This window comes from Carassius carassius, chromosome 11 (assembly GCF_963082965.1).
Source record: "Carassius carassius chromosome 11, fCarCar2.1, whole genome shotgun sequence".
NCBI classification, from domain to species: domain Eukaryota; kingdom Metazoa; phylum Chordata; class Actinopteri; order Cypriniformes; family Cyprinidae; genus Carassius; species Carassius carassius.
In genome coordinates this window covers 18,278,306-18,403,970 of record NC_081765.1, presented here as the reverse complement: position 1 = coordinate 18,403,970, position 125,665 = coordinate 18,278,306, and the positions used below count along the sequence as shown (strand labels likewise).

The 125,665-nt window shown below is 39.8% G+C and overlaps 2 protein-coding genes and 1 long non-coding RNA gene across 8 annotated transcripts; 1 reads left to right on the top strand and 2 right to left on the bottom strand.

Annotated features, from left to right (window-relative positions):
• Positions 1-4,974: 4,974 nt before the first annotated feature.
• On the bottom strand, positions 4,975-42,408 carry LOC132152943 (glycosyltransferase-like domain-containing protein 1). Of its 2 annotated transcripts, none has more exons than XM_059561961.1 (11): positions 42,336-42,408; positions 32,455-32,683; positions 27,491-27,658; positions 25,921-26,094; positions 16,469-16,564; positions 16,168-16,350; positions 10,323-10,432; positions 9,405-9,549; positions 6,381-6,451; positions 5,993-6,084; positions 4,975-5,294 (listed from the first exon to the last, which is right to left on the bottom strand). In XM_059561961.1, exons 2-11 carry the CDS (start codon positions 32,631-32,633, stop codon positions 5,193-5,195), a joined length of 1,320 nt encoding a protein of 439 aa, XP_059417944.1. In that variant the 5' UTR covers positions 32,634-32,683; positions 42,336-42,408; the 3' UTR covers positions 4,975-5,192. The 2 variants fall into 2 exon arrangements, with proteins under 2 accessions (XP_059417944.1, XP_059417945.1); XM_059561962.1 differs by having other exon boundaries at positions 32,455-32,654.
• A 1,797-nt stretch (positions 42,409-44,205) lies between these two features.
• Positions 44,206-108,363, bottom strand: LOC132152941 (zinc finger E-box-binding homeobox 2-like). 5 transcript variants are annotated; one of them, XM_059561957.1, is made up of 11 exons: positions 108,226-108,363; positions 106,853-106,983; positions 73,298-73,330; positions 67,142-67,360; positions 64,010-64,078; positions 62,830-63,018; positions 62,284-62,498; positions 50,529-50,637; positions 48,440-50,217; positions 47,810-47,969; positions 44,206-46,303 (listed from the first exon to the last, which is right to left on the bottom strand). In XM_059561957.1, exons 2-11 carry the CDS (start codon positions 106,974-106,976, stop codon positions 45,699-45,701), a joined length of 3,501 nt encoding a protein of 1,166 aa, XP_059417940.1. In that variant the 5' UTR covers positions 106,977-106,983; positions 108,226-108,363; the 3' UTR covers positions 44,206-45,698. The 5 variants fall into 5 exon arrangements, with proteins under 5 accessions (XP_059417940.1, XP_059417942.1, XP_059417939.1 ...); XM_059561959.1 differs by lacking the exon at positions 108,226-108,363 and having other exon boundaries at positions 47,888-47,969; positions 106,853-107,200; XM_059561956.1 differs by lacking the exon at positions 108,226-108,363 and having other exon boundaries at positions 106,853-107,199.
• Positions 108,364-108,578: 215 nt separating this feature from the next.
• LOC132152942 (uncharacterized) lies at positions 108,579-113,315 on the top strand. The gene is made up of 2 exons (XR_009436600.1): positions 108,579-108,720; positions 113,099-113,315. It is a non-coding gene; the product is annotated as an uncharacterized LOC132152942 (long non-coding RNA).
• The last annotated feature ends 12,350 nt before the right edge of the window (positions 113,316-125,665 follow it).

Sequence of the window (125,665 nt, the reverse complement as noted above, 5' to 3'; positions counted from 1 at the left end):
CTGTCTGAGGTTGTTTTATATATATATATATAAAACAATAATAAAAAATAAAGATTGTTTTTATAGGACTAAAATCAAAATGTCTCATCCTAATTGGACAAATGTCATGATAGAGTTACACCTCAGTGATTTATTCCACACCGTGTGGGTCTTGGTCAAAAGTAGGCACTGAACATCAGATGCCAGTGCAGAGCTGAGAGGCCAAGAAAGTTCATTCTTGCATTAAATGCTTCAAAAACAAGAAATCAAAATGTGTGGGTGGATGGACTGAAGTAGAAAGTAACACAGGGGAGAATATTGGCAGATATTTGCTGTGTACATGAAGTGAATGCCCAGATTTATTCTGTGTTAGAGCCCATGGTCACATGACACTGGGCTTTGTGCTACACAGCTCACACTTTGAGAGCCGTCTTACTGCAGGTGGTGCCTTGCTCATTAATATGTGCAAAATTAACATCCCCCACCAAATTGGCTTGCGAAAAGGTGTGGTGCAATTTGAGTGTTCAGAATGTGGTGTGAAGTGACAATAAAAAAATAAATAAATAAAATAAAATCATATAAAAGGGAAAAGTATTTATTTTAGTATTGCTGTTCAGATTGTTTGCTGCACAGATTTTGACCTTGCCAATATAATAAAATAATGTATACACTACCTTTCGGGGTAGTTATTTATTTTTATTTTTTCAAACATCTCTTTATTTGATTTATTTGATAAAAATACAGTATAAACTTAGCGATATTGAAAAATTTCATTGCATTTACATACAAAAATCGAACTGCATTATTCCAATTAATGGCAAAATAAATGTTTAGAAATGTAAACAGACACACTACAACAAAATATAGAAATAACGGAAATTAAAAAATTGTTGGTAAAAATAAAAAAGCCTAAGACTTTTGTACAGTAGTGTTATATATATATATATATATATATATATATATATATATATATATGTGTGTGTGTGATGTGTGTGTGTGTGTGTGTGTGTGTGTGCCATCATTATGTTTGGGAACAAATAGCAACAAATTATTGGGTCTGCTAACCATTGTGACCAGTGTGAAGAGCTGCAATGACGCCATGCGGTCGGAGGGCGAGGAGCGCACAAAGCCGTATGAAACTGCGGCCTTCATGTTTTCTCTACGTAAGCCAAGACGTTCCACTTCTAATGATTTCATGTAATAACTGAAGACCACTGCGCTTTTCCGAAACCCGACAAACTCCCACACACCCCCCACCCCACACTTTGTTTTCCCATCCCTCTTGGCATAGCTTCATGGAAATGAGCGTCTTTGTAAGTCTGCAAAAAAGAAGAAAAAAAAAAGAAAAAGAAATGCAAGAAAGGGCCCAAAAGTAAATGAAAGCATAACAATACACTGTCCCTGTGAGATGCCTGCCATTCTAACCACCAGCCAGGCACTATTAAAAAAAGAGCCTGGGCTCCTACAGAACATGGCAGCATATTGATAGCATATGACTGAGTCACATGAGGACAAGTATGTATCTCTCTCTCTTTCTTTCTCTTATACATTCCTCTGGTCTTCCTTTAAGATCAGGGATCAGGGCAATGTTATACAAACTCACAGTGAAAAGATGAGAAGTATTCTACCTATTAGTTCGGTCAGGGCCTCCTTCTCATCCTGTGTTCAGAAATAAACAAATGATATAATCACACAACCGTACTGACCAAAACAGTAGTACACACTTCCCCCTTAATAATGGTGTAATTGGACAGCATGCCACAACATGAGCCTGTATGAAAAAATAAATAAAAATGAAAAGACTAAAATAAATAAACTGGCATCAAGCAGCATTGGCAAAGAGAAGATCATTTTTATTACATTTTATTAGGTACAGTCCATTACTAACAAATCATTTACAAACGCTATTAAAGTATTTCCCTTAATTTAGAAAGTAAATTATTTAAAAATAAGAATATATTATTATCATTAAAGGAATACATATTCTGACAATAAGAATTAAAAACAAATATTCAAAAAAAGTCTTTAGTAACACTTTATACACTAATAAAGTACTTACAAATCATAAACAAACTATTAGTTTATGGTTAATTCATAGTTTATTAACTGGTTAATACATTAATAGACTATACAAATAGTAAGTTCTTCACTCATTGTCACTGTAATTACCACAATTATTACTTTTTAATTAGCTCATAGTAAAGGAATTGTTGATTGGTAATATGTGCTTTCCCTTAAAATGCTTACAGATACATTAATTCATAGATTGTGGAAAATTGAACGCCATTACTTTTAGAAAATTATTTCAATTGAAAAGAACCCAAACTCACTATGATCCACCATTTAGATCTAAAGATATTTGTATCATAAAGTAATCAGAAGTTACAGTATTTGGATTTGAAGCACAAAACATGCTTCGATCCTGACATCCGGAAATAGCACATCATTATTTACAGCAGATTCTCATGATTGAAATGATTCCAAAATAAAAATAAAAATCCATTGCATCTTTTGTGTATAAGAACTACTAACTCCTGTTCCACCACATCCCAAAGCTGCTCTATTGGATTGAGATCTGGTGACTGTGGAGGCCATTTGAGTCAAGTGAACTCATTGTCATGTTCAAGAAACCCTTCTGAGATGATTTGAGCTTTGTGACATGGTACATTATCCTGCTAGAAGTAGCCATGTATGTATAGGTACCATTATAAATTCCAACCATTTTGATCAACTCTTTATGACTGCTGAGTTGTCCCTCTAAACTGGAGTGAATCACCGGCAGGAGCTATCTAACGAAGAAAATAAAAAAATGTATTTTTCAGAACTACTGCCATGATCAACACAAAATACTGTAGCCCTGGGCGTCATCTGAAAGATTTGAGATTTTGTGCACTGATCTTTACAAATCCAAATACTGTAACTTCTGATTACTTTATGATACAAAATTTACTTCACATACAGCTCCTGTTAGGGAACACCAAAAATAATTTTTCACTTACTGTACCTTATTTCTTTCCTGAGATATTGAATGTTAAATGAGAAAGATGTGAAAAAGTTCCCTTGAGCACACTAATTTTCATTTGCAAATGATTTGTAAGCGCTTTATTAATGTATACTTATTATAAAGTGTTCATTCTTTTAAAATGCTAAAAATGACATTTAATGCATATGTACTTCAATCTAGTGAAATAGCCCAAGAATAAAGAGTCAGATATTACAGGTGCGAGTAGGTAGGGGTATAACAAAAAATGTAAAATTTAAAAGCTATGTTCCTGACTTAGAAGTTTGAAATTCCCATTATTAAACAATTCTTAGAAAAAAACAAATACAATAAATACATTATTGATACTTAAAAAAAATAATAATAATAAAATAAATAAAAATAATAATAATCCCTCTTAATTTGGTGACAGTCATGCTCAAACTGTACTGTGACCACTAAATTTTGAGGGTTCTCAAAGTGCCATTTCCACTTCCTAAATCCTTTTGTTGGTTTCAGAGGAGGCTATGATGATTCTGTGTTGTTTTATTTGCAGTGAGTTGCTGCTCTAAATTCTGTTCTGGTTACAGCAATGCATTTAGAAATAACACCGAGTATTCAAGTATTTAATAATTGATAACATTATCTGATAACGCTGTAACAAAGGTCTGAATATCATATTTAACCCCAAAGCTGATCTTAAACAGACAAGTATTTATATCTGAAAGCTATATCAGATCAAATTCACTTGAGTGATTCCCCTGTCAAATATTAAAATATCTACAAATTTAGTTATCTAATGTGAATGGATGCTTTCCCAGCTCTGTGCTACTCCAGTGGGACACCAAACATAAAAAAATGGGACCGCACAAGTCTTAATATCATTTGACATTGAAATTGGACCGCATTAAATTAGCTTCATAGTTCTAGAACACCATCAGTGAGAAAACAGCAACAGGCCAATGAAATGGTTTAATGTGCACTGAGTTTTATAGAGGTTGCTATAAACTTTTTATATGTGGAGTTACATTTTGTGCCGAAACGGCAGGTTATAGGCTTTATGGCGTCATTAGGTCTTGACCTCGGGTCGGCCAGGAGTAGATGGCAAATTCATCTGATATTTCCAGATGAGGTAGAAACAGGTCAGTTGCATCCATCTGCTTCTTATAAATAACATAAGGATGGACAAAAATAGGCAAATCATAAGTGATAATGCTTTGATAACTCGCAATATATAGCATACGGCACACAAAAGTGTCCCCCTCACTGACCCCCTAAAATATGAAATTCATTACAGATGGAGGTAGGATATTAGGACTATTTTTCTATGAGCTGTTAAGGAAGCACTGCTACTTAATGAGTAATGAGACTAATCTTGGATGCATGTGAGAATCCTCCGTCCAGCGCACCTTTATAATAAATGCATCTGAAATAATAATGGCAGACTACAGCTTTATCGAGAAAATGCCTGATAAAAAAAGGAGGTATCCTTCAATAAATCTTGCAATAAAAGTAAGGCCACTTTTAATAACATGTATGTTGGCAGGCCTAAAGTGGGCCTTGTGATTGTGGCATTGCTGTGATGTGAAAGCAGACACTTACATCTTTTTGGAAAATCTGACAGGCCATTGTTAGTTTGGCCAGATTTTGTATTTTTGCAAAAACATAAAAATAGCTATTTACCATGCCCCCTTAATTATGTAGTGGGTTCCCGGTTGAAACGTACAGCCAGATCTAGGATGCAAGGAAAATAAAAGGACCATATTTAGATTCAACCACAGTCCTGGGGAAGCCTTGCATCAACTTTTACTGAGCCTCAGTGGACTTTGTCATGACCTGGCAACCTCAGGTGGAGCGAGAGCCCACAACGTTTCAAGCCGCAACTTGGCTGCCACTCTGTCGGAGTGGGAACCGAAGACTCCAGAATTCCAGGCTGGAGTCCTCCGGCACAAAGGATAAAAATGGATATGAACCGAAATATGAGGAGGGCCCTCCTAGGCACAACACGAAAGCGGTTTCAGGTTTTTTGATTGTTTATTTTTACTTTGTTCTTTTTTCCATTTACCACAAATATAAAATTGCTTCTTTTTTTCCCCCGCCAGACAAGAACATTAAAATCACATATGCATGTTTTTCTTAAATTAGTTTTTTTTTTTTTTTTTTTTTTCGGGTCATAAACTCTCTTTCACAATGAGGCTGGATTTTAAATCATAATGTATTTCTTGGGGTCATGTCATGACATGTGCTCCTCTGTTAACTTCCTGTCACTTTCAGCTCCCAGGAGAGATCTGAAACTGTCCCGAAGAGTGTCCCAGGAGAAAGCCCTGAGGTTCACCTAGGGAAAAGAGAGACAGAGATAAAGGGGAAAGAGATGGAAAGGATAGAGAACAGTGAAAATGTTATGGCAGAATTGGAATTTGATTGTTTTAGGATTAGTTAAGCAGTCTCTCTCACATGGGTATGCTTGAGGATGCAGATCTTAATCATTTAAAAATGTCTGTCTAATTTTACCTTGGACATCAAGTATCACCCAAACAAGTAAAAAGAAACAACAGCTATAAATCAAACATTAAAATGTATTGTAACATGAAATTGTTATTAAATTAAATTAGAATTAGAATAAGAAATGTATTTTGTATATTTATCAAGTCAATAATTCACATTGTGGTTGGCAAAAAGTGTATAAATGTCATGTTTGTTTTTTTAATCGTCTACAGTATGTGGCAGATTTGCATCAAAATACAGTGGATGCATGACATTTGACCTCAACAACAATTGATTGAATTTGAAAACTAAGACCATTTAGCTAACTGTGCATGATTACAGAGCAGTATTTTTTTTTTTCATTTAGCATTGCTTTTTCCCTTTAGAACAGACTTGCGACCCACCAGTTGTATATAGCATCCTTGATAAATGTTTATTAATTTACAGTCACAGAATTTTATGACTAAAAAGCACTAGAATTTATGACTAGGATTATCTGTAGAAGTCTTTGCGCTTGACTTGATTCCCAGCTAAATTTACCATGTTTACCTGAGTAACATGTTGTCTGACTAATTGCGGACGCTTGCAGAAGTCTTGTAGTCTTTTACACAGCTGTTCAGGTGTTGAATACAGATATGTTGCTACAAGAGGAAAATACATATTTGATAAGTCAGAAACCTCAAAGAGCAGATGAGATCGCAGGCACTTTCAGCATTAAAAATTCAGCTGACACCATGCTGCGTGATGCTGTACATTATTGAACTGTGGTTATATTTACTTATTTATATAAAAATGCCAGAATGGTTTATGGCAAATTCTTCAATTGTGCTTTAAGATGAATAAGTCATAAAATACATAAATTGAACATAGCAGCTTAGCCTGTGACAATAATCTTATTTTGCATATGAAATTGATAATTATGAAATAATTTTTTTACCAGGGAATATTTCAGGATATACCAAAGCCCTCGGACAGAGGGGGTAACAGCCACAATGGACAGCTTCTAACCTGAAAGAGAAGATTTATGTCATATAAGATTCAGTTTAATCGTGCATCAGGACTGTATTGACCAAATGTATGGAAATAAAATGGCTGCATTTCCCCAATTAACGATTTCTGAAATGGCACCATAGAAGTTCAGCGCAATGGAGCTGACAACAAACAAAAACAGTTGCCAGTACTGAAGAAGGGAAGGTTATTTTTCCAACATACCACCCACCAGATGAAGCGGCACCTTGGACTAAACCTTGATCAATATGAACCATAATACATAGCAGATCAAATCCTTTCAAATCATTCTACTAATTCAAATACCTAATAAACTCTCATAATGCTACCTCATAACTATGGCATAGTTTACTCATGCTTTTAGTTCATCAAATAGTTCAATCTAGGGCAAACTTTGCTCCCAACTGATTCAAATCATTTGAACCCCTATTGCTGGCAGTGGAAATGACCGGCTGTTTAAATATTTTGTAGAATGAGTATTAATATTTAATTAGTCTATCCATCTCTCCCTTCACCATCAGATCCTCATCTCATTTCCCATGCTAAAACCATGCATATTTTAATATCCGATTAGCCCTCTGCCATTCATTGCAGAAATTTCTAAATTCTGATTGAGCAATGGGACAAATTTCCTCGAACAATCCTGTGGATTTGTGTAACGTCTCAGAATCGCAAAGCTGTGTTTCAAAGTGGTTTGTATTCTTACATATTTAATGGTCGCTCATAGAATGCTACCATTAAACCTTCAGATCTGTGACATAGGAAAACAAAGAACACAATTAATTTTCTTTCTTTTTTTTAGCGCAGGAATCATGGATCAGGGAGTTTTGGTTTAAGGTGGGCAACATGTCTGACTTGCTGAATCCTAACCTATTAAGGGGCAGTTCACATGCTTTCTTGCATTTGTCTGCAGCTTTGTTTAAATGTTTTTTATATGAACATGCGATAAATGGCTTTATTTTAATTAATGTATTCTGATTATTCTAGTCATCACCAGCCAGCAGATACATGCGTAAACAGTCCAATGCATTTTCTATTCGCACCAAAGCAATAAAACATGCACTTTTATTCACATCTCTTTAATCTAAAAAATATATAAACCAGATGAAAGAAAAACAAAAACTAAAAAAAACATATCGCCTTGTTATAATTTCTCTACAAAGGAAAAAGCTAAATAAAAGCATAAAAGTCACCTTCCTTGAGCAAACACTAGACAGTGAAGGTTTAAAGTAGTATTATCTACTCTGCAACATCAACATCCCCTTCCCTGATCAAATTCACTGTGAGCACAGTAAACCAAAGTCGCTCGGCTGGAGTCTATGACAGCCCCGTCGTATGAAACTGATTAAGGTCAGTTCCATGTCAATGCAGTTAATGTGTGAGCGTGCAAATGCTTATCAGGTTTTTCATCTCAAATATAATTAGGCGATCATTCTGCTTGGGTGCCTTACTGTTTTTTCTGGAGGGCACGGATGGGCGTCTGCTGACAATTAATCAGATTAAGCTAATTTCCACAATAACGAGGACAGAACACGGTGGAGAAAAGTCCCCTTGCATGGTGCGGAGCTGGCCAATGAGAAGCAAGGACAGATCGGCGAAAGCATCTGAACAGGTGATTCAAGTTTTGGGGTCTTATGGCCTCTTTCTCATGTCATCAGTCCTTTGTAGCAAAACTGATTTTTCTTTAACTTCGGGCACTTTTATGTCCTAGGGGTTGATTTTTTTTATTAAAACCATACCCTTGTCCCAGACTTATATTAAAATCTATCATAAAATTACTTTTAAAAATAATAAGTTAGTTTACTTGTTTACAAAATATACAACAGAACCAGTGACAAGCATGCATGACATGAAGCATCAGAAGTGGTAAAAACTAAGGTAACGTTTACGAATAAAATCTAATAAAATATTTAATTGTACATAATTTCAAATCAAGCTGTAACTAGTTAGTGCATAATGTTTCTTAATCTAAAGTTTTAACCAAATTTTCATTATGTACATAAAAGAGACAATTCTCTCGTTAAGGAAACATCCTTGCATTAATTACTCTTATTCAGCTCAATTCAAACGAGATGTTTTTTGGAAGTTAAACATTATTAAGAAAAGCCGACAGCAGGTGTTTGAACCCACACATCGCCTGAGGACATAAAACACACACAGCTGAGCAGTCTCCTTATTCCTTCTCTCCACTGGACTTTGATCTAATGAAATCGAGAACAACCTTAGCCGTATGTATTAAGAGTCCCAGAGGAAACACGAGTCTAAACCATTACCTTGCAAAGCAAAGGATGTTTCCATCCAATCGATATCACGGCCCAGAAAATGTATCAGTGCTGTCATCTAATTAGAATGTATAAATTTAGTGTACAGAACAAGGATGACTGAATTCCCCAGTGTAGAATGAGCCCTTGCTAGTGCACTTTGGATCAGTGCTACCTTGCATTATCAAACAAACTCTTCAAAAGTCAAGCACAGGTGACTGAAGATATTGATCCGGGCGATGCTGAACACATCAAGGGCGGTGCTTTCAAAAACACATGTGGTACCCTCTTGACTGTGAAACACCCCCAGAAAGAGAGGACAGGCCTCTGGGATCCAACGCAACCTTTCAATTAAGACACAAACTTTTCTGGGCATGTTTGGGCTTTGGAGAATTGCATGCTCAAGGTAATCTTCACATTTTGTTAAAATGTGATTTGTTGGAATAGCTTTAAATTTAGCATTTTTCCACATAACTAAACAAAGTTACAAAGAAGTTCTTATGAATTCTGTGGTAATCTACTAATATGAATGACTAAATTCACCAAAACTGACGAGTTGTTTTTTCTTTTTACACTGAAAATTTCATGAAAATAGCACACAACACTTATGCCAATAAACATAAATAAACCATTGTGGTGACTTTCTGTTTGGAGGGAACATATTTCTGTGACAGACAGCAGATGAAACTCACATTGCTACTCCGAAAAACTCATGCTTGGCTGTGGAAACGACGACATCTGCTTGGCACAGCGCTTTGAGGTAATCTTCCTTACTGGGCATGAAACCCCAGTGCTGGATGTGGTCAACCAACTGTTCTTTGGCTTCTAAAAAGATGTCTATAGTGGGAAGGAACGGAGAAAGGGACACAAGCCTCAATATCGATGTGTAGTAATTAGCGGAGAGAGGGATGTTTAAACTTTTGGTCATATTTTGCGAGGAGATAAAAGAAGTAAGGTCATCATAAATTCAGACATAAAACGGAGAAGGGCACAAATAATCAATAATGTGATTCTATTAGCAAAATCAAAATAGATTAAAACCGTTTCAGTGTGATTGCCTTCCGAGCAATCGTAAACATAATTTCATAACATGAGCGACCTTTACGATCTGTTTATTTCTTTTGGTCCTGCAGCTGTTTATGCCATGATAAAAGTTCGCATCTCAATATAAGAGATTGTGTTTCCTGTAAGTCTCGCTTTGGCATCGCTAGAGTGTGTGGGCACATAAATGAAATGTACACAACGCCATAAATACTCAAGACTGTCCGAAAGATATTAAACCATAATTGTCCACTAATGGGGAGTGTATTTTGCCAATGAAAATGTTGCCTGTGTGCAATAAACAGACCATCTTTGAACCTAAAGCAATGTACTTAACAAATTTGTTTCAAAGTTAAACATGTAATTACATTTGTGCATGACATCAGAGGTGTCAAACAACTAAATCATTCTGTGAAAAGAACAGAAAGGTAAGTAAATAAAAATAAAAATAAGCAAGCAGAAAAAATATATATATAGCCAGCCAGAACATTGTCTAAAAAAACATGTATAAAAGTAATATCACATTATAATTATGTCCCCGTCTCTAATCCGTACAGCACATGATGTACCTGGAACATCAGTGAAGGTCTCTCCCAGGACAGAAACTTCAAAGCTCAGCTGTCGTTCTTTGAGTTTCAGTAAGGTCTGGAAGAACAGCTGTGGGTCTTTGTCATGTTCCCTTTAGCCAGAAAGAGACACAGCAGAAACAGAACAGACTATTTCACATTTGGAAGCAATAACAGTTCCAGATTAATTAATAACAGAAAAAATATTACCAAAAGAGAGTTCAAAAATAAAGTGTAGAAAATAAAAATAAAAATCACTACCAATCATATTAGCATTAACGTTTAATCATACAGCTGACAGTTTTATCTAAAGTGCTTAACAGATGATGCACATCACGAGCCATTTATTTTTTATATTTCATAAAAATCACAGGGCTTTTATGGACATAATACACTATTTTAATATGAGGTTGAATGTATAGAGAGTTTTGTTTAATAAGTGAATTTTAACTGTGACAATAGTGGAACAAATATCTTTATTAATTTTTTTAACTTCATCCCTTTTTTTTTTTTTTTGCAACAAAAAATATCCTCACAGATTTTGTAGCCAAAAGCCCATTTCAGTATTTATTCTTCCATTTTTTTTTATTTTTTATTTTTTTTATAACCTTCAACTTTTGTATGTTTTTCTACCCATATGTCTGGATGTTATTGTGGAAATAATACAAAACAAACTGAGAAAAGGTAAAAACCTGTGATGTGATGAAATTTCAGTGTTTGACATTCGATTTTGACTTCTCAGAAGCATGCATACAAATGGAAACGCTAATCCAATTCTTTATATTTGCGGTAGGTGGTGAGAGTTCTGAAAGTTCCTCTTCGAATCACAGCTCTTATACCTTAATTACACATCTGAAGCTGAGGCTACATGTTCTGTCACTGTGATGCAGTCAGGCCACTGATTGCTGGTGTGCTTTCATTGAAGTTCTGAGCTCAGCCAAGAGATCTGGCGAGCAGCTTCACAGCGATCCCTGGTAATGCTTCATTACCTCAAGAATACTTCTCTCTGAAGTCTGAAGTGTGTCTTAGATTTAAAGCATTATAGGTTTTAGTAAGATTAAATTAGGAGAACTTCAAAGAACGTTTTATTAATTGATATTTTAACTTTTGTTTGTTCTTTGAGAAGCCGAGTGAGTTGTCTAGCCCAGTCATTTGTATTAAATAAAATAAAATAAATAATTTGTATTGTTTATCAGTGATAAAATAATTTGTATCGTTGAGTTTCATGATTATTATAGTTTTTTTTAAAGTGTGTCTAAAATGTTACAGCAGAAATAACACACTTTCCAAAAATCAACTGCTTTTAATTCAGTCATCAACTGACCCCAATCTTTCTATAAAAAAAAGAAATAGGTGCACAAACCACGAGATACAGTTCCAATTATATTCTGCAGTCAAAAAGGATAACACAGCTAACCTTCATGCTAACATCACATCTGATGTAGAAACTTCCCTCTGAATATAACCACCCTTAATGCACAGACTTGAAATCCTTCTCTTTGGCCCAAAGTGTGCGCATGAAGTCCTTTCAAAAATCTGAAAATCGACTGGTGATCCATGCAGCTCATCCTCTTGATAGAGCGGAGGTATGTTACCGAACAACGGCCTTATAGAGCTCATACATGTTGCACAAAAGAGGCTTTGACAAATCTCTGAGCTCGTCAGCAGTGCCATTCTGTATACTGTCTGAGGAAGAGCTCTCTTCACAAAAATGACGATGTTGAAGGTCAAAAACAATTACCGGGGCAGAAGCGCTTTGACAAAAGACACCTCCCACTTGGGTGGAATCTCCTTAGATGAGGTATTAGTGAGGGCTTATTTCCTCTCATTTCCGGTTCTTTTATGTTGCCTTTCCCCCCATGGCTTGATGCTGATTCCCTCATTAATTTTGCAGCCTCTTTGATTCGCTACATTGTGGATGTGACTAAGACTGGTTGACCTGCGGGGAGGTGACATGGTGACTGCAGGGATGCCCAGTACCCGGCCTGTCAGTCTAGTAACTAAAACAGCCTTCATGTGGCCGTGATGCCTTATTTCCTACTGACAGCATAGCGGAGGGTTAATTAATATGTCAGTTATGTTATGCAGGGATTGCTGGGGATCAACGTGCCTCTCACACTCAAATGAAGAGAGGAGACCCGCATAAACACACATAAACATGAGTTCACTAACATGCACTCACGGCCGATGCTGGTCTGTGATGCCTGGGCATTAATGCAGATTAGTAAGCATACAATACAAACATATTAGTGATTAATTATTAGATTATTTCTAGGAGCTACACTTAATGGATATTTTAAATGCAGATGTTAATGATAGATGGCAAACGTATGGATGACCCAAATAAAGTTTGAGGAGATTATACCACAAGCATGGAACACACACCGCCAAAAAAAATAAATAAATAAATAAATAAATAACTATACAGATAATAACTTTCTATAGCAGTATACATAATAAAGTAAATACATGTATTTAAATGTATTTATTCTAAAATGTTTGTTAAATATACAATTACTTGAAAATTTAATTGGATTAATATTTATTGTATACGCACTACCATTCAACATTTTAATGGCCTGTTTTTATCAAAAACACAGTCAAAACAGTAATGTTGTAAAATATTTAAAAATGACTGTTTTCTGTTTTAATATATTCTAAAATGTAAATTATTCCTGCAATGGCAGAAAACTGAATAGCTATATTACTGATTTGATGGTCAAGCTTTGATTTGTTATTATTATTTTTATTTTTTTCAGGATTCAGGAAACACCATTTATTTGAAATATAAGTATTTTGTAACATTAGATATGTATGTTTCAGGACTGTTTTATAATAAAAAAAACAACTAAAAAAACAGTCACTTTAAATGTTTGAATTGTGTCATTAATGCATCCTTTCTTAACAAAAATAATGTATTTCTGCAAAAAGAAGAAAATCAAATAAAATTGTACTTACTATAAACTTTTGAGCAGAAGTGTAAATGTCCAAAGTTTTTCTTTTTTTTACTGCACAAATATGTGTTACTTTCCAATACTAAAATGTTTTTTGTCTTACCCTTTGACCTCAGAGTGCAATGAAACAGAAACCAAATAAAACAAATATGAAAAAAGGGGTGTTCTGCAGGGACCCGGCGAATGCTCATTAGCAGTCATCTGGTACTACTTAAAAGAATATGATTCTCTCATTTAGACAGCTATGATTAAATATTCCCCTTTAAGTCGCACCCATGAGGTGCATGTTTTAAAATTCAAACTCTATTTACTGCAAAAGCATGACGGTAAAGGATTCAAATCAGAAGGAAGTGAAAGGGCTAATTAATAGGGCTCTTGAAAGCCCAGGATTCGGTTATCTGGGGATTGATTAGGGTCAGCTGAAAATAGCGGAGGCAAAGCCTCCGGTAAAACAAGACAAAACAAACCATGACCGTGTCGATCGTTCTTGCTGTTCCTCCACAGGGAGGGGTGCGTGGTGGGGTCCTAATAAGGGAGTAACCATAAATGAATGGATGTGAAAGTGTATGGGCTGACTTCTTAGTTTCCATTTTAACTGTCAGTAAATGATTTGTTTTCCCCTTCTCTACTCTAACACAACCCAGATTTATTTTTTTTAATTTTGTGCAAACATCAATTGTCAAATATTTTCTGGAATTCTGCTTTCGCTCGCAAAGTTGGGTTTAAATCCTTTGTGCCGTTTTCAAAATTCCAGCATATAATGTCCTTCCAAACGCCGTCCATCTCTAACAGGGGTCTCAGCGGCACAGCTTTGGTGATGAACAGGGCGCAGGAGGAGTTGTGGAACCAGTCATGATCCTTGCCAGCACAGTGTGGTGATGCATCAGTGCCTGCGTCTTTTTTACTTGGTCATTAGTGCCCGCTGCACAGTCTGGGAGGAACGAGAAATGCACAATTATGTCTGGATTTCAAGACAAGCCACAGAAAAAAAAAAAAAACATTGCGTAACCGCCTGCAGAGAATGATCGCCTGAAAGACAAAGGTCCAGCAGAGGGAAAGCCCATGCCAGGCCATGTGACTGTCTGATGTTGTACTATAGTCACTGTCTTCACTGCTCTTTTTCTTCTTTTTTTCTTTTTTTGAGAAAGAACATGTGCCTGTTGAGAACCGTGAAAAACAAGGTTGCCCTCTTAGGTAAATGTGCTTTTTGAAAGCAAATTTAAGCCCTCATCACATGTACCTGCAAACAGCTGCCCTCTCTGACCATACGCCCCGTTCAGCGCCTGCAATAAAAAGGTCCTGTAATCCAACAGATGAAGACCAATCCAGGCCACATGGAGATTAACAATCTGCAACCAACTCAAAAAGAGAGGCTAAGGGGAAAAAATGAAAAAGGATGAAATGGGACACACTGCCAGAGATAATCCAAACCCCTTCTTATTTTTCCAGCAGCTCTCGCCCTGTGTAAATCCCAATTTAACTCGGACCAAAGCCAACGTTTACGAGGCACGGATGTTAACAGCGCTAATCCATCTGTGTTTTGCTCAGTTTTGAAGAGATTACACAATGGCCGCTTTTGTTACTGATACAAGAGTAGGTGAATGACAGATACATAACACAAACAAACATCACAAAATCCCTGTGTCAGCATCAAACTTCGACACCGGTGGTCTTTTTCGGTTGTTAATCTTATTTATGGGTGTTTTTTGGTAAGGAAGCATGCCGTCGCTGCCAAGAGATGAGTAAAGATTCATGGGAGAAATATGTGGCTTGAGAAACAGTTGCTTTTTTTCTCTGCCCATGGCAGATGAGGTAGAGATACAATGCTGTTTGGTTTCCACTCAGGCCAAGAGGAGGTCTAAAATATGGGGAGTGGAAGATATTTAAACTTCAACAAAAACCACAGAGCAGTCCTGTGGGGAATGAAATATTTTCTCATCCCTCCCCCATCAGTCCCTGTGAACAAAACAGTTGTCAGTTGTCGCCATCGGCATCACTGACAATATTCTAACAGTGGCTTTCGCCAAGACTGAAATTGAGAAACAATGAGATGATGCTGAGAAATATTTCACAAGCAACGAGGGGGTCGATGGACACATTACACACTTAGAACTGCTCCGAACCAGTGATCTATCTATGCATGTTGAACCAAAACAAGCATGTTATCCATTTTCCATGCCTCTGTCGTACAGTCAAACAATTCCCTGGACAGTCCAAAGCAAATAACTTACAGAATGGTAGTTGTATACAGGCTGATGCTTGAGGCACTTTCATGTCGCACATGTTTGAAGTCTGAGAAACAAGGTTCTCACACTACATTTCTGTGTGAGTGCATTTATTTTTATTTTTTATAATTTGTGTATTCTGCAGTTTTTACAATTGTATGAAATAGAGTGTCACTTCAACTCCAGGTACTTTCATGCTAAATATCACTTAAAACATAAACTTTTTATGATGTCTTATTTATTGCTACTTTTCAAATGTTTTTTTATTGCTATACCCTTGTCTCAGATTTATATATAAAAAAAAAAAGTCTCTGATTTTATCAGTTATCCATTTTACGGCAAAAAAGTTTTGTCATTCAACCACAGAATGTAATCAAACAAAAATGATGTGGAAATCTTTTTTTCTTTTTTTTTTTTTTTACAAATTATATATATTTTGCAAGTCCACAAGATCAAAAGTGCTCCAAGTTGAAGAAACATCTTTATAATGAATTTAAATTCATTTTAATTATACATGAAGAATCAGTCAGTTATTAAAAAATAAAAGATAATGAAAAGAAAGAGTGAAATATTGAAAGTATTTTGTTAAATCAGATTTTCCATAAATAAATGCATGTTAAATGAACTCTTGATGAATAGATGTTTCTGATGTTATCGTGAAGGTCTTACCAGCGATGTGGCCAGACTATGTGGAGTGGCCGAAGATTCCCTCTCTCATCGCCAGACAGACGAGACACTGGCTGATTCTGCGACGTCTTCTGGCATGGTGGGTCACTTGCAGGCTCCAGGGACTGCTGCGGCCCTGCCACAATCTTCTCAGGTGGCTCAGAGTCTATTGTGAGCTCTGGACAACTGCAGGGGTTTATAAGGTCATAAGTTAGGCCCCCATCAATTACTCACGATCACTCTAGAAATAACCAGTCTCGGTTATTTTAATGCATAAACAGTCTTCAGTGCTACAGTATGTTACCTTGGAGCTGATGTTTGATCGTGGCTTTGAGTAGACAGAGGGTGGATATCATCACACCGCACTGAATGCCTGAGACGTTTGTGTGCAGGGAGGAATCTGAGGACGAAAGGGAAAAAGCCCAATAAAACAACATAAGAGAAACTATGAAAAAACAAAACAAAAAAAAAACACGATGACGGTAAACACATTCCTAAATTTTTCTCTAACCTTTGTTGATTTCTATAATAAAAAAACAACATAAGGAGCAAATAATTCATAGGCAACACCAGTTGGGATATAACATGTTTGAGCAATATAATCAAAAAAGGTATCTAAAACCACATTTTAAAAAAGGGGCCTCATATGGCATTTCTCTCTCCTCGGTCTTAAAATATGTCGAGCACACAACCGGACTGATGGATTCTGCAACCACGACGATTATTACAAGTTAAAGAAGTTAAAACAAGTCACATTTTCACATAATTCACTGCCAAAAGCAATCCATAAAATGCAGAAAGCACTTTCTCGGTTCTCTGCGACTGCACAGCCCATGCGCTGCCTCCACGGCACCGCGAGTCCTAATTGTAGGTTGTGTAATGGACGCAAGCCAATTAGCTGCTTGAGAGCAAGATTCCCCCATGCTTACTGACGTGCTATTATTTTTTGCAGTGGAGCAGAAGCGAAGGAACTGCTAAAATTTTAACCTACCTACCTTGTACTCTTTTAAGCGAGCATTAAAAAACGACAGATATATGGCACTATCTTTAGTATGGTACGAATTAATTAAAAAAATATAAAAGCAGTTCAAGATAACCGACCAAAAATTAACAAGCAGATCATTAACACCAAACACAAGGTTGCTGATGCAAGCTTCCATTAAAGAAATGTAAAATTTTTTGAAATTGAAAATTTTTTAAACAAATAATTTTACATTCCCACTCTGTTACAAGGTATATTTGAAGAAATATAATATCATAAAATAAAAAAACAGCAGTTTATTAAACTGACTTGAATAAATTGGATGTCATAAGTGCCACTTATACTTGTATTTCGGGGAGCCAAAGTCTTTGTGGTGTAGGGAAGCAATACAACATGACGAACTACTAACCAATTTAGCACGACTTCCCACAGTATATTTATAATATAGGTGGATCCTTCCAAGTGCTGGAGAACTCATCAACTTCAAAACAAAGGGGCTTGTAAAGGCAGTCGAGTGTAAAGAGGGTTTTTTTCTCAGAGTTACGTACAGATGGCCGCCTTGATTCACCACAATGTTGGGTGTATTTCTACCTCCCACTTTTTCCGAAAGTTTTTTATCTTCTCAACTGTGTTAAGAGTGTTTCTGAGTACAGTTCACAAGTGTGCATCTGTTTGTGCATTTTGATTGCACTTTCATCTAGATGAAAACAAGTTCGGGAAGCGTTAGTCAAATACAGATAGGTAAATTGCGGTTTGAATGGAAGAACCTTCAAAGAAAGCTGTTAAAGCCACAAAATAAACGTCCACAGAGTATTTGCTGTTCACTCTTTTGAAGTTGTCATTTCAGACGCAATGCTCTAATCCCTTACCCATTTCAGTAAATATGCATTCAGCAGCAATCAATGGCCATCCAAATATGAAACACCCAAATATGCCATTACTATTCTCTAAACGTCCCTGAGAAAGACAGAGTATCAATGAGAGCAGTCACTCGGCAGTTCACCTCCATTAGATTAGCCATTGATAAAAGTGCCAGGGAAGAGTTTCGCAATGGATGAATTAACTAACAGATGTGGACAGTAGAGCCAGGCTACATAAAGCTGCACTAAAGAGATGACAAGAAGGTGGTTGCGGCAAGGTATGAGCGATGGAGTTGCCTCGCAAGCTGGGAGGAAAATTTCATTTCGAGGGCCATTTTGAAAATTACACGAGGAGCTTTTGACTAGGCAATAAAAACACAGCCGTATCCTCCAACAGGAGAGAGAAAGAGAATGCCACCAATTAGCTTATTTATGAACCAGGCGCAATTTCAGTGATGACTTTTACCTTGCATTTGATTAAATGTGAAAGGATGGTTGGGGAAAAGAGGGAGGAAAGAAAATCAAAGTCAAAAATCATTTCATCTAATTTCCTTTATTGGCAATAATCACAAGCGGTCTCTTTTTTTCCCAGGCTAATGAAAAATTCCATTGATCTTGAGGTTGGCCGTTGCAATGGCTCAGAAGTGGAGAGAGCTACATGTGAGACATGCAAACTTTCTCCAGCAGTTCTGGCAGTACTTCCGGGAGGCTCAGGACAGCTTAAAGGAACTGGGTTCATTACAACTTAAGCGAAACAGTCAACATTTGTTCAATGTTGAATAAAACAAACAACAACAACAACAAAAAATTTAGCTGGGATATCAATGAGGTACTTACAATCGAAGTAAACAATGCAAAGCAAAATGTAAAATTAGCTTTTTATAAAAAAAAAAACAAATAAAAAAAAAGCACATCTATTATTTGAATTATAGAATGGTCAAATTTTAATTTTTATTTGTTGATTATCACAAATATTTAACCCACGAAGTGCACTATATTTTGGAGGGAGCTGGAGGGAACACAGATGATTTTTTACTAACCATTTATATTGTATGTGTCCCATATTAACATGTATACTACAGTTAATGCATTTTAATAATGTAATTTACCCAAAATTTGGTAAAAACTTTGATAATGTTACCTATATATATATATATATATATATATATAAAATCATGTTTCCACAAAAATATTAAGCAGCAAAACATTGATAATAGTATGAAATGTTTCCTGAGCAACAAATCATCATATTGGAATGATTTCTGAAGGATCAACAAAACAGACTGGAGTAATGGCTCCTGAAAATTCAGACTCACATCACAATAACAAAGTACATGTTATACTATATTCAAAGAAAAAATAAAATGCATTGCTTATCAAATAAATCCATAGGAGGCACAGATAAAAGAAAACAAAGATCTTAGCCAGCCCAAACTTTTGAATGATATTGTACAATATTTAAATACAGTGGCTATAAACTGTGTATGCTAACAACCCCATTTATTATGCTATAACCATTCTTTTCTTTTTTTCTTAAAGTTGAAATAATTTTCTGTGGAAACAGACATTATGGCAGAAATGCTTAACTTGTATTGAACCTGAAACATCCCTAATAACATTCTCTGCCCACTGAACAAAAGCGACTGATCACGCAAAAGGTTTAATGTAGCCAAGTGTGTCGTTTGTGACATGTGAAACCACCGTCGCCAGCATTAGTCTCATCACTGTGGGTGCCCTGTAGGGTGGCTTGACAGAGGTCCGGTATGATGGGCATAGGAGACTGGAAGAGAGCCTCTGAGATGTGGACAGAGAAGGTCATTACTACACATTAACATCTATGTTCATTATTACCAACTGACCTCATAGTCAAACGCCAAACTTCCAGCCCTAACTGTGACACACATCCTGGACTTCAGTCTACTCTACATGACATTGAGAATGAAAATATCAAACCTCAGATAGTGATGGAATGAGGATTCCAAATTTTAATGACAAAGACTTACATGCAGTACAGCTAAAGTAGGTCACAGGACGTAACCAAACAGACGGCTAGTAGAGGTTTCCAGCGACACTACAGCTTTGCCCTATTTCCATTTAACACAGATGCTGGATATGATTGTATCGGGTTGTGGAATGCATTTAGCGATGACAGACTTTCCGTATTATGTAATGTGCATATGGCTTACCAAATCTGACATAGAATGGGCAGATTTTGACACAACTGCACAAGCAATGACAGCTGTCATGTGAAACAGAAACATAACAGCCTGATCACTGTGATACAAGCACATAGCTGTTCATCACATCTAACAAACTTTCTTGTAGCAGGATGTTAGATTTTAACAATGGCAATGTAAGGACTGTTTTACTCTAAACAGAGATAAACGTTTCTTTAACGGAAGATAGAAGACAGAAATTAGTTTAGAAATTGATAATAGAAAGCTATAAAAAATTATGTAAAGGAGCTGTTTCTACAGAGCGAAAGGCAAAAATCTCCAGTTCTGTTTCAATTACATCAATTTACATGTGCCATGATGTCAGGTTTCTACAACTGTCTATAATTTGCTTACATGTTCTCTTATTTTGTTGTCAACACTCTTGATGAAGCTGAACAGGTGTTAGCATGAACGAAAACAACTCAGGTCTTTGTTTTTTCAGATAATGCTCAAATTTGAGGCATTTTTGTAATTGTAAGTAATGTATTTATCTTGACAAAACCCTCAGGTTGCTCTTGCACACTAAAGGACTACATCAGGGAAAACATCCCTATCTATAATGTATTTTCATATTCGTTCATTTTTACACATGGAGAGACAGAGAGACATTGATTTTAAAATTAAAAATGAAAATTCTGTAATCATTTTGCCAACCCTGTATGACTTAAGACGTTCTTCTGTGAAACAGACAAGAAGAAATGTCCCAGTATTTTTCCCCACATTTATCGAAAGGCACTCTGGTACCATGTTGTTCACACAACCAACATTTTTCAAAATCTCTTATTTTATGTTTCACAGAAAGGAGTAAGTCATACTTTTGAATGACATGAGAGTGAGAAATTTCTGACATCATTTTTAGTTTTGGGCTTGGGCTTAGTTTTTATCTCTTTAAAGACACAATTTGAAGATGTATTCACCACAGTAATCAGCCATTAGCGTTAATGCTGCTTATTCAAAATAAAGTAGTAGTACCGAATTTCTTCTTATAGGGTGTTTCCAAATCAGCATGTATGAGACAGTAAAGATCTGCACCCTTTAGCATCTTGAGTATTCACTGCAAGTGCTTTTGAAGTGAGCAGGGTGCATTTATGCTCACATTTGGAGGCTATAAAATGTATACCTAGTTAAATACCGGCAATCAAAGAAGGCACATATTTCATTGTGCTTTATAAATACCTGCATGTCCTGATTACATCATGGCAAAACCTATGGCCTTAAGCCAGCTGCTTGGGACAAATCTCTGAACCCAGGGGCTTTATCCTTGATTCATTCCTATTTATCACGGTTCGCTCCTAGCACTTGAAAGCGCCATATGGACTCAATTGTGGTTCGTTCCTGGCACATGTGATCTGGAGATCAGACGCATGCCATACGTTTGGGCTTTACTTTTGGATTATTTTCACAGGGCACGTTCTGAGGAGTCCTCGTGCCACAAGGATGGAGATCCCTTTTGAAAATGTCCTCCGAGCACGAGGTGGTGGAATCCGATGTCAAAGAACAAATGAGAAAAGGTGCCCGCCAGATGTTTCACCGACAAGATTAAACGCTCAGCGGTTTGATTAAGAAAGCCCATCTCCTCTTTAACCCATCCTGCCTACATTAAGGCTTTAACAGCAATCAAAAAAGAGAGTGCTACAGGATGAGTAGCAAGGCGGATGAGTATTTGGAGATCGGGTGCCAAGTGATGAGTTTCTGACCGCTGGTGGCCACCAACTAGGAATACGGCGATAATCAAGGCCCCTGCGGGAACCTGAGCAAGTATGACAAGCAGAATTAGCAGAAGCTCAACATCAGCAGATACATCACGGCTATGACACAAAACCAGCTTTTATTACTTATACTTGTTTATAAAACAAGCTGGCATTGGGCCAACAGCGAATTTTCCAATACACTGGAATGGTTTCCTCAGCCGTCCAGAAATAAAATCCACAACTCAATGTTCTACACACATTTCTACAAAAACACACACACACGGTTCAATTAAATAATGTAACCCAAACAACTATGAAGCCGTGGCACTGGTTTAAGCAACAAGGTAACTGGCATCTTTGATGCGACTTTATTATTTCGATATGGGACCAAGGCGCATCATTTTACTGCGCTGTTCCCTTTGAACCGTTCGGAGACAATCTCTACAGCAGGATTTCCTGCCATCTGCTTCAGTAACAGAATCACTCCACAAGTCAGTCATTGGCAGCAGGCCGCTGTACAGAGAGTCACATCCATGCCTTTGAACTGCTTTTTAAAAAGCAGCCAAATACCCTCTTTTCCCCACCAACTTTGAAAAGTAACTTCAGTTATCTGTGCTGAGTTAAATGGGCTAATGAAAACCTGGTCCTCCTGACAACAAGAGTCTACGAGAGATTCCGGTGATGGATTTTCCCCTCGATGAGCTTGATAGCACTGTGGTCCCCATCTTAGGAAAAACTGTCATTGTTTTAGATCACAGCATTGGGATCAATACAGTGCTGGCCATCAATCTTTGTGCTCCGATCGGGTGCGTGGGACTTTCTGCAAACATCTGATGCCAGTTAAGTGCTATGGAAACCAAATTCACTCTTCTGCCAGAGCAAAGAATAATGGAAATCAGTGAAGCATTACATATGAGTCCTTGCAGGAGTGTCTTTGTGATGTGGCGGCTCCGTAGGACTGAAGCTTTTGAAAGGACACCTGATTGTCATGTGACTTTATGCAAACATACCCAGCTAGCCTGTTGTGTTTTAATACAAAGACTAGCCTTTGATAGGGGCCACCAAAGTTGTGGATTTCCGTGATTGATGATGTGGTATGGTCTCGCTCAGCTGGGCTCCTGCTCACTAAGGTCAATCATGATTGAATTACAGCTATACGCAAAAAGCCAATTAATAAGTGAGGTTTCATTAAGTTGATCCAAAGGACACTGTGAGGTAATAGAAGCCTGTTAAAGAGAGATTTCTTTGGATTATGTTACATTCAAGGAGAGATTACAAAAGATGTTTTCATTCTGAGGTTACTTTTACCTTGTTTATTTTTCTCCATCATTCTCCTCTAAATGGGGATGGTGACTGCGGGCTAACCTTGTACGTTATTTACTTTAAAGGGAGTTTCCTTTTGCTAACCTTTATGGGCTATCCTCTAGGGACTATACATACTATATAAGTATTCTTGACCTCTTGCAGTCTGTCTTTTGTTTTCCACAGCATCTATTGTGAATATGGTATGGCAGTGCAGTGCAGTGCATTTTCATATATACATTATACAAATTTGTCATGTTTGTTTTGGCAGAAAGAGAACATAAGAGTGAATGAAATAAGAAATATGCATCACATAGGAGCCCACCTGCGAGATATTTCAAATCAAATACTCTGCTTCTTCTCTTGTTTGTCTCTGGGAATATTTTTAAATTCTTAAAAGGCTTGGACAAAGTTGGTTGCTGAGAAAAGAACCCAGGGCATGTTGACGGATGGCTGGCCATGCATATAATCGTTTCCTTACACTCTGTGAGTTTGCTTTGGAAGGGGCGAATTACTATCTGAAAATGAGCTAAGAAACACTGTAGGCGAGAGCCCTGCGTCATCAGTGTCAGCTTACTTACAGCATCTCTTACCCATGATATAGACACACACACTCACACTAGTGTGGACCAACATTACTAATGTCATCTTAACCCACATTTTACACACAAGGCAAATTTGTCATCCAACAAGGCGTAGGTGCATGTCCATCACCTCATAGAAATGAAACACACAACAAACATACACAGACACACGAACACTAAAATACAGAGGAAGGAGTCAATAAGACTGTCCAATGATCGTGCTGTTCAAGATATATTTAGCACCTGGTTAGTGAATAGAACAGGTTAGTTAGGCTTAGGGCATTAAAATCTTTACATCAGTGCAGTACTTTTTCATTTACTGTACATTTCTAAAACACAACTGCGAGTATTTTCCATAAAAATGGAGAGCTACGTTATCAATATAGGTGCATTTCGAAAAGACGCAGCAAAGTGCACACAGCTGTTTTAGTGATGAAGAACACTGAAACGTGACCTCAGTGGTGTAGGCTGGTCTGGCTCTTCTAAATCACAAAAAAACAAACTTGAAAACACAAAGCGGCTGGATATTTCTTTTAAGTGTGCATTGGAAATCTTGATTTTGTCAACCAAAAATCTACTGACTAATGCGAAAAAGTCATGCATCAGAGGGATAATGCAAAACATGCCGCACTCAGACCTTGGAGATAAACATTTTAGATTGAAAGAGCACAGATAAGACCAAAAAAAAATGGACTGCAAGCATATTAAAAAGAAATATATACTGCTAATATGTGACATGACATTTTTATGCTAAGCTTACACATTTCATACAAACATAAAATTCAAATTCCAATGTTTATATTAGATTTTATAATGTGCGTTATATAAACACAATTTTATTTATCATTTTAATATCTAATTATATTTTACATATTTTATGAATATATTTATTGTATATATATGTTTGTATCATGAAAGCTACTATAATTTATCATTTATTCATATTATAATTTTGCAACCAATCTACAACTATTCACATTTTTCTAAATCAATAGCTACGTGCACATCAAAATGACAAAGACTGCTTTACAGCTAAAGCGGGGTTATGAAATGCTATGCACTACAGGTCTCTCTAATCTTTAAACCAGCACACATAAGCCATCCCAAGAATGCCTTGAATCAAAACGAATTAACAATATTGTTCCACTCGTTTCGGGTTTTGCTTGCTGTTCATTAGGATTCTAATAAGAAGCAGACCCCTCCGTGGAGTTGCTTCTAGCCGACTTATTCTTGACATTGCTTTGGAACGGAGCTATGAAAAAAGCACCACCCATGCTTGCTGATCCAAGACGACAGTTCGAGAGGCAAATTGTGAAACCTATCTAAACTGCGCAAGTCAAAACGAAGTACACAGCACAGTGAGACTTTAAAGCTGTAGGGGGAAAGAGTAGTAGTGTGCTCAGAGACCCAAAAATCAATCCAGGGACCGACAACTGAGACTGCAAGGACATCAAGCTGGTCTCAGTGTACTGCATTTTAAATATTTACTTTTAGATGGTTTTGTCTTCTAAACAAGCACTTTTTAAAAAAGAGATTTTATTTTAAATATTATTTATTTCATGATAACTAACTAAAATGCAATGCATAATTAATGGTCACAGTGTGAAAAGTTAGTACACTGTAGCTACAGTTGCTTACCAAATGAGCAAAAATGATTTTTGGAAACATTGTGGATTTTAATAACCTGGTTAATAAAACTATTTGGATTTCCTTTTTTATTTGCAAAATCACATGCCTTGAGTAAAAATCCTCACTAATTTTCATACTGCATCATCGGTTTCTCACCCACACAAAAATCAAACACAAATACCTACATCATCTACAGTCAAACAGACTATAACACAGAGAGATCGCTTCCTGTCCCAGTGGGCATGTTGTGTATGTTCATGCATCTATGCCCGAGCACGTATCTGTAGCTGGAGCGTGTCAAGTGATCCACACAGGACATTAAAGCTGTCTATTCTAATCACTTTCTTACACAACTTTGCCTTCTCGCCATTAACCACGCTTGCATACATGATCAGCTTTTGGGGGCAGATTAAGACTGAACTCGCTAGCACTTTTTTTAATTAGTGGAGGAGTGATCCCTAGAAAACTGTGGTGAGGGATATAAGAACAGACCTTGTGACATCGGGAAAGTGAATTGGGAAGTGGAGGACGCGACACTTGGGGCGGATGAGCTGGTCCAGATCTTTGGGCCGATGGTCAGGCATGGTCTTCATGAATGTGGAGATGGAGGAGAGGAAGGACTCCATGTTGAATGAAGAGTTGAACGCCACCACATCTGCAACCAGGCTGGGAAAACATTGTTATTTAAGATGACGAAGGAAGAAAAATACTGACAAACAAAGCCACAAAATGTCAAACCGTGGCAATAATGCTTCTTAATTAATTCTAGAAAATGAGTGTTATTAAAATCAGCATATGTTTTGAAAAGCTAACTTCAATTGTAAATAAAAAACATACACTTAGCAGACGTCTACAGTAACTAGTCACTTTAAATATCTTAATACATGTTTATTAGAATCCAAAGAAACAAACACACCATGTTTTTAAATGGCACACTGATTAACCCCAATTGCCAGAATCAATCACTGCATTGCACTCAATTAGAGAGTGAATTAGAGGAGCCGAGCGCTTTTTTTGTGTCACTGTTCTGCAACGTTAATAAAGTTGAGCAAGCAAAGGGCCTTTGAATTATTGACATCATACTCTGACAGACAACAATCACAATGTATTCCAATTAGAGCTCTTAAAACCATTTCTTTCAAGCATAAAGATTGATTATGACATTAGGTTTTAAAACAGCGCGTTCTTAAGAATTAGAGTGCCATTATACGATCCCATAATTAACCAATCACATCATGCCAAGTAACGTGCATGATAAACAATTCTGTCTCAGACAAACTGTCTCTCTTGTGAACTAAAATCCAGTCTGGTACAGAAATGGTACTTGTTATACACAGACTGTATTGACATATTAACATACGTACGTTAAGACAACCTTATTTTTGAAAATCAAAACCTGGGAAATTTCTAGTTTAATTTAAATTTCTTATGTTAATTTTTTTTTTTTTTGATCATGTTTAAAGTAGAAATTATATGGGGTATGACATATAATACACTGCCATAATACTGCCATAGTAGTTGTGGCCTAATGGTTAGAGAGTCAGACTTGTAGCACTAAGGTTCCGAGTTCAAGTCTCAAGTCCAGCAGGAATTGTCAGTAGGGGGAATGAATAACCAGCGCTCTCTTCCACCCTCAATACCATGACTGAGGTGAGACCCTTGAGCAAGGTGCCGAACCTCCAACTGCTCCCCGGGTGCTGCAGCAATATGGCTGCCCACTGCTCCGGGTGTGTGTTCACGGTGTGTGTGTGTTCACTTGTATGGGTTAAATGCAGAGTATTGGTCACCATTCTTGGCCACACATCACTTTATTCTCCCTTTCACTTACAATTTAGTCAACTATGCACACTTACGAACCGTAAAACTACTTAAGAGTAATTAATGGCACTTTGTTCTACTTAAACTAAGTTCTGAAATCAATTTGCATATACTTTTTTTTTTTTTTTTTTACGCCGAAAACAAAGATAAAACTGAAATCCAGCACATTAGATACATCTGGTACCCTAACATTTGTTTTTCTTCCAAGGGTACTTTTGTAAAGTTTGTCAGATTCTGCTGTTACCATGAGAGGATCTGGTTGTAGCCATATTGGAAGTCTCTTTCTTGGCTCTTGCGAACTGGATAGACCAGCTGGTTCTCGTGAAAGTAGAGGACCTTCTTAAGACGGCCGAGATCAGGCCGCAGGGCTACAAGTTCAGCAAGACTGAGAACGGAGCTGGTGAACAAAACCCTGTGAGACAGAGGAAAAAAAAAAAAAACGTTTGAAAGAACAAAACATTTTTTTTTGTAACATGTGAAAAAAAAAAAAAAAAAAAAATTATATATATATATATATATATATATATATATATATATATATATATATATATATATATATATATATATATACAGTACAGACCAAAAGTTTGGACACACCTTCTCATTTAAAGAGTTTTCTTTATTTTCATAACTATGAAAATTGTAGAGTCACACTGAAGGCATCAAGGGCTATTTGACCAAGAAGGAGAGTTATGGGGTGCTGAGCCAGATGAACTGGCCTCCACAGTCACCAGACCCAATCGAGATGGTTTAGGGGTGAGCTGGACCGCAGACAGAAGGCAAAAGGGCCAACAAGTGCTAAGCATCTCTCGGGGAACTACTTCAAGACTGTTGGAAGACCATTTCAGGTGACTACCTCTTGAAGCTCATCAAGAGAATGCCAAGAGTGTGCAAAGCAGTAATCAAAGTAAAAGGTGGCTACTTTGAAGAACCTAGAATACGACATATTTTCAGTTGTTTCACACTTTTTTGTTATGTATATAATTCCATATATAATTCCACATGTGTTAATTAACATCAACAGTCAGTTTGTGTAGCTTCCATGTTGTTCAAAAGTAATTTAAAATAAACCAATGAAACTGGCTCCTTAAGATGCAAAATGTCCTGAATCTTAAGGAGCCAGTTTCATTGGTTGATTTTAAATTACTTTTAAACAACATGGAAGCTACACAAACTGGCTGTAGATGTTATGACTGACTCAGTTATGACGGACGATCCTTGCTGTTGTTTGTCGCTTGCGATAATATGTGAAATTCTGATTTCTTATGACTTTATAATTTTTATTACTTGTACAAATTGTTATATGTTGATGTTATATGTTTTTATGCCTGTAACCTTGTTAATTGTGCTGCTGCCTGTCTTGGCCAGGACGCTCTTGGAAAAGAGATTTTTAATCTCAATGAGTTTTATTCTGGTTAAATAAAGGTAATAATAATTCATAGTTTTGATGCCTTCAGTGTGAATCTACAATTTTCATAGTCATGAAAATAAAGAAAACTCTTTGAATGAGAAGGTGTGTCCAAACTTTTGGTCTGTACTGTATATATATATATATATATATATATATATATATATATATATATATATATATATATATTGTTTGGAATTAAATTATTAATCATGTACGGTATTGAAAAACAAATCTTCCTGCGTTGATAAATATTTGATGGTAAACTGCTGACCATGTGTGATTTTGCTATGCAGAAAGATTTAATTCGTTTGATAGACAAAACTTAAAAGAAAACGCCACCGTTTTTCCATATTTCGCTATGTTCTTCCCTCAACTTAGACAAGTTGATACGTACCTCTCCCGTCTCAGTGCGTGCACTCATTCGCTGTAAGAGCAGAAGAGTACTTTGCAGCACTTTGACCTTGGCGCGACCTTCAGGAGTAATGATATTACCGCACCACGGTCAAAGTCCTGCAAAGTGCTCTTCCGCCATACATTATAGTTATCATTTTTTATCTGCTTAGAAAATGGCCACATTTTGTTTTTGCCACCATAATTATTCATGTAACCATCTTTAAAGAGGGAAAACCTGGAAGTGTTTGGTAGCTTCTAAATTCATCCCTGTTTGGATCCAAAGGAATGAATGGTGCTAAGCTAAATGCTAACATAGTGGAGCCATGCGCTACAGCGATTAAGTGCACGCACTAAGATGGGAGGGGTACGTATCAACTTGTCTAATTTGAGGGAAGGACATAGTAAAACATTATAACAATAAAAATTGACTTTTTTTTTTAATGCAAAATGCATAATAACTGCAACTATAGCTGAGGATGCCAGCGATAGAGGGCTCAAATGACTTTAGAGTAAAAAATGAAATCCTAGATCTGCAAATGAATAAAATACATCATCTGAAACACAAGAGGACACAGAAATATCTGCACATTCCATACTGAGCGAAACATTATTGAGGTTAATGAACTTTTATACACAAGTAGGGGACCACTGAAGATTTTACCCTTGTATGTGCTAAGAGCCATGGGACAAGGGCTTTGAAGTTCAGTTCTGGTCTCCCTAAATGAACCCCGCCCCCTCTTCTAAGCCCCCACCGCCTGTCAGTCTAACCCTGCAGCCCGCTCGCCAGTCTCTTTGATGTGGGGAGCCTGCGGCCTTGCGACCGTGACTCTGTCACTGTCAGAACTGTCCCTTTTATGCTAATCTACAACCAGCTCCCCCTAACCAATTCTTAATCTTAACTATACGAAAAACCAATCACACTGCTTTAAAATCAGCATGAAGGGGCAGCTTCTACCATCCCCTGCCCCTGTAACTGTGTGGCAGGATTACGTCTCTGTTCCTCAACTCCATCAGGAGGAGTGCTGAACGGCACCCTGCCAAATCCTTGCTCGCACACAACTCTAAAATCAAACCAGATGATAGAAGTTACTATTTTTAGTCTTGCTTTCCTGCTTGAAACTGTCAAATGGAGTGCGTCAATACTAATGAAACAGGAAGGCTTACTTTGGCTCCCTTTGAACTGGAGGTGAGGACAGCCACTCGAGTCTGATGGATCTTTTTAGGTCAGTGAGTTAATGAGCAATTTCAGGGCCCAAGGCAAAAACTAAATCTGACTCATCAATTTCAATGGAAAGTACTAGTCCCATCTCAATTTAATACACTCAATAGATATAATCTTCATCCAAGGTGTGTAAATAGGAGCCATTGTTGGCTTCTTTTAAAAGGTTAATTAACCGTAACTGTCGCCTACTGACTTTTCCAGTGCAAACCATTAACCGTAATCAAACCAGACATTTTGGCTCTGCGAGAACCTGTAGATAAGAGACACAGTGGGTGGGCATGCTGATCTGTGCTGAGTCAGGTTTGTCACTCTATCATCAAAAGTGCTGATCTGCAAAAGCAAGCATTGCTCTTCGGCGAATTATTGCTTTAGTACCTTTTCATTATTACTGTATGCCCTAAATGAAGTAGTAGATTAATATTTTGACCATCAATATTCACTGAAATGGACCACATTCAAATATTTTCATAATATTTGCCTGTCTCATAAGGGAAAGTTACAAATGGTTTGACAGTTGATACAGGTTTTGAAGGTGCCTTCAGCTCATTGACACGTGAAAGGTTATGACTGTGCATATTTGACACCTGACTTCAGGAATGAAATGCATGTTTTGACTTTTGCTTAACTTCGAGTGTAGTGAGATGAGATTGCAGCTGAAGGAATGCTCAGGGTTTTCCCCACCCACCTGCGGTTTCTCCATCCCTTAAAAGGAAGCAAGAAAGTCCCCAATCGGATCCTAGTCTCTAAACGTGTTTGTGTCCTTGTTTATGCATTTTTAGAAACTCTGTCTGAACCAACCCTTCACAGAGTTCCACGAAGTGCTATAATGAAACAAGGGTATCATCTCTCCGTGGAGTGCACTATGTGTGCAGGCACACGTATTCTAAATTTAAAATATAATTGTGAAATGAAAATATTCTGATTCTGGTGATAATAAGGTTAGCATTATCTAATGCATTAGTGTAGGTATCATGACCTAACAATGAGCAATACTATTACAGCATTTATTAATCAAAATTGATGTTCACTTCCACATAAACTAATACATTTTTCACATTTCAAGTTGCATAAATGAACATAAGCTACATTTTAAACAAAAATGAATTTATAAACAATAGTATATTTATAAGTTAACATTAATTTAGAATAATAAATGCTGGTTAAAAAAAAATCTGTTCTTCATTGTAAGTTTATGATATTTGATGAGAACTAATAAGAATAAAATGAAACTTATTATAAAGTTTTACTCGGGTTTCCATGCTGAAGATGATACAGGCAGTCATGATTACTTTTATCTAGCTCAGTGTTGGTGTTCATCTTGTATCACCTATTTAATCAGGAGGTTATATAGTGACTGATCAAACTGTGTACCCACATATACCAGTAACACCTCGACAAACTTTGATTTTGACTTTTAAGAATATCAAAGTACTAGGTGTAAAAATGTCAAACCACACTGTGCAGTTGTTATTATACAAAACTTCTGTCATGCGTTTTGATGACATTTAAAAAAGATGAGAATAGCTAGATAAATTTCAGTAGAAAGTAGGAAACTGCTCTAAATCTACGGTCAAATTTACACCAGCAGCACAAGTAGAAAATTATCACTAATTAGTAAAAATTATAGGTCAAAATATATAACAAGCATTATAAAAATAAAATAAAAAATAATAATAATATTGCAAAATAGCATATAAAATCACCACAAACATTCCTATCCTGATTACATTTCTCCAAGAACCCTCGAGAAAGAGAAAAAAAAGAAATTTGCTCCATAATGCAAGAAATTTAGAAATGTGTTACATTTTGACATGATTTTAAATTCTAACAAGTCTTTGGCATAAGTGTGCATGTACAAGTCTTGCTTCTGCAAGGTTGGTTATACAATAGAGCTGTATGGTGAAATATCCTCAGCCATGCTTTGTAGTAATGAGGAAACCACAGATATGTGGCTTTTAAGTATGGGACTAAGGGGATGACAAATGTTTGACGTATGAGGTACAATACAACAGCGTACGTCAGTTAGTGCACTGATTACACTTAACCTGGCCTCATTTAAGGTCATGCAAATGTATTGTCTTCAAATCTTTGAACTGGTAAATGGCCAATGAAATGAATACATGTTTATGTCTAAAACTGTCCAAAATTTTTTTATATTTAAATATCTATCTCCAATACTGACCTGTACGAGGAACTTGCTGGAACTGCCTGCATGAAGTACAGAGCAGAAGTTCTGGCCCTCCAGTGCCATTTCTTTGCAGGCAGAGTGAAGCTTACACAGTCTTCAATACTTTCTTTGAGAAGATCAACCAGCTGTTTGTGGGAACCCCCACAGAACGCCTCCAGCAAAAGCACACTCATGGATACAGGGCCCAACCAAACCTGAAATTTAGTGTGAAAGCACGCTATTACTGTTGAGTTCAAAAAAAAAAGAAGAAAAAAAAGATAAGGCAAACAATTAAACCATCACATTTCAATGACCCACTTTAAAGAAAAGAAGACCGTAATTATTAATAACCTATGATTAATAACCACATACTGGAGAGGGTTTTAATAATAATCGCACTGGCAAAATTTGCCCACGTATAGTACTTTCCAAATCACCTAGAATTTCATTATATATGTGTCATAGTTAAGTCATAGCTAGAGTGCATAATGAGTTAGGCAGCAAAAAACAAAACAAAAAAATACTTCAGCTGATCGTTTGGAAATCTACCTCTCAATTCAATTGTTGTTTTGTTAACGAAAGGTCCCAGGGTGAAATTTAATAAAAGCAACGTTACTAAATTACTCGCTTCTTCAATAAGATGACAGAGATTCAGCTTTTTCCAAAAAAGTGAAGGTTTTACAGTATCAAGCTACTTTGTCACACAATAAGCATGAAGCTAGCATGTAGTGACAAAATATGTACTGAATCAAGCACAAATATAAACTGCATAAACAACTAATGTTATAGTCAAAAGCTCTTCCTCAAGTAGTACTGGGAAGTCTGATTAATTTTACTGAATTGGCTCATTTGGACAAAAAAAAAAAAAAAAAAAAAAGATTCAATGAGCCAAGTTCCTAAGTCTTCTCTCCAATGGCATAATATTTAGTTAAATGCTGCTGTCACAAGTTCCCGCCTGTTGTATAAATCAGCGTGTTTTTTTATGCGAGTGAGTCATTCATTCAGAAACCCCTTGCTGTTTATGTGGAAGATAAATTCAGCATATTTGTTTAATATCTATAGAAAGTACCTTTATGTAGTTATAGCTTACAGATCAAATTAAAAAGCAGCTTGCTGAACACTGAATAAATGTAATGCTCTCAGATGGCACTCAAGACACTTCAAATTTACAATAATTTGTTTGTACGTATTTAAGTGGTAACTTAAGTGGTGGCCGTTGACCATGCTTTTTTTGTTCCAAGTCTAAACACCCATGTGAAAAAACACTGCTGAGCAAAGAACGTCATAGCAAACAGAACTGTGAATAACAAATCAAAACTTCACAACAGGGAACTGGAAAAGTAACAGCTTAATTAGGTGCAAGCGTCTAACCTGAAAGACTGGGGTTTTCCAATCGCTCGGATGTACTGAGTGGGATTTTCTCGCACAGTGATTTACCTCTACCCTTTTACCTCAGAGCCTCCATTTTAAACAGGTAAGGCGTGAAAAGCAATCGACCTCAAGATGGAGAGGAAAGTGAGGGGTTAATGTTGCCTCGTTCAGCCCCCCACACAGTTCATGCGAAAGGGAAACCCCGCAGTGCCAGACCTTACAGCTAAAAGAAGCACCATCATGACTGTCGATGGATGCTGAGTCAATGCTCAACTGCATTCAAAATGCTCATCTGTGTTGACTTGACTGTATAAGCATTTAACCCTTTGAATCAATGGGAGGCGGAGTTTGGGAGGGGCCAGGGGGGCACTACCCCCCAGACCAGAGCCAACTGAATTCACCAAAGCTATTAATAAAATAAATATTTTCTTATTTTATTTGTATTATCTTATTATTTTAATAAGTTAAGTTTTTTGTTAAATAAAGCTCAATACTCTCGCGCCCATGAATCTCAAAGTATCGCGTGAGTGGAGTGGACTCAGACTCGGCTTTAGTCTGCAGAGATATGCTAAATAAACAACATGGACATTCTTTTTATATATATATAAACCCACAACAAAAAGAGTGGAGGGGTCTAACTCTGAAACTTGCAGTATTTATTCTACTGCCGCTAATACTGACACAGCAAAAGAGTCGAGTTTGTCGATTATGTACAACCCGAATTCCGGAAAAGTTGGGACGTTTTTTAAATTTTAATAAAATGAAAACTAAAAGACTTTCAAATCACATGAGCCAATATTTTATTCACAATAGAACATAGATAACATAGCAAATGTTTAAACTGAGAAAGTTTACAATTTTATGCACAAAATGAGCTCATTTCAATTTTGATTTCTGCTACAGGTCTCAAAATAGTTGGGACGGGGCATGTTTACCATGGTCTAGCATCTCCTTTTCTTTTCAAAACAGTTTGAAGACGTCTGGGCATTGAGGCTATGAGTTGCTGGAGTTTTGCTGTTGGAATTTGGTCCCATTCTTGCCTTATATAGATTTCCAGCTGCTGAAGAGTTCGTGGTCGTCTTTGACGTATTTTTCGTTTAATGATGCGCCAAATGTTCTCTATAGGTGAAAGATCTGGACTGCAGGCAGGCCAGGTTAGCACCGGGACTCTTCTACGACGAAGCCATGCTGTTGTTATAGCTGCAGTATGTGGTTTTGCATTGTCCTGCTGAAATAAACAAGGCCTTCCCTGAAATAGACGTTGTTTGGAGGGAAGCATATGTTGCTCTAAAACCTTTATATACCTTTCAGCATTCACAGAGCCTTCCAAAACATGCAAGCTGCCCATACCGTATGCACTTATGCACCCCCATACCATCAGAGATGCTGGCTTTTGAACTGAACGCTGATAACATGCTGGAAGGTCTCCCTCCTCTTTAGCCCGGAGGACACGGCGTCCGTGATTTCTAACAAGAATGTCAAATTTGGACTCGTCTGACCATAAAACACTATTCCACTTTGAAATAGTCCATTTTAAATGAGCCTTGGCCCACAGGACACGACGGCGCTTCTGGACCATGTTCACATATGGCTTCCTTTTTGCATGATAGAGCTTTAGTTGGCATCTGCTGATGGCACGGCGGATTGTGTTTACCGACAGTGGTTTCTGAAAGTATTCCTGGGCCCATTTAGTAATGTCATTGACACAATCATGCCGATGAGTGATGCAGTGTCGTCTGAGAGCCCGAAGACCACGGGCATCCAATAAAGGTCTCCGGCCTTGTCCCTTACGCACAGAGATTTCTCCAGTTTCTCTGAATCTTTTGATGATGTTATGCACTGTAGATGATGAGATTTGCAAAGCCTTTGCAATTTGACGTTGAGGAACATTGTTTTTAAAGTTTTCCACAATTTTTTTACGCAGTCTTTCACAGATTGGAGAGCCTCTGCCCATCTTTACTTCTGAGAGACTCTGCTTCTCTAAGACAAAGCTTTTATAGCTAATCATGTTACAGACCTGATATCAATTAACTTAATTAATCACTAGATGTTCTCCCAGCTGAATCTTTTCAAAACTGCTTGCTTTTTTAGCCATTTGTTGCCCCCGTGCCAACTTTTTTGAGACCTGTAGCAGGCATTAAATTTTAAATGAACTAATTAAGTGGATAGAAGTGTAAAATTTCTCAGTTTAAACATTTGCTACGTTATCTATGTTCTATTGTGAATAAAATATTGGCTCATGTGATTTGAAATTCCTTTAGTTTTCATTTTATTAAAATTTAAAAAAACGTCCCAACTTTTCCGGAATTCGGGTTGTATGATTAGGTGAGATTATTCCACTTTGTATAGCCTACCAGTCAGTGATCATTTTAAATGCATTTTAAATGAAGAAGAAATCATATAGGCTATACATAATTTAAATATCGAAAATACGGTATTTGGGGTATGTAAAAAAAAAAAAAATCAGAGCTTGTTGCCTTCCGTTAGGTGCAGATATTGCATTATGTTAATAATGTTATGTTTATCTAAAGTCATTTTTGGGTATTATTATGGTTGAATGGATTATTGAAGGTCAGCAGCAAAGACATTGGTTAATAAAATTAGATTAAATGCATTAAGGATATTTGTGTCATTTAAAGCTGCAGTCTGTAAATTTTGCCTCTTTGTCGCCATCTATGTTTGAAAACCTGGAATTGCAGTTCCTTGCGGAATTATATTCCATGCTCGAGTTGTGATCCAGCGCTGATAAATCTGTTTTCAGGTGAATGTGTAGCTGTCAGTCAGCGCACCGGTGTGGATATTCACTGTACTTAGTAATAACATTCTAGCCTATGTCTTAGAATATATGACCCAAATAAGAATTTTCACCATATATTTTCATCTGAATAAGTAACAAATCTGCCACGCTTTGTTCAGACCAACCGAGGAAAACAGCATTGCAATAAATCATGCTACCAATGGTGAATTAATCTAATGATCGATTAGCTCAAATCACATCACACCCTGCAAATTATTATTATTGTTATACTTTATTCTCAAATTATTAACGTTAACAACATCAGCGTTGCGTAACTATGAGTATAGTGTGTATATTTCAATTTCAATATAGTCTAAATAGATTTCTAAATAGTCTCATCTTTCGAATTTCATATTTAAAAAAAAATATTTTAACCCAAAAAGCAAACTATGCTCCCATCGAAATGGTTGTCTTTATAATACATATCTTGTGTAAACCCAGGTTATCTGTAATCAGAAGTACATTTAAAACTGGACTATAATTAAATGTATTTCACCTGTGTTTCATATAATCTTTCTCGATTACAATCCACCATCGAAATTATTTTTTGACATTTAATTATTCCAGCTGCTGTGGATAGGCCATAATTTAACGATCCGCCACCAGCAGGATCCTCACATCCTCACAACTTCTTTATGTTTACCGGCGTGACGTAATGAGGCAGTGCCAAGTTCGAATTTCCTGCGAAAACTACCCGAAACACTCTAATTAGAAAACATTATTATAAATTAACAGTTGTGAATCGGGCTAAAGTAAGGCGATAGTTTCGAACACTGGATGGTTATGTGCTTGCTCAAATACTGATTTATTATTCATTTTGAGGAATACTGAACGTGATTTATTGCAAGTGTGATGAGTAAATGCATGTTCACACTTAGTCTAGAACTACAGTAACCTTGTGTCCACACAGCGCACACAACGCCTCTGCACTTACTCTTGATTTCTCTCAACACGAGGACAGTAGAGCTCTCAGTCAATACATGGCAAAACAAAGTAACTGGCATTACTTATTTGAAAAATGTACTCAAATATTTCCTTGTAAATTAAAAAGTAATGTGTTACTTTAGTTACTTGAAAAAAAGGTTTTCAGATTACTATGAAATTGAACTATTTATACTGCATATTACTATATTAATACATTCAAAATAAGTCTGATGAAATTAATTTACACTTCATTAAACCTATAATTCATAGTCAGAAGAAAAATTATATATATATATATAATATATCAGGTTTATTCATATTCAATTTGGTGCAGTTACTGATATTTCTATAACCAGAAAGGTATGTAGAAGATTGTATACAACAGGTCAGCAAAGGTTTGATCATGTTGATTATTTGTTAATAAGAGCTCTTAGCAATCTGCAGATCAAATATGACAGAGTAGGCTTTATAGGGTTAACATACATGCATTAACCCAGAGAATTTACCATAGTTATTCCTTCCTCTTTTTTCACAGAAAAACATACTTTTCACCTTAAGAGACAGGCCGTTATCTAATCTGCATTATTCCAGATGAAATAAAGGATTTCCTTTGGCTCTTGAAATACTGGGGAAGAAGCAGCTTTAGAGAGACACTGCCTCAGAGTATGAAAAAAAACTGAGATGCATCTGATATATCCGCAGGGGCAGTGCATGAGGACATCATATCAAGCTGCAGTACCAATCCTGACGATTAAACCCATCAGTAAAAGTGACTCTAACAATGGCACCAATAAGTGCCAGTACAGAGGGGAAGATAGCATGGCACTGCACAGTGACAAGCACCCAGAAACATGGCGCATTGGAGCGTGTGAGCCAACTCTCAACACCTAATTTTAACAGCCTCTAGCCATCCATGGATGTCTTGAGTGTGTATGTGTGTGTGAATGTGTGTGTGTCATCACCCGCGATGGACTATGACAGGGCAGGAGAAGGCCTTAAAGTGATGTGGTCTTTCTGGAGGGCTAATTCAGCCAGAATGAAACATCCAATTATGTACTCATGACCGTGCAGCATCTGAATCTGTATCCAAAGTACAACACTAACAAAATAAGCTGGACTATTATAATGATGCACGCATACGGATCAGTGACGTGAAGCTCATCTTTTCCATTATCTACTAATTTATTTAAAAAAAAAATCATACAATGACTTGAATAAACCTATTCTATGACAAGCATGTTTTTAATTTCTAATTAAATTAATCAGTGATTCACCCGTCATGAAAATAGAATAGCCATAACTCTCATATTATTTTATATTTGTATTATATTATATTTAGTTATACTATACTATTATATTTACTAAATACTTTTGTGTAAAAAAATATTATGTGGTGTGACTCATATGATATTTATATTTACCTGAAAATTTTCATTTAAAAAATAATATCAATAACTATTATTAGATACCCACCCACCCATATTGGTAACACTTTATTTTAATGACCTATTCTCACTATTAACTAGCTGCTTATTAGAATGCATGTTACTAGCATATTTGCTGTTTATTAGTACTAAAGCACATATTAATGTCTTATTCTGCATGATAATATTTTACATCCCTTAATCCTATCCAAAACCTACACTTAACGACTACATTACTAACTATTAATAAGCAGCAGATTAGGAGTATATTAAGGGCAATTCTTAATTAATAGTGAATGTTTTCAAGAGTAAATTTCTAAGAATCTGTGTCGAAGGATGTTTCCTCTTCTTTATCGCAGACACTCTTATTTCTTATTGACCCATGTACCACTGAGGTGCTCATTTTGAAAGTCAAAGGAGTCAAGTCAAGACAGATGAGAGTTTGTAGGCATGTTTTGTAATAAAGTGCAAAACAGGAGCTGCAGTAGACACCGTATCAACACAATGTATTTCCATAGCAGCTTGTCGCTCAAATTTAAAAAGAGAAACCTACGCACAGAGAGAAAAAAAAAATATTAGCGCCATCACATAATGTCTGGGTCACAAATGAGTAGGCAAACAGTGGAGCTCTTTCAAAGTTCACTGTGCTCATAAATTCCGACGCTGGGCCGTCTCAGTAGCTAGCATTTGCCGAAGTGCAGTTGACTTTTGTTTTATGTGCTATTCTATCATGTTTAAGCACTCCAAGGCAAAAAAAAAAAGCATCAGATGATTTCGTATTTCATAAACAAATATTGTACCTTGGAAATACCATGGCTATGATGATACTATGATGATACACTGCCTAAGATGTGAAAAGTTTTACTTTGCATGTCCTAATGGTTTACCTCAAACAGAATGAGGTAAAATACAAGAAAAAAAGAGTCTTACTCTCAGACCTAACTTCTGTTTCATTTTAATTTACTGAATATGAGTAAAACATTTTCATCAGCTTAAGCAGCATGAAAAAACTGTCAAAAAGGGAGCTTTTCTGCAATGATATTGTTTAACAGACTGGTCTAATGAATGTTTCCAGCACACATTCTTCAACCTCCAGACAAGTCTCTGCTGAACTGAGTGGCATCCCAATCAACTAAAACACTATTAAGCTTTGTTAAATGATAGTCATTTGTCCCTGAAACCTTTTAATTCGAAGTGCTCAGACTGACACTGACACTTTCAGAAGGTTCACAACACGCACCGAGGGCACAAAGTACTATTCATAAACGCCTTTGATCTCACGTTAGAAAAGGAGAGGAAGTTCATATTTTCGAATTACGAATTAAATTTTTAGATCATCCAAGTGTCTGTTCTGTATTTTAATAGAGTTAGCCGTGTCCTCATTCACTTCGTCAGAAGCTTTGTGTTAACTGTAATCATTAAAGGAAAGGAAGCTGCTCAGTAATTACATGCTAGTGCTTACATGCTAATCACTGCACACTCAGCTCTGACGGAGATGAAGAGAGCCAAGCGCCAGGCACGGTGATCATGTGCCACGAATTGAAGAGTTTAACCGGATTCTTTATCATTTATGGGTGACAATTAGGTGACAGACTATAGCATTCTGAATTAGACAAGGCTTCATATAATAAGAGTTTAAAAACTAAACGCTTGATTCCTGAACAGGTCATTTAAAAGAGCATTTCCTCCAGATTTCCTCCAGAAGGGCTAATTTCAAGTATCTAGTACAGGAAAATTGTGCCTATAAATGTGAAAGATTTAATAAGATGGCAGAATATGGCCTCTATTACAGACATGGGAGTCATGAAGTTGATCAAATAGAGTCCAAAAGAGCCTTGTTTTTAACTATCAAGACATAAAAAAAAAAAAAATCAACAGGAGGAAATTATTTTCTAGTTAAATAAATTCAAATTTTAATGACAGAGCTACCTCAAACAGGCAAAAAAATCTATAACTGGATTTGTGGATGACATTATTTCAAAAGGGTATTAGCTATATACACTGCATTTGGAAAATATCCCAATGCTGAATTTCTCTTTCTGTCATTATCGAGAATTAGAATTTCGAACAGTAAAATCAAATCCTCATATATACGATTTACTGGAATGAGTTAGCATCTTACCAAAAGTCCCCACATTTCAAATGAGCTTTCCATGTCTATGTATTTCCATTTGTGGGTAAGAGATGCTTCCTGCTTAAAATGTAAATGCAACGCACGGGTTCTCCTTCATTTATGGGGTCATACTGTAACACGCATTATTCCAAACCAAACAAAAATAACTTCAATATCTCTTCCTCAGTCCCTGAATGAAGCAAAACAGACCTATCAAGTAAGTAAACAGATCAAAATAATAGCAGTAAAATAATGGCACAAATTGCTGCCTAGTTTTTTTCTAAAATAATGGCACATGGCAATAGGCTAGTTTAAAAGTACCCTTTCTCTCTTCAATACAACAGTAGGGATCAAACAAAATGCATAAACTAGTGACAACAATCTCAAGACCAGCACTGTGACATTTCAAGGTTGCATTCTTCATTTCCTCTCTCTTACTCATTTCTAGAAAAACACAGCTGGTCCAGCTGAAACCATGTGAATTAAGATCTGAAGCAACTACTCTGTATCATATTGCAGCATTTACAACAATGGCTGTGATATTCAGTACCATATTGATGGATCTAAATAAAAAAAGGCACTACTGGAATATTTGAATGTATTAGATTTTGTGTTCACAAATTTTTCTTATCTGCATGTACTGCATTTGTCCACTATTGTTAACATTTCTTTGACCCCTGACTAATAATATAATAATTCTGGAAATCTTTTTTAATGTTTTCATTATTTCAGCTAAAAATCTTGATTTTATTCAGCAAACATACAAAAAGTACAACGAAGCTAAAGTCACACTTTAAAATGTATGAATTTCAGTGCAGTAATAAAAAGTCAAACAATGTTATCATACGAAGAAATAAATAAAGAAAGACATGTTTCTGCATCATTTTTGCAATTATATTGATATGATACCATTTACATTTTTTTTTTTGTCGATATGAAAACCGTTCTTCCAAAGTGTCGTAGTAGACTACCCACAGGTGCAATTCATCACAATAACTGAACTGTTAAATGTTACTTAGTTTCATATTTATTTTATTATTTTACGTTAACAGTTACATTGATTCGCATCACAGTCACAACGAGAACCAATTAACTTCAACTTTTGTTTTGCAGAAAAGAAACACTTAGACACATTTCGATGACTGCACAGGCACATATACTCATATCTGCCTTCAGTTGATCGATAGACAAGCACTCAGTAGCTAGATTTTAAGCCAGTTAAGCATGCGGGAACCAACATACATTCGCGTGTTTAATTCAACCTTACCTCTTCCTGAAAGACACAGCGCGTGTTTACGTCATGACGTCACGGTGCGTGAGTACGCTCTCCTCTACCGCTGTACCGCGAAGTCGTTTGCTGGCGTCATATTGTGCTTCTTATTCTACAGTGTGAACTGTGCAGAGTGCAAGACGACAAAATTGTTAAATTCGCTATGGATGAATACTTGTAAAAAGTAGTTTTGATTTATAATATAAACATATTTTGTTAATAGTAACACATTTTGTAAAAAATAAATGCATTTTATGCTGGAATACCTTGTCAAACTGCCAGAAAGCCAGATTTTGGAACATGTTAGCTGGTTTGTGGTCCCAGGTAGTCTACTAAATCTAACCAGCTTGATCAAGGTCTAAAAGGTCGATCTCTGACCCACCAGCTAGTCCAGCTGATCAGCTTGGGCAAGCTATAAAGACCATAAATGACCAGCTTGGTCAAGTTAGAATCCATAAAACCTCTCATATGTAAGTAGAATATTTTCATGTGCCTATACTTAGAGCAGTTATATGTGAAAGCTTAACCATGATGTCAGACAACTGAATTCCTAATTATTATCTTCAGTCATTCTTTTTATTATTATTATTATTATTCATTATTTTAGTCTTATTTATTTGACAATGTCTGATTGATTGATTGATTAGTGTTAATACTACAGTAAGTGACCACATTCATTAATTATAAATGTTGGTAAATAGGTAAATATTGGTTATATATATATATATATAGTAGATTAGATTTATATACAGTAGGTTTAATGTTAATAGAAATAATATATTTTCACTGTACCTGCATATAACATATGTCTCATTAATTATTGTCAGAAGTCAACTTCAGTTAGTTTAATATATCTGTAATAATTGCCATACTGGGTCTTTTGGATGTGTGTTTAATATGTATTTTGTGTGCAGAGGTCAGTGTAGGTAAAGTACAGTGTGGTCAGCAGCATTCACGACGGTCCCCTCAGATAATCACCTGAATGGAAACTACAGCTACAGTCTCAGACCAGATCAATTACACTTCTATTAACTGAATTTAATCTGCATATTATAGTTACCATACTGTATCATGGAAAGTGTACCAAACATTATTATTCAGTGTCAAAACATATGCACATTTAAGTGGTTTTCCCACGTATGCATTTATTTTCCAAACTTTATCAATCAAAATTTGGACAGTAGAGAAAATGTAGTGTATTGCAAAAGAATGTGGCTTATGTATAAGTACTATGCAGTTTAGTTTAATGGGGCTTTTTATACAGTAACCTTAGCTTCTAAAATTGACTGTACATCCCTGCAGGAGAAAAGTGTCTTGAATAGTTCCTTGAAAATTAAACTTGAGATGAGTATGTGAGTTGAGAAAATTAGCAAGGTCATGGTTAATGAAATTCCAACGGCGAGACTTCACAGCCAGTTTGGCAGCCTGCAGCTGATGTTAATTTAGCAGAACCCAACATCATTCAACTTCAAAGAGACTAATAGAAGGCTATCATACTGTGAGAGACTTTGATAAGGTGGATTATATTGCTATGTGTAATCCACATCAAAAGGTAAAGGTTCCAGTAATTAATTAAATGATAGCAAAGAAAATGATTACTATTTTTCTCCAGTTTATGGAGGTGATTTATAATATGGATGTCATACTTATTACTACTTATCACACACACACACACACACACACACACACACACACACACACACATTATATCAAAGATAATAAATTGCCAACTATTTGATTTTTTTTTCTTGTTTATATGGGAATGAATATTTTGCATTTAAAATAAATTAAAAGTGTCAATATCTTTCAGATTGTGAGGAAATTTAAGTGACTTGATAAGTGAGATGTTACACAGGCTTTCAAAATTAAATTGGGCTACATTTATTCGAGCAAGGTCATTTTCAAGAGAAATTACAAATTAAAAATTAAATTATACTTCAACAGACATTTAAAAAAATCCCAACAACCACAGCCCCCCTTTATTTATTTAGCTAAAAAAAAAAAGGAAAAACAAATAAGATGAATAAAGTGGAATTTTTCCTTTCAGTCAAAAATACAGTGTTTTCACAATATTGTATCAAAAGTTCCCAAATTGTAGATTCTCCTTCATCAGGTAAGTGTAGTATGAAGAGCAATTCACAGCAATCGCTCCAGATACAATAAATGCTCTCTTTAATTAAAATTTGCTCCACTTGTAAGGATCCTTATTTACTAAAATATATCTATATCAATTAACTATAATACTGTACACTACAGTATGAAATAAATATAATTAGGAAATATAAAATGAGTCACATAAATAAAATGGTAGTTTAAAATAAAAATGAATTTTGTATTGAACAAAACAAAACAAATCAAGATAATACTGACAGATGATCTTAAAAAAAAATACAGAAAATTGCACAAACAATATGTAAACTAAACAACTGCAGTCTAGATATACTAATACTGACGTAGGTATTTCAAGCGACAAGGTGAAATATTTAATTTAATACTAAAGCAGGTGCAAAGAGAACTCTAGTTGACTTCGCTTTATACTGTACAAGGATGGCACTTGCAGAAAACAGGTGAAAGGGTTTGCATATAAGGCTTTTCTCGAACGAAAAAAACACAGGGGTTGTGACGTTGCCTCATACAATGAGCCTTCGTCATTACAGCTAGCCAAACTCTTTCCATCCACCCCTGGCCAACTTTAAGACTTTGTACATTTAAGAATCATATAGATATTACTTCATTAAAGTAACTTCATAAAAAAAAAAGCCATGGTGAGACGCCAAACCTTGAATGGCTGGTCAGGAAAAGAAAGGTAAAACCAAGGGTATCACAGTAAGTGATAATGAAATATAACACTGACACACTACTGCATCTTCAAGTGCAGTATAAGTACATATAGGCAATACTTTTTTACCTAAGAGTTTTTTTGTCCATTTTATTTTTTGTGGTTTTTATTTTTCCTTTTTTCTAACACTTTTTTTTTTCAGAGTGCAATTTCCAGGCTTGTGCTACGACCACAATGAAACACAGGAGTTATATGGAAATCAGCACCGCACAGCTTTCTGGCCGAAAACTCTGTACATCTTAATAACCTTTCTTTTATTTCTATTCTGACAATCGTATTTTTTGCATAATAGGTTTTCCTGTATGTTCCAGACTAGTTTCTGATGCCTGATTTTGGAGTTACACTCTTTATATCGATGAGTGCAAGACTCAAGCACATGCTCAGATAACCAAGACGTGGCAGTGTGGTACAAATGAGAATCTGGCTCAGAGTCCCTCCAAAAGGGCGGAAGAAGGGTGCAATGCAAGCTTGAGGGGAAGAGAAAACAAAGAATACAGGAAGCTTATTCCGCAATGCAGTAGTTAGTCAGAATCCTCATTCTCGCCGTCAGGATTTCTTTTGTTTGCCAATTTCCCCTCTTCTGAGCTCTCATCCTCTGTCCCTCCCATTACTTCACTCTCTTTCTCATCTTTTGCTGTTTCATCAGGGCTCAGAGTGTCAAATCTCTGTCCCTCTGTCTCCATTTCCTCCTCTTCAACCAACCTTGTCTCTTGCCTGTCAGTCACTTCCGGATATGCCTCCTCTGCCTCCCTGGTCCCACCCTCAGTTCCATCTCTCAAAATGGTCTTTTCTCGTGTGATGTCCTCGGCCTGGTCCTCTGGATCTGAAAAGCCTAGGGGCCCAAGGCCTTGAAGGTAAGCCCGACGCATGAGAAGCTCTGTGGGCTCCAGGGGTCCGCCATTGTGGTGGCTATCTTGTTTGGCAGCCTCACGCTCCTCTGCCTCCCGTTTGCAGTAGGAATATCTGTGGTTCATGTGCTGCGAGTAAGAGCCAGAGTGGGAGAAGCGCTTGCCACATTTGTCGCACTGGTAAGGTTTCTCGCCTGAATGTAGACGTGAGTGCTCGATGAGGTGGTGCTTGTGTTTGAAGGCCTTCTTGCAAATCTGGCACTGGTGAGGCCGCTTTCCTGCAGAGACACAAAGAGAGAGGAGCCAACAGGTTAGCACAACATCCATAACATCTTAAAGCTAATTTGAAAATTCTGTATGTGGAGGATGCACAAATTTCAAATATATTTCAATACATTGTTTGCATTACTTTCAAATGTAAGGTAAAACATATTTAGTACAATTTACTAAGACACATCTTTAAAGTTACCACACATATCCCTCCTTACTTGTACCGCATGATTAAATTATATTAAAAACATCTTATTTTTCTTCTTGTTAGGGATTAGCTTGGGTTACAAAAAAAAAAAAAAAAACCTGAAAACCCCTTCAAATCGAGCAGCGACAAACCCCACCAGTTTATTTTGTTACCAAAACAGTGCAGGGAGGTGAGGGGGAAGCCACAGTCCTGAGGTGCTATTCTGAGGCTGTCTGTGACTGTTCTGAACGAAGCCAAGAAGATCAGGTGATTATTGCTCCATGCCGCACAAGGTGAAAGTGAAGCAGTCAGCATCTATGACAGAGTTTATGACATCAGGTCTAGGGATTCGAAAACGCTTAGATAACACATCTGCCTTGTGATACCTTGTGTAACGCATACAACAAACACCTCACCTCCCGCACACCTTCCTCTTTTGCCAACTTGGATCACATTGTCTACTCTCAGAAAATAGAAAATGAATTCTACTCTAATCAGAGAAGTAGGAGGGACTTGCCATTTGGTATTCAGTCATTCCACCAGTGACATACTTGCCATAAAAACCCACACACTCGCCATCAGCACCAAGCACATGAACAGATGGACTATATTCTTGGCCATGAATAGCCCTGGCATGTCTGCAACACCTTCCATTGCAGCCATACTTGAGATGGTCCCCTTCCCTACCTCCCCTCATCAAGTTCAAAAATAGACGAGACGGCAGATTCCTCTCTCTGCATTCCGACCAAAGAATGTAAGTGAGGATGATGCAAACGTGTGAAAGAGAGGAGTCCCCCAGGAGGGTAGGTCACATTGTGGCATAGAAATGCCACATACACATCAGGCTTTCACTCACCTGGCATACTGTGCCATGTTGGCTTACCAACAAAACTGTACCGACAATGTGTCTCAATATAGACTGGTGGTTCAAATGCTCAATTTGAAAGCTGCATGCAATTTATTTCTTTATTTATTTTTGTATTTTTTTGTGGTTAATTGTACAAAACATATATGAGAAATTGTTGTGTGTGCCTTTGCCATTTAAAGTGGTAAATAATTGTATAAATTTTAGCTGGATGTTAAATATCATTGGTGTCACCTGCTAATGTTTTTATATTTCCCCTTTGAGCCTGTCAAAAAGAAGGAAATGTTACACCTTTGTCATGGGTTTAAAATGTACAACAAAAATATGGCAATGGACAAATAAATAAATAAATAAAGCAGGAAAGAAATGAAAGAAACAAGAAAAAAACACAATGTGGTAAAAGGGGATTACTTGGAGGGGGATGGACGAGAAAAAAAAAAGAGTTGTCTAAATGTGATATACCTGTGTGCTCATATTTGTGTCTTAGGAGGGAACTGGTCTTCTGGAATGTTTTGTCGCACAAGTCACACGCGTACATACCACTTTCAGTCTTCTTAATCTTCTTCCGGGCAAGCAGCGACTCGCTGTCTGTCAGGTCCCCTGCACTGTCCAGTAGCTCCCCCTGCAAAAGAAACAGATTTTAGACAGTTTTGACACAATCCTAACCTGCAACAAATCCTAATCCTAACCTTCCACCTCAGAAGAGACAGGCCCTGCCCCATGTTTAATCCCAAGTCTGGACTGAGCTCATCTCTGTAACTTGTATAAGGCCTTTATCACCAGAAGATGTCTCAAAAAAGGGGCATATGGCTTGACTTAAATTGGTTCTCTCAGCTTAGTAAACAAAGTAGTATGAATTCATTTAGGTAACAGCATAAGGAAATTCTGTAGACAACATTTTAGGAAGCAATAACCTTTGATCATTTAAAGACATTTGTATTAAGTAATCTATTTATTTTAGTTGTTTAAATAAATTACATATTGGCAAAAAATAAATAAACACAATAACGTTCATTTTTAATGTGCGTCATCAAATTTTTTTTTTAAGATAAAAGACAGAGAAAAAAAGATTACAATAGAAATTTAATTTACCTGGAAGCCTGGTTTCCGCTGGTACTTCCGACGTTGCTGCATCTCAGCAAAAGTGGCTGCCCCTGCTGCGTAAGTATAAGCCATAGGTGGAAGGAAACTCATGGGATCCAACCGTGGGTAAGGCCTGAGTCCCGGAATGCTGGCTTGAGCCGTAGACATGAAAGTAGGAGGAGGGAATGCTCCATGTGGAGGAAGTGAGGTGTACATGTGCCCACCACCAAAAGGGTTTATGCTAAAGATGGGGCTTGAGCTTTTCTCCAGCTGATTTTCACTGGCCAAACTGTTGGGCCCATTGAACTCCTTCTTGATGTGGGCCAAATTTAAAGGCTCTGTTCCTGGTTCACGTGCAGAGGAGTTGATAGTGTGATTAACAGAAAAACCATTCGGTTTTGGCCTCCGTTCTGTCTTGGAAACATGTTTTGGCAAAGACAAGTCCAGTGGTTCCCCATGGGCATCCTCAGAAGCAAGGCTGTTAGGGGTGTACGAACTGCTATGTGAGTGTTTGGATGATGATGATGATGATGAGAGATTCAAAGGTGAGGGTGTCTCACCTCTCAAGTGGTCAACAGATTCAAGTGGCTTTTCATTGGTCTGTGTGATGCCTGTACACCGGTGCGATTTGGACAACTTATGCCCTGAATCTCCATTGGTTATGGCTTGTATCTCTGCTGTTGAGTCACCATATTGGCTCAGAGAAACAGGTGACCGGGCAAATGCTGACTCCCTGCTCAAGCCATAGGCTTTCATTACTGACATGTAGGGGTTGACTGGGCTGGTGGCATTCCTCTCGAGGGATGAGGGGAAAACACCAGCTTCCTGCTCTGAGCCGAAAAGCCCCCTGTGGCCAGTTGGTACAGTATCATTAGGTTTGAGGACAGCCTTGATCTCCTCATTCATCTTGCAGAGATAGCGCTCATGTTGATGTAATGGAATAGGGCCAGAAAATGTCTCCTTGCAATACTGGCAAGAGAATGGTGCATACTGCGCATCCCTCTCCTGTGCTTTATCTTCAGATAGAAGATCCATGGCATGGCTGGGTCTTTCTTTTTTTATATCAACAGGCCATCTCTTAGAATCTTCTGTTAAACTCTGGAGACATGCTTTGGCTTCATTGACTTTTTCCAGTGTGTAGTCAATGATGGTCTTGGTGGGACTGTTGTGACCAATGCCAAGGATGCCTTGCTGGGAGGCCAGAATCCGATTCTGCTCCTCCATCTGGGAGCCTAATTCCTTCATATATGCTCTGAGCTTAGAGATCTCTTCAGGGTTGCCATCCATTTTCTGCCGGCAAACTGTGTTGTCCACAATCTGGAGAACCTTCTGAACCTCGCTCATGTTGTTGATGAACGCTGGATAGCTCAAAGGATGAGAATCCAGCCCAATGCCTAGATGCTGCTGGGAGTTCTGAGATGAACAGTGCATCCCTGGAGGACTACCTCCATGACCACTGCCATTGAGAAAGGCTCCTGACCCACCAATCATAAGACGGTATTCATTGAAGTCCATGGGCTCTGACTTGATGTCTGGGTGAGCAGATGGTTCTTGGAGGCTCATGGACCTGCCGTTCTCCAGTTTGTGACGGAGCTGAGCTAAGGCAGGACTGCCAGGGGAGGATGCAGCAGAGTTTGGGGATGAGCCAGGCTTGCTGTTGATTCCATGGCGTACCCGTCCATTGATAGAGATAAGGCCAATGCACTTCTTGCTACTTATGTGGGAGCTGTAGGAGCCAGAGTGGGAGAAGCGCTTCTTGCAGTTGGAGCACTCATATGGCTTTTCACCTTAAAAAAAAATTCAAAAACAAAAATCTAATAATTTTCCTTTACATATTTTACACATAAAATTATAATTACATTAAACTTCTATATATTCTTCTATATATTATATATATTCTATATAAAAAAATAATTCTTGCATAATTTTATAATTATGGTTTAAAATATTCATCATCTATCCGGACTATACAAAACCACACTGAATTACCATTAGGCAAATTGAAAACATATGAAATAAGATTACATGCATTATTGGCATTCTTTTCACAGTGCTTATGAAAGGAGGCTCTTAAAATAATATTCAATGAAACTCTTACCACTGTGAATGCGGAGATGCTCCTTCAAATGATGCTTATATTTGAAGGCTTTACCACACTCTGTGCATTTGAATTTGCGGTTACCAGCCCCTTCGTTTAGCAGTTGAGGCTGCAAGGGAGAGAAAGATTATAGAAATTGATACAGATGTAAAACTGTCTGGATAATAAATAATGTTTATTTATACTGATTAATCAAACACAGAAAACAGAACTGTACTTAGGAAAGTTTCCAAAGTTACTGAAGCAACAGATATTCCGAAAGGGTGGGGTGGGGTATCTGGCAGGGATAAAATTTCACACTATAAATTTTTATGGTGCCTCTTATCTCCTCAGTGCCTTATTCGTTAAACTACTATATGCACAGTTGTTGTCTAGGTTTAGTTAAAAGAGTGTAGGCTGCATCAGTATTCACCATTCAAAGTTAAACGTAGGTGCTTTTCCTCCATTTGAAATTCAAATGTGGGCCCCAGATGCACAACAAAAACAACAGCATTCACCCTGCACCCCACACACAGACACAAAAGGGTCTGTGAAAAATGTGTGGGTGTCCACAAGTGCACGTTAAATAGTCACTATGTACAGTACTTTGAAGTTCTTTCTTCAGAAGTTCAGTCATACTCGTGCACATAGGCCAGTTTAAGATGTGTATTAGATTTTTCATTTTCTGTATGAGTGTATCCAAATATATACAATGAGGTGAGCATATGATGAAATATAAAACTAAGCCTAGCAAGGTGAACCCAGGAATTAATGTTCAAAGCCTTCAGGAAAATACTTCTTTAGAGCAAATAAGATTACGATACTCTAGATCACTGGGAAAAAAAGCCATCTGCCCGTGTTTGATTCACTATGAAGAGATGCACATGTGTGTATGCGTGTGTGCATATGCATGAGTGTGAATCAGCCAGTAAGATGAGCGTGCAAGGCAAGTATTCCCAATTCTTTTCCAACGTGCCTAAGTCTGCTTAAGGTTCAAAGTTAAAAGCCTAAATGCAGGATATCCTGTTTTATTTCGATCAAACAACTGAGAACCCTTTTACCACATCAAAAACAGACATTTTCCTTCAGTAATAAAGCCATATAGAGTTTCCTCTTTAAAATAATTCCATATCACTGAATTTTTCACAGCATGCTAATGTTGAGACCAGCCTAATAGGCAGAATTAACATCAGCTTTCCGTGCATCTTTTGAGTTGACTCCTTTCCAACAGCTGATGTGAGAAGTCGGCAGGCCTATAGGACTCAATGTGCTAGAACAGCCCACACATGGCCGGCTGTGGATGGACACTTAGGGGAGTATGACAGTGCACAGCTGTGGCTCCGGTGTGAAGGATTCAAGTATTAAGTTGCTTCCGGAGGAGCTTGTTCAATGCTGTAGCTATTAACAGGCTGAAACATGTTCTCCACAGACAGTGGAGTACAGCTCAGACTGAGAGATGATGCAGCATCTTTCCCAATGAACCCAGATTTACAATAGATATGTCACACCCAGGGGCTGGCTATGCTTTAACTAAGCCACACCCCTTCTCAACTTCCACCTCGAGGAGGTCCCCAAACCCGACCCAATGGCCAAACAACACGAGAACAAGTAAGTGATAAAACAATCTTTATTTAAATATTTAAAAATAGCTTAGGGAATAGGGAAAGGGCAATTAAAACTAAACTCTGACTCGGCCCTCCAGATGGGCTATGGCCGGGAAGAGGTCAGGGAGCAAGGGGGCCACGGGGATCCGGGGCGTGGGGCTCGGGCCCCGGCCTGAGTCTTAGGTATCCGTAGCGCCCTCCTTCTTCCTCCTCTTCGCTGAATACAGCTCACGGTAAGTACTGGTTCACACAGTTCGTTCTCGAGGTGCCCACTCTCTTTCTCTTCCTCCACAGGCAACGGCTCTTCGCTGATTACAGCTCACAGTAAGTACTGATTCACCCAGTTCGTTCCTTGGGTGCTCACGCTCTTTCTCTTTCTCCACAGGCAACGGCTGGGACACACAGGCACAGTTAGTTCAGCTTGGTTTTGCTCTCACCTCTTCGCTGATTACAGCTCACAGTAAGTACTGGTTCACACAGTTCGTCCCTTGGGTGCTCACTCGCTTTCTCTTTCTCCACAGGCAGCGGCTGGGACACACAGGCACAGTTAGTTCAGCTTGGTTTTGCTCTCACCTCCTCGCTGATTACAGCTCACAGTAAGTACTGGTTCACACAGTTCGTTCCTTGGGTGCTCACTCGCTTCCTCTTTCTCCACAGGCAGCGGCGTAAGTACAGGTTTCCTCAGTCTCTCCTCGTGTTACCCACTCTCTCTCCTTTTCTCTCCACAGGTATCAACTTGGGCACAATAGCACAGTTAGTTTGCTTCGAATGGCTCTCACCTCTGGGCTGGACACAGCGTACTGTAAGTACAGGGTTCGCTCTATTCCTCCTCGTGTTATTCACTCTCTCTCCCCTTTTCTCTCCACAGGTATCAACTTGGGCACAATAGCACAGTTAGTTTGCTTTGAATGGCTCTCACCTCTGGGCTGGACACAGCGTACTGTAAGTACAGGGTTCGCTCTATTCCTCCTCGTGTTATTCACTCTCTCTCTCCTTTTCTCTCCACAGGTATCAACTTGGGCACAATAGCACAGTTAGTTTGCTTTGAATGGCTCTCACCTCTGGGCTGGACACAGCGTACTGTAAGTACAGGGTTCGCTCTATTCCTCCTCGTGTTATTCACTCTCTCTCTCCTTTTCTCTCCACAGGTATCAACTTGGGCACAATAGCACAGTTAGTTTGCTTTGAATGGCTCTCACCTCTGGGCTGGACACAGCGTACTGTGAGTACAGGGTTCGCTCTATTCCTCCTCGTGTTATTCACTCTCTCTCTCCTCTTCTCTCCACAGGTATCAACTTGGGCACAATAGCACAGTTAGTTTGCTTTGAATGGCTCTCACCTCTGGGCTGGACACAGCGTACTGTAAGTACAGGGTTCGCTCTATTCCTCCTCGTGTTATTCACCTCTCTCTCCTTTTCTCTCCACAGATATCAACTTGGGCACAATAGCACCGTTAGTTTGCTTTGAATGGCTCTCACCTCTGGGCTGAACACAGCGTACAGTAAGTACAGGTTTCCTCTGTTTCTCCTTGTGTTACTCACTCTCTTTCCTTTCCTCTCCACAGGTATCAACTTGGACACAAAACACAGTTACTCTGCTTTGGATGGCTTTCACCTCTGGGCTGGACACAGCGTACCGTGCTATCTCCGGAGATCTGAAGCACGCTCACAACATACACTGTACTGAACTAGGCTAGGGCCAGCAATCTCCTTGTCCTCCCACGCCGAAGTGCGTGAAGGCGGGGGTTTATCTGACAGGACACACGGCAATACACAGCAGCCCACAGCAATATACAACACCACGTCAAAATTATAGGTTTTCACAGCACGAAGACTCACCCACCACACTCAGTGTACGGAAAGGACACCCGTCTTCCTTCACTTCGCTTGGTTCGGATCTGGCGATGGAATATGCGGCCTAGCTAGTGATGTCGTCGTTGCGACTACTTCAATAAGTATTCCTTCGGCTCTCCCACCACACTATATTAGGGGTAGGGCCACCCTCCTCCTCCTGGAGAGATCTACACAACGCCAGGTCAATATACAGGGCACTTTCGACTGGCTCTTAGTACTCACATCAATGCCACTTCCAATCCCCTTTTTCACGTCGTCTCAGTTCGCCGTATAATCTGTTCACTTCTCAACCTTTAAGGTTCGCGATGTCTTCACAATCATACAATTCCAGCCTGAGGGAGAGAGAGAGTTAGACAGCTACCAGCAGCGTACCAAGACGGGCACAACCCAGTGCTTCACACACACCAAAGAGAGCTCCCCAGACTGTGAAATAACTTGGCCTTAAGTACTGCCTTGTCCAGCGTATCCTCCAATCGCCAACCGCTGTCCCTAACTAGGCACAGGTGCATCGAATTCCCTGATTTTCCTTCTTACGGCGCTACCGGAAGTTCCGGTGTTCTGTTTTTCCGGTCCGGGCGGAAACACTTCCGGGCGGAACCAAACTTCCCGAATTTTGGTTCCGCCCCTAAAGATCGTCACCTTGTGACATCCTCCCCCGCCAATCCGTTCTAGTCCCTAGAACGTCCTCGGGCTGTCCACTCCCCATAGCGGGCAGGGGGTCGGCCTCGGTTCTCTCGCTGGGATCGTCTCACTGGTGAATCGGGCTCAGCTTGTTCAGGGGCTGCTTCTGGTTCTCTCGGGGCGATCGGGGGTGGTGCCACCACGGGTCTCCCTGGTACCACAGCCCAACCTTCAATCCAGGGGGCCGCTGGTACAGGTTCCGTGGGGACTTCTTCCACGGCTTCAGGGTAGTTAGGGCATGGGCGAATCATGTTCCGGTGCACCACACGGTCGGGGCCTGACTTCCCTTCTGGCCGGATGGTATAGACCGGCTGCCCCGGCCTCTGCTGCCGGCAGACTACATAAGGGGTGGCCTCCCAACGGTCACTCAGTTTCCCCTTCCCCTGCCGCCGATTATCTCTCACCAACACCCTCTCTCCTGGCAGTAGAGGGGCTTCTCTAGCAGTCCGATCATACAACCGCTTACTTTTCTCTCCTGCCGTCTGTATCCTTTTCGACACCTGCTCGTAGGCGAAATGCAAGCGCTGGTGATGGCGCCCCACCCACTCCGTTACACTTGCTTCCTCTTGGTCGGCTATCACTCCTAGGACCAGGTCAGTAGGCATTCGTATGTGTCTGCCAAACATCAGGTAAGTGGGAGCGTAACCCGTAGTACTATGTATACTGTTGTTATAGGCCTGTAGGAGGTTTGGCAAGGCACTCACCCAATCGTCCTGCCGTTGTTGGTCCAAGGTCCCCAGCAGCCCCAATAGGGTCTGATTGAATCTCTCACAGCCGCCGTTCCCCTGAGGATGATACGAAGTGGTGTGAGTTTTCGTGCAACCGTACAACTGGCATAGTTCTCTAATTACCCTGGACTCAAAGTTGGCTCCTTGATCGGAGTGCAGAAACTCCGGGCATCCGAACGTCTGGAAGACGGCCCGCCATAAAACTGTAGCGGTGGTGGTTGCAGTCTGGTCGAGGGTGGGGATAGCCCAAGCGTACTTTGTGAACAAATCCGTTATTACCAAGATGTTCTGGTAGCGATCTCGTGGTCGGCCCAGTGTCAAGAAGTCCATAGCCATGATATGAAGGGGGGCCTTCGCATGGATGGGTACCATTGGCGCTCGGACCTCCCGTCTGGACTTAAACAATATGCATCTCGGGCAAGCTTGAATTAGGGCGTGCACCGATGCCTCTAGCCCGGGCCAAAAGAAGAATCTCCTAAGCAGGGACACGGTCCTCTCCTGTCCCTGATGCCCCAACTGGTTGTGGTACGCCGAAACTAAAGCCGTTACCTCATCTGCGGGTACCACGATCTGGCGTACTTCTTCGCCCAACTTCGGGTCACTGACCCTTCTGCACAAAACGCCATCTCTCAGCTCCAGCCTGTCCCATTGCCCCAGCAGCCTCCTCCCAGTATCCGTCTGGGCTAACCTCTCCGCTGGCGTCAGCCGTCGGCCCTGTTCCAGCCATTCTCTTACCAGCCGCACATCTTGATCCCTGGCCTGTCTCTCCCTCCACCGACGGGGATCCCATCCCCAGTTCTCAGGCACGGCCTCTTGTCTGCTGCCTGGTGCCTCTACTGCTCCTACCATATAGCCCTCCTCCGGGCTGGCCCCTCCGGGGCTTTCCGCTTCGGGCAGCCTTGAGAGGGCGTCCGCGTTCGTGTGTTCACGCCCTGGTCGGTACTGTAGTTGATAGTCAAAGTTGGCCAGTTGGGCCACCCACCGCTGCTCCACGGCTCCCAGCTTCGCCGTCTGCAAGTGTACTAAGGGGTTATTGTCTGTAATGATCGTCACCTTGGCACCCCAGAGGTAGTCTTTAAATTTCTCACTTAGGGCCCACTTCAACGCCAGCAGCTCCAATTTGAAAGAACTATAGTTCGCATCGTTCCTCTCGGCTGGGTGGAGGCTCCGGCTGGCGTACGCGATGACCCTCTCAACTCCGTCCTGCCGTTGAGCCAACACCGCTCCCAGCCCGAGATTGCTGGCATCTGTATACAAAAGGAATGGTTTTGTGAAATCTGCGTATGCCAAGATAGGGGCCTGTAGCAGCTCCTGCTTCAATGTCTGGAACGCCGACTCACAATTTGCATCCCAGTCTACGTTGGGCGACCCCCGGCCCCGGTTACGACCTGTGCCAACCAGCAACTGATTAAGGGGTTTAGCAATTTTTGAAAAGTCCTTTATGAAACGCCTATAGTATCCCACAAATCCTAAAAAGGATCGCACTTGCCTCACTGTCCTCGGGGCCTTCCAGTCCTTCACGGCCGATACCTTTCCAGGATCTACGGACACTCCAGCCGCACTGACCACGTGGCCCAGAAAGTTGACTTCTCTCCGTAGTAAGTGACACTTATTGGGCTGTAGTTTCAATCCGTACTTCTCCATGGCCCGAAAGACTTCCTCGAGGTGCCTCAGGTGTGAATCAAAATCTGGGGAGTAGACAATCACATCATCCAGGTAAACTAATACTGACTCCATTAACTGACCTCCCAAGCACCGCTGCATCAGCCGCTGGAAAGTGGCCGGAGCGTTACAGAGCCCGAAAGGCATCCGGTCCCATTCAAATAGTCCAAACGGGGTTGTAAAGGCAGTCTTCTCCCGGTCTGCTTCGGCCACCTGCACCTGCCAGTAGCCACTGGCCAAATCTAGGGTAGAGTACCATGCCGACTGCGTGAGGCTGGCAAGCGAATCTTCGATCCGTGGCAAGGGGAAAGCGTCTTTCTTAGTCACGAGGTTCAGCTTACGGTAGTCCACGCAGAATCTCCAAGCCCCCGTCTTCTTTTGCACCAGCACTATGGGGGCCGCCCACGGGCTGCTGCTTTCCCTAACAACTCCTTGCTTCAGCATGCCTTGCAGGAGTGTACGTACCTCGGTATACAAAGTGGGCGGAATTGGGCGATACCTCTCCCGGCTGGGCCCTGCATCCCCGGTAGGTATATGATGTTGTACCACCTGGGTGCATCCGTAGTCTTCATCGTGGGTGGCGAACACATGCTGCCATCTCCGAAGGAGGGCCTGTAACTTCTGTGTCTGTGCCTGCTCTAAATCCTCCCCTTGTAACGACTCACCCGCCAGGTGGCTCGGCACACTCCTCTCCATACCACCCCATGGGGTGTCTACTTGTGTCAGGGCCACCTCGATGACAGTGGGGCACACCTGACGAAAACTAATATCCCTCTCTTCCCTTACTTGGTGGGATGTAACCGTTGTCAGACGGGCTAATCGTTGGTGCCGATGTAGTTGCACCGCGTATGGATGTACATTCTGTATCCTCACGGGGACTCTCCCCCGCCGGACCGTCGATAGTCCTCGTGCCACTTCCACTTGTGGACAATCCACATGGGGCTCCACCAGCACCCACTCTTCTGGGCCCGCTCTTCGGGGCGGTACTCGCGCCCACACAACAGCCTCACTTTTTGCGGGGACAGACAAAGCAAAACGACACATCACTCTTCCTACCTCTTCCTGTTCCCTGCGGACTTGGCTCATTTGCACCCTTCGACAGTCAGCTACCACACACTCCCACTTGGGCCTCTCTGCAGGTGGTATCTTCGATACGGGCCTAGCCCGAAATAACTCTTCCCAGCAATCAGCGAGGACATTCATGCCCAACAGGGCTCGATGTGCACCCAGACAATGGTCTTGCACGATAATCACACCTTTCTGGGGGACCATCACTCCGTGAACCTCTAGGTCCGTCAATCGGTAGCCAATATATGGGATATCGAGGCCGTTTGCGCCCTTCAGAGTAAGCCAGGGGGCCTCCGCCCCTGGTGCCCCTTGTTTCCCAAACACTTCTTCGGATAAACTCTCAGCAAACAACGTCACTTGGGAGCCTGTGTCTACCAGGCATTGAATCTCCTTGCCGCACACTCTCACCTTCGCCACGGGGCTACGCCCAATCATCTGGCTCCTAGAGCCATATCCTCTTCCAGGGTCTTCTCGAGGGGTCCCGGCCACACGACCCACAGTGGCCGGCCGACCTAAAAACCCCCTTCTGACGCCCTGCGGGGCCCACACTGGCGGCTATAGTGACCTGGTTTGCCACAGCGGTTGCAGATGGGTCGCCCTTGCTCGTCCCATTCGAAACGGGGCCGGTTAAAGTGGTTCGGGCGCCTGAACGGCTCTCGGCCTCCCTCTGAGTACACTCGGTCTCGGGGCGCCGGCCGTGGTTCCTCCCGCGCCCGTCCTTGGCGCAATTCTCCTACGAGGGCTCTAGACAGTTCAGACATCTGATCGCGGACATCTTTCAAAAGTTCAGCCTTCAGTGCTTGCTTCCAGTCAGGGCCTCCGGGTTGTGCTGGTGCTACTTCACTGACAACCGCACACACTGGGGAACCACTCACCTCAGTCTCATCACCTTCCAGGGCCAGTGCCTCTTTCTTCAGATCTTCAAACGTAAGACCCGGGTCCCTTCGAAACTGGATACGTAGGCTCTGTCTCACCGGACCCTCCTTCAACCCCAGAAGAAACTGGTCCCGCAATAGAGTCTCTCCATCTCCCAACCCGTGGTCCCGACGGGTCTGTAGTCGGGCGAATTGCTCTCGCAACCTCAGGGCGAAAGCTCTAATCGGTTGGCGGGGGCCCTGCTTACAATTGAAGAACTGGGAGCGAAGGGCAGCTACGGGGGTGTGGTCACCATACTGTTCAGTGAGGAACTGGAACACGGTTTGGGCGTTGGCTCTAACGGCTTCGGGGGCGGCATGCACCTCTCGCCGCGCTTCTCCATCCAGGGAGTTTAACACAAATTGAAGCCGCTGGGCTGCACTAAGGCCCTGTAGGTCGGCCAAGTACTCTAGTTGAGCCTTCCATTCAGACAATCGTACCTCGGATTCTGTCCCCCCATATTTTTGAATCCAGGGGCTCCCCATAAAAACGGGCATGGCACGGGGTTGGGCTGAAAGCCCCGCGTTGTCGGTCATTGGACGACCTTGGTTACTCAACTCGAGGTGGAAATCCTGCCGACTACGCCAAATCTGTCACACCCAGGGGCTGGCTATGCTTTAACTAAGCCACACCCCTTCTCAACTTCCACCTCGAGGAGGTCCCCAAACCCGACCCAATGGCCAAACAACACGAGAACAAGTAAGTGATAAAACAATCTTTATTTAAATATTTAAAAATAGCTTAGGGAATAGGGAAAGGGCAATTAAAACTAAACTCTGACTCGGCCCTCCAGATGGGCTATGGCCGGGAAGAGGTCAGGGAGCAAGGGGGCCACGGGGATCCGGGGCGTGGGGCTCGGGCCCCGGCCTGAGTCTTAGGTATCCGTAGCGCCCTCCTTCTTCCTCCTCTTCGCTGAATACAGCTCACGGTAAGTACTGGTTCACACAGTTCGTTCTCGAGGTGCCCACTCTCTTTCTCTTCCTCCACAGGCAACGGCTCTTCGCTGATTACAGCTCACAGTAAGTACTGATTCACCCAGTTCGTTCCTTGGGTGCTCACGCTCTTTCTCTTTCTCCACAGGCAACGGCTGGGACACACAGGCACAGTTAGTTCAGCTTGGTTTTGCTCTCACCTCTTCGCTGATTACAGCTCACAGTAAGTACTGGTTCACACAGTTCGTCCCTTGGGTGCTCACTCGCTTTCTCTTTCTCCACAGGCAGCGGCTGGGACACACAGGCACAGTTAGTTCAGCTTGGTTTTGCTCTCACCTCCTCGCTGATTACAGCTCACAGTAAGTACTGGTTCACACAGTTCGTTCCTTGGGTGCTCACTCGCTTCCTCTTTCTCCACAGGCAGCGGCGTAAGTACAGGTTTCCTCAGTCTCTCCTCGTGTTACCCACTCTCTCTCCTTTTCTCTCCACAGGTATCAACTTGGGCACAATAGCACAGTTAGTTTGCTTCGAATGGCTCTCACCTCTGGGCTGGACACAGCGTACTGTAAGTACAGGGTTCGCTCTATTCCTCCTCGTGTTATTCACTCTCTCTCCCCTTTTCTCTCCACAGGTATCAACTTGGGCACAATAGCACAGTTAGTTTGCTTTGAATGGCTCTCACCTCTGGGCTGGACACAGCGTACTGTAAGTACAGGGTTCGCTCTATTCCTCCTCGTGTTATTCACTCTCTCTCTCCTTTTCTCTCCACAGGTATCAACTTGGGCACAATAGCACAGTTAGTTTGCTTTGAATGGCTCTCACCTCTGGGCTGGACACAGCGTACTGTAAGTACAGGGTTCGCTCTATTCCTCCTCGTGTTATTCACTCTCTCTCTCCTTTTCTCTCCACAGGTATCAACTTGGGCACAATAGCACAGTTAGTTTGCTTTGAATGGCTCTCACCTCTGGGCTGGACACAGCGTACTGTGAGTACAGGGTTCGCTCTATTCCTCCTCGTGTTATTCACTCTCTCTCTCCTCTTCTCTCCACAGGTATCAACTTGGGCACAATAGCACAGTTAGTTTGCTTTGAATGGCTCTCACCTCTGGGCTGGACACAGCGTACTGTAAGTACAGGGTTCGCTCTATTCCTCCTCGTGTTATTCACCTCTCTCTCCTTTTCTCTCCACAGATATCAACTTGGGCACAATAGCACCGTTAGTTTGCTTTGAATGGCTCTCACCTCTGGGCTGAACACAGCGTACAGTAAGTACAGGTTTCCTCTGTTTCTCCTTGTGTTACTCACTCTCTTTCCTTTCCTCTCCACAGGTATCAACTTGGACACAAAACACAGTTACTCTGCTTTGGATGGCTTTCACCTCTGGGCTGGACACAGCGTACCGTGCTATCTCCGGAGATCTGAAGCACGCTCACAACATACACTGTACTGAACTAGGCTAGGGCCAGCAATCTCCTTGTCCTCCCACGCCGAAGTGCGTGAAGGCGGGGGTTTATCTGACAGGACACACGGCAATACACAGCAGCCCACAGCAATATACAACACCACGTCAAAATTATAGGTTTTCACAGCACGAAGACTCACCCACCACACTCAGTGTACGGAAAGGACACCCGTCTTCCTTCACTTCGCTTGGTTCGGATCTGGCGATGGAATATGCGGCCTAGCTAGTGATGTCGTCGTTGCGACTACTTCAATAAGTATTCCTTCGGCTCTCCCACCACACTATATTAGGGGTAGGGCCACCCTCCTCCTCCTGGAGAGATCTACACAACGCCAGGTCAATATACAGGGCACTTTCGACTGGCTCTTAGTACTCACATCAATGCCACTTCCAATCCCCTTTTTCACGTCGTCTCAGTTCGCCGTATAATCTGTTCACTTCTCAACCTTTAAGGTTCGCGATGTCTTCACAATCATACAATTCCAGCCTGAGGGAGAGAGAGAGTTAGACAGCTACCAGCAGCGTACCAAGACGGGCACAACCCAGTGCTTCACACACACCAAAGAGAGCTCCCCAGACTGTGAAATAACTTGGCCTTAAGTACTGCCTTGTCCAGCGTATCCTCCAATCGCCAACCGCTGTCCCTAACTAGGCACAGGTGCATCGAATTCCCTGATTTTCCTTCTTACGGCGCTACCGGAAGTTCCGGTGTTCTGTTTTTCCGGTCCGGGCGGAAACACTTCCGGGCGGAACCAAACTTCCCGAATTTTGGTTCCGCCCCTAAAGATCGTCACCTTGTGACAGATACACTAAAAGCATGTGGAAGTAATGAGTGTGGGTACTGTATGTAATTGAGGTGGGCCTTGTCTCACCTGATCTCTGGCAGGCTTATGTGTGGCCATATGGCGCTCTAGCTGTGTGCGGTAGGCGAAGGTGTCACTGCATAGAGGACAGGGGAAGCTCTCATCGTTTTTCTCATGTCGGTACTTGATGTGTTCCTTTAGGGAGGTCAGCCGCTTGTAGCCCCGGTCACAGTAGGGGCAGGTCAACAGTTGGGCAAAGGCATCTGGCGTCCTCAGTGCCAGATCTGGGCAAAATTGAAAGGAGTGAACAGAGTGAAGGAGGGGGGATTGAAAAAAACAAAAACCTTGCCATATGAGGCTATGGGATAACGATAGGTAAAGCGCAACATTTAGTTATGTGAAACAGCAAAATATGCTACTCATTTATATTCAAATAACATTAACAAAAATATTTTATAAATTAAATATATGCATTTTGTCCAAAAGTTAATAAATGAAATAAAATAAGTTTAATTAAATGTATATTATTTGAAAAAATAAAAATAATGGAATTTCTAATTGTATTTGGTGAGTCTTAATGTTAGACCCTATTTGTATGTGTAGTTCAATGCCTACCATTTTCATTTTCATCTTGTCCATTGGCCTCTGGCGTGCCCAGTCGCGTACCCTCCTCTGGGTCTTCTGGGTAAATAATAACAGTATCCTGCAGGTATTCCGCAATGCTCGCTGCATGTCCCTCGCTGTTATCCAGTTTCCTCTTGGCAAAGAAGCTTTCCAGCTCTGAAGAGGCATCAATACCCTTAACTGCACAGAGGAAGTGGGGAGAAAAAGCACAAATGAATCCAGTGGTTGATGCTCAGTGTCACTGGAAAGGACCAAGCTGAACATTAGGACACTGGCCACTCTAGTGTGATGTAGTGGAGACTAAACCATTAGAAGGCCTTTCAAGGTGGAAGTATTTATTTAAGTTACAACATAATGGCCACTTCAAAGACTAATAGGAGCCAGCTTGATCATCAAGAACTCTTTAAGCATCCTCTTGCATGTTTGAAAATGCTTTAAACATTTCCAGCATTATGGGTAATTGGGTTATATGGCAATTAGGCGTGTCAGGGTAACTGATCTCACTTTGTATTGCTCATTGTATACATAAAATTGGACCCAGTAATCTAATTATAGATCATGTGTTATGTGTAATTGCACAGAACAAGATTTTAAACATTATTTTCTTAAACAATGGGTTTTTGGATGAAATACTTAATGATACTGACAGGATAAATAGACAACTGCGCCTTACAAAAAGTATATATTTATATATGTAAAAAAATAATAATAATAAAATGAGGTAATGTGGATAGATAACTAATAGGATGACAAAAGTTATTTGAAATCATACTTTTTCTTTAAATGACTGGAAATTGGGTAAGCAAATGAAAATGTTATTGTTTCCTTGTAATCAGTTTGAAAGAACATGGACTGAACAAATTTGATTTTGTGCTTAAACTCAATTTAGCTGCAAAATGTGATTTGCCATGCATTTGTGCTCAACTTAAAAATGTTTACTTTCCATCTCCCATAGACTCACATGAGGAAGCATTATTTAACATGCTCACATGTGTGCCAAGCATTTACTTCTAGTTTTAAGAGATGTTAAACTCCTAAACATTTCATAATGAATATGTTCAAGATTTGGTGTCTTGATTAGCCCTTGAAATCGTTGACCCAACTCTTTAAATTGAGTTATTTATTGTGTATCTATGCACAAATATTTCAATATATTGTGAAGTTATCTCACCTGTACCATTTCCAATTCCATGTAGAGAGATGTCAGGGCTCATGGGGTTGTATTCAGCTTTTCGCTCCTCTGTAATAAGAGAAAACACCCTGTTTCATGATCATCATAACTCGAACAAAAACAATTCACCTGCAAATGGTCTGTCATTATCATGCCACTTTTAGTTAACATGTTTAATGTACGTTAAAGTGTAATTAAAAGAGATAAATGTGATAGCACATTCAAATGAAAAAGCACAACGATAGAGATCTTCCTACATATCAGGAAGAGTTATAACTTAAACATGTTGACAGCAGCTCAGAGAATGATCCGCTTCTCTTAAGAAATCATGTCAAGGTATTTTTGAAGGAGAGGAGGGTGGTCTGAGAGGAGTTTGCTCATATACTGCAGCTATTGTTTGTTCCTCCTCCTCCCTCTCATGTGACCTCCTATCAGCAGTCACAAGTATCATAAGCTTCCCTCACAAAAGGAGGATATACAGCACCATTTACACCAGAAAAGCAGGGGGAAAACAAGGGTACTCAAACCTCCTGACACATGCTTCCACTGCATTAGTACTGTTTCATTTCAAAACTGCCTTCCACTTCCTTCCTCATTATCTAAGTATGACAACTGAGAGAGCTTCTGAAAGTTGACGAATTCTCTCACTTTTCACCACATTTAAGAGATGTCTTTCAAAGCCGAGTTTGAAATCATTGTGAGAGCAATGCTTCTTGAAGGGATGTTTTGAGCATCAAAAGCTTTACTAGTCTTGGACGTGTTTCAATGAACAAAGTTTTAATGAAACAAGGGGGCTTGCCTTCGCAAAACTCCTTCCTGATGAAATTGTCTCCTTCTGCACTGTGTAGATAATAGTGCGAGGCCTGGGGCCAGTGAAAATACCCTCCTGAATTCTCTGCATTGTGCTTTTCTTCGAGGTACATTGGCTTAAAACTTGGTTGGGTGGTTTAGCGATTAGTTGTATTAGCATGGGGATATTTTAATGTCATACGAAGGACCTAACGTCATGTGTGGTGTGCCAAAAACCTTGTTGAAGGGAAGCCAAAATGGTATTAGAGATTAATTTAGAGTAAATCAATGTACTGTGTATGAATGACAGAAATATAGTTTCCTCGAATGGCAAAATGGCAACTACATTAGAGTCTCAGTTCTGCTTGTGGTAGCTGCAGGCCCCATGAGGTAACATTGTGATTTTAACCACTGCAACACAGAAGTTCCATATCTTTTTAGGTGAACAATTAAACTAGTTTGTTTTTTTAGTAGTCCATTTGACTTGGACTTATTTCAAAGGAGCTTGTAAATATGCTTGCAAATACTGGAGCTACAGTACAAGTGCTGATGCTGCTATACAGTGTCGAAAAAAAAAAAAAAACTAAACAAAAAACAAGTACTTTAACATCCTTTTGAGACCCAGAAAATAGTTTGGAGCATATAAACAAATGGGAAAAGTAGTCTAAGAATAGCAACATTTATTTTCAACATGTTCTTTTGTATCTGGTAATAAAAACAGTGTTATCCAGAAGACTCAGATGATTTAAACTTAAAGAAAAGTTAAGATGTAAAATTACACTTTATGTAAGATATATTTAATACATTGATATATACAGTACTACTGAAAATATAGGGTGAGTAGGTTGTGCGTGTGTGTGTGAAAGAAACATTTATTCAGAAAAGACATAAAATTGACTTAAAAGTGCCAGTATAGACATCTACAATGTTATGAAATATGTATATTTTAAATAAATGCTTTTCTTTTGACTGTTCTACTAATTAAAGAATCCTGAGAAATAAAAACAAAATGTTTCACAATTTCCAGCAAATTATTAAGCTCTTGATAATAAGAAGAAATGTTTCCTGAGCATCAAACAGCATATTAGAAGGATTTCTAAAGGATCATGTGACACTGAAGACTGGAGTAATGGCTGATGAAAATTCAGCTTTGTCCTCACATGAATAAATTACATGTTAAAATATAATAAAATATAAAATGGTTATTTTAAATTGTAAAAATATATCATAATATTATTGTTTTACTGCATTTTGATCAAATAAATGATTTTCACTCAAATTGCAATTCTTAGAATTTGTAACAGAAATTATATAATATATATATATCAGAAAAATGCAAATTAGACCCCACTGTCTTAGCAAAACATATACAGGGGACTTGAGGTGCATCTTTTGTAGCAACCACAGCTCACTGATAAAAAGAGGAAGAACCACAGAAGATGATTCATGCAGCCTCTTTTATCAACATATAACACAATTTTTTTTTCTCCAGTAAGCAGACTCATACCTTCATATTTAGTCACAAAAATAAAATAATGCTATGCTGCCAGAGGCATGGCATTAACAAAAACTAAAGTTCATTAAGCTAGCATATCATGGTGTGAACATCAACTAAACAAAACACTGTTCAAGCGAATGACACATCCCTGAAGACCCTGTTTAGTTCTCTGACTGTGACACTCTCTGAAGTTAAGTGATGCATATGGCTTAGTCATTAGCCGAGACTGATTGCTGAGGGTCAGGTTTTTCTTTTTCTCTCTCTCTCTCTCTCTTTTTTTTTTTTTTTAAACCGGGCGACTCGCATGAGTTCTCCCTTCACTCTGTAACTGTCAGCCAGGCCCAGGGAATTGTGGGCCTATTATGTATGTAAATGGCCATCATAATGCTAAAAATTTCATTTAAGGCCTTTAATGAGTCTTCAGCAGGGCACGCTCATGCTAAATGATAGCTATGCAACCCTAATTAAGAGAATTTGTCTTTAAAGCCTCACTAGCTTGGGTCTTTTCTGTGATCTTGATCGCTTTTGGTTTTGGGTGGTTGAGTCAAAATGAAGCCAGAAGAAAGGGGTGTGGAGACAATGATGAGGCACTGAAGATTAGGTGTAGCCTACTTTGTGACAAAAGTAAGAAATCAAAGTAGAAATGTGAGCTAATAGTGTAAAAGTTGCCATTACATCAAAAGTGCCAAACAGCTGCAAGGTGTTGGCCTAAGAAATAAAGCTGCTCTGTCCTGGTAATATAAAAATGGCAAGGTTGATTTAAAAAAAAAAAAAAAAAGAACCTCGGCTATGTTTCATATGTTAATACCTCATTTTGGCCTGATATTCTCAGCGCTCACTCTTACCTGAACCATTCAGGTCTCCATGGTGCCAGACATGTACTCCTGCCCCATCCTGGCTTTCATTTTCTTCATCCCCGCGGCAGGAGAACAGGGCATGGGCTACCCGGGGTGAGGCCTCCAGACTCGGTACACCTGCTGGACTGCCTTCACCCTCAGAACCCAGGAGTCTGTCCTCCTCATCGGACCCTGAACCGGCATCCACCACATTTTCATAACTCAACACTGAGGATAGAACAGAGTCCGGGTGTTATTATTTGAATTTAAGCTCATCTCAGGCTATATAGCTACAACTTGCTACCCTACTTCTTTACAAATGCAGTAAACACAGGGTAATAATGTCAGGGCAGGCCAGTGAAAAAAATAAAAATAAAAAATAAAAATCAAGCAGATTGAAGAATTTGTGTAAATTGCGTGCAGCCTATGAAAAACAGGTGTTGTTAACCTTTTCTGAAGCAGTGATAATATACTGTAAATAACACACACACACACACACACACACACACACATTTATATATATATATATATATATATATATATATATATATATATATATAAACATACATATAAACAGGAGCAAATAACAATCTCTAGATGTCAAAATAATGGAAATCTCCCTAGACAAGATTGTTGCTCGATATACAACAACAGATAGTATGATAAAGCAAACCAAAAACCCACAAAACTCTGTTATTGAGAGGTGCTGAGGGTCTAATAAACTATGAAGCTTACATCATGGGAACAGCAGTTTAACGTTCAGGTTCATTTGAAGTTCTTTCCTCGCCTAATACAGCACACATCTCCCCAGGCTCTCCGAGCACCTTATCTCAGAGGCAAGCTGCCAAAGCAGTGAGAACTAGTGGGAAGTTTCTCTAATGGTAAGATTAAAAACCTAATTGCTGATTTCGGGACAATTTTCTCCCTCTCCTGAGCGCAGAGTTTTGAAAAACAACAAACTTTCCCTTCCATCTGTGCTCTATTTCCCAGTTCGTTGGCGTCAAATGGACTCGACTGGGCTGTGGAACACTCGATTCCCACTCCGTACCTTAACTACCCCTAATCTCTCCCTAGGAGCCCATTCACTTAAAAAATAAAAAATAAAAATAATAAAACAAATACCAATGACGTCTTTTTTCACAGGTTCCCATGCCAGAAAGGCTGCTTTTTCTTGGCGGCTCTTGCCAGAGGACGTGAAGATTAGCCGCACGTATCTGATCATAATATGATCTTTGTCTGATCCATGGGGCTGCATTTGCTCCCCCGGACAACTGCGCAACAGGTGCAAATTAAAAGGGGAACCATCTCGGGTACAAGGGATGGTCGAAATGCACTGACCCGGGCTGAATACCAAAGAGCAGGGTGAGGTGGTATGGCAGGGGTGAAGGGCGTGGGACAAAAAGCTTTCTAACTAAGAGGTGTGACCAGCGGGATTATTTAGGAGCGGCTTCAGGCCGAGGGTGAAGACCCCCTCCCCTCCTTGAATGAAAAGGAGAAGGCGAGCGAGAGAAAGCAAAAGAGAGACATAAAGGGAAGTGGTTGTAAGTAAGACATGAGAGGCTTTTTGTGTGGTCCGAGTATACCTTGGACGTAAAGCAACTTTATCTTGCCTTATTCTCTCCTCTGTTCCCTCCTCCTCCCACAACTCTTCTTTTTCGCTCTCCAACAACAGCCATTTATTCCATCTTAACGCCAGTAATAAGTGCACTTCACTATGCCTTGCGCAGGTACATAAGGCAGCCCTGAATTTTGGTACTGGAGCTAAAAAGCTGCGGCCAGTCATTCAGAGTTTGAATGGTGGGAGTTTTCTGAAGAAACAGAAAGAAGTGGGAGGACTAGGAAAAGAATCATGAGGATGAATACGTAGGTCAGGGCTGAATATTAATAATAGTGAACTGCTGAGTGGTTAGACTTTAAGCCCACACAAAACACTAAACTATTTACATGACATTTTCCAGTTTTTGTGTTTTGTGCTTTTCGATAGCATATGCTAGCAATCCACACTCCGAATGGCATAGATTGAATACCTGAGTAGAGGATTTTTTTTTTTTTTTTTTTTTTACAAAAAGTCAGTATGGTTTGTTCTGAAAGTTTTTATATTAAATATATAAATGTTATATTTAATTTACTGAAATTTTACTGTAATTGCAGAGATGCTCTCACAACACTAATAGAAATAGAAAACACTGAGGTTTGAAAACCATTTTGGAAAAAGGAACAGGCATGTTTTGAATTCCGTCAAGCAGATACTTTGCCTTTGTGTGTGGGTGTGTGTGTAAGTGATAGAAAAGAAAGTGACGGGCACTTAAAGCAATCCATCAAGCAATCTGCCTCTAAGGTCACATGGGCTGACAGATGTGACCAAGATATTCTATGCATTTGTGCACTTTTTTTTTTTACGTGGTAGTAAAAAGAATATATAATAATAATTGATTAACTAATTAACTAATGAGATTTTATGATTATAAGATCTTTGTTTTCCTCCATCTAACTTGTCACATTTTTTGCATTTTCAAATCATACAATTCAATCTTCATCAGTAATTAAATTCAGATTGATTAAAAAGTGGAATGAACTCCTGCTGGTTGAAACTTTTACATTTTCAATTTTGAAGGTTTTTACAGTAAAACTACAAAGTAAGATTAAAACATACAGATACTTTTCTATATATACGCGTAACTTTATTTTACATCTGCCAATCAAATGTGCTTCCCCCATGTAGATCTGCCCCCATTGCAACTCTATTGGCTGCCATTTTAGTGTGTCATTCCGGCAGCTGGTCTGCTATATAATTCCTGCAGTCAACGGTCCATTGTGCTCGCCCTAGAGACAAAGAAGCCACCTCTCTTCTCTCTCTTGCACTGACTTCTCCTTTCTCCCCTCCCTCCCTCTCTCTCTCTGCGCTGTTTCGTATTCTCCACCAACCCCACCTATCATTCTGGTAGCTGTCCTTTGAGAATAGGGCATAATGCATTTCAACATGGTACCAGAAGTCATCATTACCAAGAACTGAGCAACAATCTAGATAGGTAGAATAATTGAAATGCAGAATACATTAGCAAGCAAAAATTTAGCATAATTACAGAAATGATACCTTGTGTCAGTCCAGTTTGGACAAACTAAACCTGTCTCCGCTAACTGGGTGAGGTTCACACATTCCATAGCCTGAAGTTGTGCTCGCACACACACATACACATGTACACATACAGCAGTTTAGCTGTTTGGACAGGTATTTGTGTGCTCTGTCACAAGCTCTTATAATCCTCTCATCTCATCTGCGGAGTGTGTTCCCAGCACTCGGGGAAAAACTGCAGACACACCTGCAAACCCAAAGCCAAACTGTCCACTGGAGCCATTTCACTGGTATGTGGTGAAAGATGATTCAAGCTTTTGATAATTTCAGACAGAAAAGGTTTCTGTTGTGCCAAACGCACAACAATCACATCCATCTGGACTGAACGACACCTCCGCTGGCTCACACACCTTTTCAACATTCCCTGACCACAAGTAATCCGCTTGCTATCCATCTTTTCCCTTTCTTTTCATCTCCTTTCCGTTTATTCCTAGTGGCCGAAACAGAACGGTAAGCGCATATTTAACATCCATATCGAGAATCAGACAGTCTGCTGCAGGTCTTTCCCAGGTGCCTCTCTGCCACGGTAATGAAACCCGGCAGAACAGACGGTGGAAAATAACTGCTCTATTCTCTCTCTCTCTCTCTCCTGTGCGGTGTGCATCACCTGAGCGAGCAGTGTGTGTGTGGGGGGTGGGGGGGGGCACTAGGTAAGGCTCTAAACAGTTGAAAGGAGGTCGCTGCCTAGTGGCTATAGCCTGGAAATGATCCATGTAAATCAAGTCAGTCATCTTCCATTCAGGTGAAAAATGCAATAGGGAGGGCAAACTTTTACTCGTTTCATGCCTCAGAAAAGTGCACAGAGGTAATGTATATGCTGAACCAACTGTCTGATGTACCATAAATGGGTAATAACTGTATTATGAGAGACATTTTTATTTTATTTTATTTTATTTTTAACGCAAAGGAATCTGATAGGAAAGTATATGATTCTCACCTGTTGGACATCATAATATAACATATAATGTATATCATTTTAGGTATAAAGAATAAAATAGCAGTCTATGAAGAACAGAATTAATATGACAAGTTCTGTATTCTGTCTTGTGTCCTATTGCCTGAAGGAAGGAAGGAATGAAAGAAGGAAGGAAGAAGATTGGGCAGGACAATCTTTATGTAAAAAATAAATAAAATAAAATGAATAATAATAATAATAAAGTAAAATATTAGAACAATATTTTTGAAAAAAGTAAGTTTTGGCAGGACAAGCACATTCAAAATAAAATAAAATAAAATAACACAAAATGTGCAGGATGGGTCATCAGTATTTTTGGTCAGTTTTCTAAGAAGGAAAAAAAAAAAGATCATTTCAGCTATAATCTGCTATAAATATAACTTATCAAACAGCATATGCCAGCATATAAAATAAAAGGTTATTCTGATGACGATAGGGTCTTTAAAATAAGTTCTGTACATAACCACACACTTTTCAACAATGAATCTGTGACTCCCACACAAGGCTGTTTATGTCAGCGAAGGCCTTGAACCTGACAGAAAGTGTCTGGATTGGGTCTATTTTTTTCTTGTGGGGTTACAATGTAGATAACGGCCGGTGAAATTTCTCTTGTTTACAGTGTGTGTGATGTGAGAGGAGGCTCTCTGTGTTTGTTTTAAGGCAAGGCAGCCGGAGAGGTCACACTGGTGCTGGGGGAACAAATGGCCCAGGAAGAGAGGGGCCGCTTTTGTGCCGCTGTGATCCTCAGTGAAAACTCAGCAATGCGTGAACCATTACTGCAAACCTGGAGAGGGTGTGTGTGTCTGTGTGTGTACTGTAGTTTGTTTTCCTTGTATTTAAGTATTTCAGTACTTGCCAATATTTGTGAGTGTGAAAAGGCAGAGTGAGAGAGATGGTGTGTGTGTGTGTGTGCACTTATCTAGCATGCACCCATCTGTAAATGGGTGGCGGTGCTCCACAGACCCTGCCGTGAAGCGGCAACAGTAGCCTGGCCCTAATTGAATTAAACTCCCATTTGTCTACTATAGGACCCAATGCAACAGGCAAGAAGGAGAGAATGGGAGGAAAGGAAGCAAGAGAAAAAGAGAGAGAGAGCTCTCTGAGGCTTGCTCATGCCGCCAGACGGCCCACCTTTCCCCCTTCCTCCCCCACGCAGACCCACCATCTGTGCCCACCCCATGCACATGTTACCCCTCTCTCTCTTGACAACTGTTCTGGGCCTCTACCAGCCTCAGAGTGCCTGTGTGTCTCTGTGTGTCTCTGTGTGTGTGTCTCTGTCTCTGTCTCTGTCTCTGTGTGTGTGTGTGTGTGTGTGTGTGTGTGTGTGTGTGTGTGTGTGTGTGTGTGTGTGTGTGTGTGTGTGTGTGTGTGTGAGTTCGTAAAGCTGGAGACACACAATAGCTCACTGGGCTACCCTGAGGAGGAGAAAAGACAGGAGGAGAGGAGAACACAATATGCTGTGCAGAGGAAGATAAAGAAGTCAACCTCTATCTCAGGCAAACTATCAGTCAGGTTGCACTCTGGGAGGAAAGAACAACCACAAAAAGCCCAAACCGCCTTGGGGCGAGAGAGCTGAAAAGAGATGAAGCAAATTACACACACTAACAAAACCTGCAATTTTAGGTTTTCTTTACTTTGAGCACGACGTCTTTGTATCATCAAACTCTACCATAAAATCGGCAGGTGAGGGCTTAGAAGCATGGGCAGATGAATTTGTTGGCTGAGTTCGGAGTCTATAAATTTTTTTGGAAGTTAATATGGGTCAATTAATATGCAAATCTCTCGGCAGATGCTCAGTGGCTCTCAGCATGCAATTGGCCCGTCGGTCACTAGCTGTTCAAACAGTTTCACGAGCAAAACAACACCAGGTTCAAACTCACAGAAAAAAACAATGAGACACCTTACACGGTTTTTTTGGTTACATAAGCAATGTTTTTGTCCTTTTTAGAGAGGTAAAATTCATTCTGTTTCTTTACTAAGAATGCAAAGCACTCAACCAACATTTACCATACTTGTTTTTTATTATTTAAAGTGACAGATCACACAAAAATGCTAAATTATCTCATCATTTACTCACCCTCACACTGTTCCAAACTTGTGTGACTTTCTTCTGTGGAACACAAAATAATATATTTTGAAGAATATTGGGAACCACTGATTGCCATTATATAGAAAAAACATCTCACAATATATTATTTTATGTTCCACAAAGAAATATGTGAGCATACATAATGACAGAATTGTTATTTTTGAGTGAACCATCACTTTAAAGCACACATTTATGTTGTAAACATGACTTGATCTCCCCACAGGCCATCAATATAAGTCCTATTGAGCTGTCTGAAACAGCTTCCAACTTGGATTCCAGTCTTTTGGTTACTTTTATTTAAGGCTGATTTAATGGAACACAACGATCTTTCCATGATACCTGTTTATTATCAGACAAAAGGCGAAACTAAAATAAAACATCTTGGGTTCTGATAAGACTCCTCAGTGGCATTGCCAGAAGTGCTTGTTGGGTTTCTGAAAGCTAACAGGTCCAGATGGAGCAAAAAATAAGACCTCAAAGGGGGGCTTTAAATGAAGGCTCCAGACCAGCAGACAGGTTGCTAATGAAATATGCATGTAAGGAGTGGCCCTATCTATCTATCCATCCATCCTGCCCACAACCTTCCCACACTTCCTTACTCTGCCCTCTGCCATTTTATGGTACGCTTCATTTGTGAAAAAAAAAGAAGAAAACAAGCCTCTTTCATTGGCACCACAAAGACGTACTATCTCTACCTTATCATAAGAAACCCTTTGAGAATTTAGCGATACATGGCTTGATTTCCAGCCTACTTCTCAAAACTTCTTCTTTTTTGGACGTTCTTGAGTGTGTCTTGGCAAATGTTCCCAGCATATGACCGCTAATTGTACTTTCACAAGTGCTGACTACATGGGAAACCATTCACTTTTAACAATTCCCTAAAAACCCTCACGCTCTCTTGGATGGTAAGTTCTTCATTTATGGATAGAGAGTTATACGTTCGATTCAGAGAGGTTAACTCAAGCCTAAAGGTGAGGTCACGTTTACAGATGTTCAGCATATTATAATGGTTAGAATTCTAGTTATTTACCTATATAAATTTCACAACCAGTTCAAGCTGTTCACACTTGTTTGGTTGACTTCTGTCTGAGCTGTGCTTCATACATCACCATACTATAGAAAATTGTTTTGCACCTTAAAATTTCACTGAAATTTCTCTAATTTAAAAGTGCATTAACAACTGAGACCACAATCTTGCTCTCAGACCATGCATTACTGCACAATTTCACCCACCTCTAGCTGAATGCGATTTCCCTCCCCATACCTCTCTGTATACATGGGCGCTCATATGTGCTGCTACGGGGGCAAAGATGGCTTTGTCAAACACACATGCATGCTGGCTGGAAGCTGTGCTCTCCTGTGTTCAGCAGGACCAGGATCAGCTGGGGTGGTATTAAACATGCACAAGGTTGCCTGTGAACAACTGTCAGCACATCTGCTGCGTTGTTCTTCAGCCTCTCTCTCTCCATCACTCCCACAGCCCCATCAATAACACTCTACTGCAAACAGCTCCTGGCTAGCACCGCAAGCGTGTGTGTACATGCGCCTTGTGTGCTCTGTGTGCCAAAACATGAGTGAATAACACAGATTATGCCCTCATCCTGTTGTGTGTACTAGTGCATGTCTGTTTATGGCAGACTAACCTGTTTTATGTGTGTGTGAGACTCTGCACTCAATATCATAATGAAATAAAGAGCCTGCTTTAAGCACATGCAAATTCAAACACACTTAATCAGGGCAAAATTAATTTTGCTGTTGCTGATTAGAGACATTAATTAATCTGTGTGAGGTATGGGCCTAATCTGAAGTTGAATTACACCTTCTGTAAGATTAATTAGGACACGATAATAACATACGGTGCTGCCAGTGCAGATTACAGTAAGTCTTATTCCTTTGACTTGAAAAAGAGCCGGGGTGAAACCTGAATCGTCGTACGACTTGCTGCTTAAGTACTTTGTTGGCGATTGAGGGTGCCCGTATTCTCAACTAGTTAATAGTTAACAGGGATTTCCAAGGTATTCAATCCTAAAAAGGTTTTTGAATTTGGGTTTAGGCTAATATGTATTATCTCAGAGCTTGTTTCCCATTTAAAGATACTTTTGAAATGGATTCAAACAGATCGTTTAACCCCACAGAAACGCTACAGAGAAGTCCATTTGTGGCAAATGCATGCCTGTGTGCACCTGAAAGCATATGTTTATGAGTGTGTGTGACTGAGGTGTTCGGAGAGCTCATATGCACAGATCTGTGGTGTGGACTGTGGAGGCCACAGCAAAACCTCATCAGTTGCCAGCTGGCAGTGTAGGTGGGAGCCTTTTAAAGAGGTCAGTGTGTGTGAGTGAATAGGGACAGTCCACATCCAATGAGAAATAGAGCCTCTTGGTCCAGGACCTTCAATCAGAGCAGTTCTTTCTGATGTTAATGAGGGAGTAAAACACATCTGTTCATCACCCCCTCCTGCACACACATCCTTATATACATACACACTTGTGTGAGGACTTTGGTCACCTGAATAGCTTCCCCTGCAGGTAGTTCACAAGGGAAGGATTCGGCCCTTTATGTGGTCAATCTTTGACCCCCATAAAATCTTTTCCATGTCCTTTCCCCATAACTACCATCAAAGGTCAGTGACCCATGGGATGCACTAGGGACCCAAATTTGGCCCTTCTGTTTTGTCTGAATAAACAGCTGAATGAATGTACTACAATATCCACAAAGCTGACAATAGCAGTGATCAGTGACTTGTATTGCCTTGAGCATTTATAAAATTGCACCAATTTTATTTCTATACATAAGAAACACTAAAACGCTGTATTGATATACAGTAGCTAAAAAAATAAATAAACAGACTTGAAATTAAATTAAAAAATAAATATCAAAAAAGTAAATTATACTTGCATACAAATGTATATAATATACTAAAATGTATTTATACGTAACTGAAATAATTGAATAGATTATTCAAATAATTTAATAATTAATTAATAATTGTAAAAAGTCTTTAAATAATTGTATTGGAAAAATATCTAAATGTTCTCATATATAAATAAATTAATATGACAAAAATAAGTAAATAAATAAGTTATTTTGGATTCAACGTTTATATTTAAATATGTTTATAGTAAAAAAAGAAGCAACATTATGTGGATACCTTGGAAAACACGCATGGCATCAAGATGCCCTGATCTGGTTTTCTGGGAGGAGGTGCTGGATTAGGAGCACATCAAAGAGTATGAAAGTGAGCTACTTTGATGATGTTTACAGTAACACACCTGGGGTAAAGCAAGGTGCTAATTAGCTCAAGTGGAAAATTAGAATGCCGATTACAGGAATCAAAAGGTACTGCAGAGCTTAAAGCTACAGCCTGCCTCTGTAACCACTCCTTTGGGTAAGCTCAAACACATACACACACACACACACACACACACAAGCATACGTACAAATAGTCCAGGGGGAAGCCATAAACATCTCCTTGGTTCAGGCGATTATAAGACAGGCTAGAGAACCAGTAAATACTGAGGGGGCCATTGTTTCCTTCACTTCCTCTTTTCAGCAAGGAGGATTCTTCTTTCCCCTTGATGACACCTCCAGGGAGCACACGCGGATCATATTATCGTCTAAAAGGGAAGTCTTATTCATTCCGTCGACTGTGTTAAGGCTCTCAGAAGCCACATCATTCGTAATGCTGTGGACCGCAGGGCTTTCACAGAACAGGAAAGACCCACGTTAACTCCTGAGCAGCCAGGGTTTGTTGCTTTGTTAGGGAATCATCTATGATTTAACACAGGGAGTAACAAAGCGTTGGGCTAATAAAGCTTGCCAAGACCATTTACAAACTGGCGGAATTATTAGTGTTAGAGTTACTGTACCCTGAATAGTCACTTTAAAGGTGTATGCAGCTTGATTTGTGGCCAAATCCATCTTGATAATGGCCATCAAGAGGAACCATCAAAAACAGAGTGTGCTGTAAAATATTAATCAAATTATTGCAGTTATATTCACTGTAATAATCTAGAAATGTTAGGTTCTCATTTTACCAGATTATCACTCATTTTAAGCCATATGGATATCACCATTAAACTCTGTTGTTGTTGTTGTTGTTAATTTTTATTATTATTGCATCTGGTAGTTTGTGTTGAAACCTACACACCACACAACTGCCCTAAAAAAAGATATTTTAAGAGTTTATTATTTCACACCACGATGTTAATTGTTATTTTTCATTCACAACTCTGTACTATATAATTCTCCCTATTATGTTCATAAACTTTCAATGCTGGCTCTGCTATTGTTGATTTTATCTGTTGGGTAATAAAGCTGTGCCTTTAAAAATGCAATACAGCTCAAACCTTTCAGTTAAAAAATGTCTAAATAAATATATCAATAAATAACACAATTTTTGTATGGTCACCCTAAAAGAAAGCTGATTTCTGACCTTCTCCCAGAGCTCCATGGAAACCAGAGCTAGACAGTGGCCAAAAATACATGTTTTCTTAAAATACAAAAGCCTGTGAAACTGTCTGTTTTGGGGAGTTTTGACTTCAACAGGTGCCAAGAAAAACCTCCACGGTCTCAAAACCTGTTATTTAAACAAGGGTGAAGGACCGTAGGTCACATTCTCTCATGAATGGCTTCTCGTTTTCTGAGCTCTTATAAGACAGTTAACTATTTGGGCTCCATTGAAACAATATTTCGATGAATTACGAATGAAAAGGAGAAAAAAAAATTACTCAGTTCCCCTTTTTTCTTAACACCTCTCAAGTACGAACTGTTAAATAGAGCATGTTTGCACGTTAAACCACAACTTTTTTTGGTACACCGAATGTCACGGTGACTTGGCAGCAAAAAAAAAAAAAAAAACTTGCTGCTTTGTTTGTCACATATTTGCTAACACAAACTCTTTTCTGCCACTGTGCTGCTCTTATCAGTCATGAGAGGATAAGGTGTGACCTGGTAAGGGTGGCAAGTTCCACTTTCAGAGGTGTGATCACTGAGGCCCAGCAATTGAGCCAGAGGTGCTTATAAAAGGAACTTAATCAGCCTTTAGCACCTTGAGATGGGAGCTGAGCAGACGTTAACCGAAATGGCAGCTGAACCTCTTTTATACATGCAATGGATGTCGGTTTTTGTAGACATGTCTAGGAGTTTTTCCAGCTATAGGTAGAATACATATGACTGGCAGTAATTTTCATAAAAAAAATGCTCAAAGAAATAAATATTAATAATAAAGTAATTATTTTATCTTGTTTGTTTATGTTCTACATAATTACCTCTTGTGATCCAGTGAACTAAGCCCTTAAACAATCTTAGCAGCATTATTCAGGTTTTTTGGCATAAACAACCTGGTGAGGCTCTGAGTCACTGTAAGCTTCATTTGAACTCAGATAGAGTATCACAAAGCATGTGATATACAGGGCCCTCATGCAAGCTAGCGTGCCCTCACATACACACACACGCGGCTACACACATATTTTCCTTGTGTCCTCTGCATGTTTACTAAATATTTAGTGTTACCATGGATCGCACTGAGAAAGAAATTAACATCTGACCGAGAGGCCGTGTCATTTGATTGAGCTCAACTTCCTTTCAAATGAAGAAGAGAATCTATAGCCGATTCATGTCCAAGTTGTAAAGGGATTCTCCACCCTAAAATGATCACTTTGCCCCATGTTGTTCCAAACCTGTAAAAGCTCAGTTCTTCTTCGGAACACAATTTAAGATATTTTGGATTAAAACCTGGAGGCTTGAGACTGTCCCATAGACTGCCGAGTAAATAACAGTGTCAAGGTCCATAAAAGGTATGAAAAGTCATTGTCAGAATACTCCATCTGTCATTAGATGTGCAATCTGGGTTATATGAAGCGACGGGAACTTTGTGGTGTGGAGGACACAGAAAAGCAAGCACAAAACTTTTCATACCTTTTCTGGACCTTGACGCTGTTATTTATATGGCAGTCTATGGGACATTCTCCAACCTCAAAACTCTTAAATTGTGTTCCGGAGATGAACGGAGCTTTTAGGGGTTTGAAACGACATGGGGGTAAGTGATTAATGACAATTTTTTTTTATTTTGGGGTGGAGTAACCCTTTAAGGCCGATTTATACTTCTGCGTCTGACCTACGCCGTAGCCTCTATGCCATCATTTTTTATTTATACTTCTGTGTTGTTGTCCATGTCGACGTGCAGAACACATGCAAACTGCTAATCTGCAGTGTCCACAGGCATGTTGCTTGTGTAAGCCGCAGTATGACGGCAATAGCAGAAGAAGAAGCTGCTTGTCGGAGAAGCATCAGCCGTGACTGCGGCAAATGAATATCAAAGAACAAATAATTTATTTAAAACTACAAAAAAGAGACTATAACAGAAAAGAAGAAGATGGCATTCTTTCAATCTACATGAGGACTTGTAACATAACATGGCAGAACAACTGTTTGTCGCAGACAACAAATAAATAAGACACTTGTTTTTTACTTTGTTTTATTTTAAATAGGAAGCTGTAACATTAAAATATATAAAAGTGCAAAAAACACACATAAAACTCAATATAGCTGTGGCGTAGTTTCGATGCAGAAGTATAAATCAGCCTTTACTTTCATATCCTTCTCTGAACCAATTACATTTTTGTAAACTTACACAATATTAATTAAAACAAACCATATTATGAGCTGTACACATTGCTAACAAACATGTGTTTTGGTGCTAGTACATGTACATTACTGTTCAATTTTTTTGTCAGTTTTTGTAGTCAACATATATATTCTTTAAAAAAATCATACAAATAATAAAAATAATAAAAAAAAAAATTAAAAATAAAAATATATATATATATATATATATTCTTATAAAAATAATCACAAAATGCACAAATTTTATCTGGGTTGTAGAAGAAAGAAAGAAAGAAAGAAAGAAAGAAAGAAAGAAAGAAAGAAAGAAAGAATGAATGAATCTATCCAACAAATAAATTTAGCCATCACTGATTAATAAGCACTGCAGCACACATCATGTGATTTGGCAAGTTTATTTGGCAAATAAAAAGAAAATCAGTCAATTTCTTAGATGTCTTTCAAAACCACTAAATGATATACATGTTATACTTGTTTTTTTTTGTTTTGTTTTTTTTTGTTTTTGTAGAGCAGTCCTTTTCACTTTTATTTTATGAAAGAAAAAAAAAAAAAAAGCAAGCTTGGACATCCATTATTTCCTCATGTTTAACAGAAGAAAGTCAAGTCATGTTTGAGCAAACTATGACAGAATATTTTTATTTTGGGTGAACAATCCTACAAACATATTCTGGTAAAGTTGGTAAAGGTGAACAAAACAGAGAAGAAGAGAGGGGAAAAAACACTTCACCTCATCCTACCGGTAATGTTGCTGCAACAGAGTGTCGTTTGTCAAAAGAGAGGGAAAAAAAAGGTCTGTGGTTGTCTCTGATAAGACCCTAACACAAAGATATGAACTGCTCCGTGTGTGAACACTTAAGTATGTGTGTGTGTTTGTGAAAGGTATTATCCCTTTTCCTCCTAACTGTAACTAATTTTACTACTTTTACACATTTTATATCACATTAATTTGCAAGAAAACCCACTTTGGCTTGATTTGGCATGTCTAGACTCTTCAAACCTGAAAAGTTGCCTCAGATGATGAGCTCCAGGGTAACAGCAAACAGTATACCCATGTAAATGTTTGAAATGATGAAGCCATTCCGGCTTCAGTAGCCCGCTAGCCTCTCAAGGGGACGCAAGGCCTACTTCCAAAAAGCCTGAATTATTTATTGACCTAGGTGGGAGTGCTCTCTGGAAATGTTCAAACCCTTTTTGACAAAAGAAAGCAACATGTTTAATTCCTAATGTTTCAGATCAAATAAAAAATACACCCTTTTCAGTTTCTCCATACATCATTTAATAATGACTATATAGGCAAACAGTGCATAGTATCATTTTACGCTGTTGCTACGTCAGAGTTGCTGATTTACAATTTTACCAAAGAAAAAAAAAGATAATAATAATAATTAGGTGCCCTCAAAGTACACATTTACACGGGCACACACAAACAAAGCACTACAACTATATCTTTGCCAGGTGGCAAATAGTACCTCCAGGCTCCCTGGCCCACACATCTTAATGTGCAGTATGTCAGATGTGCTGGGCTGAGCTTTCACCTCTGAAAGGCTGACTGCAGGGAGCCCTTTGTTTCACATCTAACACAATTCAGACCTTACTATGTATTGTAATCTCTGCAACAGGCTCGCATTGGTCCAGGGCATAGAATCATTGTGGGGGTTTTTCATTCCCTTGTGAAATAATAACTGGTTTGTATGTGATGTAATTTATGCAAGCTGGCACAGAAGCATGCCCTGCTAGTGGAGTTCATTTCTGGATCTACATTTCTGAATGCAGACTTCACAACCCAGCATGTTTAAAAAGTTAGGAAATATAAATGGATAGGCATTTCTATGATAATATTGTTTGGTATGTTCTTTCCTCTTTTTCCAATTTTTGACTAGTGTAACTGGAAGGGAGTCTGACATGGAGCTTTGTGTGTGTGCGATAGTGCAGTGATATAAATAAGAAAAAAACTGCCATGGATATTCCAGTAAAGGCTGGGACACACCAAGCCAACTTCAAAGAACTAGCAGCAAAGAACCGCACAAACTACAGCTGATGGCAGTTTCACTGTCTATACTACAATACTGCAACTGGAGATTTTGAAAATCTTCACCCTGGCAGCCGTTTTCCAAATTGTTTGGTTTAAGTGACCTGGTGCTGCGTTTGCATGTGGATGAATGGCCAAACCGCGTAGAAAAAGCTTCGGTTTTAAAAATAAGCGCGTTCGTGTGGACAGGGCCTAAATATGTGGGGCATCTTGGGTTCTCACACCGAATAGAATTTATACAGTTATTCAATGATGAATAACAATTTTAAGCCTCTCTTTGTGTGTCCTTCCACCTATTTGTTAATTTCCTGTGACAAACTTTTGCAGTAGTGAAACTACATAACTCAGCAGATCCCTGTTGATTGGCCACCACTTCTAAATAACCCAGATCTCTGTCCACCAATAACACGCAGTCATCCGCCAGGCAAATCTGACCTCTTGCCATGGTTTTTGACCACCACTGCATGCTGAGCTACACACTTGCATTTTAAATCGGTCAGTCACTAAAAGGCCACTTACAGTACATTGCAACTGTAAAAGCCAGCTGATGGTGGTGATAAACCACAACTAAAGATTTTGCCTGCACCACCAAAATGTGTTAAATGTCTCAGTGTCAAATGTCAAATGTGTACAATATGTTATTATACAAATGATATAGGTATATTAAACAAGATTATATTTCTAACATTATTAAAACACTCCCAGCAGGTTTTGGGAAGAGCGAGCACATTATTAGTCAAAATGTCTTTGCCTCACTTTAAGTAATAGTAAAACATAAATTTAATTATCAAAAAAAAAAAAAACTGGTATTACATAATACATAAATAATATATTATTAATTAATGTATAGCCTGAATGCACTGCAAGTCACTTTGGATAAAAGTGTCTGCTAAATGCATAAATGTAAATGTAATTAAAACAAATACAAATAGATTAGACTGTTAGTCACTAACACCTATAAGTGAATGTCTTAGCAACTGGTCGCAACAGAAACTCTTAATTAGAACTGTCTCATGTGTGCTTAAGATAAGATGAACTACGAATGAAAGTAAATGACAAATGAAGATAAAAAAAATTGGTTTAAACCAGCAAAACATAAATTCTGATACTGGTCTCCTTACATCTGTCTTTGAGCTTACAGAAATGGGAAACTAAATACAATACTTTACAAAAAGATGACTATTTTCACACTTAATTAACACTTCTTTTTTTTTTACTTTGCAAATATCTTCCTGTTGTCCTCAGCAACCTGAACCCAACCCATGCATGTCTGACTACTGTGTACCAGAAAGATAATGTGAAAGGTCCTGTAAGGGGAATTAATTCAAGTGCTGAATAAACGGCTACTCAGTGGAACTGCATTATACCTCGTCTAGCTCTACACAGATGATTCGTCATGTTGATAAGTGGACAAAGGCCTAGATTACCCTAACAAGCCCTGCTTTGTGATCCTGTCCCCTGGTTAAAGAGGGCACAGGGAGTAACCAAGCAAAAGGTACCACCGTCTGTCAATTTGAATCAATTTACACATCAGGGAACGGCAATACGTGTGTCCCCCAGTGATACCTCCACAGTGACAGATGTACGTCTCCTACATGTGACCTGAGAAAACGACCCCTAAAAGCCACCTGCCCCCTGGGCACTGTGCGGGTAATTTGTCCCACTGTTGCTGTTCGACATCGTCGATGGCATGGTTGTCTGAGATAAGAGAAACTGACAGCCATGGGCTCCCCAGGGCAAAACTTTCCACCCAAGTGAATCGGTAGGATGAAGGTTAAAAAAAAAAATCTAATGAATGATTTCTGAGTAGTCATTTGTTCTTCATTACTCCCCACTCAAAACACACACACACACACACACACACACAAAATAATCTTTCTCTTGTTCCACACCCTCATGCAATTAACAAGACTATTAAAGTTTTTTTGCTTCATTGACAAGTCATATTTTGCAAGCAGCATGATAACAGTAAACTTTTCACCTCAGAATTCTGTACCATCCCTGAATTCCAATACAGCCTTAAGGGGTCATATGATGTGAATATTTTTTTTTTAAATCCAAAGAGATATTCTTTACAAAAGTTAAGACTCGTCCACATCCCCCTAAAACGGCTTGTTCTAACACACCCCCACATATCTACATCAGTATGTGGGAAGATTTGCATAATGCTGCACAAGGCCTCTGGCCTTCGCTCACTCAAGGCCCTACTGTGTGATGATGTTTCGTTGAGAAAGCGAAACTACTTTGTTTGGCCTTCCAAAAGAGGACACGATTAGAAATCATATTTATATCACATTTATAATGTGTTTTATGTTTATGTATCGTCGCTCCGGCCAGACAGGGCATCACAATATGTTGAGGGGTGTAACATTTCTGTCACATGCTTGAGGTATTCAGCCAATCACAACGCACTGGATAACTGGCCAATCACAGCACTCCTCGCTTTTCAGACCAATGAGCCTTTTAAAAATCGATGCGTTTCAGAAGGCAGGCATAGAGGAGAAATATAATGCACAGTATTTGGAAAATAATATTTTTTTAACCTTAAACCGCATAAACACATTTCATTACACCAAATATACCAATAAATGTTATTTTTAGAAGCATCATATGACCACTTTAAAAAGCCAATTGGACAATACTAACTAGCTATTCTATCCCATGTCAATGAGAACACAGATTAAAAGAGAACAGTTGGCTGCACAGTTAAACATATATAAAAATTTACAGTGGGTCATAATGCTAATGAAAACACTGAATAGTCTGCTAAAATACTCTTTTGAGATGTCCCACACAATTGTTTCGCTCAGTCATATAATAATGATCCATCTCAGTGGAAATAACTTTCACTCCCACTTAACAACAACCCAAATTTCCTCCATGTGGGCCAGTGGCCAACTTTGACGATTAGTTCTCAGGCTAGCATGTAGCAGCTGGACTAAGCTAGTGAAAAAATATGCATGCCTCCGTCATGGGTGCGGAATGTGACAGCTCATGCTCATAGCATTTTCCCCATCCTCCTCCTTTTGATTCAACAAATCGCCATCAACTTTTCCTGTCATCGAAATGCATTGTGGAGTGCAGCGGGTCCCAGTGGGAAAAGAGTCATTCTTGCTAGCTTTTCACACTCGTACTTTATTTCCTTATTGTGTTTGGACTCTGGCCTACAACATCCAGGTGGAGATGATTTCAAGGGCGAGTGCCAAAAATGTGCTCTAGCAGCCAGGGATGGACAGGGATAACTAAGCAAGCCTACCTCTTGGCACTGAGCTGCCATTTTGTGTCCAGCTTTGTATAAACATGTCTTTCTTTGGAACATGTGGAACAAAACGAATAGCTTCAGTATGACAAGCAGACACTGAACCAACAAACACATTATGCTAAATTTCTAAAAATTAAGCGGATGTGCGAGAAAGCAACTCTGATTGTATCAAGCAGAAGTCATAGATTCAGCCATTTTTAGCAATAATTTAGCTTACCACAGTTGTTTTCTTTGCCACTTCCTGTTTTATCATATGACTGTGCTGAAATAAGGAAGCTGATTTTAATGTGATAATCTAAAAGGACTCATTTGGAAAGAAAAACCCAAGATGTTATGGGAATCTCTCTCTCTCTCTCTCTCTCTCTCTCTCTCTCTCTCTCTCTCTCTCTCTCTCTCTCTCTCTGTGTGTATTTTTGTTTTGAACAATTCAAGAAAACTATATGATGCCTATATAAAACTATATGAATAAGAACTCACCTCAATACTCTTAACACACAGTTAAATTTTAATAATAATAATAATAATAATAATACAATAAAAAAGAATTCTCTGAAAAAGTATATAAAAACTGCTCATACCACAAACTAACATGCCTCCTCACTGTGATTATTTACCAATTTTAAATCAGTAATCCAATTTGCACAAATCTCAAAAAGACACATTGTTCTTGAGAACTCACTATCTACCTGGTTATTAGCAAGAGCTTCATTTGCTTGATGAAACCGCAGCCAAAAGAAGGCCATCCCCAGGAAAGGAGGGCTGGTCTGGGCTTCCTTTAACACAGCAGGGTCTGGTAATAAATGCTCGGCCTTTTGTTCCCTGCACAGTTGGCAGGAGGTTAGCCAACAATACAGCAGCAATAATAATGCCCTCTCCCAAGGGATGCTAGAGGCTAACACTGATTCTGTTACATTGAGTCGCAGCAGAAAGAAAGGCTGGGTCATGAACTACTTTTTGAATCACCTCAGCACCAAGCCATTGTTTTGCCCTCACACTAAAAACACCCTTTGAATCCAAAGAGCCTTCTGTAATTTAGCTGGTCACATAATTGTGAACGCACACTACAGCACAAGGTGTCTTTGATGCGTATTGTTTTCCAGACATACTATTTTTAGGTGAATGTGAGTGACAGCTATCTTGGGAGACTGGAAGATCAAAAGGGCTACAGCTGTCTGAAACCCAGCTTGTCCTGCAACCTTAAAGATTACCCGCCAACAATACCTTAATTGCTGATACAATCTACCCATAGTCGACAGCTCCCTGCTGTAGAGAGAGGCCTGTAGGGCTGTAATCCCAGCAGACCCTCAAATGCCCTGAAAATTAGGCCAGAACTTTAGTCTAGACTTGTGAACCTCGTGGTGTCAGGTTGCCAGACCACCTGAGTTAGCATGTGGCCCCTTTTTCTCCACACCAGCATGTAATGTGTGCTACTCTGCGGGGATGTAGAGGAGGAAGGGGTCTCCGGCAAGCGTGCTCAGGTGTTTTAACAGCTGTCAACCCCCTTTAAGCTGCAGGGGTGGTTAAAAGCACTAAGAAGTGACTGCTTGATCAACTCCAGATGTTGGAATAAGAAGTGGGGGGATGACACCTACAGAAGGTAAAACTGAAATGTCAATCCGCCATGTCTCATTTCTGAGTCATGCTGGCATCTCTCTGCCTTTAGCCCAGCAGGTCACTCCCAGAGATACTTATTACTCAGGGAGTGTAAATCTGGAAAAAGGGGGAGGAGCTTGAAGATTGAAGCGCATTTCCAAATAAATCCTTCCATTAACCACAGATTATGCTGCAAGATCCCCCCTACCTCATACACCTTTCAAAGTGATGCAGCTCACCAAATTTCTTTCCGGTGAAGTTGGCAGGGGATAAACATTTTGAAAATGGAAACCTGAGTGCAACTATCCAAAGCCACAGAGTGGGACCTGCGCCACTGCCGCTCTGCTCTTTAAATCCCAATGCATTGAGACACTAGCATACCCATTCAAGGTGCACTCTAAAGTGCGTGAAGGACCCTTCTGTCTTTCTCTTCCAATCAGTCCTCGGTCAATTTGACTATAGGCTCCAATTAGCAATTGCTCGGTTCTATTATGGGAAAACAATTTGCCACTTATAACGGAACTTCTCGAAATGCTCGAGCTGTTTTGCTTAGAATAGTTTTAAGAGCACTAGTCGCTTTTAAGAGTCTTGATAGTGCAGCAGAAAAAGGGATTGTGTGAGGACATTATCATATCTGAAATAGAAGAGTAGCTAAAAGGCAGAATGACTTACAGCTTTTATCTGCAAACGCTCTCTGTACCTCACACACCCATCCTCACGCATACGCTCTCTGCGCATTTCCACATTTTACTCCCCCGAAACACTGGTCTTGTTTTTCTTCAGCCACAATCCTTCATGAGGTCTGTTACACACTCAACACATGTATGTTGGAAGCACTTTTACACCACTTCTTCTGTATGTTCACACTGTAAGTTCAGTTGTATCAGCTCCCAAGCATCACTTTTCAAAATAGCCTTCACTGTCAGCTTCTGTGGTAAAGGTGTAGAACAGTCTTGCCCGCTAAGAACCAAACCATGTAATAGGTGAAGATTCAAAATGACACTAATATTATTTTCTCATCCCTGTTTAAACTTTTGTCACTAAGCATGTTTGTATGTGTAGTTTGTTACAGTATACATGCAATTAAATATTTGATAAATCTACCTCCTTTGTGATGGGTTTGACTTTCAAGTCTTCCTTCAGAGCATGTGCACAATGTCAAGGCCAAATATAGTCTGATAAATATGTATACGTGCTGGATGGAATGATGAAATTACAATGAACAACAATACAACAATAAAATGATTCAACTTCACAAAAATCACATAATGATTGTAGTCTGACAAAAAAAAAAAAAAAGGTTGTAGGCCTACTGAGGAAAACCTAAGTATTTTTTAATAATATATGATATGATATGATATATGATATATTAATAACTATGAATTATAAATATAGAACAGAAATAAGTAAAAATTTTATATAAAAATAAATGTAGTTCCTCTTCAGGAACTCGAGCTGTGTCGAGCGCTTTGGGGAAACGCCTTTGAGAAGATCAACTCTGAATATCGTGTGCAATCTGTCCAATGGAAGAGCGTGACGTCACAGGCCGGGTGACGTAGCGACTAGGAAGCTATAAAGGCACGTGCCACGCAGCTGGCTTCAGCTTCGCTTCTTTCAGCAAGCGCTCTGTGTGTGCATGTCAAAAAGTCTGTCTTGTGAGTCTTATTTATTGTTGTCTGACCCAATAAAGCAACATAATGCCTAAGAGCAAAGCTAAGACCAGACATATGAAGCATTGTGAACGATTGCCGATGCGGGCGCTTCAATCCCGGAGGGCTCTCTTCGAGGAGGGAGCCTTCGCCAGCGTTCCCCGCGGTGCTGGCCCCGCTTCTGCCAAGGCAGAGTGGCTGCTGCACTCGTGGGGTTCGCAGGTGGATCTGGCGGAGGGTATGAAGACGGGCCAGTCATTATCTCCTTCCTCATCTGCCAGATCCGGCGCCCAAACCCTGGGTTCGGAAGCATGCTCGTCGGTTTCTTCCCCCCAGGGTGAAGGGTTGACACTCCACCTCTCTTCGTCTGATAAGGTGGATGTGGAGACTATTAGTAGGGATTCACCACCCCTATCGCCCCAGTATGAGGAGCTGTTGGAGGTGGTTACTCATGCAGTTGATAAATTAAAAATATAGTGGCCTGCAGAGAAAAAAATCAGAACCGCAGAAAAGTAAATTAGATGAGCGGTTTCTGCGGCCGAGGCAGCCACCTCCATCCCGGAGCCTTCCCTTTTTTCCCGATCTCCACGAAGAAATAGCGAGATCGTGGAACCTCCCTTATTCGACCCGTCTCTTCAGCCCCGACTCTAAATATTACGGCAATGTCGCGGGGCTCGATGAGCGAGGGTACAGAGTGATGCCCCGGGTTGAGCAGACGCTTACGAGCTATCTGTCACCCGGTTCGGCATCGTCTCTGAAGGCTTCGGCCTTGCCCACAAAACCGTTAAAAACGACATTATGTTAATGGTAAAGGGCTATGTGGCAGCAGGTCAGGCGGGGGCGTGCCTTCACACCATGGCCGTCCTCCAGGCATATCAAGCTGACCTGCTGAGAGATTTAGACGAGGGAGAGGGGATCAAGTCTGAAGATATTGCAGAGCTTAGACGGACCATTGATCTCTCCCTCCGCACCACCAAAGAGACCGCTCGCGCGATTGGGCGGTCTATGGCAGCCTTGGTGGCCGCGGAGAGGCATTTATGGCTAACCCTGTCACAGATAAGAGAGCGTGACAGGGTCTGCCTCCTGGACGCCCCGCTTCAAGCCTCGGGTCTGTTCGGCGACAGGAGGAACGCAAACAGGCGGCGGTGTTCCAGAGTTTCCTCTCTCGTTGCTCTCGTGGGTTATCTGGGTGGGAGATACCCACGCCACAGGCAAGCTCCTCATACCGCGAGGCTCAAAAGCAGAGCTCTGAGTCGGGGACTTCCAACGTGAAATCAGATCTTCGTGCAATTATCGAAGCTAGGAAGTCCTCGACAAAGAGGTCCTGACGCCAGAGGCGCAGTGACCCTGAGGGTAGCCCCTACTGGAGTAGAGCGGTGTCCACCTCATTATACGGTGGCCCGTCTCACCCCAGTGCCCTCTGGAGGACAGTCTGCCAACCCTGCCAGTGTTTCAGGGCGCAGCAGTCTCCCGCAAGTGTCACTCCCAGTTATGTCCGCCCACGAGCGTAGCGGAGCTGGGAAGCTTGGCACCCCTTCGGGGGCCTCTTACACCAGAGATCAGTCTCGAGAGACTGATTCCCTTAGTACATTATTTAGCAGCATGGAAACTACTGCCAAATGTATCTCAATGGGTCCTGCACACAGTAGAAAGAGGCTATTGTATTCAGTTCGGCTGTCCACCGCCGATGTTCAATGGGGTTACACCGACAGTCATCGGCCCCCAGCAGGCTCTGGTGATGGAACAAGAAGTGAATACCCTATTAAGGAATGCGGCCATCGAGGTGGTCCCTCCTCTAGACAGGGAGTCCGGGTTTTACAGCCAGTATTTCATAGTTCCAAAGAAGGATGGGGGGTTGCGTCCGATCTTAGACTTACGTTAATTAAACCTCTCAGTAATGTCACTGAAGTTCAAAATGCACACTGTCAAATAGGTTGTAGCTCAAATCAGATCCTAGGACTGGTTTGTCACAATAGATCTCAAAGAAGCATACTTCCACATATCCATCCTTCCACAACACATGAAGTTTCTGAGGTTCGCTTTCGGGGGCAAAGCCTACCAATATCGAGTACTTCCCTTCGGCCTTGCACTCTCACCCCGCACATTAACGAAATGTGTTTGAGACTGAACGCCAAGAAGAGTGTACTTTCTCCAGTTCAGAGAACCACCTATCTAGGCGTAGTGTGGGATTCGACCACGATGCAGGCACGTATGTCTCCTGCTCGGATCGAGTCAATCCTTTCCTCAGTCAAGAGAGTCAGAGAAGGTCAGTCACTCACTCTCAAGCAGTTTCAGAGACTGTTAGGGCTCATGGCAGCTGTGTCCAACGTGATACCTTTTGGCCTCCTGCACATGAGACCCCTGCAGTGGTGGCTCAAGACCAAGGGGTTTTTCCCCGAAGGGAAATCCATTACGAACTATCAAGGTCACGCAGCGATGCCTTCGTGCCTTAGACATATGGAAGAAACCTTGGTTCTTGAATCAGGGCCTGGTGTTGGGAGCTCTTGGTCGCTAGCGACAGACGCGTCTCTCACCGGTTGGGGTGCGGTCATGAGTGGCCACCCTGCCCGCGGTCTGTGGAGCGGTCGCCATCTGACATGGCACATCAATTGTCTAGAAATGCTAGCAGTGTATCGAGCATTGAAATATTTCCTCCCAGACCTGAAAGGCCGTCATGTGTTGGTGCGCACCAACAACACATCGGTGGTCTCTTATATCAATCACCAGGGAGGTCTGCGTTAACGCCCCTTATACAAGCTGGTATACCAGATCCTCCTGTGGTCCCAGGACAAACTCCTCTCATTAAGAGCAGTATATATTCCTGGGAGATTGAATGTGGGAGCAGATATGCTGTCGAGACAGGGGCCGAGGCCCGGGGAATGGATACTTCACCCCGAGGTGGTGGAGCAGATAGGGGAGATATTTGGCAAAGCTCAGGTGGACCTCTTCGCGACTCAAGAGACATCGCAATGTCCCCTCTGGTTCTCTCTAGTTCACCCAGCTCCACTGGGACTAGATGCCTTGACACAGACATGGCCGAGGCTTCATCTGTACGCCTTTCCCCCCATCGCTCTGCTCCTGGGAGTTCTGGCGAGAGTATGCCAGGACGGGGTCCGTCTGTTGCTAGTAGCCTCGTACTGGCCGGGCCGAGTATGGTTCGCAGATCTGGTCTCTCTCCTCGAATGGGAGATTCCGATCAGGACAGATCTACTCTCTCAGGCGCAGGGCAAAATAATCCACCCTTGCCCGGAGCTGATGAAGTTGTGGGTGTGGCCCCTAAGGGGGCACAGTTCATAGCTTCCGGTCTCTCAACTGAGGTTGTTGAGACCCTCCTCCAATGTACGCCCTAAGGTGGAAACTCTTCACCTCATGGGGCAGAGACCGCCAGCTTGACCCTGTGAACTGCCCAGTTGGTACAGTTCTTGAGTTTCTACAAGCTAGGCTCTCTGCGGGGTTAACTCACTCCACCTTACAGGTGTACGTGGCGGCCATAGCTGCTTACCACGTCCCTTTCGATGGTCAGTCAGTGGGTAGGCACCCCCTAGTTACACATTTCCTCCGCGGTGCACTGAGGCTGAGACCTCCAGTACGGTCCCGTATTCCCCCGTGGGACTTGGTTGTGATGTTAGAGGCTCTATGTAAAGCTCAATTTGAGCCAATTCAAGATATATCAGATAGACATCTGACCCTTAAGACTGCCCTGTCACTGGCGATTACGTCTCTAAAGAGAGTTGGAGACCTTCAGGCCCTCTCGATGGCCCATAACTACTTAGACTTTGCCCCTGGTATGGCCAAAGCAGTCTTATACCCTCGAGCGGGTTATGTTCCCAAAGTTCCCTCTGTTACACCACAGCCTATAGTACTGCAGGCCTTCTGCCCTCCTCCCTTTCGGGAGCCAGACCAGGAGAAGCTAAATTGTATGTGTCCAGTATGAGCACTGGACGCATACGTCCACAGAGCTGCCCTGTGGAAAAAATCTGACCAATTGCTTGTTTGCTACGGTCCTCCTAAAAAGGGTTCCCCTGCCTCTAAGCAGACCCTTAGTCGTTGGATAGTCAAGGCTATCAACGTCTCCTATGAGTCCTCTGGTCTTCCCCTTCCTTTGGGAGCCAAGGCTCACTCTACGCGGAGTATGGCTGCCTCTAAGGCCTTTCTAGCAAGTGTGTCCCTCTTGGACATCTGCAATGCTGCGGGATGGTCCAAGCCCTCTACATTTGCCAGATTTTACAATCTCGATATGCGAGCCGCTGCTGGCTCTTCTGTCCTCTTGCCTTAGCTGTGCTCTTCGGATACACACTAGGCAGGGGATTGGTAGTCTGGCAGCGCTGGCACATCGTTCCCCAAAGCGCTCGACGCAGCTCGAGTTCCTGAAGAGGAACGTCTCTAGTTTACGAATGTAACCCTAGTTCCTCGAAGGAACGAGACGCTGCGTCGCAGAGCCATACTCCCGGCACCACTGCCGGCACTTGCTTCCCTACTCGAAGCTGAAGCCAGCTGCGTGGCACATGCCTTTATAGCTTCCTGGTCGCTACGTCACTCTGCCTGTGACGTCACCCCGCCTATGACGTCACGCTCTTCCATTGGACAGATTGCACACGATATTCAGAGTTGATCTTGCCAAAGGCGTTTCCCCAAAGCGCTCAACGCAGCGTCTCGTTCCTTCGAGGAACTAGGGTTAAATTCGTAACCTAGAGACGGTTTTATAGTTTTGTTGTTTTTAAGTTTATTTTTTTAATTCTAAAATTGTGCTGTCTGTCCTTAGGTGAAATAAAATAATTTAATAACATAAGATATTATGTCTTATTATGTGTTTTACTTTGTATTACCCAAGGACAGACAAAAAATATATATTTGAAAAAGAGTTAAAAATGGTAAAACAAGACTACATCACTAAATCAAACAAAATGTTTTAATTATTTTTCCATAACCAATTTGAGTTATGGGTTATATTTTGCAAATCATTCCCAGCTTCCTTGGGGACACCTTTTCAGTGGTTCCGAAGATCTCTCCGATCTTGGTGAGGGAATGCATTCCTCAGCCAGGCAAAAAAAAAAAAAAAAAAAGCACAGAAAAGTATCCTAGATTTTTAGTGGGAAGAACATCAGCCCACCCACGTGATGCAGGCTAGGCTGTGCTACACATTAAAGAACAGATTTTGCAGTTGGGAAACAGGATTTATTCATTTCCCCAGGTGGAAAGAAATATTGTTGCCTTGCCCGTGAAACCATGCATCTTTTATTAATATGGTTTAATATTAATCATTCCATTAGCTGCTATGAAAAGCAACTTTAGGTTTTGTAGTGTCACGTCCCTTATATACAACAGGACAGGTACTTCCACTTGTGAAATCGCCTCTTAAAGACTTAAAGTTGTTTCCTACACTCATAACCAAAAGCTAATGGCACAAGACTTGCTTGTAGTGCTTGCAGTGTGTCCAGTAAACACTCAAAATATGTTTGTTTAGAGTGTTGTTTAATTAGATATGTTTGAGGAAGCTTCTATCGGACTCAAACTGTGGACAGTGATCAAAATTTCTTTTCGAATCAAGAAAGTTATGGTTTCCTGATGTCAGTTATCACAATGCCAATCTAGAAGTATGGTGAACTTGTAGCTAGTTAAGATCTAATAATAGACAACACAGCTCCACACAAGCACAGTTTTTCATCACATATGAACAGCTGGATGTGAAATATAGACTTCACACAGCAATGAAGAACAGTGAGGCTGCTTATCAAGTACGAGTCAAATAATTAGCTAAACCGTAATGCAATTGTGACTGTTACTGTGCAGCAGAGGAAGTATAATAAAGGGGAAGTCTAAAGCTTTCTTAAAGGCGTCTTTAACCAGAAGACAACGACAAACAGGCTTTTAGCTTTTGTGAAAAGTGTGCATATATGAAGATGTTCTTACCTGTGTCGATGAACAGATGAGATAAACACCAGCACCAAGGGAGAAAGAGAAAAAAGAAAGAGAGAATTAGTGCATACAGATTTAAAATAACGACCAGGCACATCATTGTAATTAGCATATTAATTATAATATTTACATTCACCATTTATATATACCGGTATATATATATATATATATATAAAAATATTTTTTGACTCTTGCTCTATGGAGCATTCAAAAAATAATTGCTTTCAAAAATAACTGGTTTGAATAGTAACTGTAGACATAACCATATCTTAATAAATGACTTTCTGGTCTAGTGCTCGTATACACAGCTAACATGTTAATTACCGTCTGGTATGGGTGAATCAATTTGCATTTAACCTAGATTTCCAGTTTGACAGGGATTACACCATGTGATCGGCGTGGTCAATATGAACTAATACAGACTACATCTACAAACTGACTTCAGCCTGTATTATATTCTTAGGATTCAAAGTTTTTTTCCTACTTTGCAATGTGTCCTGCATCTTATCACTTAAAGGATCACAAAATAACAAACAAAACAGTAAAGAAAATACACAATGTTTGAAGTGAAAACTTCACTGAAGTTTAAAGCTCGTAGAATAAAAAAGATAAAAATTAAACAAGAAAATTTTTTTTTTATTAATAACATACATCATATGGAGTATATAATTAGAACACTGTTAATCCGTGGGTAAAGCTGTTCATAACAAACCAGCCATAACCCACAACACTATGGTCTTACTAATTCCCATGTCTTAGACATGCTAACAAAAGACCCCTTAGACAAGAGGTATGACCCCCACCCTGTCCTAGTGGGTCACCTATTTACGCTTCCCTGTCTTCTTTCCCACGCCAACCTCATACTCATTAGGGCCCTGCGTAAGGGAGAGTGTCTGCTGGGGCATTAGTTTCAGGTGAACTGGTTGACATGGTGACCCAGAAGGATTCCTCAGTGCATCTTGAACGCCCACTCTTTCCACCTCCCTCCCTGTCCTGTCTCCTGTCTCAACCCACATTGTTTATTTGTTTATTTGCTTTCACCCTGTGTACTTGGTTGGCAGACCGAAAGAGTTTCAACAGTGACTGCCATAAACAAACGACTCATCATGTACAGTAACACACTATTATGACAACCTTAGCAAAAAAAAAAAAAAAAAAGTCTACTTTTGCATGATCGTAGGAAGCCAAGCAAATGCAAACGGTGTCATCTTAAAGGTCACTGGTATCTCATTTAATTCGCTCCAGTTCATTTCAGATGAGAATGAGTGTGTATCAATACAGCCCAGTTCAAATCAATGCAACAGGAAGTTTCCTGCGCATTGTACTGGCTCATGCCAGAGGGCCTAATTTAGGACATGGCTGAATCTCCACCCTTGCTCGAGTGTTTTGGAGAAGACGTCAACAGACCTTCTCATTCTTCACAGAGAGGTGCAGTTATCACATAACCTGTGGAAAAGTGTGGGCGCCATCTCGGGTCTTTAATTAAAAGGGAGAGACTGTAAGCAAACATCCTTTTAAATGTTTACAGATGGCCATGTGTCAACAGCTCGCTGCTGATTGCCGTCAGTCGAGTAGCAATAGACAGCTGGAGCACACTGTTTCGACCGTACTTATCTTATGGGGTATGACTGTTAAATGCCACTTCCTATATTGAGAAACATTATGAGTGAGTAACTATTTGATGCATAAACCTGCAACTTTTGACAAAAAAAGCTGCTTTCCAGCAAATATTTGTAATCAAGCATTTACAAAAACATCAGACTATTCTGTGTTAGTCAACTCAGAATCACAATAAGAAAGCAAGTCCAAAGACATTCGCCCCTGCAGTCATGGGAAATAAGTGTGGGGCTGGCTTGGAAACTGTTTATGTGATGCAAATGTGCTGTTGACAGTATGCTTAACTGAAAGAAAAGAAAATTAAGGTAAAAAGCAGCAACAAGTGAACAAGGGTAAATAGTTTATGTGGACAAATTTACAGGTAACATTCACTGTCAGTTGGGAGGTTCCTGGAACGTTTTTGGTCAAAGCTTTTTGTTGGCACTGCTAATGTAAACTACTCTTCCTTTAATCAGATGAAATGGGAAATTATTGGCCGGACCCAAACAAATCAGCTGCATTTACATGACATGGGATTAAAACACAAAAATCCAACCATCGGGACTCAGTGCACAGCGGCCACCGCAAAAATGCAGGGATGTACTGTGGTGTATTTTTAGGGAGAACATGGAAAATAAAAATGGTAGTGCTCTCTGTGGCTTCTCAGAGCTCTTCGCCTCCAGGGACAATAACCACCCATTCTAAGGAAAACAACATGTACAATGTTTGAAGCAGTGACTCGTCCAACCTTAAATGAGCTGGCTTTACAATAACAAATATCTCAGCAAAAAGCAATTCAGTTCCACCTATTTTATTTCTATTCTAATGCATTATTCTGTCAAGTGAAGATATGTTTGAATTCATGGCAAACTGTCTATCAATGTTCTGTTTTAGTCATCTCTCAAAGTCAGCAGACTGTGATAGATATAAGCCAGTGGACACATACTAGGGCAAAGAGAGAAAACTCACATGGAAAAATACATTTACATCCCATCCTTATATCACTTATATCATTACACTGGCCTTTGACCCTTTTGCATCTGCTGTCTCTAGGGTAGACATACACAAACAGAAAAGGCAGTTTATCAGAACCGACAGCATAGGTTTCTGTTTGACTGTATCATGTCTGAAGAAATAAAATTAACAAATCTCACATTGAGCTCCTGTGCGGTTATTTCAACAGCTCCCTTGGCAAATGAGTCAATCACTGGTCTGAGTAATCTTGTTACCTGTGAAATGCATGCATGTCACTTCTATTGACACAGAACTGCTGAAAAGGAGGCTTAGCTCAGGCAAAACAAACTAGGTGATCGAAAGAGCCATAACTGTCATGCTGACTATGATTTTGTTTTGAAGGACCTCACGATATGATGAACCTTTCACATTTCAGAAATGAAACAGCCTAAAGAATGACTAAGCGACATGGTAGGTCTTTTGGATCTGACTCTGCAGAAAGCACTGTGCAATATGCTTAGGCTGTTGGGAATTAAAGCGTTAATTCTTTTTCTCACCCTGGCAGTATACACCTAGTTTTGCGGGGAACAATCCGTCTCACGGGAGCTCACAACATTCTGAAGCACCTTGTCAGATGCCGCCTGACCTAGTCGCTGCACAGCACCCCAGGGGAGAGAAATAAAAAAGAACGAAACAATGACTGAGGGGTTGTGTGCAGCCAAGAGTAGAAATGAGGGGAGGAGGGGAGGTGACAGCGAAAGGGAAAGAGAATGGGAACGCTCCGATGCTAAGCCCACCATTTCCTCCCCCTCTGCATATACACACACACAGCCAGGCCATTGTAAACCCAGGGGGTTTGCAGATAAATGGCCGCATGTTAACCACATTTGACGTGCTGCACAAAAGGGGACACCGCGGGTCCCATGACGCAACCTGCAACAACTGAAACCCAACTGAAACCTTGCTTCCTCACCTCACCTCCTCCTCCTGCTTCGCCTATCCTAACAGAGATAGAAAAAAAACATGAGGTGCACTGATAGGGTGAAGCTGGAACGTCAAGTGCAGGGAGAGGCCAAACAATTTGTCGCTATAGGCTGCAAAGACTCCTCAGCATTACGCCTGACTGGGCTTTTTGACCCAGTGCCATGTCAGAGCAGTAACAGTCCCTGAAACTGAAAACAAACACACAAAAAAACTAACAACAAAGTTATTTGAAATACTTTCCTTTCTCTGTGTTTCCCAAAAAAATCTATAGTGATAATTATACATAACAAGTTAATACACTTTGTTAACCTTAACAAATCTAAAGGGATGTTTCAAAGCTAGCGGAATGTAGTTTAGCCTAACAAGATCACTGGACTTTTGTTAACTAAACACTCCATAGGTATGATTAATTTACTGTCATCTTAGAGATTGATGGGACATTCGAGCCCCATATGTATCTGAATGAAGTGCATTTGTGATGACAGGCTTGCAGACAGGACGTTACCGAGCGGAAAACTTTACTTTGAGCATTTGCCATGGACCTCTCTTCCTTTGGAGCCCATTCAGGTACAAAATGTGACCTCTGAACACCAGAGCATGGGAGCCAGCCTTCACTTTCACTCCTGCACCCACTCTCACAAGTACAGAGCCAAAAAAAATTTGTGTGTGTGTGTTTCAGTTTGCAGTGCCAGCAATAACCTTTTCAGCCTCATCACGTCTTTGATGCCTGACGGACTACACAAAAGCACCTGCTCCATCCCCGGAGAGCTTCTTTGGTTCCCCCCGCACCAACCCCTGCTGACCTCACCGGCATTCCATGCCTTTGGGGGGCCCTTCCCATGGCTACCTCTTCCTCAGCTGCCCTGGGACCCTCCAGCAGCCGCCCCCTCCACCCCCTAATCCCACAGTAAACACGGCAGGGCCGGTCGATTTGGAGGATGCACGGGACTTCTCACAGAGCTTCAAGGAAAGGTGCGCCATGGATAAGGCCTCGTTGCGTGGGAATGAGGGAGGAGAGGGTACAGCACCTCATTGAGATGCAAAAGGGTCACTGGCAAAGTGAAAACCTCATAAAGTGACAAAGGCCTCTCCAGGTTGATGTGGAGATGGGTGAAGTTTTTGGTTAATGCAAATTTAGGATTGGTGCGATAAAAAAATGTAAATTAATGCTGAAGTCCTGAATGCCATCAAAAAACAAAAAAGTAGTGTTTTATTTAACTGGAGAGTTACCAGGTAAAGTTTGATCACTTGAATAAACAATTATTCAGTGTTTCCTCCCACCTTTTTCTTTGCCTTAACAAAACAACATTGTCATGGATATTCGTGTCCATCTGCCTTTATGTGTGAGACATTGGAGAAAGAATGAAAGAAGAAGAGAAAGAAACTTGGTGTTTGTGCTTGTGTAAAAGATCATCTAGTGGACTGACAGTGAGCAGTTTTTTTTTTTTTAACAAAAGAAGGTGTCTTTCTTTCTAATATAACGTGACAAGAGGAGTTTCCAATACTAGATACATCACATCCAAACTAAAGGCATTGTGAAACTGAGAAAATAACCTCTCGGCCATCAATAAGTATTCCTCAAAAAACATGTAATGACTCTGTCTCACACCTCAACAAAAGCATGACTATACTTGCTTCCCTGCATGTTTGCACAAAAGCTGGTGTGTGAAGTGAATCAGCAGGCGGTGCCACCCTCGCATTACAAATGGCTTGCTCAGTCCTTCCCCTTTTCCATTTCCTGTGTACCTTCCCACAGCATCACGTGACCCCTCCAACATCCCTAACACTCCCCTCCCCTCTCCGCCAATTGCTACCCGCCATACCCAGCCAGCGCTGCTAGACAGTGCACTAATTGCATACATGCCAGGCTACCACCACAATAAAGCTGGGGGGGGTGGCTTGCTCATTTGTGAGGATGGCTGAGGAAGGTGCCACACATGAATATTTCATTAGCTTTAATTGCTGAGGAACACTTTCTTTATGGCAGTCTCGCCAAAGAGGCCACCACTGGTAATAACGAGGCCTGGCCCATTGTAATAGTTGAAAAGATGATGGCATTAAGACCTGTGATTTTGCCATCCTGAAAAGGTGGATTCAGTTGTACCATCTGGATCTGTGGCACACATGGCAATTCAATCCCACTACTACCTAGCAATTGGACTATTAAGGCCTGACATCATTCAGTTACAGTAGACCCCCTCAGGGCACCATGTACATCAATATAAGGAAGTCTCCCATCATTCAGTCAGGTAATTTACAAATTCATCACTTCACAGCCAAGGTCAAGTAGAAACAGATCAAACCCTGCTCACTCCTACATTTTCAAATCTAAAATATGACTAAAATCGCACACTCTCTGTTAAATAAACTTTACTTCACACACCTTTGAACAGCTCAGATTCCCTAACATGAATAAATGCACTGGTTGAAGTGTGCAAAAGAGCTAGTCCATGCTAACATTTCATTTGTAGCGACCAGAGGCTGCTTTGACGGGGCCATCAGATCCAATCCTCCTGAGTGCTAGCGCTTACACTAAGGAAGAGAATCATTTAGCCCAGGAATGTAAAGCACAGGACATCCTCCCTGATAAGGAGCAGTCATGCCTTGCCCGAGGTTGTGGGCCAGGAGTTATCGACTTGAAAGGCAGCAAGTCAGCACTACAATCAGTCCATGGCTTCTGTGAGTAGAGAGTCTCCTCATTACTGTAATTGCTAGACCTGCAACCCTCAAAAAAGTGGTGCCCTATAATCTCAGACAAGAGCCATGCTGGTGGACAGTTGGAGAAGCAGTAAAAAGGATAAGGCAGAGCTCAGTGACTGCTTTCAAAACTTCACCTCAGATAATGATAAGACACAGCAGATTCAAGGAATGACGGGGAATGAGGTGCTACAAACACGGCCTGTCTGTTAAACAGCAGGCAAAGAAGAAATGTTGTCAGGAGTAATTCCTCAATACTGTTCATTTCCTGAGGTAGCAGGTTGACATATGCTTATGGCGCAGCCCCTATGTCCCAAGCAAGCGCTGGGAATAGCACATTCCACCCTTTCACCATTTGGAATCCACATCTGTGCCATAGAAAGATGTCAGAGCCCAATGCCAGCGCTTTTACTTTCACTTTTACGATGCAAATAGATGACTGAATAAGTATGTCTTTAGATAACAAGACTGAGGAATCACAGGTATTGGCCCTTCCGAAATAGACATGCATGTTTAGTCTGATCTCAGAGCAGTGGGTCAGAATGAAAGAGGCCATTACACTCAAGCTAATCTCTGAGAGCAATCTATTCCAATTACTTAACTACCATATCACAGGCCAACATCTCCACCCTCATCACAGCAAAGGGAAGATATGCGTCAACAGATGCCGCCTGTGTTTTCCTAGCAGCCCGGTGAGGGGAAACCTTCAAACACAGACTCTAGATCTGGCATTAGGGCGGGAACATTGTCAACAGAGTGAGCTTTAAGAGGCATTCACCCATACATGGGAGGTCTGGGTCCACAGATGTCATGACACCTTAATCCACCGATCTGTTATTGATTGTTCCGTGTGTCTATGACCTTGCCGGAGGTGTTCCACTAATCAAACTGGACATGTCCATGTGAGTGCGTACGGTGTACATGTGGGGTGTGTGAGAGAGCATCCATATGTGTAGGCAAACATAAGTCAGACTTGAGGGAACAATTAACCATGAAACTGTCAAGAAAGGATGAAAAATAGAGGGGTTAAATGCTTAAAAAAACACTTTTTATCAGAAGCTTACTGATTTTCCATGTAGAAAGTTCCATTCACAACAACGCACACACATCCTAGTCGAGCTTAACCTTAGTCCCATTCATTATCACCGGGACTGTTGTTTCTGCTGCCTGCAGTGACATACCTCATTATTGACCTTGGTAAATCCTCACTGTTTAGGCTAACGGCAATTCGGCACCACAAAATGTCACAGCGCTACTCAGCACTCACTCGTGAAGAAAATGTGCACATAGTTAGTTAGAGGGAAGATGCACAACAAACTCTGTCAGTCACCTTGAACCGCAAACATACAATTCCACGGCTGAGCACCTTGAACAACAACAGATAACTTGTAAAGTACAGCCTCTGACTATGGAGACATTACACACTATCTTGGTCATCATGGCCGGTGTGGTTGTTTTTGGCACTCTTAGGCCGACTACCAACACCCAATGTAGCGGTGGACTGCATAAAACCAGAGCTGTAGCATTTGAAGCTGTATCATCTATTAGAGAGTGGGAGAGCAAGAGAAAAGAGGAGGGAACAGACTCACTACTGTGAATTGCCCATTCTGGTTAGTCACAAGTGACGCAGGACTAACGAAGCCTCCGGTGGTGTTCTCCTGTCCCTCTTAGTGGTGACAGATGTTAGGAGAACAGAGTCAGATAAAGCTCTCTGCACTAGCTTGGAGAAAGAAAAAGAAATGGGGGATGGGCTTAACTTGGAATAAAAACACCATAGTAATGCCACGGCTAGACAGTTTCCTGCCACAAAGTATATAGGAATCTAAGCATCTTCTAGAAGATATTCAAAAATATCACAAGCTTTTGCGGGAGCTCATTATACAGGCATGTACCAATGCACTTTCTGCAGATGCTTCAGAGACAACTCCTCTACCTAGAACCATCTAATCTATCGTGTCCAGAGAAGAAGTTGGAGGCACACAATGGGGGCACATCTCTACACTAATGTATGTTCCCTTGTCTTTGGCAGATAGCAGACTGATTTAGCTTTAACCAGCCTCCCTGGGCCACCAGCATACAGCTTAATACGATAATACGGCCGCCCGGTGAAGCATTAGCCCTTCTGCACCCCAGCAAACAAAGGACCCCCTCTTTCCAAGCAGGGTCCGTCCCCTCCCCAGTGTCCATAGGTGTTTGCTGAAGTAAATCGGCCTAAATCCTGAACAGCTTGGCCCAGCTGAAAGGGGAGGGGACTTGAATGAAGGTGTACAGATAATCTCCTTTTCTTACAAAAAAAAAAAAAAAAAAAAGTCTAGGGGGGAAGGAGCGAAACAGATAAAATTAAGAATTCATATCACATGGTGCATTTTGAGTATTCTTACGTTCCCTCTCTCTCTCTCTCTCTCTCTCTCTCTCTCTCTCTCTCTCTCTCGGTATGCCTGTGGATTTGCATTTGTGATCCCTGACCTATTGAGGTACAGGGGGAAAAGCGAATGAAAGACTAACACAATAATGGATGTCTTGTCTGTCAGTGAAAAGGCACAGGCGTTTGGCCCCTGACTGGATGTTTTGTCTCACTTTGTGAAAGCGATGGACTGCTAGAAAGTGTCGGTCCTGAAAGTGGCATCTGTCCTGCCACCCATACAAATCCACGGATCTCTAAAGAACAACGTCTCGTTTCTCTTATCTCTATATCTGGGTCGTTGGCTTATCTTGAATATGGCAGATGCATAGCAACTTTAGGGGTGGAGTGGGGGAAACAAAATATAACCAACAGAAGCTAGTCAAAATGAGCGAGGTAAAACTGAGCGTGTGATATTGCTACAAAGTGACAACATAAACATCTAACACCTAACGTCTGTTGCAGCACTTTAAAAATGGATTCTGCATGGTCTCAAGCACTTGTGATATTTATTTTGGGTCCATAAAACAATCTGTTGCTAGCCCCTCCATTTAACTGGCCCCCAGATCCTCTCCAATATACACACACTAACTTGTTTTCTCTCACTCAATTCTTGCTAACCTTATCAGTGTCTATCTCTTTCTCTTTTTTTGGGGGGGGGGGGGGTCTCAAAGTCCCTCCCTATTTTCTCTCTCTCGTCTGCTATTTGGCTGTTAATAGTTCCAGACTGGCATCCAGTAACATTATCTAGCCATTAGTGAGGACCCCATCCCTTGGCTGAGCAGTTGACCAGCATGGGTAGCGTAACCAAGGGAGTTTAACAATCGCAAAGAGGCACCAAAGTTATGTCACTCTACCTTTATACCTCTAGCTCTAGATCATAATTTCCACCTTTTCTCTCCTCACTTGGTCGCTCTTGCACTCCCTTTCTCCTTTCTCTTTTGCACTCTTTTCATCTCTGGCTTTGGGATGCTGAAAGCGAGAGAGTGGCCTGGCAGCAGTGAAAGGGCTGAATTGTGATTAAGAAGGAGGAGAGGAGCTCCTTTTCTTTGTTCTGCCCTAGGGGGTGTTTACTGAGGGGGTGTGTAGTGGAGGAGGGAGAGAGGGAGTGAGAGAGGGAAAATAGAGAGAGAGAGAGAGAGAGAGAGAGAGAGTGAAGGAAAGGGGGTGGCTGAAACATGGCATAGCAGATATGAAAGGCATTCAAGTCAGCACAGATGATGGTACTGCTGGAGAGCTACTTGAGATTGGTGTGTACATGTATTTTAGAGGGTGAGGCCTCTATTTGTAAATGTGTGAATAATTAATTGTGAGAATTGTTTTATTTTTTATTTTTTTTGAAAAGACGTATTTAGTAGGAAGTGGTTAAAGAAGGAGGGTGAAAGGTATCTGCCGCAGCTGCATTCACAATGCCCGGTTGTGTGCGATATGTGCCAAAGACAGTACACTAGACACCCTGGTACTGCTGATTATAAGAGCATGCCAATGAGATGCCCCAATGACAAGCCATTGTCTTTGCGCTTTGTCTCAGTGAACCTGCTAGCCTCTTTATGCCATCCGAACAAATATCACACAATGTTCCTTTCAAAGAAACAAGTGATTTAATCTGTTAACTGCTGTGACTCAATACAGTGACTTCTTACAAAGGCTTCTGATAATTTGTAGTAGCAGCTCTGGCATCAGTTTCATAACAAGCCAAAAAACAAGAATGAATCAAAAATAAATTTTAAAGTGATAGTATGCATCATATAAAAATTATGCCTAATAACAGGGCAAAACCGAAAAAATTATAAACCAATGTGGCTGAACATCACAACAAGCTTACAGCGATTTGTCATTAAAGAGAAATCGACACACAACAACAGAACCATGAAAATCTCTAGAATGCTGCAACTTTACAGTCTTGTTCCTCTGACAGTTTTGTCAAGCTGGCCCTCACAGCTGGATGTGACGTGTTGTGAAAAAAAAGGGGGAGGTTGGGGGTGTGGGAGGGTAAATGACAACCACAACACAACTTCAGCCAGAGAGCAGATCAAGTTTCACATAGGGCCTAATGTGACCTCCCATTGGGCCCTCGAAACAGCGGGGTGGGGCCGAGTTGTGAGAGAAGAGGACCTAAACTACAAACTATATATATAAATTATAATAATAATAATACAAATACAAATAAATTTGGATTCATTATTTAACGAATCTGTCATTGTAATATTCAGGAAATTGTTCACATTTGGTAAAATGTGTGTTTGTTTTTAAACAATTGCGTTAATGAGTCAATAAAGTAAGAAACGAATGTATACATTTCATAATAAATAGTATGCTAATGGCTAAAGGTTCATGCAAAATAATAATAAAGTCTGCTGAATAATTTGACATAATTGTATGAAGGCTTAAAAGCGAAGTTTTTCAACTGAAAGGTATACAGCTAGTCAATATCATTAATGTGTGGGTTTTACTTCTGTTATTTGCATTTATATTGTAACTGCCTGTTAAGACGATTCAAAACATTTTACTCAACTCACGTCCCATTTAAGACTCGTTTCAAAGTCATCGCTTATTTATCTAGTCCTCTCCTTATTCTCCTCAAACATTTTGTCATTAAAATAAAGGATACAAGTATAGTGTCTCCAAAAGTTAAATAAGTGAGCACTAATGTTTTCCCCTAGCAAATGTGCTCAAACAGCATCTTAAAATAATAATAAACTCAACATAATGCATTTGTCTTTCAATCCGAATCAAGATAATTTCAGATTGACCGCTTCACTCATTTTAGCCCCTATTTGAAAATAAGTTTCAACCCATCGACTTTATTTAGTGTCATATACTCCGCGACACACTGCATCGATTTTTTATCAAATCAATAGATCGCATTTAATAAGGTATCGAGGTCAAACATAACTAACAGGATCCGGAAAAATGTGTAAATGCTACTCCAAAAATAACCAAAGCAATATTTACATGTAGGCTATTTAAAAAAAAAAAATACAGATTGAAAAGCATTAATTAGAAGTGTTTTAAAAAAATCTAACGCTCTGTTCTGATTACAGTTAATATTTTCCTCTTACAAAAAAATAGGCTATTGTTATCAATAAAAGAAGGACATGACAGCGTGAATGATAGCCTGAAGATCTTTGAAGATGAGTTTGTTTTTCTTTGTGTCTAACATGCTGCTCAGGCCAGTAGTACTATTGTAGGCTACCAGGACTTTTCTTTTCGTCTTTTTTTTCTTAGGATTCCAACAAAAAACATTAGTCACTTAAATTTGCTTCAATAATGCCTTCGACACAAACCAAAATTCATGTGTTCAATAAGTCATAACACTTGTGACTATATTTATAAATTAAGAAAGGGACGAAAAGTGTCCCAGCACATAACCTGTAGCAATACTTCATCCTTTACAACTTCAGCAAAGACAGAAGTCTATAACAAGTATAACTAAAACGGCTTTCAAATCGCATAAAACACTCAAAACAACTTTCTGAAGCATTTAAAGGTATTTTAGAGCCGTGTTGTGTCCAGCAAAAGACACGCGAGCGCGCACGCACTCTCACACACATAACGGTTTTGTGCTGTGAGATAGGCTAATAAACGCTCATATCTGAACTCTCCCACTATCTCTTACTCTGTTACAACTTAAACATTTCCACGGCAATGAAAACACTTTATGCCAGTATATTTATACCTTAAGCACACAAGAGAATAGTTTACACTGTCGCTGAGTTTTCCGCACTCTTCTGTACAGCGCTTAAGTTGACAACGCACAATCTCACCCAAATCCAACTGTTTTAAAGACGCTAGAACAAGCCGGAGTTCAGTTTTTCGCCGAAAGTCACTTTCTCACCGTTCTTTCTCCTCGGGTTGGCCTGTTTTCTCCTCTTACACCGGGGACCCTCCGCCATGATCTCCTGCTTCATTGATAAGAGTGGGTCAGATGGCAGCAGTCCGCATGGGCTCCGCTCCTTCATCCAAGATCTAGCAAGCAACACACACACGGCAACAATTGGACTCTTAGGACAGGAAGGAGGATGTGTGTCGCTCACAGGAGAGAAAATGATATTTGGGGGGTAGAGTGACTGAGAAGTCCGAATTAAGTTATCCAGGAGGGTTTGTTGAGAGGCACCCTGAGCGTCCTGCGCGTCGTCTGATCTTTTGAAGTGTGTGTGTGTGCGTGTCTGTGTGTATGATCGGACAGCAGCGCGTGAGTGCGCCAATGAAGGGGGACGGACACACCGACACCTTCAAGTCACCATAAAGCATGTGCTGTATAGAGATTTTAACAGAATGAGAAGCAATGAAAGTTTTCGGGAACTTCTATTTAGTGGAAATGATTTATGTAGTTTGTTATTTTATCCCCCTCTATCAGCTTTAACTTCTAATCTCGTGGGCTGCTTTCTATGTGAGTCTGATAGATGTAAATAATTGGCTTCGTGATTTCTGTTGCATGACTTACACTGACTGACCGAATTTCAAATAGTATATTTACTTTTGCTCAGGATTGTCATTAAAAAGTTCGTTAGTTTATGTTTTAAAATACTAAAGAGAAACAGTATTAATTAATCCATATGTTTATTTATTTATTTATTAATTTTTTTAATAACCAAAACATTAGCTACGTGTGGCATTTCTTTATCTAATAATTACTTATAATACATCTTGCATCTGTAATTGTCATCTTACCATAATGTAAAAAAAATAAAATAATAATAAATCCCAGCATTGTGCAGGCGAATCCTTAAAAAACACAGAGAATCCAAGCATTATAAACAAACAAAAATTCTACATTAGCCTTTCATCACAGAAAAAGTAAGTCTCGGAAAATTTGTGGATTCTGATGACAAAATCTTTTTTTTTTTTTCTCAATCAAATATGTTTAATATTTATACTAAAACTCGTGTAACTAACATCTAAAATAAGACTTAAGAGACACGGATCTGAAAAGGGTTTTTATGTTGTGGTCTAAAGGGAACGCACCCGTTTATGAGAGACGCGTAAACATGCACTAATAAATTTAACGAGCGACATCCTCCTCATCATTATCCTTGCGTGAAGCTGCCGGTGTGTCAGCATCCGTGAGGCGCGCGCACCTTTCTCACCTGCGCCGGCTGAAGCCGAGTTGATTTGCAATCTCATATTCGGGAGGGGGTTACAAAGTCAAATAGAGTGTATAAAAAGCATCCACAAGGACTCAAGTACACACGAAACAGGCTCACCTACCCGATTCTATATGAAAATTCCCCCAAAGAGTCGGTTAGAGGGGAGGAAAACGCCACAGAGATGTTTGGAGCGCTGAGGAGGACTCTGCTCTATAATGAGGGACCGTTATTCCTGTTGGACAGGTTTGGACTGATCTCTGTGAGCCACAACACGGAACAAACCTGAGGACGCACTGACGTGTTCCGCCTCTTCAGATGACATTTCTGCGCTCTCTCTTTTACTTTTGCGCTCCGAGACTCTGACACACACGCCACCTATCTTCACACGGTGGGATAGATGGAGAAACATTGAGGTCGTCTGATGAACTACATCAGGTGCTCGCGTCTATCGTTCTGCAACACAGGTGGGAGTTTGGAAAGGTGAGGCGGTGGACATTCTATAATGCAAGCGGAACAGAGTAAGAATGGCTACAACTCGAACATTGACAGCATGATCTTAAGGAAGAGGAGCTGAAAGCATGAATGAGAGGCTTCCGGTGCTGCAGGGATCTGACAGGTAGCTCACCTGTGTGTGGTGTGTGCGCGCGCGAACTCTTTCACCTGACATTTCATTGTTACTTCTGATCTCGCACGGTGATCAGTGTTGCATATTAGAATGCCTATGTTGTATATGTGATCTACTGTAAAAATACGGACTGCTTACGGGCTCCAGGGTGCACAGTGCAATTAAAAGATACGTTATGGGGCAGATTCCAAGCAAGACGTGATGAATTCGTTGCAGCAGGCGATCAAGAATCAATTATTTCCACCAAAATCTAAGCTAGCCACAAATCTCGATATATATATATATATATATATATATATATATATATATATATATATATATATATATATATATATATATTATTATTATTATTATTATTATTTCAAACGTTTCCCCCTTTTCTTCAATATTCTTTAGCTCTTAATCTTTCATTTTAATACTTCTTGATTTATTAAAAGCACTCTGTCTGGTACAGTGTGAAAAAAAAAAATTACCCTCCCTTTTTTTTGTGGTAGTGTAGCCAGAAAAGAGACTCTGGGTGTGCATATGAAAATCTGGGTGTGCCACATTTATTGTCAGATTACTGTGCAAATTTATTAACCCTAACCATAACCATGCCCCACATAACCATAAAACTATATAAAATAATATAGCTGCAAGCAGCAATACAAGGCCAACCCTGCGAGGCACAGCAAGCAGACCAAGTATGGCGCACAGCAAGCACAGCCAGCATTTAAGCACAAAGAGCAGTGCGGAGCCTGAAGAACAAAACATCAAAAATCGGGGACAGTAGCCTACTTTTATGCGGCTCGGCCTGAAGATTTGAGCAAATGTTGGACAATTTTGGACCAATTTTGAAGGAGGAGTTTTTTTCCGTGGCCAGGAGTACAGGAGGAGTCACATCTGTTGATGTTGGGCCCGGGGAGGGAGAAACATCCTCATCAGATGTAACGTTAGGCCTTGTGTCCGGCTGTCCATCAAGCCGAGGTTTTTTGCTAAAAAATTAAGAAGGGAGCTCTGCGACATATTGCTAGCTAGCAATGTGCAATCAAAAATTATCTGTTTATATCATAGACAGTAAGGTTTATATGCGGCAAAGATCTCTGGGGAGCTGCTGGGGTCACAGTCAGCTGATGTTTGCTGATTGGTTGGCAGTTCGAATGTTGGCAGATATTTTTTTTAATGAAAATAATTTAAAAATTTATATTTTGAGCATTATGGCACCATATAGGCCTATTGGATTCTTATTTCTGTGCCCCTGAGAGTAGCCTATGATTTAGAATGTTCAGTGGCGTCCCAGAACTATCTATCTATTCAAATGTAATTTGTTTTATTCATATATCAGACACACATAGCAGAACAATAAAGTTTACTCTATTCTTCTCCCAGTTCAACAGCCACTTACTTTCATGTCTTCCGGGAGAAACTGGGGAATTCAAGTGCTGTACGTTAAATCCGGCTGACAGGACTCCGAACTGCAGCGCTCATCTCGTTATAGATCAAGATAATTCATTAAGGTTTTTAAACGAAGAATCGGAATATCAGATAGTTGACATGGTAAGCAAGTTTGTGAATATATTTTAATAAAAAATGAAAAATTAAATAAAACGAATAGCGATACATCTGTTAGTTATTGTGGCTGCGGTGTGTCACGTGACAACCGTGACGCGTCGCCATGGAAACAAAGGGTCAGTTGAAATATTTGTAACTTACGCGTGAAAGGGTTGATTTTAAAACATATATTTTCTAAGTAAACAACAATAGCCCAAGTTTAGTAAACATTTTTTATTGAGACTGTAAAAAATAATTCTGCAGCTATTTTTAGGTGTGCCAGCTGCCACTTTGGGTGGCACCGGCACACCCGTGGCTACGCCAAAGGTATGGATTACTGATTGACCAATAAAATATCAGTGCTCTTTGATGTAGTCATTAAAGACCAACTGGATTTCACTTTTATGAAAGAGGCGTTTATATTAATCGATTTTATTTAGACATTGCTTGAGCATTGCGCACTTGTAAATCCCTCGTTGCTCATGATGCATGTAATAATAATAATAATAATAATAATAATACGTATTTTAATTTTTAATAACGTGTTAATATAATATTTTATTTAACTTTTTTTGTCCATAAAATATGGGAACACTAGATGCTGATTTCACTCTTTTCCCCTCTTCATGCATTTTTATTTTTATGAATGCGTGTTTGTGCGGCTGTAGAGTGTGGCGTGAAATTGGATCATAGTCGACAGAATAAAACCTAACCTAGAAATGTATTTGTGTCGATTAATTTTTTGTATTCTATGACACTATGACCTATTTTCTGGAGAAGTAAACGAAAGATTCCAGTTTAACAAGGACGGTGCTCAGCTAATCGTTCTGTGTGTGCTGGTGTCGATTGCCAGCTGAAGTTCTGCTGTATTACTCATTCACTTTGACTGGATTCAGCTCCCCTCGCGAGCTTTCTTACTAATACATTCAGAGGATAAAACGGCATATATTAAATTCCTGATTGTCTAACTGCCATTCACAATGATAAAAAACCAACGTGAGCTCATATTCTTACGTTTCACCCACATACTTCTGTTCCCAAATGATCCCTTTGTCTCATATAACAAGATTCCTCCTGCTCTCTTCATCGTATGCCCTGAATGCACCTTAGTTAAATTGTTAGGACTTAATCATTACTGCTAGTTAGATGTTTGTTTTGGCATCATTGAAAAAATAGTAATAAAGGAATGTCTTAAAAAAATTGAAAATATTGAATTAATTCTGTCAACTATTGATCCAAGCTGTATGAATTGGAAGAAAAAAAAAAAAACATTAACCATTGAAGAACCAGTGTTGAGAAGTAACAAATCAAACTACCACAGCTTTTACAGAGAGCAAAACCTTCTGTTCCATTATCAGTCAGGGGGAGTTTACTGCTTTCAGAAAACTTGAAAGCAGAAAAAATAAATGCGTTCACTCGATATAGTTTTACCAATAATTTTGACAGGTCATCAGAGACCACTATCATTGACCTTTCAGATGGAAAATGTCAAGAAGAAGACAACACTCAATGGTCTGAGTCTTTTCTAGTACTTGACAACTAGTTAGGCCTGATTATGCCACAAAAACACAAAACATAGACTGCTGACAAAATACCTGTGGGCACAGGATGGAAAGAGGGAAGTTCTGCCACATCATCTACAGCGCCATCAGCCCCTCATATAGACGAGAGTGACTGTTTAGTCTAGGCAAAGTTAGTTTAAAATCAGCAAATTCTTGGAAATATAAAAGAGAACTGAGAGAATGAGTCAACAAAAACCTGAGGAAAGGTTTACCATACAGTGACCACGTGAGCTCCTAGTAACCTCCCCAACAAACCAACGCACGCACACACACACACACACACACACACACACACACATATATACTGTTGCATAAGTACATCTTGCAACACTGCAAGAGACACAATCTCAGTACCCTTCAGGGTGAGACACTGGAAACAATGATCAATACGATGCATTTTATTAATATTGCATGTGCTGCAGTCTGACACTGTCATAAAAAGGACAACTGCTTTGGCATTTCTGACTCAAACTTTCTTTAAACTACTTTTTTATGACACCTTTGATGTTGCTTGGTCCCATATTGTCATTGTCACCATTCTCGGTCCATCCACCCGTTCCACCCCCTCTGTGTCTGGCCCACTCTACGTCTCAGGACAATGGAAGTCTGCATGTGGCGAGGGTCTTGTCTGACCTATTGTCAGTCTAGCATGGGGAGACTATAGGTGCAGGTCAAACGAGACAGGGGCCCTTGATGTGCATGCAGACGGACACAAACATCCCATCCCCTGCGTCCCACAAGCATGACCTAATCCAGATACAGCCGCTGTCAACATAAACACATGACTAATCTGAGTGCATCTATGGCAATAATACCGGTCTAAGTGGAAAGGAGAAGAGTGGGGGAGTGCTGTGGCCTAATCCTAAGGGGGGAAAAGTACAGATTAATATTAGACCTTGGAAACATAACACTATTTTGGGGAGGGGAGGTCAGGGCTTGGTTTCACCTTAAATTGAGTGAGTGATATGTAGGGGCATATGGTCACTCTATCAGCTTACAAAATAAAGAAGGATTAGTCCTTTTGGACGAGTTTCTGTGATGTGATTACACTCGTGTCTTAGAAAAGACTAGTGTTACGGGGCTATTAATTGTGTAACGATCTTGACCATGTTTGTCAGAGGCTTATAAATCATTCTGATATCAAGACTTTTGCTAAAACAACTTCAGGGTCTCATTTTAGTATTAAAAAGTGAGTGCATTAAGGTGTATATACAATTTTGTCTACTGTGATTTGTTGATCTGAACATAACACAGACTCTTCATTCCGAATCTTACAGTGTGCAGCAGGACTGTGACCTTTTGACCCCCGCTGAAAGACATCAGGACCGCACAGATGGGAGGCACACCTTAGCCCCTGTATGATTCACTTTCGTTCTGATTACTGCTTTAATGTGGCGCAACAGCTCTTTTCCTGACCAGGTTCCTGTTTAGAGGTCTTCCTGTAAATGTCATGTGTTCCATGAATAAATCAGACATTATGACTACGCAATTGCAGCATGTCCTAACACTTTCTTTGTGTAACTTAATTGTATGGTCAAAACTTTTGCTTTTACCTCTAAATGACTGGAATATTACATACATACAGTACATACAGTATATACATTCATACACATGCACACAAACACACACACACGTGGCTGTAGTGACTTGATGGTAAATGTATAGAAACCTGTTTCCACCTCAAAGTAAATAATTTAAAAAAAGTAATAAAAGTCACATTCCGACATAAAAAGTCAAAATAGCAATTTATAAAGCCAATTTAGAGAAACAAGGTCACAATTGTTAAATAAAAAGTCACACTGCAAGGTATAAAATCATAATCAGGAGATATAAAGTTGCAATAACGAAAATAAAGTCTAAAAGATTTCTTTCTTTTTATTTATTTTTTACTCCACGCCAGAAATGGGCTTCCATTGTGTCATCAACTATTTCCGGCATTATCTATTATCTATTATTGTATATCTGTTATAAATAGTTTTTGTCATATTCCCACAACAACCATCATGTTGACCAAATGAGCAAATGCTGTACTGTACAGGATCATTAAAATAGCATTATTTTTTACTCTTAGTGAATGTAATGTTTTTTACCAGTAGAGCCTCAGATTTGGACCCCCCACAGCCTACCGGATTTGGACCCCCAAGTACGCACAGGAGTATGATGTAGTGGGTTAAGCCAAATGATACATTTTACTTCCCTGTGCCCCACTATGATCACTGTAATTCCACCCATCCATCTATCCTAGCATCCCTCCATCCTATTCGCTCTACCCCTCCTCCTCTAATACATCTTCAGATTAAGGTAGACCAGATGTCACCACTGGAGATAACTGTACCTAGTAAGCTATTCACATTTATGGCCCATGGAGGGATTAGTATACCTAGCTGGCTATTAGAGTCAGAGGTCCGGCGAGCAAGTCGGTGACTAATGTGAGTGTCACAAGCAAATGCAGTGCAGTCTAGGCTGAAACCCAAACTTCAACACCTGTCAGGAGTCAAGGGTGTTTGCTGTGCCTCCACACACCTGTTGTGGGTCTATCAAACCATGGGGCCCGCGTGATTCGTGCCAGGTGGTGACATTCAGATGCACGTTTACACACACACACATATGCATGCAGACACACATACGCACATGCACAAACTCACATGCACAATCATGAGCTCCCTGACAGGATGCCTAACATAAGCTGTATCAGTAAATCCCTGCCACAACACACCTACTCTCGATTTTTCTTGACAGATGATGTCAGGTGAACAAGATAACTCTTTTTTTTATTTTTTTAAATGATCTAATAAACTAAGTCTTAATTCTTAAAATACTGATTATAATGTTCCATATGTAAATACAGACAAAAAATATCATCTTTTAATATATGATGAAAAACAAGTTCTGAGTAAAATAAATTATAAATACATCTGGTAACAACAACAACAAAAACAACAACAAAAGATCAAAATGCAGTCACCTACAATGGAAAATATGACATCTCAAATATGAATAATGCAGGATGTGCAAGTTTCAATGACAAGACAGATACTACAGTTGGGCGGTCAAGATGCAAGATACCACAAGTTCTTTTGCTAACAGGAGAGTTCTTGGTGACTGAAAGGCTGAAAATGCAGTCATGAACTGTGCCAGCAACATAGTCATTTTAGCTATAAAGGCTTGTCTAAAAGTCTAAAGTTATGATATATAGGAAATGCATTATAAAACATCTATAAAAGTCTTTTTTTTTCTTTGGAATCAAATAATTGCAATTCATGATATGCTAAATAAAATTTTAATTCTAAAAATTCTAGACCTTTAATTCTAAAAATAGTAGACCTGTACTGTTCTGATTGCATTGTATAAAAATGTATTTAATATTTTAATCTCTGGTACATGGTCGTTTTATTTAGTCTAATTTAATCTGATCTATTTAACTCTTGAAAATACAGTTGATATCAACTTAAACCAGTTTCAGTTTTGAAAAAAAAATAAAATAAAATAAAAAGAAGAAGAATTATAAATATTTTTATTGGCACAGTGCAATTGTCCTGAAAGAGAGATGGGAGTTTTCTGTTCTCTTCATTCAGACAAACAAGAATAGTGATGTGAGGGAGAGCCACAGAAGCAGTCTCAAGAGCACTACAGCAATCTGCAAACTTCAGTTTCGAAGTTGGAAGTATTTTACTTCCTATGTAGCATTAGCCCAATGGTAAAAAGATTTTTAATTTATTGACAAAAAGTATTTTAATATATTGAACATTTCATTTTTCGATTTTTTTATAAATATGCTTAATATATGAAATACATACGATAACACAACTAAATAACTAACTAAATACATATTTGAACTAAGATAAAAGAGGAAAAAGTATCATTACCAGTGCAAAGAGAAAAACAAAATTGTGCGCAAGAGCAGGAAGTATAGAAAAAATATGTAACCTGCAGCAACAGTTCTTGAGCAGAGGTAAATGAGGTAAAAAGTGCTGAAGTGTGCTTCAAAGGTCATGATTATGCAGAAAAAGGTAATGAAACCTCTTACTGGAAAATATGCAATGGTAGTTGATACATCTGAACAGACTGTTTAATTGTAAAGAACCTGCAACTTATAATTGCACTGAAATGCCCATGAGCATGAGCAGGGGTCAACAATATTTTTGAAAAGTATTTTTATTTATTTATTTTTCTTGTAATCCTTGTACTATTCTGTTAATTAAAGGGTATATATGAAATTCCTAAATGATTTAATAAAATAAATGTTGTTTTATTTATTTATTTATTTCTGCTTTTCACTTATTTACCAATGTTTACTCTTTTGTGTGTCTATGGCTTTCAACTGAAGAACTATTAATTAAAACAAAAACTGATTTTAGAAAACTTTATTTAAGTTTTTTACATTTGTACACAAATATACTGGAACATAAGAAAATTGTAAGAATCATTAATTTTGCTTTCATAATTTGCAATGCAACGCATATCAAAACTCTAATGTTCAATGCAGAAGAGAAAAAAAGAAGAACATGATCGATCTTTGAAAAGTTTCTTTAAGTAACAGTTACAGTAACCTGTTGCCAACCTCAAGGGAAATCATTATAGATAGGTAGGAAAATTGACATTCATATTTGAAAGCTATTTCTTTTTTAAGATGATCTACCAAATGATTGGAAACCAGAAAACTTATTTGCCTCTGGCACGACTGCCAAACCTGAACTAATGAAACATAGTTTATGTTGTTGTCAGTAAAGGGCAGAGGTGAAGACAGTTGAGAGAGGAAAAATTTGAGTAATATCACTTCAAGTGACACAGAAGCCACAATGAGCTCAGAATCGTAATCAATGGTGCCCAGAGTGAAGTGTCGAGCTCCTGTCAGGCAGACAAAGAGACAGGCTGTCAGGTCAGGGCTAAATTTACTCTTGAGCTGGTCTCTGGTGTTTCCTCAGGCCTGTCATATAGCTGCCCTCAGGTTTGCCGATAAAGAAGGCCGGATACTCAAGTGTCTTGACAAGTCTGACAAAGAACTGTAGGTTGGAGCGTATGTGTGTGGACATCGTTGGTGCGCAGTGTCCCTGAGCTCGAGAGAAGAATGATACAGGATATCTGCTCTCTCCAGATGTACTGAAAGAGCATGGAGAGCCATTTGTCCTTCTGAAAACACATTTATTAAGCTCACATATTTCAAGAACCGCTGAGACTGTAAGCACCTGTGATCGATACACTGTTACAAGCACAGCGCTTGATGATCTCCAATCTTTAAAAGAATAGTTCGCCCAAAAAATTCTGTCATCATTTACTTGCCCTCATGACTTTCCTTTATTTTGTGGAACAAATTTCTATTCACAGTTACTACTGCAAATAACTAGTTTTTTGTCCATACAATGAAAGTATATGAACACAAAACCTCTAGATATGTAAGAAAGAATTTACACTGTAATGTATAATGCTACACTTGTATGTGTTGTATTTTTAGTATTACGGGTGCAATACTCTCATTTCTGATTCATCTTTTTGTTTGACATTACTTGTTTTATTTTAACATTGAAACGTAAATAATATGTGAATTGTTAATGGATTGATTTTAAAAAATAATAATAACATAGTTGAAGATTACACAAAATTTACTTTTGGCCCACAGCCCTAAATCAAGTCTGCAATTTGTCCCTTTGTAGTAAAATATCTGAGCACCTCTGGCATAAGCCATACTCTTTTAGGGAAGTTTTGGCCTAATGGTTAGAGATTTGGACTCCTAACCCAAAGGTTGTGAGTTCGAGTCGCGGGCCGGTGGGAATTGTAGGTAGGGGGAGTGAATGTACAGCTCTCTCTCTCCACCTTCAATACCACGACTGAGGTGCCCTTGAGCAAGGCACTGAACCTCCAACTGCTCCCTGGGTGCTGCAGCATAAATGGCTGCCCACTGCTCTGGGTGTGTGTTCACAGTGTGTGTGTGTTCACTGCTGTGTGTATGCACTTTGGATGGGTTAAATACAGATATACTTGGCTGTATGTCACTTTCACTTTACAGTCAGTTTTCTATTTCAGGTCAACTACTGCCATGGCAGAGTAATATTTTGAAATCCTGCTGAGCAAGTTAAAGATGGCGTGCTTTTAGCTGGCTAGAATAATAACACATATGGTTTAAAAGGAAAAGCATTTGATAGGAACCCTATCACCACCTTGAGTACTAAGGTTTGTAACTGTCTCAGCAAAACCAGTAGTTCATAAACCTTACAGTCCAAACAAAAAGGCCATAAACAAAATGCATCTGGAAGTAAACAAGCAATTAAAAGGTGAAATAAGTTTGAAGGTTACTTCCTCAATGATTTCATGTCACATACTTTTTCCGTTCTTTGTCTTTCCGGGCCACATGTGCCCATATATGACACTATAAGAAGTGTAGAACTTCAGTGAGCTTTGGCCCTGTGTTGGACCCTTAATCGGTGCTCAGGAAACAGCAGAACTAATCTTCTAGGGGAAACAGCGAGGTGAAGCCTGGTGGGCTGAAGAGGGAAGTCTGCAGGAAGTGACCAGCCTCTGATTACTGTACACGGCTGTCATGGCCATCATCACCTCTCCCGCTACACTCAGAGTGTGTGTTGTGCATAGTCTCCCTTTTGTACCCTCTGTGTGTGTGTGTGCGTGTGTGTGTGTGTGTGTGTGTGTGAAAGATAGTGTTTGAACTATTTTTTAAGGACATTTACCATCAACACCTTGCTTGTGTTGTGTGTATGTGCTGAATAAAGCGAGGTATGAGGCTCATTATCAGTGGCCTGCTCACAACGGAAATGCGTTTAGCTATGACAGTCAAACAAAGTGACTTGTTTCAACATAATGTGCTCGAACAGAGAGTTCAGCGGGTCAAACTGATGTTTCTTACAGAGGTTGATTTCTAGTGCGTGTTCAAGCCTTTGGAGATCAGTGGAGAAGAGTTTTGATTAAGGGGGAGAGGAAGGGGTAAGATGTGTCAGTGGGTAAGCTATGTCACTTCTTTAATTTAACTGTGAATAATATTTGGCAGATAACTATATGTTTAGTTGGGGGGGGGCATATACAGCTGCCTATGATTTATTTATTTATTTGTCATTGTTGTTGATGTTGTTTTCACATTTTTGCATGTCAAAGTAAGTTTGTCAGAGCAAACCTATCCAGGTCTAAAATATTACATGTTAGTGAACTGTCAAAGTAAACAATTTAAACTATTTGACTAAGGACTATTTATAAATTATTAAATTAAGCTTTATTATTATTATTATTATTATTATTATTATTATTATTATTATTATTATTATTATTATTATTATTATTATTTTAATGCTTTGGGGGTAAGATGTGTTCATGGCTCAACTAAGAGTGATAGTGAGCTTCAAAAAAAACTATAAACTATAAAGTATAAATTATAAACTAAATATAAAAAACACAATAACAGTATTGATCCTGTATAAATAATTCATAATACAAATATAAATAATAAGAAAATAGCAGGCATCCCGAAATAATTACCCATCTCATTTATCATTTGTCTAGATATGTCAAATCAAAAGTGACACAGCTTACACCATTCCCCATACTTGTGCAATGCTGCAACGATGTCTTCATAATGTAATTTATTCTCTTCAGGAGAATCGCATTATGGATAATGAAGTGCAAAATGTACTGTAGTAAAGTAACCACATATAGCTACTAACCAGAGAATAATGCAAAGTGTCTGTAATTTTGAACATTGAGTTTAATGGTAATATTAACTTGTGTCTATTATTCCCTCTTAAGAAAGCTATTGACACATTTGAGCTTTAAAACAGAGGATGTTTTAACAGGTCTCATATTTGTAACTATTCACCCACTGCAGCAAATATGGTACATCAGACCTTTTATCTGTTTATTAAGTTGTCATGTTCATGTGTTAACTGTAAATATACCTGAGAGTGGTAAAAAAAAAAAAAAAAAAGAAATCCTGTCACAACGATTATAAAACAACACAGCAGAAAAGATACTGCCTTGATGAAATGTCAGCTTTTTGTAAAGCACACCAACTACCACAACAAGGAGAGGATGCATGTTTGATCCCTCTCGCTGTTGTCTGAAGCATTACAGACACAGAAAGACAGAGGCAGCGAGAGACTGAAAGACTGCGAGGGAGAGAGAGACAGAGAGAGCGAGAGCAAGAGAGGCCGCAGAGAGGATTAGGTTTACCTGTGAGGAGCCTGTCAGGTAGATTTAGCAGCAGAGATGATAAGCGAGGGAGTGTGTAGGAGGACTAAAGCGAGAATGAATGAGCGTTTCACAGCGCTGTCGGGCAGACAGAAGAATAAGACACTATTTCTATCACAACATCAGGTTAGTCTGTCAGAGAGGAGTTTGACCGAGTTAAACAGGATGTCACATTATCAGGGACTGCTAAAGGGAGTGAGGGAGAGTGAGAGAGAAGAAAAAAGATAGAATGTAGTTATGCACTTGAAACTGACCAGAGCCACAGCCGCTGGCTCAGAGCACCATGGGAAGAGGTTAGAAGTGATAAGCTAATAATGTTCGGTTTACAGCAATGCTCCTAAGTATTCCTTAAAAAATGCTACACTATCATGAGAAAAGAGCAACTGAAATTATGATGTCTGAAGTTTTGTCAGTTGGTTTCATAGGCAATTTATTTACGATGGCTTCAGTCTTCCTGTTTTTCATCTGTGACAAGCAACAGCAGTAAGCCTTTTATTCTTCCTTGATACATTTGTTAATGAATGATCAGTTCAATAGGTTGTGGTCTGTAAGATGTTTCTGAAATAAGTCTCTTACATTCAACTGCATTTATGCATATAATTCATGTAATTTATTTCTGTGATGTAAAAGCTGAACACACCATCATGTCTCTCATCATGTTTTGTTCTTCCAAATCCATTTGCTGTTATATTTTCCGGGGAACACACATTAAACATCTTAATAATAAAACATTAAAAAAAAAAACAATTCCAGCAACAGAACAGAACTGTTCTTGTCACAAAAACCAAAATAAAACAGTCAAACCAAAAATTATTCAGACACCAGATATAAATTTAGATTTTATTTGTTTTATATATGTAAGTGGGTGCAGGACACTATAGTTAATTTATGTAATTGAGGATAGCAAAATAGAGAAAACTGTGACATATTATAACCAAAAATTATTCAGACACTTTGTGATAATGTGTAAAATGAGTCTGAATAAATTTTGGTTTGACTGTATATATAATTAAGAATCCTAATAACTTTGGTATAGATTTGACCTAGGATACAACTTTTGTTAACTGTGCTAATTTAATAACTATCCTTGTTCTTGCTTTAGGTCTGGACTTTGGTCACTGGCAGTCTGAGATTTACTTAACTAAGTTGACAAATACTCAACATTCAGTAATTCAACAAATTTCATAAATTGTGGTTTTCCAGTGCAACCACAAATATGTAACACTTAGAGATGTTGGCTTGGAATGAGAGCACTCACAGCTCAAGTATTATGACTTTATTTTAGCTCTCAAAGGGAGCAGAAGACTTCAGAATTTAAGTGCAAAAAAGGACATGGAAAAAAAAGGAAGTGTTTCACTGTCAAGTTTAAAGCAGTTTGCAGCGTGGACATATTTGTAAGAGAGTATGTCATCTTGTGTGTGTGTGTGTGTGTGTGTGTGTCTGTGTGTTATGTGTAATTTCAGCTTAGAATAAACCTTAAAACTGGGATGTTGTGGCAGGTCATGTTAATTCTGTCAGCGATGCTTTATTTTATTTCCATCTTCCTGGAAGCTCCACCTCCCCATCACCACTTAAGATAGTTCTTCAAATGTCTCATGCCCTCCACTGTGTTCCTCTCAGCTGTTTTCCAGAACAGTTACAAATGGCATTCCTCGTTGTGATACCTGGGACTTCTCCTGTGGCTTTACATGTATGATAAATGTATATAGTTGATAAAAATATTTATTACAATTTAAAGTAACTGTTAATACTGTGGCGTTTTAAATTTTAATTTAATTTAATTTAATATATTTACTTCCATTTTAATTTAATGTGTCCTTGCTGAATAAAACAACTTTTTTACCTTATACATACATACATACATACATACATACTTATATACACCCTAAAAAAACACATAATATAATTGGTAGGAGCAATGAACCAAAATTAAGACCACACCAGGTCCAGGATTTCCTCACAATATAGTTACAGTACACTTCATCGACATCAAGACATTGTACTTTTACAATGAAATGATCTTCTGATATGTGCTGCTACAAGCATAGCTAATTCACAACCTTTCCTCAACCTCTACACAACTGTTAAACACCCTATAATATCAGTGTTTCTGGCTTAAACTAGAGTCATATTACCAGTCATCCTGGGTCAGGTGTTCCATTTGAACTGAAAACCCCACAGATTGAGTCAACTAAACTAGTGCCGCAACTGACGATGGCCAAGGCGGCTTTTGTGGGAGGGAAAAGGGACCCCTTTATGGCTGATTTTCTGGATACATATTACTTACCTTTAAAAAGCAGAGCTGTTCTCCAGGGACCAATCCAGAATCCGGCCAAAGTGTTAAGGCTATTGTGTTAACACACAGCTGGAAGCCACAGCTACTTCTGTCATCAGGCCCAGCAACAAATGTGTTTGTGTCTGGAACTGCCTGGCCAATTTCAAAAACTAAAAAAAAAAAAAAAAGAATGCTCATATTGAAGCGGGAGTCATCTTCTGTTGACCCAGCTCGTTTCATTACAGTAATGAAACTTCACTCTATGACATGGTGCCACAGACAGCTATAGCTTGTGTGAGATTTAGAAGCATAGAATATTGGCATGAAGCTGAATGTCTGAATGATTGAAGGTTACAGGTTTTTAATGATACATTAGATGAAGCCTCTTCTCTAATAACATAAGCTTCTGTTTTGACGTCAACATGATAGGAGCTAAACACAAAAAACAAGCAATTGAGTAGGTACTGTTATAAAATGTGAAAGCTCTGACACTGCCTTTCAGAATGCACACCCATTATGACTAAACACTTGCTGAACAAAAACCACCCTAGAAATTGGTCAGATGATGAGGGCTGTGCCAATCGCATTGCACTCAATGTTCAAAATTGCAGACACTTTGCATTATTCTCTGGTTAGTAGCTATATGTGCTTACTTTACTACAGTACATTTTGAACTTCATTATCCATAATGCGATTCAATCTAAGAAGTGCAACTGACTTACCTCTGGTATAAGAGTGAGGGAGATTTTACAAAGGCATTGTACTCCTTTAAACCTACCTTTTGATGTTGTGGCATGGAAACCTTACTGTCAGCATTCTCTGTAATTTCTTTAATCTAAAAAAAAAAAAAGGAACTGGTTAATAATAAAAAAAAATAGAACAGTTAGATGAACCAGCACTTTGTCAAGAAAATGTCACAATGGCTTGACAACATGTCACATTCCAAATAAATAAACACTTATAATTATTTGCATTATTTATATAAAAAAAATACTAATATTTTAATCAGTGATGGCCATAATACACTGTTTAGAAAGTCACAGTGATCATTCTTCAATCTTTTGTGCATCTATTCCTCATTTTTGGTTTCTTTACATTCATATGCTTAAATTCTTTGGGGATTCTTTCATTTCTCCAAAAGAAGAAGTAAAAATGGAAATCTCTAGATTTCCGATAGCTGGCACAGCAGAGAGTGTATAGTGGGAGGTTTTGGGGAATGTTGGGAACAGCAGCTTGTCGAATGATTATGGTTTTTGTTGGCGGTGGGGATCAAAAAAGGAGTCTGGTGGGTTGGCTTGGAGGTGCCAGGTTGCTGGGACAACAAATCAAAGATGAAGCGTCTGGTATGTCTGACTGGGTACTCATCACTCACGGCCAGAGCCTTTAGTGAGAGGGAAACCGAGTCCTGCCTGAGTACACAGCTCCCTTACCTCCCACCGTAGTCTCTTGTTATAACAGACTGTTGACAGAGCGTTCAGCCGCAGTTTGGAAACACTACACCATGTATCTGCAGAAAAGGTAGAGGTTTTCAGTTATGACAAAATGTGTTTAGATTGGGACAGAGACCTGGAGCAGAGGTTTTCATGGCCATGCGTGATAGCGGATTATTCTTCTTCCCATATGAGAGACACTGTCATGACTGGTGGCTAATGGACTTATACGCAGCACACACGCCCATAGCAAAGAATGACATTTTTGATTTAGTACATTGGTTTGGGAAGGAAAGGACTGTAGAGTAATGGAGGATATATTTTAAGGGTGAAATCGTTTTTGTTGTTGTTGTTGTGTTTGTTGTTGTTTTTTAAAGTTTCTTAATATTATAAAAAATACAGCAATAATACTTTTAAATATTACTACAAATCAAAATAATTGTTTATATATATATATATATATATATATATTTTTTTTTTTTTTTTTTTTTTTTTTATGCAATTTATTCTTGTAGTGGCAAAGCTGAATTTCGGTAGCCATTACTTCAGTCTTCTGTATCACATGATCCTTCATACAAAATATTCTAATATGCTTATTTGCTGTTCAATAAATATTTTATGCAACATTATAAATGACTTTATTGTCACTTTTGATCAATTTAATGCATCCTTAATACAATTATTAATTTCTTAATTATGAATGCATAAGGTAATAAATATATTGCAATGTGGATCAGAATCTTATGAGTACTCAGATAATTGCTCTTCATTAAAGACAAAAGTATTATATTTTCTTTCCATAAATTACAATGTAAATAATGTGTTTACACAACAGCTCAAAACGGCCTCTCTTGTCTGTTTCATTTCATGTCTAAAAACACAAAGATGGAATGTGAAACCACCCCCTGATTTACAGCAACACATTAAAAGAAAAACACTGACAGTAATAGTTGAGCCATTTCCCTTCACTCAGAGAAAGCATATTTTAAGTAACAATTATGGCTATGAAAACTCTACATGGAGGGAGGCGCCTGGACTGGATGCCAGGAGTATCTTTTGTGTCTGGAAAGTCCACATCAGTCCAGGAGCCCGGGTGAATAGTCACTGAGTGGTCGGAAAGGGAAACTATTACTGATGTTTTCTTTTGTGAGATGAAAGTAACAAGAAGGAAGCAGCCATCATAAATTCTTTGTTTCATAGGTGTTTCTCCGGCATGTCAAATCAAGCGATCCTTTTAATCTTGCCTGCAGGAACTTTCATCCCTGTTTAAGATGTATTTTGTGGGGGGAAAAGTCTGAAATAAGGAGTGCCTGATTAAACACAACCGGAAATAATAACAACTCAAAATAAAATAATAAGCTTACTCACATGTGCCACTGTGGTTTGGAAGGAGTTGGTACCATCAGTGGCATTTTTACATTTTTGGTATCAAGAACAGTTTGTGGGAAATAAACCTGCTAAACTGCGACTCCCACACTCTCAGCTGTATGCCATTATTATGACAGAAGTGACAAATCGGCTTGGTTTACCATAAAACATCTTTCATTCTCAAGTTCTTTGCCAATGCATATCACACAAACATAAAACTACAAGAGAAGCATATAAAGTACCTTTGCTTTTTGAAATAATATAATATAAATAGATAAATAAGGGCCAAAACTGCACGTCTTTCTCCCAATCAAAAACCTCATCTGACATCCATAGAAGTCCCAGAATACATAATAGTAAAAAAAAAAAAAAAAAAACTAATTGTGAGAAAGTTTAAACCGAACAACACATTTTTTTTTTAAATAATACAAATAAATAGATATAAATAGTAATAATTGAGAGTAAAGTTACGATTACAAGAAATAATATGAATACACACACACACACACACACACACATATTTATATATATATGTACAGGTGCATCTCAATAAATTAGAATGTCGTGGAAAATTTCATTTATTT

What these genes read in the sequence shown, in the direction of transcription:
- LOC132152943 (XM_059561961.1), bottom strand. Translation starts at nt 32,633, where the DNA reads ATGAGTGTGCTTTTGCTGGAGGCGTTCTGTGGGGGTTCCCACAAACAG. An exon ending in CCAGCAAGTTCCTCGTACAG is followed by an intron (nt 27,659 to 32,454) that starts GTCAGTATTGGA and finishes TCTGTCTCACAG; the next exon opens with GGTTTTGTTCACCAGCTCCG. An exon ending in TCAGACAACATGTTACTCAG is followed by an intron (nt 5,295 to 5,992) that starts GTAAACATGGTA and finishes TCTTTTCCCTAG; the next exon opens with GTGAACCTCAGGGCTTTCTC.
- LOC132152941 (XM_059561957.1), bottom strand. Translation starts at nt 106,976, where the DNA reads ATGAAGGAGCGGAGCCCATGCGGACTGCTGCCATCTGACCCACTCTTA. An exon ending in AAGTTTGGAACAGTGTGAGG is followed by an intron (nt 67,361 to 73,297) that starts GTGAGTAAATGA and finishes TTCTATCCTCAG; the next exon opens with TGTTGAGTTATGAAAATGTG. An exon ending in TGGAGACCTGAATGGTTCAG is followed by an intron (nt 64,079 to 67,141) that starts GTAAGAGTGAGC and finishes CTCTTATTACAG; the next exon opens with AGGAGCGAAAAGCTGAATAC.